The sequence below is a fragment of the Hypomesus nipponensis genome, chromosome 22 (genome assembly GCF_054491055.1).
Source record: "Hypomesus nipponensis isolate SF chromosome 22, ASM5449105v1, whole genome shotgun sequence".
In the NCBI taxonomy this organism is placed as follows: Eukaryota; Metazoa; Chordata; class Actinopteri; order Osmeriformes; family Osmeridae; genus Hypomesus; species Hypomesus nipponensis.
Window position 1 is genome coordinate 11,825,030 of NC_140382.1, and position 144,179 is coordinate 11,969,208.

The 144,179-nt window shown below is 44.1% G+C and overlaps 6 protein-coding genes across 12 annotated transcripts in view; 3 read left to right on the top strand and 3 right to left on the bottom strand.

The window, feature by feature from the left end:
* The first annotated feature begins 581 nt into the window (after positions 1-581).
* Positions 582-41,446, top strand: slc44a1a (solute carrier family 44 member 1a). 7 transcript variants are annotated; one of them, XR_014740917.1, is made up of 18 exons: positions 584-822; positions 926-984; positions 30,384-30,470; positions 30,747-30,889; positions 33,536-33,672; positions 33,854-33,947; positions 34,197-34,366; positions 34,975-35,064; positions 35,655-35,797; positions 36,336-36,522; positions 37,442-37,610; positions 37,786-37,942; positions 38,096-38,179; positions 38,317-38,454; positions 38,842-39,078; positions 39,338-39,409; positions 40,398-40,587; positions 40,712-41,446. XR_014740917.1 is itself a non-coding variant. In XM_084686772.1 (17 exons), the coding sequence occupies exons 1-17, from the start codon at positions 720-722 to the stop codon at positions 40,733-40,735; spliced, it is 2,094 nt and encodes a 697-aa protein (XP_084542898.1). In that variant the 5' UTR covers positions 585-719; the 3' UTR covers positions 40,736-41,445. The 7 variants fall into 7 exon arrangements, 3 of the variants coding, with proteins under 3 accessions (XP_084542900.1, XP_084542898.1, XP_084542899.1); XR_014740919.1 differs by having other exon boundaries at positions 679-822; positions 922-984; positions 40,712-41,445; XM_084686772.1 differs by lacking the exon at positions 40,398-40,587 and having other exon boundaries at positions 585-822; positions 40,712-41,445.
* On the bottom strand, positions 2,880-6,445 carry LOC146236504 (uncharacterized; the record flags this gene model as incomplete). The annotated part of the gene is made up of 1 exon (XM_084686945.1): positions 2,880-6,445. A coding segment is annotated over one exon (3,177 nt), but the record flags the coding sequence as incomplete, so codon positions are not given.
* On the bottom strand, positions 22,968-25,668 carry LOC146236505 (uncharacterized). The gene is made up of 3 exons (XM_084687966.1): positions 25,201-25,668; positions 24,752-24,813; positions 22,968-24,645 (listed from the first exon to the last, which is right to left on the bottom strand). Exons 2-3 carry the CDS (start codon positions 24,789-24,791, stop codon positions 23,393-23,395), a joined length of 1,293 nt encoding a protein of 430 aa, XP_084544092.1. The 5' UTR covers positions 24,792-24,813; positions 25,201-25,668; the 3' UTR covers positions 22,968-23,392.
* Positions 41,447-43,700: 2,254 nt separating the features above from the next.
* spock3 (SPARC (osteonectin), cwcv and kazal like domains proteoglycan 3) lies at positions 43,701-56,049 on the bottom strand. Its single transcript, XM_084686775.1, has 11 exons — positions 55,936-56,049; positions 55,690-55,812; positions 49,730-49,769; positions 48,269-48,377; positions 47,646-47,754; positions 47,418-47,526; positions 47,140-47,253; positions 46,629-46,844; positions 46,423-46,485; positions 45,888-46,025; positions 43,701-45,790 (listed from the first exon to the last, which is right to left on the bottom strand). Exons 2-11 carry the CDS (start codon positions 55,810-55,812, stop codon positions 45,624-45,626), a joined length of 1,188 nt encoding a protein of 395 aa, XP_084542901.1. The 5' UTR covers positions 55,936-56,049; the 3' UTR covers positions 43,701-45,623.
* A 6,042-nt stretch (positions 56,050-62,091) lies between these two features.
* On the top strand, positions 62,092-79,093 carry ugt8 (UDP glycosyltransferase 8). Its single transcript, XM_084687590.1, has 6 exons — positions 62,092-62,323; positions 65,767-66,613; positions 70,074-70,216; positions 72,224-72,300; positions 74,140-74,359; positions 74,664-79,093. The coding sequence occupies exons 2-6, from the start codon at positions 65,771-65,773 to the stop codon at positions 75,058-75,060; spliced, it is 1,680 nt and encodes a 559-aa protein (XP_084543716.1). The 5' UTR covers positions 62,092-62,323; positions 65,767-65,770; the 3' UTR covers positions 75,061-79,093.
* A 45,515-nt stretch (positions 79,094-124,608) lies between these two features.
* ndst3 (N-deacetylase/N-sulfotransferase (heparan glucosaminyl) 3) overlaps positions 124,609-144,179 on the top strand; it is a 25,150-nt gene continuing 5,579 nt past the window's right edge. The window contains exons 1-6 of the mRNA XM_084687140.1: positions 124,609-125,610; positions 132,666-132,753; positions 133,415-133,569; positions 134,753-134,938; positions 137,665-137,793; positions 144,050-144,179. The exon at positions 144,050-144,179 is cut by the window's right edge and continues 53 nt beyond it. Coding sequence (XP_084543266.1) covers positions 124,609-125,610; positions 132,666-132,753; positions 133,415-133,569; positions 134,753-134,938; positions 137,665-137,793; positions 144,050-144,179 — 1,690 coding nt within the window. The remainder of the gene's footprint in view (positions 125,611-132,665; positions 132,754-133,414; positions 133,570-134,752; positions 134,939-137,664; positions 137,794-144,049) is intronic.

Sequence of the window (144,179 nt, forward strand, 5' to 3'; positions counted from 1 at the left end):
TCTTCAGAGCGTATTAGGATTTTGGTGGCACGGTTCGACACGTGATCGTTCTATACCAATTACCAATAAGGTAGCTGATTTGTGTCAACCGAGTGGCACGATGGATGGTTAGATGGATAGTTCAGCATTAAACAATCGACTGGAATTTCAGCTACAAACTTTTTTTTGGTAGGTTAGCACGACACGTTCTTTTTTATGAGCTAAAAGATTGTGTAGATGCCAGACTGTGGAGCGGGATTCATTTTCTAAAATACTTTTCGTGGTTCACCTTGCGGCCTAAGTTAGCCTACACTGTGCACTATTGGCACATGGCGCGCACAAGAGATCAAGTCATATACGAACACAAAACATTATAATTCAAGTTATCCAAAGTTGTGACATGCTTCTGATTGGAACACCCCCCCCCAAAAACAAACAAACAAACAAACAAAAAAAAACAATCGTTACACGTAGGGTGAAATCGGTATGGGACATTTTTTGCATGCATTTTCTCATCGGAGCTTTATTGACTATAGTGCCACACTAGAGCTGACTTCCTGTGACACCACACCAATCACGTTTTCTGACTTCAGCCACATAACATCCATGCCAAACCTAAGGTAAAAGTTCTGTGTACCAAACATTGTCATAGCAGGGAAGAAAACGCTCTGGAGTTTAGGTGTCGCACATTAGGCTACCCAATGTCCCAGATTACCTGAATTCACCCTGTACCAAAACAAATGGTAATTGTCATTGAAACCAACCAGCTAAATCAGAAGTTTATGCACTTATTCAAGCATCAGTTCTACCACAAGAACCATTCCATTCTGCCACATCTGCAAGGTAACGGGTGTGACTACTAAGTTTGTTAGTAGCCATTGTTTTGTTGAAAGAGTGTGAGGTGGTATCCAACGTATATTCTTCGTCATGCCTTCATGCTAGCCAGAGTTTGCGTGTCCTCTGCAATTTGGATCGTTGAGTCATCATCCAGAAGGTGGAGAGCAGGTTAGTAATTAGCCATTAGTTAGCTTCTCAAGGACTGCTTTGTATCTTTTCTCTGGTTGTGAGGAACAGCATATCAACAGGATTAGGCTATATTGCAATAAAGCATTTGCAATATATTATGCCACATCATACAGATTATTTTTGTTTTGAGTAATATGAGATGTAATTTATATAACGCTAGGCCTAGTGTTTACTCCAACCTGCCAAATGGGTTAGGATTTAATCAGCATAAGTAACTTCCATTAACATTAACAACAGCTACTTTTAACAATGTCGTAAGGCCCTCTGTTCATTCCCCCTGCAGACATCAGTTGAGTAGCGGTGACATTATCACCATGGAGATTATAAGTAGGCCTGACTAAATCATAAAAGTAGCCTACACAGCACTTATAAAACACACAAAATAGAGTTATTTAAAAAAAGTTGGGCTTATATACAACTTATATATTAAGGTGTGTTGTATTACTCATGTCTATGCTTTGTGCTAAGGGACATTGATGCAGCAAACTGCAATTACCCAAACTTGTTTAACAAGTTGAATGTGAATATTGGGAGTGGTCCTGTTATTGACTGCCATTGGTATTTTTTGTGACCCACTTTTAGTTAGTCATGCTTTACAGCTTGTCAATATTTCTGCATACTACTTGAGAAGTTTGTAATTGTCATGGGAAAAAAGCTTTACCCAAGCACTGAATGGTTATAGTTTTGTTTCTTAACTGGTTCTACAACAGCCCTGTCTTAGATTTGGTTAGTACTGGGTATAAAGAATCCAAAGTCTGGTTCTGAGCAAGGAAAATGTCTCTACACAACGTAGTCGTCTAATTTTGGGCTGTAACTATTTGATAACTGATAAGTATTTGTAGAGTGAAAATATAAATAACTTATGCTAGGGCGCCAAGGGATGGCAGGGCATCCACCAATCTTTAGGGGAAAAGTCACAAAGGTTTATTGAATTTAGAACAATAAATAAGGGTTGCCTCATGATAGTGCTTGATTGAGTTTGGTGAGCCACAAAATACACATTTTGAAGTCAAAAAAACTTTTAATTATAATTAATTAATATCATTTGAACATTATAATAGATAAATATAAGCATATTGCTACCCGGAGACAGTGTTTTTACTGGTTTAGAAATGTTCTTTGTTGTAACTTCTAAACACTTTGGTCCTTGCTCAAGGTTTTACCAAATTGTTTAAACATACAGATGTGACTAGATTTGAATGAACTATAACAATACATTTATTCTAATTAAGTACTTAACTAGGATTAAAGCTACATAGGATTTGTAGGATTAAAGCTACACAGATTGTTTAAAAGACTGAAGTAGTTTATCCCTGATGAGGCAGCAACTCTGGTTGTCTTGACACCAGCAGTTGTTTTTGTGGAACCAGCAGTAGCTGTTTTTGTGGAACCAGCAGTAGCTGTGTGTGTGGTACCAGCAGTTGTTGTTGACGTTTGAATAGACGTGCTTGCTGAAATACCAGTAGCTCTGGTTTTTGTGATTGCATTTGTGATTGCTGCGGCACCCACGGCTGTGTTCCTTGTGTGACTGGTTGTAGAACCTGCTGCTACTGGTGCTGTTGCTGTGCTGTCACCAACAGCCGTTGCTGTGGCTTCTCTGACTGTTCTGGCAGCTGTAAAAAATGGATTTGCTGGCGCGGGTTGGCTGTATGCATACCTGAGGAATTGAGTTTAACCAATCTACATCGGCTACACTTTCCACTCCCCAGATCCCATCTACCTGCATACCTACCCTGCCTGTCATCTTGACATGACATCCTAACACCCTTACTTCTTCATTGAATCTGTATGATTCTGGAGTCTGTGTCTTGTGCTTGGGTTTACTAGCTCTGACCATAGCACAGAAAGTGAAAGAAAAAGGGAGGACCAATAAATGAAAATTCACAATAATATTTTATTAAATGAATAGTAAAATAACATGATAGGAATAAAGCACCAAATAATACAAAACCCTCATTCTAATTGAGAAGGAAGTCACAATGAAATAAAACAAGATGCCAAGGGCACAGGAGTTTGTATAGTCAAGAAGACTTAAAAATGTTTTTGGAAAACACATTAATCAAGTTATGAAGTGCATTAGTGCACTTTGTGGTTTTTGACAGATTTATAATTGATAAATACATTTAATAAATACAATAAATAATATATTACAACATTTATACCGCATTAAACACATGCTATTTTAGGAGACAGTTTTCCATTGGCCTTGTAACTTCTTAATCCAAAGTGACTTTACATTCTAAACTATAACTAGACGCTCATTCTAGAAAAGTATTTGAATGATTAAAGCTACACAGATTGTCAGAAAACTAAACTTGTAGCTGATGCCAGTTGAGGCAGCAGCTGTGGTTGTCTTGACAACAGCAGTAGTTTTTTTTGTAGTACCAGCAGTAGTTGTGGTTTTAATAGATGTATTTACTGGCAAACTACTGGCTGCTGTCTTTGTCACAGCTGTTGTTTTTGTGACAGTGTTTGTGATTGTTGTTCCACCTGTGGCCTTTGTTGTTGTGATACCGGCTGTTGTTGTTGTGGTACCACCGGCTGTTGTTTTTGTGGCACTGGTTGTTGTTTTTGAGACACCTTTTGTTGTGGGAACCACTGTGGTTGATGAAGAAGCACCTGTGGTTATTGTAGGGTGAGATGTACTTGTCGTAGGAAGAGCTGTAGTTGTAGTAGTACCAGTGGTTGATGTTTTGGCGTCTGTGGTTTTGGAAATAACAGTGGTAGAAGGAGAATGTGTGGTTGTTGTGGCACCTGTGGCACTTGTTGTGGCATCTGTTACTGCTGTTGTTCTGGATCCTGTGGATGTTGTTGTTGTCATAGGTGATGTTGATGTTTTAGATGCAGTTGTGGTTGTTGTAGGGACAGCTGTGGTGGTTGTAGGAGTAACGGTGGTTGTAGTGGCACCATCTGTCGTTCTTGTAGTAGGAGTAGCTGTGGTTGTTGTAAGAACAGCAGTGATTGTTGTGGGAATAGCTGTAGTTGTTGTCGGAGCAGCTGTGGTTGTTGTAGGAGCATGTGTTGATGTTAGTGCTGTTGTGGTTGTTGCTGGGACATTTGTGATTGTTGGAGGAGCTGCTGTGGTTGTTGTAGAAGCAGCTGTGGTTGTAGGAGCAGATGTTGTTGTTGCAGCAGCTGTGGTTGTAGGAGCAGCTGTGGTTGTTGTAGAAGCACCTGTGGTTGTTGAAGGAGCAGCTGTGGTTGTTATAGGAGCAGCTGACATTGTAGTAGGTACAGCTGTGGTTGTTGTTGCAGCAGCTAAGGTTGTTGTAGAAGCAGCTGTGGTTGGTATGACAGCAGCTAAGGTTGTTGTAGGAGCAGCAGTGGTTGTTGTAGCAACAAGTGTGGTTGTTGGAGAAGTAGCTGAGGTTGTTGTTACAGCAGCTGTGGTTGTTGTAGGAGTAGCTGATGATTTAGGAGCAGCTGTGGTTGTTTTAGAAGCACCTGTGGTTGTTGTAGGAGCCATTGTGGTTGTTGGAGCAGCTGTCGTTGTAGTATGTACAGCTGTGGTAGTTGTTGCAGCAGCTGTGGTTGTTGTAGGAACAACTGTGGTTGTTGTAGAAACAGCTGTGTTTGTTGAAAGAGCAGCTGTGGTTGTTGCAGCACTTGCTGTTGTTGTTATAGGAGCCACTGTGGTTGTTGTAGGAGCATCTGTTGATGTTGAAGCTGCTGTGGTTGTTTCTGGTGCCGCTGTAGTTGTTGTAGAAGCAGTCGTGGTTGTTTCTGGTGCAGCTGTTGCTGTAGAAGCAGTTGTGGTTGTAGCGGCACTTGCTGTTGTTGTTGAAGGAGCAGCAGTGGTTGTTGTAAGAACAGCTGTGGTTGTTGCTGGAGCAGCTGTGGTTGTTGCTGGAGCAGCTGTGGTTGTTGTAGAAGCAGCTGTGGTTGATGTAGGACCAGCTGTTGTTGTTTCTGGGACGGCTGTGGTTGTTGCGGCACTAGCAGTGGTTGTTGTAGGAGCAGCTGTGGTTGTTGTAGATATAGCTTTGGTTGTAGGAGCTGTGGTTGTTGTTGGAGCAGCTGTGGTTGTTGTAGGAACAGCTGTGGTTGTTGTAGAGGCAGCTGTGGTTGTTGAAAGAGCAGCTGTGGTTGTTGTAGAGGCAGCTGTGGTTGTTGAAAGAGCAGCTGTGGTCGTTTCAGCACTTGCTGTTGTTGTTGTAGGAGCCATTGTGGTTGTTGTAGGAGCATCTGTTGATGCTGGAGCTGCTGTGGTTGTTTGTGGTGCCACTGTGGTTGTTTCTGGTGCAGCTGTTGCTGTAGAAGCAGTTGTGGTTGTAGCGGCACTTGCTGTTGTTGTTGAAGGAGCAGCAGTGGTTGTTGTAAGAACAGCTGTGGTTGTTGCTGGAGCAGCTGTGGTTGTTGCTGGAGCAGCTGTGGTTGTTGTAGAAGCAGCTGTGGTTGATGTAGGACCAGCTGTTGTTGTTTCTGGGACGGCTGTGGTTGTTGCGGCACCCGCTGTGGTTGTTGTAGGAGCATCTGTTGATGCTGGAGCTGCTGTGGTTGTTTGTGGAGCCACTGTGGTTGTTGTAGAAACAGTCGTTGTTGTTTCTGGTGCAGCTGTTGCTGTAGAAGTAGTTGTGGTTGTAGCGGCACTTGCTGTTGTTGTTGAAGGAGCAGCAGTGGTTGTTGTAAGAACAGCTGTGGTTGTTGCTGGAGCAGGTGTGGTTGTTGTAGAAGCAGCTGTGGTTGATGTAGGACCAGCTGTTGTTGTTTCTGGGACGGCTGTGGTTGTTGCGGCACTAGCAGTGGTTGTTGTAGGAGCAGCTGTGGTTGTTGTAGGAGCAGCTGTGGTTGATGTAGTAGCATCTGTTGATGTTAGTGCTGTTTTGGTTGTTGCTGGGACATTTGTGGTTGTTGTTGGAGCTGCTGTGGTTGTTGAAGAACCAGCTTTGGTTGTTGCCGGGACAGCTGTGGTTGTTGCTGGAGCAGCTGTGGTTGTTGTAGAAGCAGCTGTGGTTGTTGTTGCAGCAGCTGTGGTTGTTGCAGGGGTGTCTGTTGATGCTGGAGCTGCTGTGGTTGTTTCTGGTGCCGCTGTGGTTTTTGTAGGAGCATCTGTTGATGCTGGAGCTGCTGTGGTTGTTTCTGGTGCTGCTGTAGTTGTTGTAGAAGCAGTCGTGGTTGTTTCTGGTGCAGTGGTTGTTGTAAAAGCAGCTGTGGTCGTACCGGCACTTGCTGTGGTTGTTGAAGGAGCAGCAGAGGTTGTTGTAGATATAGCTTTGGTTGTAGGAGCTGTGGTTGTTGTTGGAGCAGCTGTGGTTGTTGTAGGAAACACTGTGGTTGTTGTAGAAGCAGCTGTGGTTGTTGAAAGAGCAGCTGTGGTTGTTGCAGCACTTGCTGTTGTTGTTGTAGGAGCCACTGTGGTTGTTGTAGGAGCATCTGTTGATGCTGGAGCTGCTGTGGTTGTTTCTGGTGCCGCTGTGGTTGTTATAGGAGCATCTGTTGATGCTGGAGCTGCTGTTGTTGTTTGTGGTGCCACTGTGGTTGTTGTAGAAGCAGTCGTCCTTGTTTCTGGTGCAGCTGTTGCTGTAGAAGCAGTTGTGGTTGTAGTGGCACTTGCTGTTGTTGTTGAAGGAGCAGCAGTGGTTGTTGTTAGAACAGCTGTGGTTGTTGCTGGAGCAGCTGTGGTTGTTGCTGGAGCAGCTGTGGTTGTTGCTGGAGCAGCTGTGGTTGTTGTAGAAGCAGCTGTGGTTGATGTAGGACCAGCTGTGGTTGTTTCTGGCACGGCTGTGGTTGTTGCGGCACTAGCAGTGGTTGTTGTAGGAGCAGCTGTGGTTGTTGTAGGAGCAGCTGTGGTTGATGTAGTAGCATCTGTTGATGTTAGTGCTGTTTTGGTTGTTGCTGGGACATTTGTGGTTGTTGTAGGAGCTGCTGTGGTTGTTGTAGAACCAGCTGTGGTTGTTTCTGGTGCAGCTGTTGCTGTAGAAGCAGTTGTGGTTGTAGCGGCACTTGCTGTTGTTGTTGAAGGAGCAGCAGTGGTTGTTGCTGGAGCAGATGTTGTTGTAGAAGCAGGTGTGGTCGATGTAGGAGCATCTGTTGTTGTTTCTGGGACAGCTGTGGTTGTTGCGGCACTAGCAGTGGTTGTTCTAGGAGCAGCTGTGGTTGTTGTAGGAGCAGCTGTGGTTGTTGTAGGAGCATCTGTTGATGCTGGAGCTGCTGTGGTTGTTTCTGGTGCCGCTGTGGTTGTTGTAGGAGCATCTGTTGATGCTGGAGCTGCTGTGGTTGTTTCTGGTGCCGCTGTGGTTGTTCTAGAAGCAGTCGTGGTTGTTTCTGGTGCAGCTGTTGCTGTAAAAGCAGCTGTGGCTGTAGCAGCACTTGCTGTAGTTGTTGAAGGAGCAGCAGTGGTTGTTGTAAGAACAGCTGTGGTTGTTGCTGGAGAAGCTGTGGTTGTTGCTGGAGCAGCTGTGGTTGTTGTAGAAGCAGCTGTGGTCGATGTTGGAGCTGCTGTTGTTGTTTCTGGGACGGCTGTGGTTGTTGAGGCACTAGCAGTGGTTGTTGTAGGAGCAGCTGTGGTTGTTGTAGGAGCAGTCGGGGTTGTTGTAGTAGCATCTGTTGATGTTAGTGCTGTTGTGGTTGCTGCTTGGACATTTGTGGTTGTTGTAGGAGCTGCTGTGGTTGTTGTAGAAGCAGCTGTGGTTGTTGCTGGGACAGCTGTGGTTGTTGCTGGAGCAGCTGTGGTTGTTGTTGCAGCAGCTGTGGTTGTTGTAGGAGCATCTGTTGATGCTGGAGCTGCTGTGGTTGTTTCTGGTGCCGCTGTGGTTGTTATAGGAGCATCTGTTGATGCTGGAGCTGCTGTGGTTGTTTCTGGTGCCGCTGTGGTTGTTGTAGAAGCAGTCGTGGTTGTTTCTGGTGTAGCTGTTGCTGTAGAAGCAGCTGTGGTTGTCGCGGCACTTGCTGTTGTTGTTGAAGGAGCAGCAGTGGTTGTTGTAAGAACAGCTGTGGTTGTTGCTGGAGCAGATGTGGTTGTTACTGGAGCAGCTATGGTTGTTGTAGATGCAGCTGTGGTTGTTGTTGCAGCAGCTGTGGTTGTTGTAGGCGCAGCTGTGATTATTGTAGGATCAGCAGCAGTAGTTGTTGTAAGAGCAGCTCTGGTTGTTCCTGGGACAGCTAGAGTTGTGAAAGTTGAGCAATGCTGATTATTTTCAAACGTTTGAAATTGAAAATGTAAATGATTTACCTCAGTTCAATGCTAGAAGAATTAATTTAAAAATCACTTACTAATAATCAGAAGTAGCAGAAGCATTTTCTGTCCAATCATTTTTCAAAATTTTCCTTCGATTCTGAAAATAAATAAATATATGAATGATGTTTACTCAACTTCATTGAATTAAAGAGACATTAGACAGTTATGTATTTGATAGTCAGTCACATAAATCTAGTGTTTCTTTGTATTTTCAGAATAATAATATGAAACATTATCAACATTTTACAAGCATCATGCATTCCTGTAACAACATTGAAATTGCTGTCATTCAGATGTCAGTTTAAGATAGCATGGAATGGTGATTATTCATTCAACCTTTACCTCAATATTAATTTGTATTCATTACGTTTAAATACACTTATCATATGTTATTAATACAGATGTTTTTAACATTAATACATTTCTTTATGACCAGAATTAAAAAAACATTCTGATAACTATTCAGTTTAAAATATTTGAATGCTTACCAATATTAACAGGAGTTTAAATATTCAGTCAACAAATTCAGAGATCCTCTCTCGTCAACTTCTTCTCTCCCGCTGTGTTCTTCAAGTCTGTCTTGGTCTCTTCAGCATGAGCTTTTATTGAGCAGGTATCCACCTGTATGACATCAGAAGAGAGTTTCGTATGTAAGGGAAAAATAGGGTGGAATTGGGCAGAGACATACCATGCCTTTCTCTTTTCAGTGTTGTGACATCACATTATCATCATCAGTCCATCTTGACACACCAAGAAAATTGTTGGCCAAGTGGTCCTTTACCAAAGTCATTGTTAAAAGCTATATATGTTAGATAAAATGGTTATGTTTCCAAGTTGTACCAACTTGTTATTGAACAACTACTGTTAATCCTCCTGAATAATGTATTCTTCAAAAAATTCTAACTTTGAAATGAATGTTTGAAGTATGCAGTTCATAATATTTTTTAATATTCACTTTACAGAAATATGCTTTGAGACAATAAGCAAGAAACATCATGTTCAAATATTCATTTGGTAACACCCTTGTTTGTTTATCACACACCCATTTCTGATACAATACAGTGCTTGTTACCTGTGTCATATCTTGTCACTGTTCCTACGTATGTAACATCTATTAATATCAGACAAATTCTAAACCTTATAATGATCACTAATCATTTCCCTGAACCAAAGTCGAATCATTTCAATTCACATTAGAAGAAGCAAGTTCAGCAACAGAATGTTCAAAAATGTTCAGTGGTTAAAAAATGTTCAGTGGTTAGCTCAAATAAACATTATTTTATCTTTTTGCCAAGGGCCATGAGGTTCTTTAATATTTATCCACATATACACCTATGGGCTCGTTATTGTATATTTGGATTGGTTCTGTTTCTATTGGAATGCTCTTCACTTGTTTACAACAAAATCATTTCACATAACTTAATTATTTTTGTATCATGACATCATTTCAATCTCTGGATGTTCTATAACAATAGGAATATTTTTATAAATACCTCTATCATATATATATCGGACACAGAAGTGCCTAATGTCAGCTTTTGGCATAGTACTAGACAGATGTCAATTACATTAATTTCAAAGAAACAATGCCTGTTTTCATTTACTGTTTAATTCCTGCTATCTTATTGTCTTTGTGTGGTAATCATGTATAAAATCTTTCTTTAAGGGAGTTAACTGTTAGGATCAGAAAAAGTTAAAAGAAAAAAGTAAGGTCCTTTTACCGTTTAAATGTTATTTAGTGCAGACTTACAAGCTATTTAAAAGTTTTGTATGTGTTGTTTGCATACATTTTGTTATTTGCCTCATAAATGAAAACTGTACTTCCCCTTGATGCTTTTCTTTACACCTTAAAGTTGCAAAACCAGACTGTAAATCAAATCTTAGGTAAATTGTAAAGCCACCTGCAAAGGTACTGTAAAGATGGGGACTTCCTGGTGTGTTAGCCCCTGACACTAAATGTTTTAATTTGATGGCAAGGAATAAACCTGTTGATAATAATTAACTTCAACTTTGAATGTGTCTCAGAGGCCTCACAAAAGCTGATGTTAATGTAAAATGAATAGCCATTGAGATAACCACAGAACGTTTTGGTCAGAGCCATACACAACGGTAGGGAGAAGTCAGACAACAAAGGCAATCTTTACCCTTTTAGAAGCATCTTTATTAGTTAATAATGTTTCTTTAATAATGTTTTTAGCAAATGTAGGAAAGAAAACAGCAGCAAAAACATTTTAGAATATCATCCGGGTGGACTTCACTGGACCACAGGGCTAAGACTGTGACACAGAGTAAACGCTGGTTTGCGTAACAGTTTGTCACTGCTGGAGTCCGGCTCTCAACCTTACGCTCTCTGCTCCACGTCAAACTCCCTTCTGTGATATCTCCTGAGCTTTGAACTCATCCTCTCTCGATTAGCTGATGAGTGGCAGCGACGGCTCTACACAACTGACTCGAAGGTGGGAAGGAGAAGAATCACCCATCAATGAGAAGTCCCTTTTCCTGCTGGTGCCGCTGTCCGCAGTGCTGATGGTCCTCACGATGCTCCTAGGTTGTAGCACTAAATATATCTGATTATCTCCACCTCGTCGGTTGCCCGGCTCTCTCTCCCCTGTCTGTCTCTGTCTGAGTGTTTACGTGTGTGGGTGGGACTTCAGGCTCCATTGCCATCTATATAACAACATCCACTCCACCTGCTCTGTGTACACACCTGTCAATCATCCTCCCATGCATTAGTTCTACCTCGGCTTCATTCCCAGATTGTTGTTTAGTACTTCAACGTCACTTTTTCTCTCGGCCGCTTTGATTTGATTCTGATATCTCTCTCATGTTGTTTAGTTACCACTCCCCGTTTTCCATTTGCCTGCCTGCCTGCCCTGCCTCTTACCCTGTCCTGCCATCCTGAACCCTTACTCCTTAATTGAATCTCTATGAGTCTGGAGTCTGTGTCTTGTACTTGGGTTTACTAGCTCTGACCATAGCACAGAGAGTGAAAGAAAGATGGAGGACCAATACATCTAATTGCAAAGTAACATTTTATTAAGTGAACTTTATTATAAATTAACAGACATTCAATAAGAATAAAGGACACATGAATACAAAATACTCTTAGTTAAGAAGACAATCGCAGTAAAAAAAAAAAACTAGATGGCAATAGCACACATTCATTTGGTTAAGAAGACGCACAACTTTCTTTGGAAAGCACACTAATGACTTTAGTTGTAAAGTGCATTAAGGTACAGCACAGGGACTAGAAAAACCTGAAATAAGTGAAACATCAACAGTAAAGGCAGTCTAAATGCGCTGAGCAAGGTTTATGCTATATCCTAAATGTAACATTCTGCTTTTTGAAAACATTGTAATATATAAATACATTAAATAATTACTCAAAATAAATAATATAAATTACTATACAAGTACTATAAAATACATGCCACTATCGGAGAAACTCATTCTAGAAAAGTGTTTGGATGATTAAAGCCACACAGATTGTGAGAATACTAAACTGGTAGTAGCTGATGCCAGTTGAGGCTAAAACTGTGGTTGTCCTGACAACAGCAGTAGTTGTTTTTGTGGTACCAGTAGTAGTTGGTTTTGTGGCACTGGTTGTTGTTTTTGAGGCACCTGTTGTTTTGGAAACTACTGTGGACGATGAAGAAGCAGCTGTTGCTGTAATAGGGTGAGATGTACTTGTCGTTGGAAGACCTTTAGTTGTAGTAGCAACTGGGGTTGATGTTGCAGCATCTGTGGCTTTGGAAGTTACAGTGGCAGTAGAAGAAGTTGCGGTTATTGTGCCACCAGCTGTGGTTGAAGGAGAAGTTGTTGTTGTGGCACCTGCAGCAGTTGTTGTGGCACCGGCTGTTGTTGTGGAACCTCCGCCGCTTGCTGTTGTGGAACCTCCAGCTGTTTCTGCTGTGGTAGATGCGGTTGATGTTACAGATGCAACTGTGGCTGTTGTAGGGACAGCTGTTGTTGTGATAAGAGCAGCTGTGGTTGTTGTAGCAGCAGCTGTAGTTGTTGTAGAAGCAGGTGTGGTTGTTGTAGGAACAGCTGTGGTTGTTGCAGCACTTGCTGTCGTTGTTGTAGGAGCCACTGTGGTTGTTGTTGGAGCATCTGTTGTTGTTGGAGCGGCTGTGGTTGTTTCTGGTACCGCTGTGGTTGTTGTAGGAGCAGCTGTTGTAGAAGCACCTGTGGTTGTACCGGCACTTGCTGTGGCTGTTGAAGGAGCAGCAGTGGTTGTTGTTATAGGAGCATCTATTGATATTGGAGCTGCTGTGGTTGTCGTATAAACAGCTGTGGTTGTTGTAGGAGCAGCTGTTGATGTTTCTGGGACAGCTGTGGTTGTTGCAGCACTCGCTGTGGTTGTTGTAGAAGCAGCTGTGGTTGTTGTAGGAGCAGCTTTGGTTGTTGTCGGAGCCGCTGTGGTTGTTGTAGGAATATCTGTTGATGTTGGCGCTATTGTGGTTATTGATGGGACAGCTGTGGTTGTCTCGGCACTAGCTATGGTTGTTGTAGGATCAGCATTGGTTGTTGTAGGAGCATATGTTGATGTTGGCACTGTTGTGGTTGTTGCGGGAACAGCTGTGGCTGTTGTAGGAGCTGCACGGGTTGCTGTCGGAGCAGCCGTGGTTGTTGTGGGAGTTGTTGTTTGACAGCTCCCCAAACCTATTTAAATTTGATCAATGCTGATTATTGTCAAATCTTTGAAATTGAAAATATAAATGATTTACCTCAGTTCAATGCCATTATAATACATATAAAAATCACTTACTAATAATCAGAAGTAGCAGAAGCATTTTATTTCCAATCATTTTTCAATTGTTTCCTTTGATTCTGAAAATAAATAAATAAAATCATAAATGTTTTGTACTTAACTTCATTGAATTAATGATACATTTTGCAGTTATGTATTTGTCAGTCACTTAAGTCTAGTGCTTCTTTGTATTTTCAGTATAATAATATTAAACATTATCAACATTTTACAAGTATCATGTATTCCAGTCACAACATTGAAATTGCTGTAATTCAGAAGTCAGTTTAAGATGGCATGAAATGGTGATCATTCATTCAACCTTTACCTCAATATTAATTTGTATTCATTACGTTTAAATACACTTATCATATGTTATTAATACAGATGTTTTTAACATTAATACATTTCTTTATGACCAGAATTATAAAAACATTCTGATAACTATTCAGTTTAAAAGATTTGAATACTTACCAATATTAACAGGAGTTTAAATATTCAGTCAACAAATTCAGAGATCCTCTCTCGTCAACTTCTCTCCCGCTGTGTTCTTCAAGTCTGTCTTGGTCTCTTCAGCATGAGCTTTTATTGAGCAGGTATACACCTGTATGACATCAGAAGAGAGTTTTGTATGTAAGGGAAAATCAGGGGGGAATTGGGCAGACATACCATGCCTTTCTCCTTACAGTGTTGTGACATCACATTATTATCATCAGTCCATCTTGACACACCAAGAACATTCTTGGGCAAGTTGTCATTTAACAAAGTAATTGTTAAAAGTGTAAGAGGACATAGGTCTACTACGCCCTCTACGGGGGAGTAAGGCAAAGTAAAGGCAGAGTGACCAGCTGTGAAGGATTTCACAACAAATTGTCATGTTTCCATGTTGCACCAACAAGCTTTTGAACAACTACAAAAATTGCAACTTTGAAATAAATGTAAGTATGCAGTTCATGACATTTCTTAGTATTCACATGACAGAAATACGCTTTGAGGCAATAAGCAAGAAACGTCACGTTAAAGTATTCAATTGGACACACCCTTGTTTGTTGATCACACACCCATTTCTGACACTTTACAGTGCTTATTACCTGCACCTGTGTCATATCTTGTCACTCTCCCTACGTATGTAAAATCTATTAATATCAGACAATTATTATATACCTTATAATGATGACTAATCACTTCCCCAAACCAAAAACACAAAGTGGAATCATTTCAAGATTTGTCAACCCAAATAATAACTTGCATCATTTTTTACTTGCAGCTCTTCACATTAGGAGAAGCAAGTTCAGCAACAGACTGTTCAAACATTTTCAGTGGTTAGCTCAAATAAACATTATTATTATTTTTTGCCAAGGGCCATAAGGTTCTTTAATACTTCTCCACATATACACCTATAGGCTCGTTATTGTACATTTGGATTGGTTCTGTTTCTCTATGTTCTGTTTCTAATGCTCTTCACTGGTTTACAACAAAATAATTTCACTTAACTTAATTGTCTTTGTATCCTGACAGAATTTCAATCTTTGGATGTTCGATAACAATAGACATATTTTATAAGTACCTCTATCATATATATATATATATATATATATATATATATATATATATATATATATATATATACTTCCCTTAATGTTTTTCTTCACACATTAAAGTTGCAAAACCAGACTCTTAATCAAACCTTGAGTAAATTGTAAATCCATCTGCAAAGGTACTTTAAAGAGGGGGACTTCTTGGTGTGTTAGTCCCTGGCACTAATTGTTTTAACTTAATGGCAAGGAATAAACCTTTTGATAATAATTCACTTCAACTTTGAATATGCATCCATCATTACTTTTATACTCAAGAGCTAAACAAACAATGATATCCTTTACTAGTCACTAAGTCCTTGATTAAGCCATCTTCCTTTATTCAGCTGTTGAACCGCTACTAAGACTTACAGGACTGAGACTTTGATCGCAACAAAACTGCCCAACTGTGAATCTAGTGACTTTTTTGACTTAGGCTTCTAACAGATGATGGATACCCTTACTTAAATATTAACTTGGAGGCCTCACAAAAGCTGATATTAATGTGAAATCAATAACCATTGTGATAACCACTGAACGTTTTGGTCAGAGCAGTAGGGAGAAGTCACACACCAAAGGCCAGCATTACCCTTTTAGAAGCATCTTTAGTAGTCAAATACTATTTTCAGCGTTGAAAAGAAAACAGAACCAAAAACATTTGAGGGTATCATCCGGTAGGACTTCACTGGACTGTCCACCATGCTAAGACTGTAACACAGACTGTGAATTACTCATTCCCAGATTGTTGTTTTTTTCCTTCAACGTCACTTTTTCTCTTGGCCACTTTGATTTGATCTCTCTCCTGTTGTTTTGTTACCACTCCCTGTTTTCCTTCTGCCTGCCTGCCTACCCTGCCTCTTACCCTGCCCTGCCATCCTAAACGCTTACTCCTTAATTGAATCTGTATGAGTCTGGAGTCTGTGTCTTGTGCTTGGGTTTACTAGCTCTGACCATAGCACAGAGAGTGAAAGAAAGATGGAGGACCAATATATCTAATTGCAAAGTAACATTTTATTAAGTGAACTTTATTGTAAATTAAGATTCATTCAATAAATAAATAACAAATGAATAGAAAACACTCCTCGTTAAGAAGACAGTCGCAGTTAAAATAAAACTAGATGGCAAGAGCACACATTCATTTGGTTAAGAAGACATGCAACTTTCTTTGGAAATAATCGTTTTAGTTGTGAAGTGCATTAGTGTACAGCACAGGGACTAGAAAAACCTGAAACATGTGAAACATCAACAGTAAAGGCAGTCTTAAATGCACTGAGCAAGGTTTATGCCTTATCATAAATGTAACATTGTGCTTTTTGAAAGCATTATTATTGATACATACATTAAATAATTACTCAAAATAAATATTATAAATTACTATACAAGTACTAACACATGCCACTCTTGGAAAAACTCATTCTAGAAAAGTGTTTGGATTATTAAAGCTACACAGATTGTAAGAATACTAAACTGGTAGCTGATGCCAGTTGAGGCTGCAACTGTGGTTGTCTTGACAACAGCAGTAGTTGTTTTTGTGTTACCAGTAGTAGTTGTTTTTGTGGCACTGGTTGTTGTTTTTGAGGCACCTGTTGTTTTGGAAACTACTGTGGACGATGAAGAAGCAGCTGTTGCTGTAATAGGGTGAGATGTACTTGTCGTAGGATGACCTTTAGTTGTAGTAGCAACTGGGGTTGATGTTGCAGCATCCGTGGTTTTGGAAGTAACAGTGGCAGTAGAAGAAGTTGCGGTTATTGTGACACCAGCTGTGGTTGAAGGAAAGGTTTTTGATGTGGCACCTGCAGCATTTGTTGTGGCACCGGCTGTTGTTGTATGAGCTGTGGAGGTTGCAGTAGAAATGGTATTGCTCGTTGTTGCACTAGCTGTGGTTGTTGTATGAGCAGCAGAGGTTGTTGTAGAAGCAGCTATGGTTGTTGTAGGAGCAGCTGTGGTTGTCGCAGGAGCAGCTGTGGTGGTTGTTGGAGCATCTGTTGATGTTGAAGCTCCTGTGGTTGTTGTAGAAGCAGCTGTGGTTGTGGAAGGCGCAGCAGTGGTGTTTGTAGGAGTAGCAGTGGAAGTTGTAGGTGCATCTGTTGATGTTAGAGCTAATGTGGTTGTTGCTGGGACAGCTGTGGTTGTTGCTGGAGCAGCTATGGTTGTTGTAGAAGCAGCTGTGGTTGTTGTTGCAGCAGCTGCGGTTGTTGTAGGCGCAGCTGTGATTATTGTAGAAGCAGCTGTGGTTGTTGTTGCAGCAGCTGTGGTTGTTGTAGGAGCAGCTGTGGTTGTTGTAGGAGCAGTCAGGGTTGTTGTAGAAGCAGCTGTGGTTGTTGCTGGGACAGCTGTGGTTGTTGCTGGAGCAGCTGTGGTTGTTGTAGGAGCAGCTGTGGTTGTTGTTGCAACAGCTGTGGTTGTTGTAGGAGCATCTGTTGATGCTGGAGCTGCTGTGGTTGTTTCTGGTGCTGCTGTGGTTGTTGTAGGAGCATCTGTTGATGCTGGAGCTGCTGTGGTTGTTTCTGGTGCCACTGTAGTTGTTGTAGAAGCAGTCGTGGTTATTTCTGGTGCAGCTGTTGTTGTAAAAGCAGCTGTGGTTGTACCGACACTTGCTGTGGTTGTTGAAGGAGCAGCAACGGTTGTTGTAGAAATAGCTGTGGTTGTAGGAGCTGCGGTTGTTGTTGGAACAGCTGTGGTTGTTGTAGGAACAGCAATGGTTGTTGTAGAAGCAGCTGTGGTTGTTGAAAGAGCAGGTGTGGTTGTTGCAGCACTTGCTGTTGTCGTTGTAGGAGCCACTGTGGTTGTTGTAGGAGCATCTGTTGATGCTGGAGCTGCTGTGGTTGTTTCTGTTGCCGCTGTGGTTGTTGTAGAAGCAGTCGTGGTTGTTTCTGGTGCAGCTGTTGCTGTAGAAGCAGCTGTGGTTGTCGTGGCACTTGCTGTTGTTGAAGGAGCAGCTGTAGTTGTTGTAGGAACAGCTGTGGTTGTTGTAGAAGCAGCTGTGGTTGTTGAAAGAGCAGGTGTGGTTGTTGCAGCACTTGCTGTTGTCGTTGTAGGAGTCACTATGGTTGTTTTAGGAGCATCTGTTGATGCTGGAGCTGCTGTGGTTGTTTCTGGTGCCGCTGTGGTTGTTATAGAAGCAGTTGTGGTTGTTTCTGGTGCAGCTGTTGCTGTAGAAGCAGCTGTGGTTGTCGCGGCACTTGCTGTTGTTGTTGAAGGAGCATCTGTAGTTGTTGTAAGAACAGCTGTGGTTGTTGTAGGAGCATCTGTTGATTCTGGAGCTGCTGTGGTTGTTTCTGGTGCTGCTGTGGTTGTTGTAGGAGCATATGTTGATGCTGGAGCTGCTGTGGTTGTTTCTGGTACCGCTGTAGTTGTTTTAGAAGCAGTCGTGGTTGTTTCTGGTGCAGCTGTTGTTGTAAAAGCAGCTGTGGTTGTACCGACACTTGCTGTGGTTGTTGAAGGAGCAGCAGCGGTTGTTTTAGAAATAGCTGTGGTTGTAGGAGCTGCGGTTGTTGTTGGAGCAGCTGTGGTTGTTGTAGGAGCAGCTGTGGTTGTTGAAAGAGCAGGTGTGGTTGTTGTAGCACTTGCTGTTGTCGTTGTAAGAGCCACTGTGGTTGTTGTATGAGCATCTGTTGATAGTGGAGCTGCTGTGGTTGTTTCTGGTGCCGCTGTGGTTGTTGTAGAAGCAGTCGTGGTTGTTTCTGGTGCAGCTGTTGCTGTAGAAGCAGCTGTGGTTGTCGCGGCACTTGCTGTTGTTGTTGAAGGAGCAGCTGTAGTTGTTGTAAGAACAGCTGTGGTTGTTGCTGGAGCAGCTGTGGATGTTGTAGAAGCAGCTGTGGTTGTTGTTGCAGCAGCTGTGGTTGTTGTAGGAGCATCTGTTGATGCTGGAGCTGCTGTGGTTGTTTCTGGTGCCGCTGTGGTTGTTATAGAAGCAGTTGTGGTTGTTTCTGGTGCAGCTGTTGCTGTAGAAGCAGCTGTGGTTGTCGCGGCACTTGCTGTTGTTGTTGAAGGAGCATCTGTAGTTGTTGTAAGAACAGCTGTGGTTGTTGTATGAGCATCTGTTGATAGTGGAGCTGCTGTGGTTGTTTCTGGTGCCGCTGTGGTTGTTGTAGAAGCAGTCGTGGTTGTTTCTGGTGCAGCTGTTGCTGTAGAAGCAGCTGTGGTTGTCGCGGCACTTGCTGTTGTTGTTGAAGGAGCAGCTGTAGTTGTTGTAAGAACAGCTGTGGTTGTTGCTGGAGCAGCTGTGGATGTTGTAGAAGCAGCTGTGGTTGTTGTTGCAGCAGCTGTGGTTGTTGTAGGAGCATCTGTTGATGCTGGAGCTGCTGTGGTTGTTTCTGGTGCCGCTGTGGTTGTTATAGAAGCAGTTGTGGTTGTTTCTGGTGCAGCTGTTGCTGTAGAAGCAGCTGTGGTTGTCGCGGCACTTGCTGTTGTTGTTGAAGGAGCATCTGTAGTTGTTGTAAGAACAGCTGTGGTTGTTGTAGGAGCATCTGTTGATGCTGGAGCTGCTGTGGTTGTTTCTGGTGCTGCTGTGGTTGTTGTAGGAGCATATGTTGATGCTGGAGCTGCTGTGGTTGTTTCTGGTACCGCTGTAGTTGTTTTAGAAGCAGTCGTGGTTGTTTCTGGTGCAGCTGTTGTTGTAAAAGCAGCTGTGGTTGTACCGACACTTGCTGTGGTTGTTGAAGGAGCAGCAGCGGTTGTTTTAGAAATAGCTGTGGTTGTAGGAGCTGCGGTTGTTGTTGGAGCAGCTGTGGTTGTTGTAGGAGCAGCTGTGGTTGTTGAAAGAGCAGGTGTGGTTGTTGTAGCACTTGCTGTTGTCGTTGTAAGAGCCACTGTGGTTGTTGTATGAGCATCTGTTGATAGTGGAGCTGCTGTGGTTGTTTCTGGTGCCGCTGTGGTTGTTGTAGAAGCAGTCGTGGTTGTTTCTGGTGCAGCTGTTGCTGTAGAAGCAGCTGTGGTTGTCGCGGCACTTGCTGTTGTTGTTGAAGGAGCAGCTGTAGTTGTTGTAAGAACAGCTGTGGTTGTTGCTGGAGCAGCTGTGGATGTTGTAGAAGCAGTTGTGGTTGTTGTTGCAGCAGCTGTGGTTGTTGTAGGAGCATCTGTTGATGCTGGAGCTGCTGTGGTTGTTTCTGGTGCTGCTGTGGTTGTTGTAGGAGCATTTGTTGATGCTGGAGCTGCTGTGGTTGTTTCTGGTGCCGCTGTAGTTGTTGTAGAAGCAGTCGTGGTTGTTTCTGGTGCAGCTGTTGTTGTAAAAGCAGCTGTGGTTGTACCGACACTTGCTGTGGTTGTTGAAGGAGCAGCAGCGGTTGTTGTAGAAATATCTGTGGTTGTAGGAGCTGCGGTTGTTGTTGGAGCAGCTGTGGTTGTTGTAGGAACAGCTGGGGTTGTTGTAAAAGCAGCTGTGGTTGTTGAAAGAGCAGGTGTGGTTGTTGCAGCAGTTGCTGTTGTCGTTGTAGGAGCCACTGTTGTTGTTGTAGGAACATCTGTTGATGCTGGAGCTGCTGTGGTTGTTTCTGGTGCCGCTGTGTTTGTTGTAGAAGCAGTCGTGGTTGTTTCTGGTGCAGCTGTTGCTGTAGAAGCAGCTGTGGTTGTCGCGGCACTTGCTGTTGTTGTTGAAGGAGCAGCTGTAGTTGTTGTAAGAACAGCTGTGGTTGTTGCTGGAGCAGCTGTGGTTGTTGTAGGCGCAGCTGTGATTATTGTAGGATCAGCAATAGTTGTCGTAGGAGCAGCTGTGGTTGATGTAGGAACCTCGGTTGATGTTGGTGCTGCTCTGGTTGTTCCTGGGACAGCTAGAGTTGTGAAAGTTGAGCAATGCTGATTATTTTCAAACGTTTGAAATTGAAAATATAAAGGATTTACCTCAGTTCAATGCTAGAAGAATTAATTTAAAAATGACTTACTAATAATCAGAAGTAGCAGAAGCATTTTCTGTCCAATCATTTTTCAAAATTTTCCTTCGTTCTGAAAATAAATAAATATATGAATGATGTTTACTCAACTTCATTGAATTAAAGAGACATTAGACAGTTATGTATTTGATAGTCAGTCACATAAGTCTAGTGTTTCTTTGTATTTTCATAATAATAATATGAAACATTATCAACATTTTACAAGCATCATGCATTCCTGTAACAACATTGAAATTGCAGTCATTCAGATGTCAGTTTAAGATAGCATGGAATGGTGATTATTCATTCAACCTTTACTTCAATATTAATTTGTATTCATTACGTTTAAATACACTTATCATATGTTATTAATACAGATGTTTTTAACATTAATACATTTCTTTATGACCAGAATTATAAAAACATTCTGATAACTATTCAGTTTAAAAGATTTGAATACTTACCAATATTAACAGGAGTTTAAATATTCAGTCAACAAATTCAGAGATCCTCTCTCGTCAACTTCTTCTCTCCCGCTGTGTTCTTCAAGTCTGTCTTGGTCTCTTCAGCATGAGCTTTTATTGATCAGGTATACACCTGTATGACATCAGAAGAGAGTTTTGTATGTAAGGGAAAATCAGGGTGGAATTGGGCAGACATACCATGCCTTTCTCCTTTCAGTGTTGTGACATCACATTATTATCATCAGTCCATCTTGACACACCAAGAACATTCTTGGGCAAGTTGTCATTTAACAAAGTAATTGTTAAAAGTGTAAGAGGACATAGGCCTACTACGCCCTCTACGGGGGAGTAAGGCAAAGTAAAGGCAGAGTGACCAGCTGTGAAGGATTTCACAACAAATTGTCATGTTTCCATGTTGCACCAACAAGCTTTTGAACAACTACAAAAATTGCAACTTTGAAATAAATGTTGTAAGTATGCAGTTCATGACATTTCTTAGTATTCACATGACAGAAATACGCTTTGAGGCAATAAGCAAGAAACGTCACGTTAAAGTATTCAATTGGACACACCCTTGTTTCTTGATCACACACCCATTTCTGACACTTTACAGTGCTTATTACCTGCACCTGTGTCATATCTTGTCACTCTCCCTACGTATGTAAAATCTATTAATATCAGACAATTATTATATACCTTATAATGATGACTAATCACTTCCCCAAACCAAAAACACAAAGTGGAATCATTTCAAGATTTGTCAACCCAAATAATAACTTGCATCATTTTTTACTTGCAGCTCTTCACATTAGGAGAAGCAAGTTCAGCAACAGACTGTTCAAACATTTTCAGTGGTTAGCTCAAATAAACATTATTATTATTTTTTGCCAAGGGCCATAAGGTGCTTTAATACTTCTCCACATATACACCTATAGGCTCGTTATTGTACATTTGGATTGGTTCTGTTTCTCTATGTTCTGTTTCTAATGCTCTTCACTGGTTTACAACAAAATAATTTCACTTAACTTAATTGTCTTTGTATCCTGACAGAATTTCAATCTTTGGATGTTCGATAACAATAGACATATTTTATAAGTACCTCTATCATATATATATATATATATATATATATATATATATATATATATATATATATATATATATATATATATATATATATATATATATATATATACTTCCCTTAATGTTTTTCTTCACACATTAAAGTTGCAAAACCAGACTCTTAATCAAACCTTGAGTAAATTGTAAATCCATCTGCAAAGGTACTTTAAAGAGGGGGACTTCTTGGTGTGTTAGTCCCTGGCACTAATTGTTTTAACTTAATGGCAAGGAATAAACCTTTTGATAATAATTCACTTCAACTTTGAATATGCATCCATCATTACTTTTATACTCAAGAGCTAAACAAACAATGATATCCTTTACTAGTCACTAAGTCCTTGATTAAGCCATCTTCCTTTATTCAGCTGTTGAACCGCTACTAAGACTTACAGGACTGAGACTTTGATCGCAACAAAACTGCCCAACTGTGAATCTAGTGACTTTTTTGACTTAGGCTTCTAACAGATGATGGATACCCTTACTTAAATATTAACTTGGAGGCCTCACAAAAGCTGATATTAATGTGAAATCAATAACCATTGTGATAACCACTGAACGTTTTGGTCAGAGCAGTAGGGAGAAGTCACACACCAAAGGCCAGCATTACCCTTTTAGAAGCATCTTTAGTAGTCAAATACTATTTTCAGCGTTGAAAAGAAAACAGAAGCAAAAACATTTGAGGGTATCATCCGGTAGGACTTCACTGGACTGTCCACCATGCTAAGACTGTAACACAGACTGTGAATTACTCATTCCCAGATTGTTGTTTTTTTCCTTCAACGTCACTTTTTCTCTTGGCCACTTTGATTTGATTCTGATATCTCTCTCCTGTTGTTTTGTTACCACTCCCTGTTTTCCTTCTGCCTGCCTGCCTACCCTGCCTCTTACCCTGCCCTGCCATCCTAAACGCTTACCTCCTTAATTGAATCTGTATGAGTCTGTGTCTTGTGCTTGGGTTTACTAGCTCTGACCATAGCACAGAGAGTGAAAGAAAGATGGAGGACCAATATATCTAATTGCAAAGTAACATTTTATTAAGTGAACTTTATTGTTAATTAAGATTAATTCAATAAATAAAGAACAAATGAATAGAAAACACTCCTCGTTAAGAAGACAGTCGCAGTTAAAATAAAACTAGATGGCAAGAGCACACATTCATTTGGTTAAGAAGACATGCAACTTTCTTTGGAAATAATCGTTTTAGTTGTGAAGTGCATTAGTGTACAGCACAGGGACTAGAAAAACCTGAAACATGTGAAACATCAACAGTAAAGGCAGTCTTAAATGCACTGAGCAAGGTTTATGCCTTATCATAAATGTAACATTGTGCTTTTTGAAAGCATTATTATTGATACATACATTAAATAATTACTCAAAATAAATATTATAAATTACTATACAAGTACTAACACATGCCACTCTTGGAAAAACTCGTTCTAGAAAAGTGTTTGGATTATTAAAGCTACACAGATTGTAAGAATACTAAACTGGTAGCTGATGCCAGTTGAGGCTGCAACTGTGGTTGTCTTGACAACAGCAGTAGTTGTTTTTGTGTTACCCGTAGTAGTTGTTTTTGTGTTACCCGTAGTAGTTGTTTTTGTGGCACTGGTTGTTGTTTTTGAGGGACCTGTTGTTTTGGAAACTACTGTGGACGATGAAGAAGCAGTTGTTGTTGTAATAGGGTGAGATGTACTTGTCGTAGGAAGACCTTTAGTTGTAGTAGCAACTGGGGTTGATGTTGCAGCATCTGTGGCTTTGGAAGTAACAGTGGCAGTAGAAGAAGTTGCGGTTATTGTGACACCAGCTGTGGTTGAAGGAGAAGTTTTTGTTGTGGCACCTGCAGCAGTTGTTGTGGCACCGGCTGTTGTTGTGGAACTTCCGCCGCTTGCTGTTGTGGAACCTCCAACTGTTTCTGCTGTGGTAGATGCGGTTGATGTTACAGATGCAACTGTGGCTGTTGTAGGGACAGCTGTTGTTGTGATAAGAGTAGCTGTGGTTGTTGTAGCAGCAGCTGTAGTTGTTGTAGGAGCAGGTGCGGTTGTTGTAGGAACAGCTGTGGTTGTTGCAGCACTTGCTGTGGTTGTTGTAGGAGCCACTGTGGTTGTTGTTGGAGCATCTGTTGATGTTGGAGCGGCTGTGGTTGTTTCTGGTACCGCTGTGGTTGTTGTAGGAGCAGTTGTTTTAGAAGCACCTGTGGTTGTGCCGGCACTTGCTGTGGTTGTTGAAGGAGCAGCAGTGGTTGTTGTTATAGGAGCATCTGTTGATATTGGAGCAGCTGTGGTTGTCGTATAAACAGCTGTGGTTGTTGTAGGAGCAGCTGTTGATGTTTCTGGGACAGCTGTGGTTGTTGCAGCATTCGCTGTGATTGTTGTAGAAGCAGCTGTGGTTGTTATAGGAGCAGCTGTTGTTGTTGTCGGAGCCGCTGTGGTTGTTGTCGGAACCGCTGTGGTTGTTGTAGGAACATCTGTTGATGTTGCCGCTATTGTGGTTATTGATGGGACAGCTGTGGTTGTCTCGGCACTAGCTATGGTTGTTGTAGGATCAGCACTGGCTGTTGTAGGAACATATGTTGATGTTGGCACTGTTGTGGTTGTTGCTGGAACAGCTGTGGTTGTTGTAGGAGCTGCAGGGGTTGCTGTCGGAGCAGCTGTGGTTGTTGTAGGAGTTATTGTTTGACAGCTCCCCAAACCTATTTAAATTTGATCAATTCTGATTATTGTCAAATGTTTGAAATTGAAAATATAAATGATTTACCTCAGTTCAATGCCATTAGAATACATTTAAAAATCACTTACTAATAATCAGAAGTAGCGGAAGCATTACATTTCCAATCATTTTTCAAATGTTTCCTTCGATTCTGAAAATAAATAAATAAAATCATAAATGTTTTGTACTTACATTGAATTAAAGATACATTTTGCAGTTATGTATTTGTCAGTCACATAAGTGTAGTGCTTCTTTGTATTTTCAGTATAATAATATTAAACATTATCAACATTTTACAAGTATCATGTATTCCAGTCACAACATTGTAATTGCTGTAATTCAGAAGTCAGTTTAAGATGGCATGAAATGGTGATAATTCATTCAACCTTTACCTCAATATTAATTTGTATTCATTACGTTTAAATACACTTATCATATGTTATTATTACAGATGTTTTTAACATTAATACATTTCTTTATTATCAGAATTATAAAAACATTCTGATAACTATTCAGTTTAAAATATTTGAATGCTTACCAATATTAACAGGAGTTTAAATATTCAGTCAACAAATTCAGAGATCCTCTCTCGTCAACTTCTTCTCTCCCGCTGTGTTCTTCAAGTCTGTCTTGGTCTCTTCAGCATGAGCTTTTATTGAGCAGGTATCCACCTGTATGACATCAGAAGAGAGTTTTGTATGTAAGGGAAAATCAGGGTGGAATTGGGCAGACATACCATGCCTTTCTCTTTTCAGTGTTGTGACATTACATTATTATCATCAGTCCCTCTTGACACACCAAGAACATTCTTGGGCAAGTTGTCATTTAACAAAGTCATTGTTAAATGCTATATCTGTAAGATTAAATGGTCATGTTTTCAAGTTGTACCAATAGATTTTTGAACAACTACTGTTAATCCTCCAGAATAATGTATTCTTTGAAACATGTTCACTTCGAAATGAATATGTGAAGTACTCAGTTCATGACATTTCTTAATATTCACATGACAGAAATACGCTTTGAGGTCAATTAGCAAGACACATCATGTTCAAGTATTCAATTGGACACACCCTTGTTTGTTCATCACACACCCATGTGTGGCACAGTACAGTGCTGAGTACCTGCACCTATGTCATATATTGTCACTCTTCCTATGTAACATCTATAAATGTCAGACTAATTAACAAATGTTCAGAAGATAGCTCAAATAATAATAAAAAAATAATTAGTCCCAAGTGCCAGGAGGTCCTTTAATGATTTTCCTCATATACACCTATTGTCTTGTTACTGTACTGCTCTGTTTTCTATTGGAAGTGCTAATTCTAGCTGGACTGTGTAGATTTGAATAGTCGAAGATGGCAGTTTCAATACAATTTAGTTAGACTATACAATTACATATTATTAAGTAAAGCTTTGCTGATCAGTCATCAATGAAGGAGGTGCCATCCACACAGATCGTTCGTAAGAGTTAACTATCCCACATGCACTGCCTTATATAAACTTTAGATCAAATGGCATTCTATAAGGTCAATCAATCAATGTAGCAAACTCAACTTAGTGACAGTTTGAAACAATACATCTCCATACCAAGTGTCCCAAAGTTCTTTGATGTCACAGTCTATCCAGAGCAGTATATAATAAAGCCACAGGGGTTGACCAGTCAATTGGTCAACTGTCCTTTGTGTGACCATCTTCAAACAATACTTTTAATTAACACAAACAATGAAACAGGACACAGTCCTTCGAGCCAAAGTTCAGAGCATCCGTTTCATTGACCCCTTACACTGACCAGAGGACAGAAGGCCATATAAGATGCTTCACCCATCCCCCAGGGCAAGCTGCCCACAGAGCCATCAGCATCTCACATTCCTTTGAACTCAACTTAATCATCTTCCTTTCCTGTCTCTTACCAATGAACATAGAAGCTTATAGATTTCATACACATACATCTATGCATATGACCAACATTTCTACCACAATACATATATATATATATATATATATATATATATATATTATTTTGATGGCAAGGAATAATCATTTTGCTAATTCACTCCAATTTGAAATGTTCATCCATCATATCCTGAAGAGCTAAATAGTCAATTATATGTGCGTTATTCCTTAAGTGCCATCGTTCTGTATTCAGCTGTTGAACCAGTACCAAGAGTTTGGACTGAGAGTTTAACCACTTCAACAAAACTGCCTAACTGAGGCTTGATGGAAATGTATGAGTCAGACTTCCAATTTAACAGATGATGCATGTTGGTGGCACTACTGAAATAATGACACAGTGGCGTGACATTTTTCTATTTAACAAAAGCTGGTTTTATTGTTCCGTCAATAGCCACATAAATAATATTATCGCAACTCATTTTTACATCCATGTCCACTTAGCCCAGTGTTTCTTAAACTGTTTCAGACCAAGGACCACTTAGCCAATAAATAAAAACTTGCGGACCATCTAACTAAATAATATGTTCACGGAACAACAGGCCTCCTACCCAGACCTGGCACCATACAATTGTTATCAGCGCATGATTTTGTAAGGGATATTGTACTTTGCTAATTATGGTTTCCGCTAAGAAAAAAATACAAGTTTCGTGACTGCTTAATGATCCGAGTGTTAATCAGGCACGGAGCCAGACGTTGTAAACATTAGAGTCCAAACCTAGGACGTATGGGTTCGATGTGATGCAAGATAGGGATTTTGACACTTAATTCAAACTTGTTTGGCCATTATTTGAACGCAGAATAGTTTTATGAGCTTTATGTAAAATAAACATAGCCGTTTTTCAATTGGTAAAACCTTGTCTAGTGTTGCCATCACTCCGGCCCTTCTCCCATCCATCCTCCCTGACCCGTATCGTTACGGTTGTGCTACCCGGCTCAGCAATCAGTAGCCTATCTGAGAAAAGGTTTTGGAAAAGACAGGTTATGGACCCAACCTACTCTATTGACCTTACATTTACATTTAGTCATTTAGCAGATGCCCTTATCCAGAGCGACTTACAGTAAGTACAGGGACATTCCCCTGAGCAAGTAGGGTGAAGTGCCTTGCCCAAGGACACAATGTCATTTGGCACGGCAGGGAATCAAACTGGCAATCTTCAGATTACCAGCCCGATTCCCTTACCGCTCAGCCATCTGACTCCCAGCCATCTGACTCCCAGCCATCTCTCCTAGTTCATTCAATCCACCTGCTCTGTCAAACCACCTTCAGATCATCTTCCAATCACCATACAATATTTCTACCTTAGCTTCCAACATGCTCATCACCAGATTTTTTGTATTTCCTTGTCAGTTTCGCTCTTGGCTGCCTTCTTTTGTCAACTTAAAAAAAATATCAAGCTTGAGAGTGTAGTCTAGTAACCACTCCCTGGTTCCAGTTGGGCCTGCTTAACTGCCTGCCAATATGCCTGCCTGCCCTTACCTGCCTTGCCTGTCATCTTTTCCTGCCACCCTTACTCCTTCATTAAATCCTTGTGTCTGGTGTCTTTGTCCACATTTGGGTTATTTAGCTCTGACAGTAACACCGATTGTGAAAGATAACCAGTACATATACGTCCAAAATAGTATTTTTATTACTTGAAAAGTAAAATAATCCACATATAATAAGAACACAAATTAATAAAAAACACACCTTCTGATTATGAAGGCAGTTGTACTTCAATAAAACTAGATGCAGAGAGCACTGGAGTTCATATAGTTGAGTACTTGTGACTTTCTTTGGAAAACACATCCTTTTAGTTGTGAAGTGCAGTACAGCACATGATTTTCTTCAACAATCTCCATCATTGTAAGAAAAAATGGTTTTACTAGAAAGTGCTATTGAAGTTCACATGCAATCTAAGGCTTGCCTTTATAAAAGCCAGAACATTTGGTGAAGCATCAAGTGAAAGCAATTTTAGATGTGCTTAGGGTTTGGTGTGATATATGTAACATTGTGATTGTTAAAGCATTACCATTGATACTCAATACTAAAATAAGGTCAATAGGTGTCTTCGACTTCATGCAGCCGACAGCCGGGCCGGCTGACTTGAAGCAGCCAATGGCAATCACTGTTTCAAGTCAGCCAATTGCAGCCGACTGTTGGCGCTGCATGAAGTCGAACACACCTTGTCACAAATAGCCAATATCACAAGTGCCATCTTTGGGAGCGTGGCCATTTTTGTCACACAAGCACAAATGTTGTGGTTGTTCGGCTAGCTAGCAGCCAACTGCAGCCGACTGTTGGCGCTGCATGAAGTCGAACACACCTTGTCACAAATAGCCAATTTAACAAGTGCCATTTTTGGAGGCGTGGCCATTTTTGTCACACAGGCACAACTGTTGCGGTTGTTAGGCTAGCTAGTATAAGGTGCGTTCGACATCTGCTGCGGCTGCATGAAATGCCCGAAGCAGGGGCGGATATAGAGATTTTCATTCGGGGTGGCAATAGGGTGGCAGAAAGTTGTTGGGTGGCATCCTGGAGGCGAATCAAACCCAAAGTAGGGGGATACAGTACTGCCTATGGTAAATGATTAGGCAAGAACATTGTAGTTTAAATTAAACAGTAACTTTAATATTAGGCCTATGTATTGAAATGTTCTGTAATGTACAAATAATATTTATATTTAAGATTGAGGTTCATGTTGTTTAATTGTTGTTTAATTGTAACTTGTTTCACTACATGCTCTTATGGTTCTTCCCTTTGGGACAGTTTTTTCACAACGTATGCTTCATGTTTTGGCTACCCGCAATGTTTGGGGCTATCTCGTTGCTATGATCAGAAACCTATGCACACTATAACACTGAATTCAGGCAGTGTGAAGTTCATGATTGTAAAATGTATTTTATTTGTATTCACATAGAAACATGGTATGAAACATGAGAAACCTGATAGTAATTCGATGAACTGGATAAGCCCTTGTTTCTGTGTATTCCACACACCCATTTCTGACACTCGACAGTGATGGATAGCTGCACGTAGGATATTTAATCACTTGTCTTTGTACGTCATGAAAATCATTGACAACTCGCAGCCCTTTACAAAAGGCTAGTTGCGCATGCAACATTAGTCTTTACATTAGTAAAGTTTGGGGACCCCTGATATAGACTGTCTATGGTGCCGACTAAAATAGTCTTTAAAAAAAACCCTGTTGGTCATAGTTTTTAAACTAGTAAATTTGTATTCGTAGTGAACGACCTTGAACCACCAGATGGCGCCAAACATTTCAATGACGTCTCGAGAACTGAGAACTACCACGCTAGCTTTGTTGACATGTCTATCCAAAAGTCTTCCGCATTACCTGAAGACTTCTGCCCTGCTCCAAACAACCGCGTTGAACAAACCTTTATACAGCTGTAAAAAGTAGGAATAAGCAGTGTTTTACAATTTGGTAGACTGGTTGTTGCGTTTGAGATATCTTATCTTAATACATGGAAGGTAAATAATCACGTTGCAAGCAAACTTTTCCCGAAAATATTTGGGGTCACGATAACGATTCAATATGGGATGCTGTGGTAGTTCAGAGGTAAGACACGCAATGTCTATTTATTAGCCATGTTTTGTTTAAAATAATTAGAATTATAATTGATCACTTAATTACTTTGATCGAAAGGCAAGGGTGCTCTAAAAAGTGTCCCTGCTGTGTATTTCAAGCTACGGTACGTGGGCTATTTGTATATCTGATTCGTTTAGTTAACTGGGGACATGATGGGAACTTAATGTTACTCTTGCAGGGAAAACGTGACTGGAAACCATTAGAAGAAAGAAGTTGCACAGATATCCCATGGCTTGTTATATTCACGGTGTTTTGCATCGGAATGGTGAGTTTTATATGAGCGTGGGACATACTAACTTACGTGGCAGCCATGTTGGGCTCACCTGTGTCAATGCCTAGTGAGTCTATCTGATTGGATTTATAGCCTGAAGCGCTTGCTAGAAATATAACTGGTCTAGAGACGATTGAGCAAAGTGTAGTAATTTGAAATAGGCTACAAACACCAGGGAAGTGTATTTACTCAACTAGCCTAATTGCACACTGTCAAAAGCACAATCAACTCTCGTAATGCTCATATTTAACAAGAAGTTGTAACCCACAGGGCTGCATCTGTGGCTTCTCTATAGCTACAGGAGCGGCTTCCAGACTGGTCTCTGGGTATGACAGCTATGGCAACACCTGTGGCCAGAAGAACACTCAGATCGATGGTATTGAGCTCAGCGGTCGGGACCAAACTGACAAAAAGTATGTTTGCCTGAAGCATATTGTTGTCACTATCAGTTACATAAGTATAGGTATTATTACCACCATTTTAACTTCACAAATGTCTCCAATAGTTTTCTAGAAAATAAGTTGTACCTTGTCTATCAGTGGGAAAACACAGTGACAAATTGAATTAGCACTATTGGTCAGGGAAATGCAATAAGTCATGCAACATTAGCATTAGGATTATCTACAGTGCCACAAATTCCCTTGTTACCAAGGTAGTTACATTTTAGGCGTTGGTGTCTGACTGATCTTAGTTGATGCAACGCAACTGTAAACAATAACGGCCTGATGCAAGTCTTGTGAAAGCTTACATTTCAACTTGTTTAGACATGTTAGTGACTTTACGGCATAGACTCTACAAGACCCCTGAAGCTGTTTTTTGGTATCCGGCACCAAAACATTAGCAGGATATCCTTCAGCAGGGGTACTTGTAACATTTCATAATTTTCTTCAGACACTCCTAACTAAATGTGAACCAGGTGTGCAGTGTTGAAGGGTGCATTAACTTGCTGAAAAAGGCCTCTGCCGCCAGGGAACAACATTTTCCATGAAGGGGTGTACCTGGTCTGCAATGATGGTTAGGTCGGTAGCATGTGTCAAATAGACATCCACATGAATGGCCAGACCCAGGGTTAAGTCACCAGAACATTGCCCAGAGCATCACACTCCCTCCACCGGCTTGTCGTCTTCCCACAGTGCATCTCGTCCTTCACATCCCCAGGGGAACAATGTACACGGCCATCCATGTGAAGGAAATGGGACATACCGGGCGACCTTCTTACACTGCTCCAAGGTCATGTGCCCTTTATAAGCGCTTTCGACGGTGGACGAGGGTCATCATGGTAACTCTGGCGTGTGGCCGTGGAGCCCCACGTGCACCAGACTGTGATGCACTGTGATTTGTGATACATTCCTCCCTTCACAATAACATTTTGTGAGACTTGTGTCACAGTGGACCTTCGGTCAGTTCAGACTAGATGGGAGTCTTCATCGCCCTAACCCCTCAATGAGCCTTGGGGCGCTCAACACTCTGTCGCCTGTTTGTGGTTTGTCCCAGACCCTGTAGCTCCTCACCACTGGAGACTGAGAGTACCCCTACACACACTGCAGACTGAGAGACCCCACACACACTGCAGACTGAGAGCACCCCACACACACTGCAGACTGAGAGCACCCCACACACACTGCAGACTGAGAGCACCCCACACACTGCAGACTGAGAGCACCCCACACACTGCAGACTGAGAGCACCCCACACACTGCAGACTGAGAGCACTCCACACACTGCAGACTGAGAGCACCCCACACACTGCAGACTGAGAGCACCCCACACACTGCAGACTGAGAGCACCCCACACACACTGCAGACTGAGAGCACCCCACACACACTGCAGACTGAGAGCACCCCACACACTGCAGACTGAGAGCACCCCACACACACTGCAGACTGAGAGCACCCCACACACTGCAGACTGAGAGCACCCCACACACTGCAGACTGAGAGCACCCCCCACACACTGCAGACTGAGAGCACCCCACACACTGCAGACTGAGAGCACCCCACACACTGCAGACTGAGAGCACCCCACACACACTGCAGACTGAGAGCACCCCACACACACTGCAGACTGAGAGCACCCCACACACACTGCAGACTGAGAGCACCCCACACACTGCAGACTGAGAGTACCCCCACACACACTGCAGACTGAGAGCACCCCACACACTGCAGACTGAGAGCACCCCACACACTGCAGACTGAGAGCACCCCACACACTGCAGACTGAGAGCACCCCACACACACTGCAGACTGAGAGCACAATTTGGTCCCATCAAAGTAGCTACAGTCTTTACTCCTGCCCATTTCTCCTGCATCCAGGAACAGATTGTATGTCCACAGTCTAATCTCCCCATCATGACGTGCCCTTTTTTGGTGTTTGGAGGTGATCAACGTTACTCTCTCCACCTTTGTGTGGACAAAACATGTTGGCTGATCACATGTTTGTGATAAGTATCTGTATCCAGACTCATGCTCATCCATGGATTTAAAAAAATATATTAAAAAATATATATATATTTGCACGCAACTGAATAGAGAAATAAAAGATCAGTTTCAAAATCAGACAAATGTCTGACTTGTTTTACAGTGACATTCCATAGCTCTGACAGCCTCTTGACTGGTTCACCGAAAACAATGGGTCATGCAGCTGAAGATGGGCTGACTGCCCATAGAGACTTCCAGAGGCCAATGCGTTTCGACGACAGAGAGAGAGCTGTTTGGCAGTTTTGTTGTTTAAAATGTTACTCCGTCTGTTTCATCCCAGAATTGTTGTCTTGACAAATAATAAACAGCACATGGTTATGCTTAGTTTCACAAAATATATGATTTTGTGAAACTAAACATAACCATATGCTGTTTATTATTTGTCAAGACCACAATTCTGACAAATACACATATGTGTACATATATACACATACACTATATTGTCAAAAGTATTTGCACCTCTGCCTTAATCTTATAGTTATTTATTTAAAACTTTTTTTTTACCAGGTAATCAGTTGGAGATGCCTTTTTGAAGTCCCTATTTCAACAAAGCCCTTCTGTGTTTGCTGTCTTTCCAGATTTGTCTTCTTCCTTGACCCCTGCAACATTGATCTCATCCACCGGAGGATCCAGTCCATTGCACTGTGTGTGTCCAGGTGTCCGGACACAGAGCTACAGACATACACAGATGTTAAAAAGTTTTCCCTGGCCAACGGTGAGCTTTTCCGCATGAAAGTTAATTAAGTGGCTCGTATCTGGATTGTACATGGCAGCTAAATATATACATATAATTAAATATATATATATATATTTATATTTATAAGATGTCTTGAAATCCTGATGTATTGCTTGACAAACGAGGCAGGAGTGATTCATACAGAACTGCTTCTGTGTAGGTTCGGAGCTTTGCTCCTATGATATTTCTCCCACCAGGTATCCCAGCCACCCAGACAGATTCACTAAATGCCCCAAGCTTCCCGTTCCACCAAGGTAGATACTGCACATCTCAAACAGCTAACAGCGCTATCAAACGCCAACAACATTTTTCTGCCCAAGAACCCACCCCCCGTCCCCCAAAATGTATTTTTTATAAAATAAAATAAAAATGTAAAAGTAAAACATGTAAAAGTATAATTTTGGGGGGCACAATTTGGATTTCATCTGTGTAATTAGCACCATGGTTCAATTGTACAAGGATGACCCGGCCTATACCCTCTCATCTCTCTCTTCTTCCCGTAGTAAATCCCTTCCTGTCTTCCACCGTTGCTTCCCTGTGGATGTGGCTTGCTACGCTGAGTTTGCTAAGGCCTTCATCACCTTTGTCAGCGACAACAGTGTCCTGTACAGGGTCGTAGCCGGAGTGATGGCCAGTAAGGAGATCATCATGGGTCTCTGCCTACTGGCACTAGGTAGGCCGGCACTTCCTGCCTGAACGTGGGCGCTAGTTATTCCTTCTGGGATGTGTGATAAAGTTTGTCATCACAGTGGTGTAGCTTCATATTAATTAGCTGTAATCCGATTGTCAGATATAAAATCTCATCAGTTCTGTTCACCCTTCAGGCGTTATTCTAGCTGTGCTCCAGAATAGCATCCAGGATGTTATTTCAGTCAGGATTGGGGTCAGGAAGTGACAGGAAATTCCTGTATAATCATAGCCATCGTCACCATGGCATCCGGTGCAGCGTGGCTCATAAACACAGATTCAGGAGCAGCTAATTTGACCCTTAGACTCACTCAGGGCTTTACAAGGTTGGAGCTCAACACTGACTTCAAAGCAGTGTTGAGAGACGAAGCTCCTGTGAGACATTCTAAGCAGTGTATAGTCATCCCCTGGGACTTGGTGGACTCATCAACCCTACATTCTCTTCAATCTTCTCAGCCACTGACGTTTACAAGCTATACTATGAATTAATTTTGATAATTGTTCAAATATTTAGGGAAATGGTTTGCCGATAGTAATGCAGGGACAGGGTCCATCTTCCCCGGAGATATCAGTGACTCTCCTCTTCCTCTGCAGTTCTCTCCATGATCCTGATGGTGGTCATCAGGTACATCTCCATGGTGCTGGTGTGGATCCTCACTGTCCTTGTGGTCCTGGGCTCTGTAGGTGAGTAAGGCTTCACTCTGGACTATAGAATAGAATAACTTTATTGTCCAAATGGGACAGGGTTGCGGGGACATAATTGGCTGGAAAGTAGCAGGCTGCTCCAAAATTGGAAATCTACTTTCCACTGGCACTTCTATTATTTTTTTTTGTTACTTTTAATTCATAAATATTTGTCTTAATTGTTTTAATTGTATTTTTTTGTGTGTTGGAGGGCTTTGTTTCTTTGCTCCTTTGTTCCCATCCAGTACCAGTGTTGAGTGGTCTGCATGTTGATGTTCCTCCAGTAGCAGTGTTGAGTGGTCTGCATGTTGATGTTCCTCCAGTAGCAGTGTTGAGTGGTCTGCATGTTGATGTTCCTCCAGTACCAGTGTTGAGTGGTCTGCATGTTGATGTTCCTCCAGTACCAGTGTTGAGTGGTCTGCATGTTGATGTTCCTCCAGTACCAGTGTTGAGTGGTCTGCATGTTGATGTTCCTCCAGTACCAGTGTTGAGTGGTCTGCATGTTGATGTTCCTCCAGTACCAGTGTTGAGTGGTCTGCATGTTGATGTTCCTCCAGTAGCTGGTCATTGAGTGTGCATGTTTGTTGCAGGGGGGACAGGGGTGCTCTGGTGGCTGTATGTAGACCACAGGAAGGCCCTGCAGGACCAGACGCTTTCTGCCCTGGGAAAGGAGGTGGCTTCAGACAATGTCCAGGCCCTGATGGTGTATGCCATTGGGGCCACTATTTTCACGGTATATATATATGTGTGTTTGTGTGGGTATGTGTGTGTGGGTAGGGGAGTTAGAGCAGCCTGACCTGCACTAAGACACAGCAGCACTATCAAATGCTGAATGAAAGAACATGCCTGATGGAGGCATGTCCGTTGTGTTGTCACTCACACCCACCCACCCACTAGTTATCTATTCATGTGGTGTGGCAGGACATGGTGTCCTCCAGTTTCATCCTGTGCCAAAGCTGAAGTAATTGGATGTAACAGTGACACAGTCATCCCACACCAGCGAGAAAATCAATTTGTTGTGTGTGGTGTGTTTTTGTGTGTTAAGTTTATAGTTGTTTACATGCGTATGTGTGTGTGTGTGAGCGAGCGAGCGACGTAAGCAAGGACGCCTGTGTGTGTTGACACGTGAAGCGTCGAGACTTTAGATCAGCGGCTGGGATTTTGTATTGAGATAAAAATTTCAAAATAAACCTGACTCCTGAGCAGGAAGTATTTCAATGTAGTTAACAGACAAAATGCATGACAACACCGTTTGTGACCTCATCGTCCAGGTGATCCTGCTGCTGCTGATGTTCTTCATGAGGAAGCGCGTGGCTCTTACCCTCGCCCTGTTCCATGTGGCGGGCAAGGTGTTCACCCACCTCCCCCTGCTGGCCCTGCAGCCCTTCTGGACCTTCCTCACCCTCATGCTCTTCTGGGTCTACTGGCTCGGCGTGCTCCTCTTCCTCGGCACCGCAGGTCTGGTCCGGGGGCCCCGCCGACTACAGTCCAACGTTTTATACTGCGTCCAAAATAATGTTTGCTCTATTGCGTGATATTAATGTAGGGCTTTTGATTATGCTTAAGAAGTGTTAACGCCGAGTCATTTGGGAAAGGGTCGAGTGTATTATGACAGGATAGATGATTTATAACAGCTGCATTTTCCTCAGAAGCGACTACAGTGGACAGGCCAGGTTGTTTACTACACAATGTTTTCTCCTCTTCCTGTCACATTTTTGTTGGGGGGCGTGAGAGCACATGGCTTGAGTGGCGCCACTCTGCTCTGTTTCAGACAGCCGAGCCAGTCTGCTGCTTGTGGGCGCTGACAGATCCAAATCAAAGGACACGTTCTCTGTGAACTCGCCCACTCTTCTTCTGAAGGGGTTTGAGCTTCACTCCAAAATCAGAATGACCATGAATGACATCAGCAACAGATAGAGCTCAGATACAACAAGTTCAATTTGTGTAGCATTTTGTCAGTGCACTATTTTGGTGTGGATGTGCACCACTTTTAAATAGTTAAAGATAATTGGACCATTCATATGTCATCTCTTACCTTGTAAATTGGTGCTTTGTTTTTGTTGCTGTCTTTTACCACTTACTCCACCTAGTGGCCATGCCAAATCTTATTTACCCTAAATACTTGTCTAAACATTTGACAAACCATTCTCCACCATCAGCCTCTCTACTCAACCATCTTCGTGGTCAATCAAGACTTTCTCTCACCATAGAAATTTTTTATTGAACTTGTTACATTTATTCATACATTTTTGTATTTCTTATCCAAAGCGACATACAATTAGTGCAAGAAGTAAGTACAGCAGATAATCAAGGTCTAGAAGTGCACCACAGTGACTCGTTGATGAGAAGTGAAATGGTTGTAATCCCCCTCCCCCAGGGAGCCCAGTGAAGAATGAGCAGACTGGTCTGGTGGAGTACCGCATGTCCGGCCCGCTCCAGTACATGGTGTGGTACCATGTCGTAGGCCTCATCTGGATCAGTGAGTTCATCCTGGCCTGCCAACAGATGACCATTGCTGGAGCAGTGGTCACCTACTACTTTACAAGGTTAGGCGGAGCACAAAATGGAGAAATAAACAAGCCAAACATTTAATAAATAAAAAATATCAGCAGTTATATTAGCAGTTCATGGTTGTATTGAGACCTGAGTTGTATCCCTCCTTGCTTTGTGTACTGTTTCCTAAACCCCCTCCCTGGATCTCGCCCACGCGCCGATGCTCAGGGACAAATCCCAGCTGTCGTTGACCCCCATCCTGACCTCCGTGCTCCGTCTCATCCGCTATCACCTGGGCACGGTGGCCAAGGGCGCCTTCATCATCACCCTGGTGGAGATCCCCCGCCTCTTTCTCACCTACATCCACAGCCAGCTGAAAGGAAAGGTTGGTCAAGGTCGTTGGCAGTGAGCTAACACGGTCCATTGTAGTCTCAGTAGGAACCAGGATGTCAAAATAAGCCCTGGCTTGTGTCCGTGTCATATTGAGGAACTGGAAAATCTCAAAATGCACTATAATATTTAAATTCCCTGTCTATAGGAGAATGCCTGTGCTCGCTGCATGCTGAAAGCCTGCATCTGCTGCCTGTGGTGTCTGGAGAAGTGTCTAGCGTTCCTGAACCAAGTAAGGACCACACCAGGAACATAGCTAGACAGTGGTCCATTATTTCCAATTGAAAAAAAAATCTATTTTTCATATGACCATCTCGAAAGGACCTCCTATCCTAACAATGTCCTCCTGGTCTGTCCTTGTCACGTAAGAATGCGTATGCCGCCACCGCCATCAACAGCACCAGCTTCTGTACATCGGCCCGGGATGCGTTTGTCATCCTGGTCGAGAACGCGCTCAGAGTGGCGGCAATCAATACTGTGGGAGACTTTGTTCTCTTCCTGGGAAAGGTACCGCCACCTCGCACCACTCTAAGAACCTGCAGTGCTGTATTATGAAGAGAACTTCTTGTCCTTGTCTCCCCTGCCTCCTTTGTTTCAAGTCTGCCAATCGTTCTTTTTCTAACAGAATAGTTCAGTGAGGTGACAATGTCAGTTTGGTCTGCTGCAGTCCTGGGCTGAGAACAGGACACAGGGAAATAATAGGTCCTAAATTGTGTGAACAGTTCATAACAAGTCATACAATACCTAAATACTGTAAAGTATAAGTCTTTGATACTTGGATTTATTTTTCCTCATAAGTACATTAAAACTAATCTGAAGCCACAATAGTCGGTAACGGTCTAATCTGAAACCAGCTGCTTTGACACACCGGCCCGCCAACCACCTCCTCCGTAGGTGCTGATTGTGTCGTGCACGGCATTCGCCGGCGTGCTGGCACTCAACTACCAGCGTGACTACACTGTGTGGGTCCTCCCCCTCCTCATCGTGTGCCTCTTCGCCTTCCTGGTGGCCCACTGCTTCCTGTCCGTGTTCGAGATGGTGGTGGACGTGCTGTTCCTCTGCTTTGCCGTGGACACGAAGTACAATGACGGCAGCCCAGGCAGGGAGTTCTACATGGACAAGGCTCTCATGGTGAGCTGGCAGGGGCAGAGTTGAGCCAGTCAGATAGGAACAGATGGAGGGAGAGATGAAGAGGTGGATGGATGTGTCAGGCTTCACGGGTCACATATAAACAAGAATGATGAATGGATGGGGAGGTAGGTAGGGGGTGGGTGTTGAAGCGCTGGAGGGACATCGTTTTAATAATAGAGTAGGACATTTAAGTTCTAAGTACCTACTTTGTGTCGACACTCAATTTATATGTTAAAGTGTTCAACCCATCTTTTTCCAGGAGTTTGTTGAGAACAGTAAGAAGATGGCCGGGCGGCCTCAGGAAGGACCTGCCAGAGAGATGAAACCCATGGTACGTTACATTATTACATCACAGTCCCAGATGAAACCCATGGTACGTTACATTATTACATCACAGTCCCAGATAAAACCCATGGTACGTTACATTATTACATCACAGTCCCAGATGAAACCCATGGTACGTTACATTATTACATCACAGTCCCAGATGAAACCCATGGTACGTTACATTATTACATCACAGTCCCAGATGAAACCCATGGTACGTTACATTATTACATCACAGTCCCAGATGAAACCCATGGTACGTTACATTATTACATCACAGTCCCAGATGAAACCCATGGTACGTTACATTATTACATCACAGTCCCAGATAAAAACCCATGGTACGTTACATTATTACATCACAGTCCCAGATGAAACCCATGGTACGTTACATTATTACATCACAGTCCCAGATAAAAACCCATGGTACGTTACATTATTACATCACAGTCCCAGATGAAACCCATGGTACGTTACATTATTACATCACAGTCCCAGATGAAACCCATGGTACGTTACATTATTACATCACAGTCCCAGATGAAACCCATGGTACGTTACATTATTACATCACAGTCCCAGATGAAACCCATGGTATTTACTACTTACTAACCGAGAGTGAGGTCATGCCGGGAAATATCAAACTGAGGCTGGAACGTATCGACCGAGCGATAGCGAGGTTGATACGGCAAAGCCGAGGTTTGCCGGCAAAGCCGGCATGACCGAACGGTCGAGGTTAGTAAGTAGTTTATTATATGGCATTTTTAGCTTCTTTTCATTTTGTAAACGAAAATAAATGGTACCTCTAGGCTAATTGTAGCTAGCTCTCAAATCTTCTCACGCTGTGTTTCATGTGTTGCCTAGCAACTCATTACTTTTGATAGAAAGCGGACAACATGGTTCTGCTAAAATGACTTTAATTTCAACACAAAATAACGACACAAGTGATTAAAAGAGTCTTCATCCTCACTTTCGATGACAAATCTTTTCAGCATCATCTGGATAGTAAAACTCAGCAGCTGACTCGTCGCTCATTTTGAAGATGACGTCAGAGGGCAATATGGAGCTGCATTGACCGCTGAGGAGGGCAATACGCGTCTGGCATGACTACTTAGCCAATCAGAAAGCTCGGACCGTTGTTGCCATATAATAAGTTACATTATTACATCCTTGATACCCATAGTACGTCATAGCATCATGCCATAGTCACCAAGAAAAAGTCAGTCAAAGCCCAACTAGCCAATCAAAGCAATACATGTACAATGCAGTTTAATGTTCAAGTTTTATTTGTATTTCTTTTTTGCAGACCAGTGGAGGGACATTAGCTTGACCAAAGCTCAGAATGGATGCCAAATGGACTCCAGGTTTCAATGCTTCAATCAGTTAGTAATATGTTTGCTATGAACATAATGTTTGTTTGTTTGTTTCTAAATATATGAGAAAATATTGACATTCTTGTATTTTGCATACTGTATTGTTTAACCAATTGTATAACTATTATTATATTTTCTTTTTTTTTACCTTTGGTGTGCTTAGTTTGGTACTATTTGGCTCTAGACTTTTAAAATGTGTTCTGAGTAAAAAGGTCAAGTTGTGAAAACTGTATGCCAGTAACTGTATGCATGAAGCATTGAATAAGGAAGTTTGTGAACAATTAACCATTTCATTAGTTTAGTCTTGAAGTGATCGGCATGCTCGTTTAACAGAAAGTTACATTTTAAACAAATTGTTTTTTACTCTGAGGTCGTCTCCCAGCTAGATGCCATCATGTTTGGTGCACATGTGTTGGTGTAAAGACAGTGATACAGTGGTGATTTGCTACTGTTTTTTTAATCACTGCTACTAGAACATTTCATTTTTTATAACTGTATAGTAATATTTTTTTATTGTCTGTGTGCTTGTTTTGCAACATAACTGAATCTAAAGTCACCTGAGACACATTATTGATTTGATAATAATAATTGATTGTCTTATGAGCTAAACCAAGTAATCAACAAATAAACAAAAAACGTGCTTGGATAACATCACATTTTCAATAGCAATTCCACTTCAAGACGCACAGTGAGGTTGTTGTTCCTCTGTATTTCCTCCTTCGTCCAGTAGAGGGCAGTGCACCCCCTCAGCTGTTTTCTTTTTCCAGTCTTAAGGATGGGAGATGAGGAGCACTTTCCTGGTGTCTTTGGGGATCATGTTTCTGGTTGAGATGTCATGGGAAAGTCTCGCCAATTTAATGTGTCTGCCATCAAAACCTTTCCAACCAATTAGCAATCCATCTTCATACCCATCTAGAACATGTGGTCAAGGATGTGTTATGGGATTACTGTTCCTGGTCTTGGAGGTTCCTTCTAGACCTCTGCCCAGCACCTTGTGCCCAGAGGGAAGCCAAACACTGTGAAGTTAGTGATTATTGATGGGGGGGGGGGAGCACTTTCTCTCAAAGCGTCGTCCTTTCCCATTGAACACTGTAATAAGGAGAAAACGGCTCGATGGTTCGCCATGACTCACACTTAAGTGATTTCAGCCTGCAGTAGGTCTTTATTCCAGGAAGCCGATAAAAGCATCGTTATTAGACAGAGACAGGAAAACACCAGAGGACGCCTGAACGGAGCCTGCAGGTGAGCCTCTAGATATTGACAAGCTGTCAAGCATACTAATAGTACTCACACTTATTAGTTTTAGCTTTGACTGATATTATTTCCAAGAATAAAACCTTGAATGTATCCTCTATTTGACAATTACATTTTGTCACCCAATCCAAAAGAGCATTATATTTCACTGAAATATACTGTCATTATTATTACATTTAAACAGTACATTTTATTGCTGAATGCTTTTAGTAAGTCAGTGGTGCTCAAGTTGAAGGATCCTGACTGTGCGTTTATCTGGTTGTATTTTACTGTCATTAACTGCTGTCTTCCGTCTCTGGAGCTGTGCTGGGTTGTTTGCGCTGATGCAGACAGAAGAGCCTGTGAGGGTTAGTGTGTGTGGCTGGGCTGTATTGACCAACAGTGACTTTCACATTAAACATAGGCATACTGCATTCTCAGCACAAGTGCCTCTGTCTATATCTCTATGGACAGTAGGATGTACAGCTGAACACAACATGCCTGAACAAGGGATGCAGTGAAATAGTACGGAAGAAGGGTGGGGAGATAAGGGTCAAGAGATGGTGTGTTGAGGATCTGTATCTCTCATTTCAGATGTCTGTGAAAGTACATAAACACAGCTAAACTTCAGCTAGTGAGTTCCAAAGAACACTTCACCTCATACAGACATCTACACACACACACACACACACACATACAGGATGGTTAGAGGGTGTGTAGAAGAGGGAAAAGTGATTTGAGACAACATCAAAACATCCCAATTTCCTGTTTTGATTGAACAAAGCTTACAGTAATGTGACCAATTTTGCATTAGCGTTCAGAAGGATACTGTCCCGGACTGTAAACCCATGCTGTCTAATCACTTTCCTAAAGGCTTTGTTGGGCTGCAGCCAACAGCTCCATGTAGATGTTATCTGGGCTCATTTCAATGAACAGCACTTTTCTGCCGGAAGACGAGGAAGGCAGAGTGAAATGTACTTTTGAAGTTTACATAGCAACTTCACTTGTTGGTGATTGCTGACAGGCCTGGTAGCTCGTATTGACATTTACATACATTTACACGTACACACATGCATTTGCTTGCGCCCCCCCCTGACCCCACCACCACACAAACACACGCAAGCACAAACATTCTGACACGTACACAATTGTACACTGACACACACACAGTGCCCTCAGGCTTCAACTGTGACTGGCCTGTGAAAAGGCGGCCGTACTCACAGGAAATGGTGCTCTCCTTTTTCCAGGTCAGTGGATTTGCCTTTTCTTTCACTAATTTGTTTTTATTTATGTGTGTGTTGTCATCTGTGTGTATGAGTAGTGTGTACTCAAGGGTGTGTGGGAAAACGGCGACATAAAATATTCACCTGCTGTCCTTCTGCATTATGCAATAATGTTCCTGTAGCAAGAGTTCACAGCGGCAGGAGGCTCCATCAGGAAGTTCAGGAGAAGACCTCCAGGGCCGACCGAAGATCAGGGCCCCCACCTGGACTGACTGGTGGACCAAGAGTAGTCTAGGCAATTGACAAGGTAAGGTAAATGTTGAAAGAATGACAAAACCACCAGTTTCCCCCCCAAGGACGTGAAATAAAGAATAGAAACATGAAACTGAAGGTGTCCATTTTATTTCAGTTTGTTTTTTTTTCTGTTGTGTACTGACATACAAGAACAGTAGAGACACTGGTTGACTTTAGTCAATATTGTTTTTATTTCATCAAATCATACATACACTGTAAAAAATGCATGTGTGTCATATCTCTAGAACAATACTTCAATATCAGATTAATCATGAGCGGAACTTTAGTCTCCTTGGTGAGCGGATGCTAAAATGTTACTATGGAGGTCTACCATTTTGAGGATTTTCAGTCAAGTCCCCAAAGTACATTTAAATATGCATTTTATCAAGTGGACAAATCTTTTCCATTCTTACAGTGGGATTCCAGTTGCCCAATGGTCCACATGCAAGGCCATCAATTTGTCATGGTCAGGTCTGTATGTATATTCAAATGGTGTGTAACCCAAAGGTACACTAGACTAACAATATCTGACTGCCTCATTGTCAAGCTTACTAATTCATCATAACAGATAACATTGAAATACTCTTTCGATGCTGTCTAATCAACGTTCATAGACACTGTACTAATATATAAAAACACTGTGGATTCCAGCAGAATGTATGTGTGTTTGAACTTCTTAGCTTAGCTGTGTGCTTCTCTACATTCTAATCTACATAACAACTCATGAGAAGAAAACCAGACCCAGTCGTATGAAACACTTGAATAAGAGTTAAGATCATGTCTGAAGGTGTCTAATGAGCTGTCCAACGTGCTTTGTAGGCTTGCGACACCCTTATGGAGCGCAATGAAGGCTGTATGTCGAGTGTGCTCGTTAAGCTCTAACCCGTAACCCATCGACGCTACCATCACTGTGTGTCTGCCTAGGGAAAGGCACACCTTTACACAGTCCTAGCCAGAGCACACGTTCACCACCTCATGGTATGTGTGTGTGTGTGTGTGTAATAAAGAATGCTGAGTTACATTGTATACTTAAAAGTCATGTTATAATTTTTAAACATTTAAATACTGTATTTGCTCTACTCAAACCCAAACATTAACATACATTAAAATCTGTTGCACTGTTCTGTTGCACTGTGCAATGTCAACAATATTTCTGACTCCACACCCAAAGACAATAAAAATGGGATAAGTGGAAAGGCCAGTTACACTTTTACTGGGGATTGTGGGTAACATAGTTTATGCTGTCAGTGTAGTTTTTCTTTTTTTTCTGTTCATGCTGAGTGAAGTCATCACAGAGAGCTGCCACTCCCTTGCTATGCTAGTCTGTAAATTAACACTGTGCTGAACTCAGTGAAAGGCATGCTTGACCAAATCCGTTCAACATCCTGCATTACAGAAACAATGCAATAGAAAAATAGAATCACCTATTCTTTTCTTCAGTTCTGACTACGTGGGGGGGTTTGGAGAAATGTCATTTGGAAGCTACTGCCATAATAAGCCTTTTCCTACATTGTCGCAGGAACAGTTCTGATTATCCTTCTGTGCACTAGCTTTTATATTTTCATTTTCTCATATTCAGCATATCTAACCACAGCTTATCCACAACATTTTAGTTGGCAAATCAGAATGAAAATAATCCAAACAAGTATAATATTGTCTTATCTCTTACAGGGGAATAAGGAATAAGAGGAAAAGAAGGGAGGAATCTCTTGAACAACACGATCAGAGTGCTCAATAGTAGGACAGGGCTCACTATAGGACGTTGTCCGTCCAATGAGGCGAGGAGTTGTCTCACATATGACCTTGTCCACAGCACAGTGTTGGCTGAGAGAGAGGATGAGCCCTAGGCTACGTTAGTCCTGAAAATATTTTCTGATTGAATGCCACCACGGCAGCAACCGCCAATCATACGTTAGGTGAGACAGAAAGAGAAATCATAAGCGTTAACCAGGAACATCGGTAGTAAATTATTAACAGACGACACAGTTGTAGTCCATAGGCTGTTAGTACGATGAGTATCTGTCTGGGGGTTCACCTAAAACGTGCAGTTTGACCAAGCAGTTAGGAATTTTCTTTTCTATACATATGTAAATGATTAAGACAGATATTCATCATCCTCGTCATCATCCTCGTCTTCGTCGTCCCCGTCGTCCATTCTGGCCTCGTCATTCAGGACGAAGGAATCTTCATCATCATCGTCATCATTGTCAGAGAAGAGCGAGTCTCCACTGCCAAGGTCTCCAGAAGACTCTAAGACCACACCTACCAGGCCAAAATAAAATAGGTTTCTCATACCCCCGGATCTGAGATGGCCCCCAGGAAGCAAATCATCTGAGAATGCACTGCAATGTGTTCTCACCACAGTCTGCAGGCCCGTGGGTCCTTGAGCCAGCTACTTCGTTGCCGTAGCGATCCACACACCAGCACTGGCCACTGCTGCTGTGGCACTGGTGTGACCTGTAGTACCCCTCCTCATCACATGTCGGCAGGTACTGACCTACACACACAAGCACAGGCTCTGAGTGTGTGTGTGTGTGTTTGTGTGGGGGGGGGGGTGTAGCTTCATACGAGGGCAGAGTTGGTGGGTCAGAGCGTGTGTGTTTTGTGACTTCATAGAAGGGCAGGGTTGGTGTGTCAGAGTGTGTGTGTATTTTGTAGCTATATACGAGGGCAGGTTGGTTAAAGTGAGATGTGTTCAGTTGCAACACCACCTGCTGAAGCTCCTTCCACTGAGATGTGGAAGAAGGAAGTAAGGAGCGGCCATGTGCTCTTTCAGGTTGAATTCAGATTTATCTGGCAGTGTGAGTGACAAAAATACTCTGCCCGCTTCCCCTCAGCCGGGATTGCACCGCAGCACGCAAGGTGACGACCCCTGGAGTGAGTAACATACTCACCGAGCAGCTTCTTTCCCGCCTGCTTCTTGTTGATGTTGGACAGCTCTGACTTACAGGGTGAATCTGGGAAGGGACATAAGAAGCAGCAATGTTGATTGGGAGCCAGAGGGGTCAACCATGAGAGTGTGTGTGTGCGTGTGTATGTGTCGAGCTGCACCAGTGGGTCTGCGGAGCCGTGTGTGTGTGTGTGTGTGCAGTCCCCTCACCTGTATGCCTTTGGAAGCAGGTGCACCACTCAGTGCTGCTGAGCACTTTGTCTGCGTGTGTGTCACAGGAGTGGAAGAACGCCTCGGAGCAAGGTTCATTCCGGTCCAGGCTGCTGAGCTCTGATTGGTCCAGCTGGAGGTCGAAGTTGGTATCTAGACGGGAGAACATCCATCCCAGAGGGTCCTTGCAAATAGGCAAAGCCCCTGGTTCAAACTCTGGGGGTCAAAAAGTTAGAGGTCAATGAGGAACGATGTTCCCTAAGAGAAGGATGTCAGGAATATTCTATTTCTATGGTGTAGGGAAATTCAGTCTATTGATAGACTGAGTGAAAGTGTTTCATTGAAACCAAGATAAGTTCACAGTATTTATGAATTGATATCCAAAACGTTCAACACCTACAACCAAAGATTGTGGTGGAAGAGCATAAAAACTGATGATGAGTGCTTAGAGAAAGGAAAGAATTAGAACAAATGAGCAGAAAATGAATTAGGAGAAGGAAGAGGGTCTTACTGTTCTTCTCTGCTTTCTGGATTTTGACTCTCTTGTGATTCCCGTTCTCATGGAGCACCCTGAACCAATCCCTGAGACGACCCACTGCCTCCTTCAGGTCTGACTCACTGCACACTAGACACACACACACACACACACACACTAATATCAGACGCAACAATATTCTGGATTTGATTCATGTAACCACCCCCCACCTACACACACACATACAGGACGAACACTATCAGCCAAACACCACAACAGAGCTTCATGTCACTGTCCTGTGTGTGTTTGTGTACCTCTCTTCTCTGTGCTGCTCTGGTCAGGCTGGGTGGGACAGGGACACAGGCCAGGACACTTCAACTCAATCTTCTTCCCTGTGATACACGCCTGGTACTCCAACTTACACTGACACAGGAGAGTGGAATCGAGACAAAGAGAGAAGGGGGTTGAGGTTAACACGAGTTAGAATTGAAGTGAATTGTAGGTCCTCACTAGTATAGTAAAAACAAATGTCTGTGTGTTACCTTGGTGGAGTAGCTGTGTCCGTCGGTGCCACAGACGGGGGAGGGGTGAACGACAGGGCACTGTTTGCACTTTGACCCCGGACTCTGGAGGAGACCTGCATCCTTAAAGCTGGAGAGCGAGGAAGAAGAGGAGGAGATGATGAGGAAGACCGGAAGAAAGACAGGAGGAGGAGGACAAAAGTAGACAGTATATGACTAGGATCGGTAGAAAGAATATATGGAATCGATGGAGGCCACTTCTCTTTTTCTTTGTGGTCAGTGTCGAAACCAAGCTTTGGTAGTGATAATATGAGCAAGCTAACAGAAATTCTAGGTGGTGAGGCGTGTGAGATTATGTGGGGGTGGTCAGAGCAGTCTGACTTGCACTAAGACACTTCAAAAGAAAGGCACAGAGTCATTATCAAATGCTTCTCTCTCTAACACACACACACACACTCACTTACACACACTCACTTGCACACACTCACAGACACTAGTTATCTATTCATGTGGTGTGGCAGGGCATGGTGTCCTCCAGTCTCAACCAGTGCCAAAGCTGAAGTAATTGGACAAAACAGCGATGTAGCAGTAACACAGTCTTCCCAGACCAGTGGTGTGTAGTTGTGTGTGTGTCCGTGGCCTACCTGACTCTCCTCTGGCTGACACAGGTGGCGGTCTGGTAGTCCTCGGCCACGCACACCTTGTGGCGGCCACACTTGATCTTCAGACAGGGGTCTTTGGCAGGGTCAAGGGCTGTAGATTACAATAAATAACAGACAATATTAAAACAATTATTTGTGCGTGTGTGTGACAGAAATAAAGCTTCTACAGAGCCTACAGAGAAAGCCCTGTTGCTAAGGTCAGTCAGGACATCTCCAATAAAGAAACAACAAATGATGGGCTGAATGCTCCGGTGAGTGTACTGGGTGTGTCAGTGCGTCTCTAAGAAGGCATGTTTGTGTGTGATGTCTGTGTTTTCCCTGGAAAAGGGTTTGTGACCCATCATCCTCAACCCCGTCTCTGTCTCTCTCTCCTGTACTCCCTGCAACTGTCTCCCTCTCCTTCTTTCTCTCTCCACCCACATAGGTAATACCATTAGGTGTCATTACGACTAAAAGCAGATGGGACTACTTATCCAAGCAAAAGCAACTGATTCTAGACCAGCCTTTATCTGCTCACAGCTGCACACACCCCAGCGTCCACCTCAACAACTTACCCCAGATCGTATCAACCACCACAACTCTCCTCCCATTCTCTCCAGTACAAAACTGACCCTATATCTGTCACTAGTACCGTAAGCATGTTGACTGCCATAAAGCGGATGGTTGAATCTGGTCTCTGGTCAGTGCTTTGTGCAGTGTGGCATGTCTGAACGCCCAGGCTTAGGCTGGCCCCAGATCCGTCTGAGAGTTGACCTTTGCTCTTAAGAGCCTTACTGTAATCCCCAAACAGATTTAGTAGATTATCCTTTCCTCTATCCTCCAACGCCACTCTCTAATGCTATTGTTCCTCTGTGTGTGTGTGTGTGTGTTTGTTGATTTGCATGCATAGTAGAAATGTGTGACTTGGAGTGTGCGTGTATGTGTGTGCAAACGCAATCCCACACCACTGCAAGCTTACATGTAATGAGAAAAACACGACAGGAGGAACTGTCCTACTTTAAATCAACAGATCTGAAATAAAGGGACAGTATGTCTCACACACACGCACACACACACACAAAGATTGTCGCAAGCCACTGGAGGAGAAAACTGATTTAAGAGAAGTCCACACTACTTTCCTTAACGTCATGAGATTTCATAAATCTATGTGTGTGCGCGTTTGTCTATCTATGTCTATTTTCAGTTCCTCTTACGCGGAATTCAAGTCTCATGCCTTCCAGCACAAAAGCAAACATCACATCTAGTTCCCAGGGTGAGTTTCTTATGGTGCAGGACAGCTGCACCAAGACATTCCTAACGTCTCAACCCTGCCTGGGGACAGGCCTTTAGGTGTTCCACCCAACATTAGTTCAGTTAGACAGCTCCATCCCTTAAGAGCATATTTGTTTGTATGATGACTAAGGGTGCAGTCATTTGTCTTAGTGTACAGACAAGTTCACCTACCTTGATCGAAAGGTTTTCCTGGTGTCCATGTTCCTGGCTCCTGTACACACAATCATATGTCAAGAGGGTGGATGTTAGAGAGAAAGCCAACAAGTTTTAGATGAATGGGGGAGAGATGAAGTCAGTGAAAAAGACTATAAGAAGAAACGACAAACCTCCACCTCCTAAAGTGCATTTGAGCGCATTAAAGGAAATCAGAAGAGAGGATATTAGATGCGCACACACACACAAAAAACACATGAAAACAAACTCTCACAAATGCACATACAGTAAGAGAGTTTATTTCTTCCAGCAGAGATAATAGCTGTTGTTTGTAACTTAAACAAGTCTGTGTAGTCAGAGATGCTAATTTGTTTCACTGCCGTCATGATTCTTATGCCTAGTGACAGGAAACATACTCAGTCTTGTGACAGTCGTGATGGGTGTGTGTGTGTGTGTCATCATCCTATTCATGCTGATGACTGTCACTTTCTCATGTCACCATATGCCGTTGCCTGACAATTTGCCAGTGTAAAACACAATTTAACACTTCTTCACCCCTCTTTTTGTCTCTCGTTTTCCATCTCTCTCTCTCTAGCCCTCTCTCTTCCCCTCATGCCCCCCCTATCTCTCTCTTTCTCTTGTCCTGGGGACATACAGGAGACACACTAACTGTGGAGAATGAGTTAGTTTATGAAATCTTAGATCTCTGTTGTTCAAAGCCAGACATGAAAGTTAAGTTATTTTAGAAGAGAAATAACATGCCTGGAGGAGGCATGTGTGTTGTGTGCTCTCTCTCTCTCTCTCTCTGTCTCTCTCTCTCTCTCTCTCTCTCTCTCTCTCTCTCTCTCTCTCTCTCTCTCTCGCACACACACATTCTGTCTTGTTTTCTAGGGGGAAAATCTCCACAAGCTAAAAAGCTGTGAAAAATCAACACTTTCTCTTTCTGTAGCTCTCTTTTTCTCTATTTCTTTCCATCTCTCTGTATACATCTTCCACTAGGTCCACCTTCTCAGAACACATTAGCATGCTAACCCTGAGGTATTAGCTACCATTAGCTAGTTGTGGGTTTGGCTTATCAGTCTGGCTAGTTGTCCAGTTGGCCTGTTCAGGGGCAGATTAGCTCTGTCTCCAGGCTGGATAGCTAAATTAGGACATTAAACCACTCCAATCCACTCACTTTACCACTGAGGACAACAGGAGCATGCTTTTGTGTGTGTGTGTATGTTTGTGTATGTATGTTGCTATGAAGGGTGGGGGACAATGAGTTGGTTTCAGTGGCTTGTTATTCTCAGCAGAATGGCTTTAGTAGATTAAAACGTCAATGATGATCTCGACTGTCTCTCTCTCTCTCTCTCTCTCTCTCTCTCTCTCTCTCTCTCTCTCTCTCTCTCTCTCTCTCTCTCTCTCTCTCTCTCTCTCTCTCTTTCTCTCTCCTTCTCTCTCTCTCTCTCACTCAGTCTCTCTCTCTCTCTCTCTCACACTCTCTCTCTCTCTCTCTCTCTCTTTCTCGCTTATGTCGTCCTCATTTAGTCTTCCTTCCCCTCTTTCCTTCTTTCCCTCTGCGCTCTCTCTCTTTCTCTGGAGGGTTAGTGAGGGCAGCGTTTTGCCTCCCTGATTTAGTTTCTAATCCTGTCCTCTATTGTCAGCGCTCTGACCCTCTTCTTTCTATGTGCCTCCTTCCCGTCATCCTCCTTCACTTACGCATCGCTCTGTTTCTTTGACAGTTCCACGAATGGACCGTGCAGGTTTAATTAAACGGGCAAATTGGCTGTTAGATGAATATCATAAAAAGGTGGCCTTTTTGCTGTAGGAAAGTCTCAACCCTTGAAATAAAAACCCAATAAGTTTGCTTGTTAGCTCGTTTTTTTACTCCTACTTTAGGTCAATCACCTTCAAGCGTTGTGGATCTAAAATATATTCTGATATAAATGCATAATAGGAGCCAAGCACTCTTCATGGTCGTGACCAGGGTAACGCCTGCAGACGGATTCCTTAACGGACATCACACACTCACGCACATGCATTTGGCGCAACACATTTCCACACACTTATCACCCATGTCCTCTCTCTTTCCCCAAAATATCACAGTGGTGTCAGAGACTATCAGAACAAAAACACATCAAATAAGCAAAGGAACACACTGCTTCACTGATATAATACACAGAAATACACACACATCAAACACACACACTAACCCAAGCCTCTCCAATATGGCTAATGGTTTACTGATTGCAGCCTAAATATTTCAACAGTTCTGCCCCCCCCCCCCCTCTCTCTCTCTCTCTCTCTCTCTCTCTCTCTCTCTCTCTCTCTCTCTCTCTCTCTCTCTCTCTCTCTCTCTCTCTCACACACACACACAAACACATACAATGGATTAAAAGCTGCTTCTTAGAAATGGATATAGGTGGGTGTTTGTATGTGATTGGTGACATGTCGTACAACTTCCTTACATTTGGCCCTTTACTGGTCAATAGATATGAGGTCTCATAACATCATCCTTTCCTTCTCTCGCCTCCTCACCCCTCCTCACCCCTCCTCATTCCCTTTCACCTGTTAAATTCATACACACATACAGGCCTACTGTACAAAGACACAACTGCATACACTGACCACTGAAAATATGACCATACACACAGTCGCAGACACAAAAGGCCTGGTATCCACACACACATACATACACACACACTTGAACACACACACAAACACAGACATGGGTCCTCTGTAGCAGACAGGGCCTGAAGCTTTGTACCTTCTTCACATCATTCATCCTTCGTAACACAAAAGTGGTGTATGTGTGTGTGGGGGGGGGGGGGGGTAGAGCAAGAAAGAAAAGAGCGGAAAAATGAAAAATGGAAGTGGAGTGGAGAGAAGAAACAAAGAAATGGAGCACCAGTGATGCTTGTCCTACTATTATCTCCCTATCTATCTCTCTCTCTCTCTCTCTCTCTCTCTCTGTCTCTCTCTTTCTCTCTGTCTCTCTCTTTCTCTCTGTCTCTCTCTCTCTCTTTCTCTCTCTCTCTCCCTATCTGTTTCTCCTTCCCTCTCTCTGTCTCTCTCTCCCTCCTCTCATGTTTCGTTCTCTTTCTGTCCCTCAAATGCACACTGTGCTGTGGGCTAGCCGTGGTCCAGTGAGGGATCTGTAAAGCTGCTGCTCTAAAGTAGCAGGCAGGAAGGACAGGGACAGTTGAGTAGGCCCTCGGGATTGTGTCAGGTCTTATTTCTTGTTCACCCCATAGGGCTCTGGTCCCCATAGGTCTCACAATAAGGTAGTTGTTTTTAGAGACCATGGTGACAAGCAGATAAAAAAGGTTTTTTCTGTGTCAAGCTGTTGAAAAAAACAAAAACAAACAGATAGCTTAGGAAATGATCTGAACTTGTACTTGTGTGTATGTGTTGCAGTACAGACTCAGAGCAGGGTTGATACCAGGCTGCACCCTCCCCCAAACCCCCCCTTCCCTTCACTGGTGCTCTGACAATCCCCTTGGCCGCCACATTTGATTGGAGTGCTGACATGAAAGGAACAGGAAGTGGATGAGGGGTGGGAATGAAGGAAGAAGGAGAGAGAGACACAGAGACAGAGAGAGAGAGAGAGAGAGAGAGAGAGAGAGAGAGAGAGAGAGAGAGAGAGAGAGAGAGAGAGAGAGAGAGAGAGAGAGAGAGAGAGAGAGAGAGAGAGAGAGAGAGAGAGAGAGAGAGAGAGAGAGAGAGAGAGAGAGAGAGAGAGAGAGAGAGAGAGAGAGAGAGAGAGAGAGAGAGAGAGAGAGAGAGAGAGAGAGAGAGAGAGAGAGAGAGAGAGAGAGAGAAAAATGTATCTGTCAAAGCTTTGATGACATTCATCCACTAATGGAGCACAGTCACATACCATTCTTATGTGTATGTGTGGAGACACAATGATACACGGACCAAATCCACATGTTGACCCATGTGGGCATAAATGTTCTGTAGGCACATCAATACACAGACAGAATGACACAGGACTATAGATTAAAAGTAACAGTTAATACATATTAGTTTACACAAACACAAAGACTTACACACATAGACACAATCACACAGCTCTGTCAGACTGAAGCTAATGCTGCTGCACTAGCCCAAGGTTAAAATACAAAGACATGAAAACACACACACAAACACACACACGCACATATGCACAGAATCTTCAGCTCAAAGGCAATCATTCTCTCATCCATGGCACAGAGTCCACACACAATCAAAACAAAAACAGAAAATCCAGACACTCCGTCAGCACATACAGATAAAACACACAGCCACCATCCTGATTACCATTCCTTCCCTATCCATCTCTCTCTCTCTCTCTCTCTCTCTCTCTCTCTCTCTCTCTCTCTCTCCTTCTCTCTCTCTCTCTCTCTCTTTTTTTCTCCAGTGGGTCAGTGAGAAAGTTAAGCAGCCAGATCTAGCTTTGACACACTTCTCCACACACAGACACACACTTTTCCACACGCACACACACACACCAGTACACACTTCTCCACTCACACTACTTCAACAGAAGTACAGTCTACTTCAACACGCATAGTTTACAACGACACACAAAGACACACAGACAACTTGTAGTTAATCAGAACAACATGTGGCCAATCACATCTTATCCCTCGTGTTCAACTCCACTTTGCATAAACCAAATCCTGTTCTCTGATTGGCCCTGATGTACATGGACCCCACTGGGTTGGTATATTTAGGTGTTGAAGGAAAGACAGAAAGAGGTGAAAGGGGGATGGGATTGGAAAAAGAGAGAAATTAGTTTTCTGGAAGGGTCAAAGGTTGCCAACAACCAGCCATCTTGTGAACATGACATAGCCAATCCCCAAAGACGCACACAAGCACCGGCGTGTTGCTGTCATTACTCTGTGCTCCAAACGCAGAATAATGGTTCTGGAGCAGCAAGGTGATGATGGATTATTTTGACTTGGCCTGGCGGTGACATGAGGGAGAGGTGGTGAGAGGCAGGATATCCTGTTGTCGTTGTTTCAGACACATGCACACACTCGTGCACTCAGAAACGGATACACCATGATAGCAACTGCACATTATGTTGTGTTCTATTTTATTTCATTTCTTTCATTTTTGATTCTTTATTCCTGATACAAGAACAGTGTTTTGTTCTTATTTTATTGTTAACAAAACAGGCTTCTGTTATACTGTAAATAACTGTATTGCAGTACAGTTGCACCCACTATAACCAAAGTATGGTTTTAGGCATGTTAGTTGTGGGATAGAAATTTTGTTTTTATCTAATGTGTGCGTTAAGTTTATTTCTGTGATGTCTTTGCCTCGTCTCGTTTAAATGCTAAGTAGCCTTACGTAAACAAGTCACAGTAATTGTGGATGACAGCACCTTGTTGTATGGAACACACGGGCACACATCCACACAGAGTGTACTATTAATAAAAACTAACGTAGGCATACAATAATATGATAAAGGCAGGCATACACACAAACACGCACACACAATATGCAACAACTGGGACACTTCTGTGCCTATTAGAAATCAAAGTACGCTTTGCTGTGTGCCTTCAATCCACATTAGATCTGGGCCTACTCCTCTCACTCTCTTTCTCGCTTTCTGTCTCTCTGTCTTGAACACGGCCATGCCGAACACCTAGCGGTGTGACACCTGATAATTAGGCCCGACTCTAGTATACCTTCCTCTTGTTGATGCAGTCTGCGTAATGTAGCCTTCTAAAACGCGATTTTTGTTATGATATTACAGATTTTGGTTGTGATAGTAATGCTATCACATACTAACAACAATATAGTCTATACCAATCCGTTGTAGTGATTTACAGAGAAAACCGAATGAGTAACATGCGACAAGGGGCGACGGTCTATCCATGAGACCCGTGATGCGCACGAACATAATGACAAAACAAGAAGCGCGTGATCCAGCCGTTGCACGCGAAGGGAGTTAGGGAAGGAGGGAGAGTGGCTGAGGCAGAATAAACATATAGTCCACTTACATCCCGAAATTTGTCCCATCTCCCAGTCAACCACTTATCATCTAGAAAATTCCCGTTGTCTGAGCGAGCGCAGACCTGTCCAAAGGCGACGACACACACACAGAGTGTGGCAACGCTCAGCATCTGCGGACGAACAACACATACACACATAACAGTGAGGACAGCACCAAGTCAGCTATTTACACAGTGGGACAGAATTGGTAAATTATAACAGCAAATAAGACAATACCAAATACCACATGTTACCTTGTCAGTATTCTATTGCTGTCGCATATACCTTCCCGTTATATGTTCTTGGTACTGTCGTATGCCACGAGATCCTCGCTTCTTCTCTATCCCCCCCTCTCTCTATTGCGCTCTCTCTCTCCGCACTGAGCGCGGGCGCGCGCGTCACGCACGCCCCCGGCGCTCTCCCTCTCTACAGTGCAGATAAAACGCGCTTTGACTGCTGTGCGCGCTATCGCGCCCATTCAAACTGCTTCCTAATGATAACAAAGCTTTTTTTGTTGTTGTTAGGAATAAGTGATGTCAATTTTTTTCTCACACTTGCCTGTGTGCGTGTTTGTGTATTTCTATCGATGTCTGAGAGTGTGTGTCAGAGAAAGCTCGTGCAGAGGTGTGTGTGTGCAGTAAAGGGCATGAACTGCCTCTCTGCCTTTTTCTGTTTGTCTCCCGTTCCTAATCTGATTGCAATTATATACGAAAACAATCACCTGGCGATTGCACAATCACGTTTGTTTGTTTGCTTGTTCACTTCCATTTTAGGCACTGTGTGTTTAGTTCTGACAAGCTGAGATTGGTCTGGGTCCTGGGAATAACAACATTGCTGTGTGTGTGTGCTTGTGTGTGTGTGTGTGTGTTTAAACATGAAAGGAAGCACAACAGGACATTGATTTCTGGAAGTGGTCTGCTACCAAATGAACTCATAAGTCTTTGGTTAGACGGAGAGAACCAGAGACAGAGGAAGTGTTCAGGACAGAGCTCAACACAGGTGCAGGTGACTGGTCTGAGTGAGCCAGGGAACAGACCGCGTGTGTGTGAGCGTGTGATGCCTTTGTTCCAGGCTAGAACGAAACCACACTGGGTCACATGAATATTCTATTTGTTACATTCTCATACCACACACACACACACACACACACACACACACACACACACACACACACACACACACACACACACATACACACAGCCTCTCTCTCTGGTTCTCTCTCTCGCTCTATTCCCCTGCCTTGCTTTGCAGGCAGAAGCAGGGAGAGACCCCGTGTCCAGGTAAGGTGAGGAGGACATCAGATTGCTGAGTTGTCGTATAGAAAGTGACCTTGGGGCCTAAACCGGGGGGTGTCTGCTTGGACGGTTGCTGTGTGATCCTCGTACAGCTTGATGAATGTTGATAGAACACAGACACTCACAAATACACACAACTTGCTCTGTATGGAATCTCTTCCAGACAGAAAAATTGGATGAAAAGAGACATTTTAAATCGACTTTTATCTTGGATCTGTGTACCATACATGTGTGTGTGTCGTATCAATTGTTAGATAAGTGAAGGAGGTGTGTTCTTTGTTAGGAAGTGTATTCTGTTTGTTTAGGGCAAACCTGGGGGGAAAAGAGAAGTGGACATGGGTGTGTGTGTGTGTGTCTCTGCCCAGCCTTGGGGGTTCATACATTATTCATGCTGAGACATTAAAGATGTAGATGGGGGGTCAGAAACACACACACACACACACACACAAAACATCCCCATTTCATAAAGGGAGCCATTGCCCACTTGGCCATTGTAATAGTTGGTGGAATCTCTTTAACCAAGTCCTCCCAGTCCTTTGCTACATACAGTCCTCAACCCTTCCTTTTGTGCACACTTACACACACACCTGAGTCTCACACTATCCAGTGTGTGTGTGTTCTGGAGGGATAGTGGGGAAGGCAAAGATAGGTAGGACACTTTTTTTTGTATGTGTGTGATCCTGTGTGTGTGTGTGTGTGTGTGTGTGTGTGTGAGAGAGAGAGAGAGAGAGAGAGAGAGAGAGAGAGAGAGAGAGAGAGAGAGAGAAAGAGAGAAAGAAAGGAGAAGGTAGAGGCATGTATCGTGTCTCAAGGAGCCAAGATTTTACGGCTCAGTGAGTCTGTCACTGTGCACCTGCTCACTGAGAGCCAGAGGGAGGGAGGGAGAGAGAGGGAGGGAGAGATAGAGGAAAAGAAGGGGAGAGATGGGGGATGGAGAGGTAAAGGAAGAAGAAATGAATGAAGAGAGAAAGAGGGATAAAGAGAGAGGGAGGGAAGGAGGGATGGAGGGAGAGAAAGATAGGGAGATAAAGAGAGGGCAGAAAGAAAGAGAGACTATTAGACAAAACGTTTGGTGAGAAAGTGTTAGAAGATGGTTGGGGGAGTTGCATATGTTTTCTACTGCATTAGGAGAAGAGTGGAGTTAACAGAGAGAGAGACATAGAGAATTGTACTGGAAGAAAGGATAAAGGGAGCCCCATAGGAAGAAGAAGTACGGAGACTCAGGTGGCTGATGCAATTTTTAATTTGATTTCTGTTCATCTGAAATCCCAGCTGAAATGAGACACTTGCTCTCGGTTGGTTTACCAACAAGTCGTCCAAGGGCGGGATTAGATTGGTATGTGTATGTGTGTACAGAGAAAATTATTACCTTTTTGGTCAGCCTGGTGATATTAGAGTTAAACACAGGATGAAAATTGTGTGTGTATGTGCGTGTTATCCTGTGGGCTGCTGCAGTTGGAGAGGCAGGGTCAGTGAGAGCCCAGTGAAACAGCCCCAGGACACATGGCTAATAGCAGTGTAATGACAGAGAGGCAAACTGCAGACAGGAGATAAGGCAGACAGACACAAAATGGCCGTCACAGAGGAGAACACTGATTAAAGGGGGTGGGGAAGGAGATTGTCTTGAAAATGAAGGAGAGAAGAGAGTCTTCTTGCTTATGATTATTCTCTTCTCCTTTCTACATCTCTCTCTCTCTCTCTTTTCTGAAAGGAAGGATCAGAGAAAGTCACTCCTGTGTATGTATGTGTGTGCACACGTGTGGGAGAGAGAGAGAGAGAGAGAGAGAGAGAGAGAGAGAGAGAGAGAGAGAGAGAGAGAGAGAGAGAGAGAGAGAGAGAGAGAGAGAGAGAGAGAGAGAGAGAGAGAGAGAGAGAGAGAGAGAGAGAGAGAGAGAGAGAGAGAGAGAGAGAGAGAGAGAGAGAGAGAGAGAGAGAGAGAGAGAGAGAGAGATGCTTTTTGCACTGCTTTCCCTCTTGTCTCTCTGTCAGGGGTGTGTAAACAAGAGTTTTATAAAGTTTGTCTGACAGTTTGTCTAATAACGTTGTTCACGGTCTCATTAGCACATCTTCCTAGCAGAATACCACTTGGGGAGGTGCCAGGGAATTACTCTCAATGGATCCGGCTGGTAAAGGACACCGGGCAGAATCATGATGTGTTGGCGCCCTCGTGCGGACAATAGCGGTTTTCACTTGAACAAAACAATTACATTGAAATCCTCAGGAGAGACCTTGCAAAACATGTAATTCAGAGAAGATATAAAATCATTGCCCCCATATATTTGTCAGTATCACATTCCATAATAAAGCGTACAAATTCATTGTTCAGACATGCAAACCAACGGTTTGTGAATTTTCGATTGATTAGTACTTGGGTTACTGATGTCAATTTGTAGGGAGACACATTTCAGCTGACAGGCCATCCAGGGCATAGCCAGGAACAATACATATCTGCAAGTTCGCAGTTTATATGCTCCGGCAGATGGGTCTGGCCACCCTTCAATTGGAAAAGATTTCCCTCTGGCATGGAATGTGCCAGACCCATCACAATACAATAACTGTAGAGAGGAGTGTGAATGAGGCCTTTTTTCTAAAACACTTAAGATTACGTTTTGTTGCTCTAATTGGTTGTATCCATCCAAAGGATCCAGAGGCTTTCTGGTCTGTGCCCATTGGTAAAGCCCCTTGGATTTTGAAAATGAACTGAGAGGTTGCAGACACATTTGAGAATTGGTCTAGCAATGCCAGGCTATCCAGGGCCTATTGAACACTGTTCAAATGAAATGTCAACAGCAATAGGTCTCATCGAGAAGGTTATTTTCTGCACATTTTACCAAGTTTCCACTATGTGGCGCCAGACTGCAACTATAACAATTCAAATACATCACATGTGGTTCACTCCTATTGCACAATGAAAGTGTGTTGTGTGGTAGTGGAATTGTTAAAATATCAAAATAGCTACTTAACAGAACTGATTTATTCCTTTCCAAAACTGTAAATGGCTTTATTTAATTGGTTGCAGACATTTCTGTTTTAGTGTCCAGTCGAATAACCTCATCCCTCAAACCTTTTCATGTGACTGGATCCTCATCATGACTCATGGGTATTTGTTATTGAAACAAAGGGCATACGTGTGTGAGTGTGTTTGTGTGTGAGACAGAGAGAGAAAGGTCAGAACAGAAGGAGAAGGGACTGTAAGACAGAATGTGTGTGTGTGTGAGTGGGAGTGTGTGAGAGTGATGACCTCATCAGTTTCCACCTGAGATAAGACACCCAGACCGACTAATACTGAAAGCAGCAGGTATGTCCATTCAGTTTTTAACTAATGATTGGAGTCAATCCAAAATTCAATAATTTCCGATGAGCTACAAAAATCATTTGTGTTTCAAGTTTCAGTGTAATGTGCCCTAATTAAGAGACTGAGCAAAGGAGGTTCCTACACTGGAAGTGTTACCATGACAACATCAGCTCACTATGGGGGCTGATAGAACAGAAAACAACTGGATTGTTTGGCAATTTGCTTTCTTTCTTTTCCCCCACACTTTTCATCTGTCTGTCAATCCATCTATACTTCTGTCCTTCTACACTTTGCCATGCTCACCACCCTCTCCCTCTTTTCGTATTCTTAGCCTAACCTCTTTTCCACCTTTCCCTCTTCCCTCTCCCCCCTCCATCCCTCTCTTTCCCCTATCTTCTCCCCTCCTCCTCCCTTTCCCTTTGGCTCCACTCAGAACGGACCATTCCTTCCTCTCCTCCTCCTCCTCCCCCTTTCGTTTCCACCAGGGACTTTAGTCTCTCTCTCTCTCTAGATTGGGTGTCCCAGGGTGATAAAGTATTGATACTGGGCTCCGATAACACACCTGATACCTGCACAAGGAGAACCAAAGAGAGACAAAGAGAAAGAGATGGAGAAAGGGGCTAGATACGAGAGGGGCAAAAAGAGAGAGTGAAACACAGTGAAATAACTGTCAGGAGGGAGAAAGAGACAGGGAGAACATTGGAACTTGCTTTGTATACGACTGGCACACACGCACACACACATCCAGCTACCCCCACACTGTTACAAGAGGTGCTGGGATTTGTGGCTGCTGAGCATGCCCAACACCAGTAACCAATAGCAGTAAAGCACTTTCTGATGACTCAGGGCATAGTTTTGTAGCTTGAGGGAGAGAGGGATAAACAAATGAGTTTGTGTTGAAGAAGAAATGTAAATTTGTGGGAAACCATGCATGTGAAAGGCCCTATACCCTCTTCTATCCCCCTATATTGTTCTGTTTGTGTTTCAGTGTGATGTGGTGTGTATATAAACTGTGTAATTGATGCATCTTTACGTTGATAGTTATGTTCTTACTTCATTGATGGTGATTGAGATGAACAGCAGTAAATGTATGTGTGAGTTGATATAGGGTCAGAAGCGACAGTTTTGTGTGTAATACTGCACATGTGTGTTTACACTGTTAACAGTTCTAAGTTCAGTCAAGTTGTCAGTGCCTGCACTTTAACAGTAAAGTGCCCCCACCACAATCTCACCTTTTGGACAATTCAGCCTTCAAAGAGTTGGTTCACTGAATTAAATTCAGACCTTCATTCAATTCAGGCTGATTCAGGCTCTGTAAATCATTTATTACATTAATCCAAACACTCACCTGTTGTGATGTATGTTGTTGTTTTTTTTTCTTGCCACAGAGAGCTGGAATACGATTTAGTCCAAACACCGTGTAGGGTCTAGATTAGAAATAAGATCCGGCTGCCCGTCCTCATAAATGCTATAAATGATTCAAGTACGCACACTCACACACAAATCCTCACATCCCCATTTTTTATGGTATCACGGGGCAGACCAACACCTTTTAGCCTATACATTTATTTCCCAACGTTCTAACTTTATCTGTAAGAATTGTTTGCACGTTTCAAGTATTTTTGCTTGGGTTTTTTATATTTAAAGAGTGACTAATTTGTATTTACATCTGACTTGGCCCATAAACCATTAAAAATACGTCATTAATTTCACTTTGTCAATTACAGTGTTAACACCTGTAACCACAGACAGGCCGAGAGCTCCACTATTATGTCATTTCACAACCTTTCAATTCCACTTAGGCTACTGCCACTCCCTTACTTACAAGTTTCTGCTGCGTAGACCCGCCCCCGTGAAAGAAACTCCGAGTTCTATCCCGTCGCTCGTCTTCGACCAACGGGTACCTCGCTTGCAATTAAGCCCAAACAAGGATTTTTCCGTAGTACATTTAACTGCAGTATTAAGGATTTATTTAAACTTTTCTACCTGTACTTTGAGGCGAGGCCGAGTAGAAGAGCTCACCCGTTTCCCGTTCCAGGTCAAACTAACAAGGTAGGCTCCCTTTAGCAGGTATTTTGTGTCACCATTGTAACAGGTGCATCGGCGTACGGCACCGGAGGCTAAGTATTAAAACGGCGCTGTGTTTTAAGCTACCATTTAATGTGGTTGTCCATTTATTACTATTAGACACAGGACACTCGCAGTCTGAACCTGTGACTACTACTGTGATAACTAAGCACATCAGAGGTCTCAGGCAGCAGGTGCTTAGACGAGAGCCAACCATACCTGTACAGGTGCGAATTAGGCTGGCAAGAGGACTCTTTTGGCAGTGCGTTTTTCATTAAAGTGCTTCTCATGCCACCATGCTATTATGCACGACGCAGATCACCTATGCCTATGAGGAAAATACCTGTTGTCAACCAACTATGATAAAATAAGTAGGCTAGCGCAAACTGACAACCTCCTCAATTCCTGTTTATTATAAGTACCTATGGACAGGTGGTTGTCTAAGACACATCTGGACTCCCAACTTGAGGAATAACGAATTAAACTTATATATGACCAAGAATATCCATAATTGACGGAAAACAGACCACAATTAGAAACACTTGGTGTCATGCCCCCTGGCGATTAATATCAAAGTGTGCACGGTTCATTCGGTTGACGTTAGACTGCGCAAGCCAAAGTTGGCAACGACCCACCCAGCCTGTAAGACTAGTTTTAGTACCTCAGAAAGATGGGCTTGTAAGAAAGACAAACATTGATCTACATTATTGAAAAGATAGGCTTGAGGATATGAGTTTAGTAGGTGAAATGGACAAACCAAAGTTGTTTGCCTATGGAAGTGTGATTTGAGGTAGAGCATAGCCTACTGTTGATCAATCGAAATCGTTTTGCTAATCTAAATCGAATCTAAAATCCAGCAAACATGAAATAAAATTATGATTACTAAAGAGAGCAGTTTCAGTGATAGTAATGTTCTTGTATTTAACATAGATCAGTAACTCCAGAAATGCACACTGTGACCGTCTTTTATGAAACAAAGAAGTTCAAATTTGAATGCTAAGAAGTGATACAGGGAAGTGAATATCCTGTCACATAACACTCCAGCCATTTTGCCAGTGACATAAGGTTTCTCTCAGTCTGGCCTGTTGTTAAGCAGTCCTGCTTTTCTGTGTGTCTTGTCAAAGTGCAGATTAAGAGATAGGAGATATGGGATGGTGAGGAGAGAGATGTGTATGTTGCCATAATAAACAGTGTCTTGTGTGATTTCATGTTGTGTTTTTCCACTGTCTTCCATAGATATTTTTGTGAGTCTGTTTTTGTAGTCTTTAGATGGGTCAATACCCTGGATCCAAATATGGAATCCCCCCAAAATATCTATTTGTAGTTTAGCAAACAGTGCTTGGATCTGAGGACAGTGTGCCATCACAAAACACCAACTAAAACCACCCCTGAGGACAGTGCAGGGCTGACCTCAGATCAGATTCTGTAAGCAGCTTGTTCCTACTCAGCAGGGGATAGAGCTAATGACCTCCCACCAAGGTAAACCAAGATGGCCGTCATCTCCCGCAGAGAATCACAGAGGATATCTGCTATCTAATCTGTCTATTATGCCCATTACCTGAGTGCTGAAAACAGAATCTTTGTACCATGGTTATAATTGAAGATTGGTGAAACTGCTGGTGTGCTTGGAGTCAATTTGGGCTTTGGTTGTAATGGGTGACTATGCTAGTGTAGCCATGCTAGTATGCATAGATATAAAATTAGACAGACAGAGAGAGAGAGTGTGAGAGAGAGAGAAAATTGTAATCTGTATTCATCTGTGATCTGTGATAAACTGGGACATCGGTTGGGCCTTTCCCTTTGTTAAAATATGAGATTGATGTCACACATTCATTGGGAAGTCGAGAAGAATGCTTCAACATTTGAGGAATGTTACATTTTGTCTTTGCCCTCATGTTTCTGTGCAGCAATCAGTTGAAGAGGATAAAGGGCTAACTGAATTGTTCTCAAACACTGACCCAGTCTGGCTAAAGGTTACCTCTGTAACTGATAAGTGTGAGAAAGCCTTTGGGCCTTTGTGTCATCCTTGACTTTTTCAGTGAACCCAACTCGAAGCCCATAGTCTCAGAACAAACCTATAAACCAGACTTGTTGCATGTAATCTTCCAGACGATCACTCCATCCTTCTCTTCATCTTAATCCCCACCACCCCCGGATTGTTTCCGTGTCCCATCCTGGCGTGCGGGGTAACCAGACTCCGGCGTTAGTAACCCAAGGCCTGACACAGCTCCACCTGGCGCTAGACGACGGAGCGGGCGTTGCCATGGCTGCAGTCAACAGTCTGGACAGAGAAGTTGCTGTAACGGTATCCTCGGGAACAATGGCGACAAAATGGCCGCCTCGGCGATGGTCTTCTGTCTCTCCAGGGTACAGCTGTCCAGAGAGCTGCTCTGCAGATGGCAGACAAAGTGTAGCTTCTGAGTTCAGATAACAATCAAGATGTAGGAGTCTAGCAGGTGACAGATATTAGATACAGATACATCGGTGTATCTGCACCCCACTCAAACAGCTTATGGGTAGCATTGACAGGGACAGTATAGAAGAGAATGGGTGTGGGCACCAGGACAAGCAAAGAACCCTTTGTTAGGCATGTGTGAGGAGAAAGCGTGCGGAGGTTCTGAATGACGTTGGCTCCACCCACGCAGGTTATCGTTGACGGCTGTGGAAGGGTGAAAGGGGGGGGGCCTGTGTGGGGACAAAGGTGAAGTGGAACTGGGAGGGGGGGGGGTTGGGCAGGGCAAACAGCCACTTTGTAAGCTGTGCCTTCTGTCAACAGACTTGTGACACGTACTTGGAGAGAGTTGTTTGCTGTGGTTCATATAGGTTTCACCCATTACATTACACTAGTAACATCTGGCTGTTTAAGATCCATATCTATGTGCATATCTTGACATTTGTGTGGTCTTTTACAAAAGTTTTTTTGGGGGTTTGGAAAGGGATAGAAAGCCCTGTGCTGCAGAGCACTAAAACCTTTTGCAATTTTTATGATTTGTGAACAGTCATTTCTCACGAAAATGGAGGAATAAAGATCCCAACCAAGATAATTGGTGTGACTAAAATGATACATAAAACAAAAAGATAAAGAAAGATTTCCAGGCTAAGACTGAAAGGAGAAGCTTATCTAACCCCACAGTAGTTACAAAGATGTATTGGCTCGTCCATGTTGTACTAGCTCCAGTTTTGTGTTGAAGACTATATGTATCTCAAAGGTGAATAGATAGTAACACACACAAACGCACCTTGGAAACTAATCGCACCTTCCCTGCCCTTTCTGCTGAAAATTTGGTTGATAGGTTACCTTGTGAGTCACCATACATATACACACGTATAATCTAATGTGTTTTTTGTGTGGAGAGCTTAGCTAACTTTTAGACTTTGACTGTTGAGTGTTATTGACTTTCTGTTCTCTGTTCCTCACTCGACCCCAGAGCCATGCACTTGCCTCCCTCGCTCCCCAGCCTCCTCCTCCTCCTCTTCCCCCTCCTCTCCTGGGGTCCCAGGTGGTCGCAGGCCGCCAAGATTATCGTGGTGCCACCCATCATGTTCGAGTCGCACCTGTACATCTTCAAGACACTGGCCACTGCGTTACACAGCGAGGGCCATGAGACCCACTTCTTGGTGTCGGAGGGGCGCGAGGTGCCCCCCTCGCCCCACTATCACTTCCAGCGCTACGCGGGCATCTTCAACAGCACCACGGCCGACAATTTCCTCCAGTCCAAAGTCAGCAACATCTTCTCGGGCCGCCTGACGGCGTTGGAGCTCTTCGACATCCTCGACCATTACTCGCAGAACTGCGATGCTGTGGTGGGGAACGCCGAGGTCATGACCCGCCTCAAGGAGGCCCAGTTCGACCTCCTGCTGGTGGACCCCAACGAGATGTGCGGCTTCGTCATCGCCCACATCCTGGGTGTCCAGTACGCCGTGTTCAGCACGGGGTTGTGGTACCCGGCGGAGGTGGGAGCGCCGGCACCGCTGTCCTACGTCCCCGAGTTCAACTCCCTCCTGACGGACCGCATGTCGCTGGTCCAGAGGATTACCAACACAGCCGTCTACCTCGTGTCCCGCTTCGGGGTCCAGTACCTGGTGCTGCCCAAGTACGACCGCATCATGCGGAAGCATGGCGTGCTGCCTCAGGCCTCCATGCACGACCTGGTCCAGGGGAGTCGACTGTGGATGCTCTGCACCGACATGGCGCTGGAGTTCCCCCGGCCTACCCTGCCTCACGTGGTCTACGTAGGAGGCATCCTCACCAAGCCACCCAACCCTCTGCCGCAGGTCAGTCACCACAGAGAGGGTGTGTGTTTAGGTATCATTGTGGGTACACTTTGAGTGTGTGTCCTTAGTAGAGAAATTGAGTTGGATACATGAACCACACTGTTTCAACAACAAGCAAAGCCTTTCCCCGTAAGAAGCCAAAGGTCAGGGGTTAAACAGAGACATGCAGCCATAGCCAAAACATACCTACACAACAACACCCTATGGCAAAAACCTTACCCAGTATCACCAGAGGGCTTGTTTTGGAAGAGAACTTCAACGGTAGATCCAGGACTGACACTTGATGTACCCCTCAAATGAGCTACTAGTAGGAGCAGACTTTCACTATTGCGAAGCAGAATATGACTGCTCCTTTCCCTCCCCTTATTCTAAGCTTGTCTAAATGTACTGAAGTTTTACAGCTGTTTACCTCACCCTCCTCATTGGATTGCAAAACAGAAAAACAATCAATAGAGCTTCAGTCGATTGGTATAGCATAAGATGTTCTTATGCACACACTGAGAAAGGAGTGGAGCAGAGTCGGGCCAGAACCAAATGACTGAAAACGGCCAATTGTTGAAATATAGTTTGAATACAGCAAGGGGATCTTTCTAACTTTAACCTTAAACGCATTTAAGGTGTTTATTTATTTTATTGCTGGGATTATTCAGTTACTCGACGTTACTCGTTCAGATACCTTAGTCATCATTTGTTTCCAGGGTGTGGTCTCAGTATCACATGACAAGCCTGCATCACCTGTGACAAAAGTAAGCCCTAGTCTAAATATCGAATGGCCTGAAGCATGATGTCACTTGAGAATGCAAGCTGACATTGTTCTTGAGAAGCCTCACACTTCCTATTAGAGAAATTGAATGGGCTGTTTGTCCATTTCAATGGCATCTTATGACTGGGAGATGCCTTGAAAATATCCTAAATTAAGCGTTATCTGCCGGTGTTTCTGAGTGTCTTGAGTTGTTGTAGTGTCATTCCTCCAGTGGGATATCCAAGATGGAGGATAGCCTGGCACTTGTGAACACCAATATTGTGTTTCCTTTCTCACAGTTATATAGGAGTCTGTGAGATGCAGATGAAATGCAGCAGTATAGAGGGTAGAGTTTTATTTAGTTTTATTACATCATCCTTCCCCCCTTTCTTACCAGACCCATTCTTACTAAAGGCTTGTTTCTACTGATCACATCATGCTGACGGTACTACCTTCTGTAGATGTAGCAATACTTTCTCTGTGTTTGAACTGGGACCTAGTTTCTTTGCAAATAAGCTCACCTACTCTGTGACTGTAAAACATGCCTGATCTGACATCACATGCAAACGTGTGGTGCCAAGCAAGCCTGTTGAATGAAGGATCTCCGTTGCAACCAGCTACTTCAGCCAGAGCTCATAATTTTGTGTAGCCTAGCCCCTTACTATCAATTATACCCATTAACAAATGGCCATTAATTATTTACAATATGGCCTGAATGAATTCATTTTAGGAAGTACTGGAGATTTCAGTCCTGGTGACTTGCTGGCCTTTTCAGTGAAGGATTCCAGCCATGGCCTGGTTAGTCCCAGGACTTGCATGTGAAAGACATTCTATGTCTGTTGGGAGTTCATTGTCAGTTCATACATACATGAAGAAACATTCAGTTCACTGTCCTTCTACCCAGTAATTCTCTCTCTCCTGCTCTCCCTCTCTGTCTCGCTCGCTCTCTCATCCCCGTCTCTCTTTCTCTTCCATTTTGTCCTTTTCCTCTTTCTGTACTGACGCCTTACTATCTCTCCTCCCAGTGCTACTACAAAGGTCCTCTTTATCGATTAGACTGAAGCTACCCCATACGTTGTTTGGGTGGTGGTGGTGGTGGGGTTCGGACAGAGAAGAGGGTAACACGGATGGATGGTGTCCACTTTGGGGGGGCGAGTTTAGGAATGCAGAACGGTCCAATGGAACACATTGTCCATTCTAAGGGTGGGGTGTAGGGTGACGGCGGGAGGGGCGAGGGGGGGTGGTTGGATATGATGGAAGCGGGGGGGGGGGAGAGAGAGGGCATTGTGGAGCCGCAATGGGAGGGACACTGAGCATCCATTATGGGGACACTGAGGAGCCATTGACAGGGACACTGAGGCTGTGTTACAGGGACAGAGAAGGCGGTGTTGGCCCCGGAGGCTCGTCCGTGCCAGGCCGACGTCGACCGCTACAGCTGGACTGCCCCCCCCCCCACACACACACACATAATCACCCCCTCCCCTCTGTCACTGCTGTGTCCTAGTCTGATAGCCCTCGCCCTCCCTGGACTTCCAAAATGAGGCATTTTTCACTTGTTTAACCTCCCCCCTCTTCCTCTCCCCACTCTGCTGTGCCTCTCTCCTCACACACTGAAACGTTACAGTCTCCCACCCCCCCACCATAGGCTGCTCCAACTCTGCAGACAGTTTGTTCTTCACTGGGACTTCACAAAGTTCCCGAGTGCCAGTATCAATTAGTTCGCTTGGGGCCGCAGTTCACATGGGGCTAAAGGACACATGGTCTTTAGGCTACCTCATTCGCAGCTCCCATGCTACCATGCCAACGTGACACTGTTACCATTCTAGCATGCTTCCATGCTAAAGGCACCCACTAAGTATACTGTATTCTTGCACAGCTTTGTGCCTGACATGACATTTAATGGTATACACAGACAGTGAAACATGTAAACCTGATAAAGACTACTGTGGCCAACTTATGGCAGATTATAATGTCTAATTTGTAATTAACCATCACTTTAGGACCTTTACTAAATCTATCAGAGAGACAGGTACACTGGGGGACACTAAAAGTCCGTTTACTGAGGTGGTGTTTAATAGTGGGTGTGTGAGCACCAGCTTTGATGTTGGACTAGGGGGGGGAGGCGGGGGCCTAGAGCCTTACCCTGGAGTCACATGGGGTCATGGGAATCACAACAAGAAGAACTGTTGAAGGCCAACCAAGCCAGCCTAGTTAAACTCTTTCCTAACTTACCACATTTGTTTTTATGTGTGAAATACCATAGTATTAACAAAATATCTCAACAAAACGTCTACTTGACCCCTAAATGTTTATTTCAGCTAAATGTTTTCTCAAAGTAATTCATGGTTAAGACTGTAGGGTTTAACATTATTATTACCATTATTACTTTTCATGTCAGCAATTGATTAACTTTTGTAATGATTCTAGCTTGTAAAATGGATGCCACAGACTGTTTGCCTTTGTGTAGAGTTACAGCATGTGTATAGTCACACAAACCTCACACTTTATTGACTTTGAACAGCCAATCATAAAGAGACTGAGCTCAACACAAGCTCATCTTTCTTTGCATTAGTGAGTTATTATGTGTCCTAGTTAAGCATCACTGGGGAACTTACCCATATCAAACATCTCATGTTGACCTCACATCAATATCTGTCTTGAATAACTCAGACTATGTTCAGCTGTTTAACTGTGTATGTGCGTGTGTGCGGACCACAGGAGTTCGAAGCGTGGGTCAGCGACACGGCGGAGCATGGCTTTGTCGTGGTGTCGTTCGGTGCCGGGGTCAAGTACCTCTCCAATGACATCGCTCACAAGCTGGCTGGTGCCCTAGCCAGACTGCCCCAGCGTGTGGTCTGGAGGTAAGAGATCTTCTTCACTCTTCCTCAATCATCCCCACTGTTAATTAGGGGAGGCTCGACAAAACAAAAAGGCTGCCATTGTGGTATCATCAGCTGTCTGTTGGAACCATAGAGTTAATAGGTGCGTTCGACTTCATGCAGCGCCGGCGTCGCCTGCAGCCGCCTGTAGCCCGGCTGACTTGAAGCAGCCAATGACGTTCTCAGATTCAAGGCAGCCGACTGCAGCCGACTGTCGGCGCCGCCGGCGCTGCATGAAGTCGAACGCGCCTACTACTGGGTTGCCATCTGTAACCTACTCCAATCTAACTGCTCATGCCTAAGCTTCTATTTACATATCTTTTTCTGTGAACCTGAAGTGTCCTTTCCAAAATATCAAAACCATTCCATGTGGGTGAACTATCCCACATCTAAAAATGTGTATTAACATGTGTATTTACTAAAGTGTGAATTCACTTTCAGGTTGACCAGGTATCATTAAAGTATGTCTCACTGGTTGTGACTGGGCTAATCCCCTAGCCGTTGGTCCTCCAAGGTCTATACAGCCACACCCTTCCCTGACACCCAGGACCCCAGCATCCATCCCAACTTAATCTCTCCCACTGTTATCCCTTTGCACACTTGACTGATAAGCAAAATCTTTTAAGTCGATCTTATCTAGGTTATGTCTACAGATACTGCTATACAAATGGTGTGTAGACAAACCGGCACCTATTTGAGTACAAGTACCAGGTTCTTTCTGATGTATTTTTGACCGCTCTCTTCTCGTTTTTTACGAAAAAGTGAAGTAGGGCCTACTCTTGAACTTAGAATGACACCCATGAGTTATGAAGTGTAGACCCAAACTACTCTACTGTAGGTGTTGATGAAGATAATGACCTGCTGGGCAACTTTCTGTCAGTCTTATTTAACTTTCGGAAAATTCTTTGTGCTTGACAGTTCAATGAATTTTGACAAACACACACGCGCACACTCACACGCACAAACGTTTCAGTGTCCTGGGTTTAGCTAGGTGTTTCTGTGAGCTTGAATGACTGTGGATGGTTGCGGGTCATTACTTTGGTCATGAGACATATATAATGTGTCTGGGATAGGGTGTGTGTGTGTGTGTGTGGACCATTTGTGAGTATAATATGTCCCTTATGTGTGTGTACTGATTGTGTGTGTGACACACAACACTGGTCAATTGCATGTTCAAATAGGTTAGAATTTAATTATTATAGGTTTAGATTATTTATGAGAGGTTTAGGTAGGACACTGGAAAACTGTTAAAAGGAAAAGGACCAAAGAATTACAATGTACCTGTACTTATTACATTTGAAACTATCTTGGCTCTGCCTGTGCAAATAAGTCTTTTGACTGAATGCATCTTGACAACAAGATGATTCAACACTGGTGGTGTGTGTTTGGGGGGTGGAAGTGGAAAATTAGTGTTGGTTTTACAGGTCATTACAGTGGTGTATTCAAGCTAATCTGATCTAATCATTTACCTGGCGTTTCAGAGGGATGATCTATTCACCAAGGCTAGAGCTGGAAGACACACCTCGAAGCAGGGAGGGATGTGAGGGGACAGAAAGGGTGGGAAGGATATAGAGTGAGGGAAAGAGAAAGAGAGACACAGGTTTGTCTTTGTTATTTGGTCCTGTTTTACCTGGAAACTAAATGAAAGGAAAGGGTTGAAAAGGTGGAACATGAATTGAAGCTTTCAGAAAGTTCTGGAAAACTGCCCAGTTTATATTGTATTAGCAGAAAATATGATACTTTTTATTGATGTTGTCATACCTTTTGCTGTTTAAAGACTTAAGGGTAAACTGGCCATTGTGTTTAATGGTGTGTGTGTGTGTGGTGGGGGTGAAGGTAAAGGTTTGTGGTGCAGGTAACACATTCGCACCCGTAAGCCAAAGTGAGATACATGTAACATGGCAACAAAGAGTGTGTGTCAATACTCTTTCAATTCTCTCTCTCTCTCTCTCTCTCTCTCTCTCTCTCTCTCTCTCTCTCTCTCTGCAGGTTTTCTGGAATCCCCCCCACTAACCTCGGCAACAACACCAAACTTGTTGATTGGATGCCACAAAATGACCTATTGGGTGAGTCTGGACCTCAATATTGATTGGGCGGTCAGACACAGCAGGAAAATTGCTCATTTAAAAACCTAGTTGCATTTTGGTGGTTTAAAACATGATGCCACAACAATCTACCTCAGCCCATCAGCCTGGGCACCTTTCATCTGTCAGTAGCCTGTGGAGTAGCTAGTGGAGTGAGTGACCCAGAATGGTAATAACTTACCTATTCTATCATTAGCAGTCAGTCAATCATTCACAGGCACACAAACCTACACACCCTAGGGCCTAGCTAAAAAGGTTTCTCAAGTATTTAAGCTGAGTTTATGTGATTTGTTTGTTAGTCCGCGCTCTGAGCACCTTATCAATGGTCATACTGCTAGTGACAGGTACTAGAAAGGGGAGGGGGGGGTTCTGATGTAGAGGTGAACGTGCTTATGCTTAGATTGATGGAGGTGTCTGTGTGCGCAGATGAAGGATGGTTTATGTGTCACACACACATGCATTTATTTCACATACACAAACTAAAAAGACGAAAGATATGCTCTTACCACATCCATGGCTAAACATCATGCTTTTACCACACACAAAGTTATTGCAAACACACATTCACACTTAACACACAAACAGACATGTTGGTTGAATAGCAGGCACACTAACATGCGCACGCACTGGCTGAATAGCTTGCGCAGGCACACACACAAACAAACACACACACACACAGACTAAAGCAGGGGTGTCAAACATGCGTCCTGCCAGGGCGTCCAGCCAGGCCCGTGGGATGTCTTGAACATTACATTTACATTTATTCCTTTAGCAGACGCTTTTATCCAAAGCGACTTCCAAGAGAGAGCTTTACAAAGTGCATAGGTCACTGATAATAACAACAAGATAGCCCCATAGCATTGCGTGTAGCCAAAACAAGAAGTACCTATCGTGAACAACCAAAAAATAAGTGCTAAAGGGAAGAAACCATAAGAGCATGTAGTTAAGCAAGTTACAATTAAATAACATTAATCTCTAAGTGCAAGTATACCTAGGAAAGCAATAACAAATAGGATTAACTAAAATAGAATAGAATACAACAGTTTAAATCAGCTACCACTAACCAACAAGAGCAACAGTCTAAGCAAGTCATTCAGATCCTTGAGGAAACTAGCATTGGGTTGAGCAAACCATTCCTAAGTACCGTTGTACTCCCGAAACAAGTGCGTCTTGAGCCTTCTCTTGAAGGTGGAGAGACAGTCTGTGTCTCTGATGGAGGTGGGGAGTTGATTCCACCACTGGGGGGCCAGGCAGGAGAAGAGCTTGTGTTGGGACCGGGCGGTCTTGAGCGGTGGGTCTTTTACAGAAAGACATAAATCGCATTTCTATGAAAGTAACTGCTATTCCGAATCCAAATGTCTATTAAGAATATGCAGGTTTATGAGTAGAAAAGTTCAGTAATTTTTTTAATCGATCCAATAATTTCTTCAAAAACTGGGTAAATGCAATGTCTGCTCCGGAGTCCGAAGTGCTCATTGCCACAGGCAGCAGCGCTCGCTGCTCGCTTTGTGGCGCGTTTGACGTCAAACGCGCCACCAAGCAGGAATCCGCAGAGGAGATTCCAGGCAGATAACCAGTGGGCTGATGTCTGTGTTTTTGGTCTTTATGTTTCAAGTTTATTGTAGAAATACCTTAAAATAGGGTTTATCATCAAAAACCTTCACCAATGATTTAAAGATCAAGAAATATCGTTATTATGCTATGATTTTACTGGTCTGGCCAACTTGAGACCAAAGTGGGCCGTATGTGGCCCTTTACCTAAAATGAGTTTGACACCCCTGCACTAAAGTCTCCACCCCACACCCCCGCTCTCGCCCCTAGGTCACCCCAACACTCAGGCCTTCCTCAGCCACGGCGGGCTGAACAGCATCTATGAGGCCATGTACCATGGAGTGCCCGTGGTGGGGGTGCCCCTGTTCGGTGACCACTATGACACCATGACACGCGTGTCGGCCAAGGGCATGGGGGTCATGCTGCACTGGAAGAGCATGACGGAGGAGGATCTCCACGCTGCACTCCTCAGTGTCATCAACGACAGCAGGTGGGACACGCACACAGGATTACTCACAGAAAGATGTTTGTGTACATCATCAACACTCTATTAGCCACAAACACACACTACTCCGTAGATCTCTTTACTGCAGTTTGAGGCAATATATTCATTGTGTGACACCTAGTGGCCAAGGGTGGTCAAGCGTTGCTGTGGAATCTGCTGACGATGTGTGGTCATACACACACACACACACTGCACTTATCTTTTTATCTGTCTCTTTTTGTCTCTCGGTCTGTCGCGCTATTCCTCATACATATGCTCACTTCTTTTTTGTGTTTGTTTGTGTGTGTAGGTACCGCCAGCGAGCCCAGGTCCTCTCCACCATCCACAAAGACCAGCCAGGCCACCCAGTAACCAGGGCCGTCTATTGGATTAGCTACCTCCTCCGTCACAATGGCGCCAGCCACTTACGCTCCTCTGTCTACTCTGTCCCCACCTACCAGTACTTCCTATTGGATGTGGTCCTTGCCATGGGTTTGGGCTTTGCTCTGATTGGCTACGTCCTCATGCGGATAGGGAGGCTCTTGAGGTCAAAGTTTGGGGGTCAGGGGAGTGGAGACGCAACGGTCGCCGGGGACAGTGACGACACCGACAGCAACTTGGCGAATGGACATTGCCACAGCAACGGTGTGGCGAACGGGAAACACAAACGCAACGGTGCACTGCGGAACGAGAAGAAGACAAAGTAGGGAACCTATTGGCAGAGAGAGGGAGTAGGAGGGGTTTGGGCTTTAGGAACTGATCCAGAGTCAGCTTGTGGACTTTCCTCCCTGGTTTTACGACATAGGGAGAAGGGATCAAAAACTGATTCTAGTTCAGTGTTTGAAGTCGTCTTCTACCCCAAACATTCACAAGAACAGGGGCAATGAGACGCAATGCATCATGGGGGACAGTGGAAGGGATGGGGCAAGCTAGTTTGTGTGCTCGTGTGCGTTTGTGCGTGAGTGTGTGTTGAGGAGAGCCGATTAACAGTACACAACAGACACTAACCACAACCCCAACAACAACACCAACAAGAACTACAGCAAAAGAGTCGGAAAGCCAAAGTCCAAGAGGAAAGATTAGAGTGAAAGAAAAGTCATTGTGAGAGGACATTTAGTTCCTCCCTGCTCTGTTTAACTCCTCCCCTCACACCATTCTTCTTTCCTCTCCTCTCTTCTCTGGAGCGAGATAGACACATAGAGGGATGACTTAAACACCAAACCCTTCATTCCTGAACAACAACAAAAACAACTACAAAAAGACGGTTTAATTGGGGAAATGAATTTTTTTTGGTGACACACTATGATACTGCACAGCACATGTCAGACATCAGACTGTACATAGAATACATCTATTTATTACTGTAAAAATTCATTTAAAAAGATGGTTAGGTACCTTCTTGTCTAATTTACTTGTATCCTGTGTGTTGCAGGCACTACAGTAGGACACCCACTCCTGTTAGTTATATCAAACTCCTATCACAATAACTGACTCTTCAGTTGTGGCTGTACCAACTAGCCATATTTCAAGATTTGCAGTTTGACCTGTTTGTTTTGTACTTCCTTGTAGCTAATAGGCAAAAGACTGAGTTTCCCCACCCCATGGTTATACCTTATTGTAATAAAAGTGAAGGAATGTACTGTACTGTAGCCTACTATATGTCCCAACCAAGATGACACTGGCCCAAGTCCTGATTTGCCCTTTCAGACAGAGCCTCAAGTAAGTTGATCTTTTAGTATTGATTAATTAATGAACTAATTGCCACATTTCGGGTGCAGAAATTGACCGTGCACCCTTTTCAGTATGATTGGTTACTGAATTAAGATGCTTTTTGTAATTAATTGATATTTTTTGTAATGAAGCACCATCAATTGTAATTTGGTAGTGATATTGGTCCCTGTAGGTATAAATGCTTCTATGTTTGTAAACGTGTCACTCTGTAGGGGAGTGCAATTGCACCTCGAACTTCTAGAGATTGGGTGGAGGTACAGGTTGCTGCCATACTGGAGTGCAGTACTGGTGGCTGGTGATGAATTCAAATATGTTTGGCAGTGGGATCTTAAGGTGTGTGCAATAAAACGTCACATACAATGCCCCCCCCCCCCCATTCATTCAATATCCTTTTTTTGCTATGTTGTGTTTTCCAAGCATGTGTCTGTGTTGGCTGTTAGTAAAGAGAGATTCAGTAATGCCAAGCTGAACCAGACAGTTCCACCCTGGTCCTAATCATATATTTCCTAGGACTAGGGAGACTAGGGTTAACATTGATCAACACTACTGTGTATCCTGACCATGCCCGGCTTGGCTCAGTTTGGCTCGTAGTGTGACGCGGGTCAAATTAGAATGGTGCGACATTTGTCTATGAGTATCTCAGCAGTCTTTTCTTGTGGTTGCCTTCACTTTTTCCCCTCTCTCTATTTCCTCTCCCATCATGTCACCTTCCTCTCATCTGGCCTTCCTGTTCCCTCATGTCTCCAGCCTTTCTCTTCTCCCTTTCTCACACCTTTCTCTCCCTCTAAACAAACAAATGTGACATTGTGAACATAGCAGCTGCTAGGGGTGGGACAACATATCGATATGGGAATATATCACTTCTTTCTTTTGTAATAAATGATCGATACACTCGCACCAAATTTCAATATTTTTATGAACTAATGTTGCGTTCCCACTGAAATTAATCAAAATTACAATTAGTCCAAGGAACCTTTGGAGGAACCGTGAAGATTAAGCAAATAGTCTGGTGACGTATGATGGTGCGCAATTGCTCCTTCCAGTTCAGGATACAACATATTTGTGCGACACTGCAATAATAACAAAGCATAGAGGAGATTCAAGCTGTGCCGCTGATTGTGATGCATTTCTTTGCTAAATACGTCATTGAGAAGACATTGGAAAAGAGATGAGCAGTGGTAGTAAAGCAAATTCAGAATACTCAACAGACTTGTAAAAAACGGTGATTGAATTAAAACGTTGCGTGCACTCAACCAATCAAAATGCTGTGTGCACTCAGCCAATTAGCATGTTCAGTGCCCAAGTACCACTTCCCAAATAGAGACTTTGCAAGGCCAAACGTTTTAGACCTTGCCCCGTGCGCACAGAGTACACACAGAGTACCTCCAGAAGTCCCTAGTTCCTGGAGAAAGTTCTTGCGGTGAAAACGTGGCTTTACAGGCAATCTAAACAGACTCACCCATCAATTGGACTTACCAGACCCTAACCCTCAAATAAATGAGGGTAAACTTGCGGTGAAGAAGGAAAACAGATGTACAGCAGGGTCACAAATCACAACCTCTTGCAATCTGGAAAATGCGCAATAAACCATGTTTAATTTGATACTTTCAATCTTATTATTGTGAAGTGTAAACAAGCAGTAATGTACGTTGTATGCTTTTTAATCTATGCTATTATCATAAATAATGATTATGCATACTATAAAATATACACAAATATCAGTTGTAAAATGTAAGTACACCCATGAAAACTTGTCTTTATATATATTTGGACGTTCGATATTTGTTTAAACAATAGGTTTGGAGGTGATATAGTTAAACAAACTACCTCATCTGCCCACCCCATACAAGCACACCTCACAGTTTCACCCTAAATCATACCCTTTCTTTATCGCGATCTATTGTTATGATTGTCCTGCAATATCTTGTATATCGCAGAGTCGCTGTATTGTGATACCATCGTTATCGTGGGCAACATTGTGATTGCATCACATGTTACTCAGTGATTCCCACCCCTGGTAGCTGCTACCTACTTTTATGGAGGGAAAGAGACAGAAGCTGGGAATATTGTCTCATTTTGTTATGAATGTTCAAAGTGGTTTTAAAATCTGTTCACCAAGTTACGTCACTTAAATTGCTCTATACATGACCTCAGAACCGCCCATATGACTGACCATCTTCCTGTTTCCTAACCAATGGGAAGAAAGAAAAAGAGGTCTTGCAACAAACCAACCAACCACTGCGGTTTCTAACCCCTAAACTAGGAAGGGGAGGTTTCTGATGGTCTTCAGATTGTTCTTTCCTGTTCTCTATGAGCTAGGTGTGTGTGCCCTTGTGTGTGTCTGTGTATGTGTGTATGTCTGTTCAGCCCAGGCCTGCTATGCACTGAGTCTATACTTGAATCTTCATGGTGGTTGTCATTATTATCATCATTGTCAGCTCTGTGTGGCTGTGACTGGGCCGAGTCAGGCTGCATCGTGGCTATGACTGGAGAACACAGGGAAGGAAAGAACACTCAAATACAACTGTTGTGAATACGTCTAATGTCTTGCTTTTTTTATGATTTCAGTATTAATAATAATATGGGCTGTCCTGAGTTCCCCGTCCAGGTATCTCTGCTTCTGTCGTTTCTTTCTCTCTTCTTTCCCTCTCTCTTCTGACAGTATTTTCTCTGTCACGTTGTTCTTCTGTCTCACAGCAGGGCTGCACTCCTCTGTTTTCTATCAAAGTGAATGTGTGCATTTTTGCGTCTTGTGTAAACGTTTAGTTGAATCCTCCACCCACCCACCTCTTTGTCTCTTTTTCACTTTTCCAAGCAATGGTCCACTTCTCCCCCTTCTGTGGGCCCCACAGAAAAATACCTTCAATTATTTTTATTTTTTTCACGTTGATTTAAAAAAAGAACTGTGGTCTCAAATACTCTGTCAAGTGTGTCCATGTTGTAAATATAATATGTGAACAAACAAAAAGTACTAATGCTAAATAAACATTACATATTTTGTTTGCAGAATTTTGTTGGACATGTTTTTTTCAGATATGCTGACGTGTAGGCCAATGTTCATAGATGGAGAGTGTGCCTAACTTTGACTTAAGATTTCCTTCACAGTGGAGGATGTAGATAGTGCTGTTTCTCATGGACCTATTCCTTTGAGGTAAGAATTGGTTGTTGTGAAAGAGACAGCAACATATGGAGGAAACAAATGAACATTACTTCATTTTGAAATTGGATTTCTAATCTAGTCTTAATTATTGTCTTTTAGACTGCTAATAAAAGGAGGAACTGTAAAAAGAGTAATTATAGCTGCCCATTTACAGGAAGAGAGAAAGAAAGACAAAGAGAAAGGCACCTGTCCAGATCAGTTTTAACAAACACGTCAACATGGGGGTCTTTGATCTGAGATAATCACAGACCTGTCTAGCTTTCTATTCTCTTGCATGCTCTGTTAAAAACTTTCAATAGACCCAGAGTCAATAGACCCACAGTAAAACTCTTAGTGACTGACGCAAGCACCAGGTCGAAGCAGCATCTCCCCTTTCATGTCATGCAAACACACGTCACTCTTTTGTGAACATTGTTCATGGTCCTGTGGTACATGAAGGAGACGATAGTACCCCGGGCCGGTGAGCAGGGTCATGCCTGGGAGGAGGGGGGGGGGGGGGGGTACACCACTACACTGAAATCCACACACACAAAGGCACACGCATCGACATACCGACACTTAACCGAACACTTGCCTACCCTCACACACACACACACACACACACACAAAGTATTTCAGACAGACAGTGTTCTCTTCCATAGTGCTGTCAGCCACCCGTGCTGAGTGAGACTCCCGTAACTGGACACTCTACCGGTCCCCCGCCTAGCCTACCGGCCTCATTAATGATTCACACTGCTCACACCCAGACCAGCCTGCCGGACACACACACATACTGCCATGTTTCATTTATATTCTCAGCTGAAGGCTTTTGTCATTGGTAGCCGAAGCATTTTGTTGTCAATTCAGAAAGGGATGGAGGGATGAGAGGGATAAGACAGACATGGGATGGACAGAGCATGGGGTGAAGTGTGTGTGTGGGGGGGGGTTAGGGTGGGTGGGTGGGTGTCATATTACAAGCGTGGAAGAGGACGTGTTTTTGTCCATTCCTTTGTCCAGTCTTCCTGTCTTTCTTGTTTTCTCTTTTCCTCCTCCTCTCTCCTCCCTCTTTTCTCCCTTTTATATTCACCTTGGGGTGATATATTCATGTTGAGGTCTCATGCTGTGTCATGGCAAGGTTCACATGGGAAGTGCATTGTTGATACTGTACAGTGTGTTTGATTGCGTCAACTTGACATCATTAGGGTGCTGCCTTTCCCTCGCTGCTGAGTCAGGCCTATCCTCAGTTTCCCCAAAGACAGGCTGCGTTGTGGGTACACATACACACACACACACACACACACACACACACAGACTGTTCTCCTGACTAAGATGTCTCTCACACTCTATTGGACCCAAAGGATGTTGTCCCATAGATACAGCAGGATATGTTGACTTGGTTAAGTGTCACTGAATGTGTGTGTGTGCGTTTGTGTGTATGCACCGTGGGAGTATTAGATGGCCTGTATAGTGTGTATTTTGCTGAGCTGCTATGTGGGGAAGGTAAATGTGTTTACGTGGCTTGCTTGTCTAACTTAAGTGATGAATGCTGCTTCCTGTCCTGATATATTCATCTATGCTAAGCGGACACTGAGAGACAGGAGGCTATGTATCTCCCTTGGTGGATATTGAGCTCTTCATGCAGCCAGCTGTTGTTCGATGTGTGTCGTGGGTAAGTGTGTGTGCTTTCTGAGTCCAACAGAGGGCAGTGTAGCCCTTTAGTTCTCCCATTCTTTCTCTGTCTCTCTCTCTCTCTCTCTCTCTCTCTCTCTCTCTCTCTCTCTCTCTCTCTCTCTCTCTCTCTCTCTGTCTCTGTCTCTCTCTCTCTCTCTAGCTCTCTCTTTCTCTGGTCTGGGAGTTCAGGCAACACAAAGACAATGACATCTAAATGTAATTTTTTATGAGATAAGCCTTTATCTGATCAACCTTGCCAATGGTCTCCATGGTAACCTGTCTGCTTCCCCCATAGCGTTGGATGACCTATTGCAGCTCGTGTCAGTGTTGAGGAGAAGGGCTTTCTGACGTAAAGGTCCTGCAATAGTTCTCTTTTTGTCTGTGGGGTGTGTGCTCCCGTTCTCTCTGAGTGACAGAGAGCGTGTGTGCTCTGAAATGGTTTGGGATGGATAGAACCCTGTCTGCACATCACCATGGAGATAAGAGAGACCTGACAGCAAGGGAGCGGAGAACGACAGCTTTCATATCAATCATCCTGACTTTTGTGTGTGTGTGTGTTTGTTATTAAGTTGGAATAAAAAATTAATCAACAGCATGTGGCCTGTGTGTCAACAGCTGTTGTCACTTTTCCTCTTACCTCGCCGTCTCTGAGCAGTGATCTGTCGTGACCACACACACACACTCACTAAGATGCTACACTGTGTTACCAGCTCGGATTCTCTGGATGGGGCCCAGAAGAAGGAGCCAGGCAGGCCTGGCAAGAACAAGGATAAGACTGCAATCTGTATCTCCCTCTATCTCTCTCTTCCTATCTATCTATCTATCTATCTAGTTATTTCTCTCTCTCTCTCCATATGTGTCTCCTGTCTATTTCCCTCTCTCTGTCTGTCTCCTTACCCCTTTTCCCCTTTCCTCTGTCCCTCCTTGCCTCTCACTCTCCATTGATCCTCCACTCTCCTGTCTGGGTTCAGATGAAGCATGTCTGTGTGGAATTGGGAGTTCATTTGTTGAAAAGAACACAGTTTAGTTTGCAGCCAGTTATGTAATTATTGCAGTGAGTTTTCACAGTTTCGTGGCCATTGGGACAGAGAGCAGCTTTCTATTAACATAAACACTAAATCAACCTTACAAAAACTTGCAATGTCTGATTGTAATCTGATTAGCTGCTGTCATCCCCAGATTTCTATGTGGTTACCAGATGAGAACTGCATGTGGTATGTGTCTTTTTGAGAGAGATTTGTGTGTGTGTGAGTATGTGTGTGTGTGTCTGTGAGAGTGTGTGCTGTGTGTGTTTTTGGCATGCCTTATCAGTTGAAACTGTGGGCCTGTGGGGTTTGTACCCAATCACAGTGGAGGTTAGATAACTATCTCTCCCCGTCTCTATCTCTTCACCCCTCCCTCACTTTCTCCATCTCACCAAATGCACCTCCCCCCTCACCACCACCCCTCCATCTCAGATACAGTTAGCGGTCCAGTCTTGGGGCCAAAGTTTCTGATAATATCACAGAAAAGTTAGTTCGAAATTACCATCCATGCACACACCCACCCACCCAAACGTGCTCAAATACACACACACACACACAGACCATTTTCCTCTGTTCAATCCCATATTTGATCATTATCAAGTCTCTCAACACTGATACTTTCTCTCTCTTCTTTCATTTTCTCCTCTACTCCTTTGTTATTTCCCTCTTTCTCTCTCACTGCCTCCTATATTCCCTAATCTTCTCTTCAATCCCACCCCCCCCACACCCCCCCCCCCCCACACACACACACACACGGCCCAGTCTTGTGGAGATCACTCTGTGGGAGTGGTAAACTGTATCTATTTCAGGTTACTTTACCCTCACCTGGTGAGGTATGGGAATCAGCCTTTGACTGTATGTTCTGTGGTTCTCTTTATGTTTTTTTTATGCTATTGAATTTCTTTACTCTTCACAAAACAATAATAACATGACATATGAAACAGTATTTTGACTGGAAATCTGGCTGATCGTTTTTCTTTTTTTAAATGTATTTATTGTTTCTGTGTGCGTGGTTGTGTGTGTGTGTGTGTGTGTGTGTGTGTGTGGGGGGGGGGGGGTAGAGCTGTTTTGGAGAGGGGAGTTATTCTAATTCTGTGGAGGCTGGATTTGAAACTTCATGTCATTGGTGCTCTGAATCAATTAGTGTTCAATTTATTCAAATTGCATTCTCTCATTATAGAATTGTTTGAGGATTAAATCTGAGAAATTATATTATTTTTTTTCTGCTGTCTACCCATCACACTCTCTTCTGCCCTGTGATTCTCCCTCTCTCTCTCTCCCCTCTCTCTCTCTCTCTCTCTCTCTCTCTCTCTCTCTCTCTCTCTCTCTCTCTCTCTCTCTCTCTCTCTCTCTCTCTCTCTCTCTCACTCTCTCTGTTTCTATTTACATGTCAATGACTTTCAAATTCAAGCTCAGCCCATTTTCTGACTCCATCTCCTATTTACATGTCAATTACTTTTCTACTTTATGCTTTCGCTGGTAAAAATGAAGGTAATTTGCCTGCGACACTCAGACCGTTCTTTCAGCTATTACTTCCTTATCTGTTCTGGTCACTGACTTCTGATGACTATTGAACTACGGAACTGTGAAGACATTTCTCTCGTCAGCGTATTAGTGACGGTTGTTTTGCTTTGATAGCCCACGTCAGCTGACGCCCAAGGGTTTTATCTCAGCGGGCTGTACCACGCTTTGTTGTCTTTAAAGTAGCTTGAACATACTAGTTCTGTGTCATGTGGATAAACAACAAAGACATACAGTATCTTAAATGGTTGTGAATGAGTGTCTTAAGTATTTGCTCAATAAACGTGCTTGCATTGCTTAGCAATAAACTCAGACCAGTATAATGTTTTGATTACAGAGCGAGCTTTAAAGAAATGAAAGCGACATTCAGTGATGTATTGTATTCATAAAAAGGTCTCATAAAAACATGCAAAGAAGCAGTTCAGTCGGTTCATAATCAAATCCGTACATCGTGAAATTGATATTTACTGGTCTCCAATCTCTCTGTGGATGGCATGATGAACACTCTTCCATCTAATAGCAAAAAACAACTTTACGTTTGAAGACATTTCCTTGGGGCTAACAGTTCATTAAGGACACATGCACGCACGCACACACACACGCGCACACACACACACGCACACGCACACACAGCCATGGTTAAATCTGATGAGTTCAAACTGACATGCTGCTCCATGTACTAGGTCGTGTCACTCTGCCCTGTAAAGTACACACACCCCGTCTGGCTCCCCCTGCTGCTGAGGCGTGTTCAAGCGTCCCAGGGCTCATGAATGATTTACTGTTACAGGCAGGACAGAAATATGACTGCGTACCACTGGAATATTGATGTCAGACCATCAATTATTAAGACACTGATTTTTGGAGTTAACATGCAGTTGACCTAGTGAGGGTTGGTCTGTCTGTTTGCATCTGGACAGGTGTGTGTGTGTGTGTGTGTGTGTATGATGAGAGCGACAGTGGTGTGAGAAAGAGAGATAAAGAAAGAGAAAGAGGGATGTTAGGATGACTGCACAGCATTGAAGTGTTTATTATTTGAACAGCCTAGACTTGACCTCAGACAAACAGCCTGAAGACAGAGCTATGTTGGCCTATTTGCTGTGGGAAGCGTCCTTATTTTGTTGAACAAGGGAACTGATTCCCCAGCATGCATTGCCTGGTGCAAAATAGATAGATGTGTGCCAAAACAATACTCAAGTACTCTCTGTTTGGCTTGTCAAGGGAAGGATAGTTTGAGGAGTTGGCTGAGAGACGCATAGACTTGAATATCCTCTACACACTTGGACAGGGATATTGGAGAGAAGAGGAGAGAATGATAAGGCGAAGAGAGGGAAGGAGATGTCCTTCAGGGAAAACGAAGAGAGTTGGTCTGGCGTAGAGGGTACGGAGAGATCGTATCTCTCTGTCGCCCCGTTGGGGATGGAGAGATGTTAGAGAGCAGGAGATGACCCACAGGGGCTGGAGAGATGGAGGGGTGGAGATACGGAGCAGGAATAGACGGAGGCTTGAAGAGATTGATGGGAGATCGAGGCAGAGGCCATCAAGGCCAGGGACAGGAACAGAGTTTTCCCTCCGATAAGATAAAATACCATGACAACACAGAGGTCGGAGAGGTGAACAAGGTTCATCAAACTCTTCTTTGTAACATAGTCAACACTACACACAGCTACAGTAGCTGATAGTCTCTAACGATTTATAGACTGACTGTTGCATTGTTTTAACATTACGTGGCAAGTTGTAATCCCTGCTGTTTAACCATCCTGCAGATAGACAAACACAACTCTCCATCAATCTAATCGCATTAGTATGTATGCATGTGTGTTTATGGCAGCATTCCCATGGTTCCCTTGCAAATGAATTTCAGACTTAAATTAACTCCTCTATCACAGCAGATATCTGGGGAACAGCTGAAAATGGTGACATCTGGTTGCTAGGTTGGAACGCTGCACCCTTTTTAAGCACACCTGCAACCCATTTTCTGATTAATCACACAGGTCCTGAATAACAACTGTTTATGTGGGTGACAGGAATAAACTAAGAGCAAAAATAAATCAATACAATTTTAGACTTTGTGCTGCTTTATGTGGACATTTTGGTAGAGGTCAGCCATAACAAGGTTTTACTTGGTAAGTGACTATTTATGTTGAACACCTTGCAGGCCTTTATTTCGAAACACAGACCAACATTGAATATCCATTTGCACAAGGTTAGTCATGAAGCTCATCAAGGAAAACAAGTCTGCAAGAACTTTCTCTCAATCTGTTCTTAGGACAGGGCATCATGATCGTCATTTTGAATTCACACAAAGTGTTTGTTTGTGTTTGCCTTGTCATCCTGGGTTTGCTGTCCATGGCTGTGTGCCCATTCTTACCTCATCAGGGATGGGGGAGCCAGGATGATAGAGACTGGAGGGGGGAGACAAGAAAAGGGAGACAGGCAGCGGGAGACAGGCCAGCTAATCGATAAGTGAGGGCAGGATGGTGTCAAACGGCAAATAAACAAACCAGCCTATCTACTCTATCTCTTTCTCTCTCCCTCTCTCGCGTATACACATACACACACACACACTTGGCTAACATGAGGTAACACAGACTGCTAATGTGGGAGAGTTTATGCAGCCAGCGGAGCAAAAACCAATTCATTCCTATTCATGTTGGGTTGCCGCATAGACGTGTGTGTGTGTGTTTGTGATATAGATGTTGACGGAGTTTAGGGGAAATGGGAGAGAAGAGAAGGGGGAGATGAGACAAGGGGAGAGAGCAGAGAGGAGAAGGAGAACGAGAAGGAGATAGGGACGAGTGTGGATAAGGAGAGAGAGAGATGGCAGACAGAGGCGGGGGTGGAAAGATGGAGAGAGATGGAAAAGATGGAGGTGAGGTCTGTCTGGTATAAACAGTGATATTACAGTATTGATCAAGCCTTCATATCTGGTGGCAGATAAATGGCCCTTAGCGTGTGCGTCCATGTATGCGCGCGCGTGTGTGTGTGTGTGTGTGTGTGTGTTGGGAGCAATGGCTGAGAGGAAAAGAAGACGAGAGGACGAGTTGTATTGATTTTTATAGATGGCTAGAGAGAGAGGGGTTGACTTTATCTATCCATCCATCCATCTATCTATCTATCTATCTATCCATCAATCTGTCTGTGTCTGTGTCTGTCTGTCTGTCTGTCTGTCTGTCTGTCTGTCTGTCTGTGTCTGTCTGTGTCTGTCTGTGTCTGTTTGTATATAAGGCTACTATTCTATAAACGCGTTGCACTGTGCCTACACTTTCAAACTGAGTGTGTGTTTATTTTTAACCTATAACTTTACAGCCACCATCAAAAGACAATGACTAAAAGATTGAAAAGTCAACCAGTTGCCTGGTTCAGAATCCTGTACTTGTATTGGAAAAATGCACATACATGAGATCAAACATACTGTATGACACAGATGTGATGGTAAGCCACTCACATGCACAACGTGTGTTTGTTCAGGGGATATTTTAGGTATGTAAAACACGCCGCAGTAGGTTACTGGCTCAGAGAACGTAATCCTGTGTAATCTGACTCCGGAAGACACACGTCAGTCTGTATGTCTGTCTGTCTGTCTGTCTGTCAATCTCTGTTTTTAAGTAATGATATGACTGCAAAAAATAAATATGTGATGATAAGATGTGTGTGACAGAGAGGGAGAGAGAGTACGAGACAGTGAGCGAGATTCAGGAGTGAGATTGGGATTAAGACTAGTATTGTGTCTAAGAGATTACGGTGTGTGTTTGTGTGTATGTGTGTGTGTGGCAGGTTTTCTCATTACAGGATAGCAGAGCATCTGTTCAAATGTTCCCACTCAACCCTGCCATTCTGTTGCTCTGGGGAAATAACACATACTGCTGTGTGTGTATGTACTTGTTTGTGTGTGTGCTTGTGTGTGTGTTTGGGTTCGTGTTTTTTACACACTTTTAATACCGTCGAAGTGTGTGTGCGTGTGTGTACCCCTCTCTCAAGGGAAAGCCAATATGGATTTGACTGAAATTGGACACATGCTGAAATGAAACAGTGGAGTGGGTCAGGAGAAGAACTCCACTTCCTCCTAAAACACTCTCCAATGAAACCCTCAGCTCCTGAATGACTGCTCATTAGCTCCTCCCACTGATCTGCACACATCACAGATGTGCTCTCTTTGTACATAATCCATTTAATATTTTAGACAAGTGCCACCAGAAACTTTACATGGCACCAGTGATGGTTATATAGCGTGTTCCTTAATGGTGAAAATGTAGGCTTCTTAAGATGTCACAATATCCAGATGGAGCCAACTTCCCGTCCTCATGCTCGTCTGTGGAAACCCCCATTTATGTTGGCATTGTAACTGTTGGAGAAAGTGAATCTGAACTTTCTGAAAATATTTAGCTTTAATCAACGAGTCAAAGAGGAAATTATAACATATTTAGTTTTCATGACTGAAAGCCCGCTCCGGTTGTTAGTTACTAAATTGGAGCCATAGGTGACTAAACAAAAACAACATAACTGTTGGTGACATTGTATTCAAATGGCAACCTAACACTAATATACCATTGTGATGTTGTCATTAAGTGAATGGTAGGACTGTTAGGTGTGTGTGCGTGTGTATATGTTTATTGTTAGTAGCCCTATTAATCAAGGCCTATCACTCTGCCCTAATGGAGATAGATTATAAAGCTGAGTCGTGTCCGTCCCTGGAGAATGCCTGCTTAGTGTGTGTGTACTTGTGTGTGTGTGCATGTTATTTTGTCAGCGTGTTTTCGTGTGTTTTTGTGTTTGTGTCTCAGTTGATATAAATTCCTCCAGTAACCATGTGATTTTCTGCTTGACTACTTGAGCCAGTGTCACCAGCTCTCTGTGAGGACATTGGGCTCGCAGGTTAAATACATTCATTTATTACAGCCTCTGTGTGTGTGTATTCCAACTGTCGGGTGCAATGCACCAGGATAATTAGCCCAAGCGATGCTTGCTCGTGCTCCACATTAATGTTTCCAAACAAATACCGGGATTTCTACCAGCACCGGTATCCGGTCACGTCAGTCCCAGAGAGATGCTCCTCCACTGCCTTATGCAGAGCAGCCCGGAACATCCAGCACACACAGGGAGGGGAATTCTGACTGTTACATCAAGTTCTTAGGGTTTGTCTCCATGCATACATGTGGGTGTGGGTGTATATGTGTGTTTGGGTGTGTATGTGTGTGTATATGTCGATGTGTGTTTGTGTGTGTGTGTGTGGAGTGGGTTTTGTCTGCTTTTTCTCCCGTCTCTTTGTCATCTGTTAATTAGACAGTGAAACCATGCAATGGTTGCAGATTTGGGACTCTGGCTGTCTGATGCTGTGAAAGACTACCGGTAATCTTTTAGAGTAATCCCTCCCTCTCCTCTAAGGTAAATAACCTGGGGTATGTCCCAATACCCATACTACCATACTACACAGTATCCCTGAATATAATATATAATATTTAACATGACCCAATACCTAGTATGTCAACTGCAATGTGCCAAACATACCAGGATGTCCTACTGCATCTAATCGTATTTTGCATTATGTAACTATGACGGATGTATGAGCAAGAGGGTCCAAGTTCCAGCCGCAATGTTATTTCAAGGTAGTATGTCCCAATTGTATGCACACTGCATGCAACAGTACATACTTTGCAAGAGCAACTGCAGTGCGTACTAAAAGAAAAAGTATCCGATTTGAGATGCAGCTTCTTGATATCAGAATACAAGATGGCTGCTCACAGCTTTGCTGTCATCTGAACTGTTATACACATAAACATATGTGCACACACACACATTCAGAAATCCACTTTACTTTCATGAAGTATCTCTTTGGATAAGAGCTCTGGTTCCACACAGCCCCAGCACCACTGCTATAGGATGCAGCACACACTCCATGTGTGGAAGGAGACAATGTTAAGGCTGGGACGTGTTCAAAGATTAAACCATTTCTACAAAAACGTTCCTCAGAAATCCCAGCAGTGGAGCTGACAAAAGCCGAGGAGGGGAGAGGGAGGAAGTCAAGAAGACGATTATGTGGAAAGCAAAACAGCTGAAAAGATAGTGAGAACTCCAGCTACATTTAGATTCGAGAAACCATGCTGCCAGGAAAGTTTATGTCAATCGGTCAAACTTCTGTCAAATTTTAAAAAGCTATGCATATAAAATATGTATGGCCCTTTTTACACTCACATGTCATAAAGGGTTTTAAAAATGCCCATAGATTGCTTCGATAGCCAACATTAAGTGGCAGCCAACAGAAGTGGACCCGTGTTCTACTCAGTTACCAGATCATGTTCTTGCTCTCTCTCCCTCTCCGGCCCCCTCTCTCTCTCTTCGGCCCTCATGACCTTGTTCAACAACTTCTGGTGCATTTCTCTCTGATACAAAATAAATACTTCATAAGTTAGAGTATGACTTTGAAGAACAAGAACTTAGTTAGGGCTACTTGTTCAGGAGTCAATTTTGAGTCATTTTACAGTTTACAAGGAGTGAGGGAATGGGTAGGAGGAGGGTATGGGGAAAGGTACTAAATGCTATTTGCCGTGTTTTGGTGGGTTCAAAGAAGCTCCACCATATTCAAGAACTCGGCATCAAAGAAAATCTGTCATGTTGCCTCAGTCATGCTTGGCTTGGCTTGCGTGTGTCTCTGTGTGTGTGTGTGTGTGTGTGAATGTCAGTGAATGTCTTGTAAAGTTTTGTCTGAACAGTCTTCTTTATGTGGTGTGTGTATGTGTGAGTGTGTATGTCCTGGATTGAGTGTGTTTAGGTGTGTGTATTGGTCATGCGTGGTTGCTTCCGGACTCATTTCCCTCGCTGCAATGCTGTTGTCTCCAAACTGCAGAAGAAGAAGAAGGTTAAACAGGAAGGTCAGGGCAGTGAGGAGGGGCATCATCCATCACTGTTGTAAAACTACAAAACCCATATATTCTGCAGACATTCTATCTGTATTAATTTATCTGGGAAAGACACTTTTGTAGTTCTTCTGGCAACTTGCCTGGGCTCAACTTAATGTTGGCGTTGCCAACATGCTGTAAAATGCTGTTTTAAAATAAACTTCTACAGAGGTCAAGTTACTCTGAAAGTATCTTTGTAATACTAATATCTCAATTAGACCCACACCCCAAATCGTTTTAAGCACCCAAATTAAAATGCTAGCACAACCAAAACAAAGTCAGTTTAAATGTTGAAGTTGCTAGGAAACCCATGTAGTCTTAAGCTTTTGTTTTGTTTTGATATACCAGACAAAATAAAGATGTGAACATTTGTATTACTTTCAAAATTCAAAACAGCTAGGCTTCGCTTGTTTGATTTCAATTCAACAGTTATTTTAACAAGTTAGGTCTAGATTGAAGAATAATCAGCCCAGCTAGCTAAGTCAGAACGAAGACCCAGTTATCTTCCACTAGCAAGGTAAGAAACAGCTTGAGGGACAGTGCAACAGTTCTTGGAATATCAAAATCACCAGCTGCATCTCATTCTCTCACTCTCTTTCTCTACCACACTTTCTTTATCTCTCTCTCCCTCCCTCGCCCACCCTGTCTTTCCCCATTTTTGTATCCCACCCTCCCTCCTTCTCCTTCTTTCTTTCTCCCTCTCACTCCCACACCTCCCTCTCTCCCCCTTTCTGTCTCAACACCTCGTGTCATCAACACTCTGGTCTCCTGCTGTGTCACATCTTCATAGGATCTATTCCTGGGCTGACGAGTGTCTGTCTGTTCTATATCTGATCTACCTCTGAGCAGCTGTGTGTGTGTGTGTGTGTGTGTGTGTTTGTGCGTGTCTGCTTGTGTGTGTTCACACGGGCAGCTGTCTCAAACCAGAATCTAGTCCTCAAGCCATCAGCCAGTGATAGCTTCTGTGTGTACTTCTGCCGCATGCCAAATCATATAGAGCTTCCTCTCCTTGTCTCCTCTTCTCCTTTCCTATGTTAAACCACTGAGAAAAAAAACGAAAACATTGACAACATGACGAAAATGTTAAACCTTATTTACTGTGCTGAGGAGGGAGAGGGAGTTGGGGAGGGAGGAAGATAAGGAGAGATGGACGGAGGAGGCAGGGTCCTGGATGGAAAAAGACAGGGCCCAGCTCAAGTCTTGGAACATTGCCCATGTCCTGCTCTGCCCCCTCTGAATGGTATTGCAGGACAAACAAAGACTATTCCTCTAGAAGCCTCAGCATATCGTCTCATGGCCCCTTGTAGGATCAACGCAGTATGTGTGTGTGTTTGAGTGTTTGACCTTTTCTCAGTCAGCAGCTTGATAGTTCAGCAGATCATAGTTTTCCAACTGACCTCTGTTGTATCTTACCCCGGGGCTGTGTATTGCTCCAATCAGAATCTAATCCTATCTAGAAACCCTCCCCAAAGGGGTTACAGATCCAATCACTTTCAAGTTCATCCTCGATCAGAGCAAGGCAGGAAATGAACACATCCACGTCCACATAGACACAACACTCACACGAAGCAGATGTTACTTTTCATGTAATAAGAATATAATCCTCACGGCAAACTCAACATGAGGGGGAAATGATGGTGTGTGTGCTGTGTTATCAGAGAGGATTAAAAAGTTCATTCCTAGTTTGTTGGCCACTAAGTTTTAGTTCAACACTACTTACCCTAACCGAAGCTTCTATTGGAATTGTCTTCAATGGCAGTCTGTCGTTTATACTGCACCTGTGAGGTACTGAAGGAGCTTGGCCACATTATTTATTTTAATCTTCAATAGACACACACATACTAACACACACATTGAGAGATTCATGTCTGCTTCTTTCCATTTTACATAATATTTGCTTCTTTCCTTATAAACATGAATTATCTGTAGTGCTTGCATGCAGCTGTGTGTGTGTATGTGTGTGCGTGTATTAGTGCGTGTGTGTGTGTGCTATGGTCTCCTGCAGTGTTGCTGTTAGGATGCCGTTGCTTTTGGGGAGAGCTGTTTCTTTCCACCCTTTGATAATATGGAGGGCTTGTAATGCCAACATCCCTTCCCTCTGCCACCCCAAAGTCTTTGTTGAAAGTCACACACACAACCACCCACCCACACACAAACACACACACACACACACACAGAAAGGTGCCTGTAAATCTAATTATCATTCCTCCCTCAATCTCAGAGGAACCAAGCTGTGTGTGTGTGCTCTCCTCCCTCCCTCCACATCTCCTCCACACCTACACAGTGTGAGCTAAGAGGTTAGTCTAATTGTTTTAGTGCCCTCAGGTTGTACTGACTCTGCATGCTTCGATCTCCGTGTGTGTGATATCTCATTGATTTCTTCTTGAACATTTATGGGACCAATTGGTTTTTGTTTCGCAAATCTCCGTTCTATCATCAGATCCAAACTCTTGTTCAGGCGAGACTGGTCTACACTTGCGATCTTCAAAACCAACTCCTGATATTTGATTTAAGCAAACACTGAGTAAATTATTTTCTAAATGTCCTCGATAAACTTGAGAAGTATTTGCTATGTTGTGAGATGATATAAGATTGAAAGGTGTGTGTGTTTGAGAGAGAGAGCGAGAGAGAGAGAGTGAACACGTGTTGATGAATGTTGACTTTCACACCTGGTGTGTGTGTGTGGCTATGCACGCCCAAGTGTCGCTAGGGGCAACACTTGTCCTTTTTTGCCTGTCAAATGTCAGCCAATCCATCAACACTCCTCTGCCCACCACTGTGACACACGGGAGGACTGACTGGGTCGACACCAACGGGTCTTTGCAGAGCATACATGCACATAAACACGCTCTCTTCTTCTCATTCTCTCTCTCTCTCTCTCTCTCTCTCTCTCTCTCTCTCTCTCTCTCTCTCTCTCTCTCTCTCTCTCACACGCTCAGACACACCTCTGTCAGCGCAGTGACATCCCTGTCTGCAGAACATGTGCGCACACGTACGCATGCACAAACACCCATGCATACACACATTGTGAGTGGTGGCGAGAACATTTTAATGAGAGCTAAAAGTGAATAGACGGAACGAACATCATGCCTACTGGCATTTATCTGTGTGTGTGTGTGTGTGTGTGTGTGTGCGTGTATGTGTGTGTGTGTGTGTGTCTGCATGTCTGTGTGCGTGTGCCTGTTGGCATTTCTCTGATGTCAGTTGAACACTAGGCTCTGGTCCTAAGTCTGAATGTAGATTTTGACCTGCTCGACACAAAGACTCACACAAACACACACGCACACAACAGAGAAAGAGAATGCCTTTTGCTTTGTTGAGAAGCCCAGGCTGGAGGCTGGTGTGTGGGGAGAGAGAACAACACACGTGAGAGACAAAGTGAGAGAGAAAGCCTTCCATGTTCATCAGTATGGATAGTCATAGCAGAGCACTATGGCTACTGTGGTCTCACGGTCTGTCTCCCTGTTTGTCTCTCTCTCTTTGTGTCTGTGTCTGTCTCTCTCTCCCTTATGTCGCTGATTTTCTGTCAGTCTCTATCTGTCACCCTTTTCCCTCTTCTCTGCTTGTCTCTGTTCTGCTCCATGACCAGGAGCCATACAGCATTCCTGTCTGTCTGCAGGTGTTTGAGTGTGTGGAGGAAAGGTAGAGAGGGGGAGAGGGGGTGACAGCAGGTCATCTTGAGTATTGACTTGTACATCAATAATGCTGATCCTCTTCTAATGATCTTCCAGCACTTTCATAACACATGTCCGCACACACACAGTACCTATACATGGCTGCAGTTGTCATCTTAGGCTACAGGGGGCAGTGTGTCTCCTTGAACAGCGAGGAAAGGAAGAGAAGAAGGCAAAATTATGAGGCAGATATTTAGAAATAAGCATAATGATTTCACAGCATGCTTGTTTAGTTGTGTGTATGTGCATGTTTGTGCGTGTCCATGGTGTTATTCCACGAGTTACGCTTTGTAATGGGTTGAATGATTAAATCAATAAGTTCTTTTGATGACCAAGATTTGATATTGACTCCAATAGAGGAGGAGTGGTGGGAAGAAGAGAAGAGAGGGAAAAACAAGTCTGTTGTTATTTTCTGTTTTAGGTCCGTGTGTGTGAGTTTCGGAATCGTGCATGTCTTGGGTTGGAAGTCCAATATGATGCCTTCCATCCAAGGACTGTGGTCACTATATTGATCGATGACCCCCCCCTTCCACACACACACACACACACACATACACACACACACACATACACAGGACACAGGAGATCTGTGTTAGTTCCTTACATGTTTTTGTAATGGAGGGTCTTGACTGCAGGGGATTGTGGAAAGGAGGTGGTGTGGAGGTGGGGTAGGGGGTTGCGGGAGTGATGAAATATTTAACTCTTTACTTTCATGCCATCACTTGTCCTCTCTCTCTCTCTCTCATTCTCTCTCTCTCTCTCTCTCTCTATCACTTTCTCTATCACTCTCTCCTTCTCTCTTCTTTCTATGTTCTTTCTCTACTGGTCTCTCTAAGACTGTTCCCTGTGACCTCCTAAGGCAGCCATGCCAGTATACCTTTTCCTGTCCTAAAGTCTGATTCAAAAAGTTTAATATCTTATCATGTACAGTCCGCTAACTTCTGTCTGATCACTCTTGTTTTTGGTTCTAAATTGTCAAACTCAAATGTTGTATATTGCGGCAGATTTCCATGTAACGAATTCATATAGCGTGAACCGTCTTTCCTTGGGCTAGGAGAAACGATAGTGCTGAGACTGGAGCTAGGCATGTCAAGGATCTTAGCCAATAGGATGGGAGAATGAGGGCATTCTACATAATTAAAATAGGTTAATATTTAATTCTGATTGCAGGCGTGTGTGTGTGTGTGTGTGTGTGTGTGGTGTAGAGGTTTCACCTTGTGAATGTAAATGAGAGAACTGATGAGCATCTGTCTACAGTATGTAGGGAGAGTGTGTGTGTGTGTGTGTGTGTGTGTTTCAGTGGGCTAGCATGTGTAAGTGATCTCTCTCCAGCAGATGTCTGTTCCACTTCAGGTCTCTGTAAAGTACAGGGAAGCACCCAGAGCAGGCACTAGGCAGAGCAACGGCACTCTCTCTGCCTTGACAATTGTGTGCACGTTAATCTGGAGAAGCGACTAAAATGGCATGCATTGTGTTTCCCCAGTCCACAAGTCATGCTTTTCACATACACACACCACACACACACACACAGAGGCATGCTCACATACCATTGACCCCCAGGGTTAAAAGGCAGAGATTGATTACTTTGTGTCCTTTGGGCTCGTTTAGGATACGTGCTTATTGATCTCAGGTCAGACCAATTGATATGACCCCAACTTAACCTCTCTGACTTTCATCTTTTCCTCCCCTCTCCATCCCTCCTACACCTTCTTATTCATGAACTCCCTCCCCACCATCCCTTTTCAGCTTGCCAAAGCAGCCATTGAAGCTTATCTTTCTTCAACTTTGTTTCAGCGATGTGGGGTTTCTCTATCCACTCCTTATTTCACGACTCCTCCTGCACCGGACGTGTCGGGATGTGAGAAGAAGTCGTTAGAGTTTCTCAAGAAGTAAACGATGTGCTTAGAGTGTGTTGCGTAAGGTTGCGTAAGCTTCGCTAAGAGCTTCTGAGTGTTCTCCAACTGCGTGTGTCCATCTCTCCTCTCAACTTGAATGAGAATCATTTCCCTCTGTGAGGCTACGTAAGACCATGCACTGTGGAGCTTAATTTGATCTCTTTAACACACACACACACACACACCAGCAGTATCATTAGGATTCAAAGCATGTAGTTACTGTGTTGTTTACACATGATGTTTAGTGTAATGATTCTAAAGAGAATATCAACACACAGACTCACAGTCTGAACCATGTGTAATAGTATGTAATTAGTGTAAAACTGTCACCCTCTGAAGTTTTGCATTAATGTAATTAGCACACACACACAAACATGCACATCTGTCATGAGGCTTGCTCTGTGTTTCTGGGTGTAATCAGTAGACGTTTGGAGTGCTGGTGTTTCTGGTCAGTGTTGATTAATGTAACCCCCTCAGCAAGGAGCACTGTGTGTGTGTGTGTGTGTTTGTCCACTGGTTTAACGTGTATAACACAGTTCACATTGCAAAAGCCTAGCTGATAAAACCCTTTTTTAAACAATTTGTTAATGGCAGGGTCGTCTGTGGTCGTGTGCCGTTGCAGTTTGTTTTGGTTCGGGGGTAAAATATCTCATAGTTCCAAGCAAGGGGAGGGAGATCTGTCCACGCCTCAATAAGCCACAGATTTCTCTCTCATTCTCTATCTCTGTTTCTATTTTTCCACCAACAAATCTCTATATCTTGACTTGGCTTCCATTGTCTTACTGTCCCTCCCTTTGCTCTCTTTCTCTATCTCGATCTCTCAATCTCCTGTTCTCTCTCTTCTCTCTATCTCCTTGTCTTCTCTCTCTCTCTCTCCTTTCTCTCTCTCTCTCTCTCTGTCCCTCTCTCTGTCACTCTCTCTCTCCATTGACAGACAGAGCTCTCTCTGTCAGGTTTTGGTGGGCCAAGACAGGCTAGTCTGGGGGCTAATCCATCTTGCCTTGGGTACACACGCACACTACACACACACACACTCGCACACACACACATCACTCACAAACACATCCGCACAGAGTAGGATTTGGACATTCAGATGAGAAAATGGAAAGATTAAAATGTCAGGTTGTCCTGTTCAGAGTTGATCCTGTCTGGCAGCCAAAGAAGCAGACCTACCCATAACAGCTGGGACACACACCATGTTACACAGAGTCAAGGTGACTTGCACCTTCACACACACACACACACACACACACACCACACTGGCTCACTTGCTTGCACACACGCACACACGCAGACATACGCTGCTCAGGCTTACAGCACACTAACACGTGTGCTCACACTCACCCTAAATGTAACACAGATCTCACCACTTGATGGCAAAACATTGTTGTGATGCAGGTGCAGATGTGCCTTGCCTGTGAAATGTGACCAGGAGAGAAAAATGACCATGAGTCTCTCTCTCCTTCATTCTCTCTCTCTCTCTCTCTCTCTCTCTCTCTCTCTCTCTCTCTCTCTCTCTCTCTCTCTCTCTCTCTCTCTCTCTCTCTCTCTCTCTCTCTCTCTCTCTCTCTCTCTCTTTCCCCAGCTCTCCATCTCCTTTCTCTTTTTCTATTTCTCTGATTGACCCTCTGACAGTCCTGGGAAAGGTTTCTCTCCTCATTTTCTCTTTCCCTCCTTTTCTTCTCTCTCCTGTTCTTCTCTCTCTTGAATGTCCTCAGAGATCCATCTCTCTCCTCAGGTATTCCAGACCGTCCCACGTCCTTCCCCTGATTGTCTCCAGACCTCTGTTCACTTGTACTTGTATGCTCTCTTTCCCTCTTTTCCCTTGTGTTCACATGCATGTCAGCTGACTTGTGCACCCACCCAACCACCCACCCACACATCAACAAATCATGAAGAAAATGCTTATTTTGCATCTGTGTGTCAGTGTGTAGATGCACTTTTGTGTGCACGTGCGTGTATGTGTGTACGCGCCTGTGTTTGGGGGTAGTTGGAATGAGGACATATGGCTCTGTATTCCCAGAGATCCCTGCTAAAACACTGCAGTATTCTAGACATAAATCACCCAGATCACTGGAACACACCGGTGGTGTGTGTACGTTTATGTGTGTGTGCCTTTGCGTGCCAGTCTGTGCCATAATGAGGTCATCCCACCCCCTCTTTCTCTTTTTCTACCAATTTCTCCCCTTTTCCCCCCTTTTCCAATTTCCCTCACCATCTCCCTCTCTCCCTCCCTCTCTCCCCACCTCATTCCTCCCACCCTCCCTCTCTCCCCCCGTCGTCTCCCTCTCCCAGGTTGGGAGCAGGTTTCCCTAATTCCATCAGTCCCACCATATGGTGTGAGCATCAGTTAAATTGCTGCTGCTGTTTGAACGCTGCTTGGCTGACGTTCACATCTAAACCCAGCCCATATGGCCCTCCTCCTCTCTCTCTCTCTCTCTCTCTCTCTCTCTCTCTCTCTCTCTCTCTCTCTCTCTCTCTCTCTCTCTCTCTCTCTCTCTCTCTCTCTCTCTCTCTCTCTCTCTCTCTCTCTCTCTCTCTCTCTCTCTCTCTCTCTCTCTCTCTCTCTCTCTCCCTCTCTCTCTCTCTCTCTCTCTCTCCTCTCTCTCTCTCTCTTTCTTTCCCTGTATTTCTTTCCCTGTCTCTCAGTTCTCTCCCTGGATTTATCTCTCTGTTCCTCCCCCATCCCCCCCATTCTCTATCTCTACCATCTCCACCATGGTCAACAGCCAAAGGACAAGTGGAACCAATAAAACTTGCGTTTTAAGGTCATCTCGTTGGTGGGATGTTATTGAGCGTTGTGCACACGTGACAAGGGGAGGGGGCCCTTGTGCTGTGGTGTTTCTTCAATAATGGTCCTCTCTGACTATGAAGCTTTTACATCCCAGATTTCCGCAAGTCGGTCATGAGACCTAACTCCTGGTCCCTCGATTTCTAACTTCCAGCTCCTTATCCCCTAGCTCCCTAGCACCGAGCTCCCTAGCCTCTAAGTCCCTGACTCTTAGCCCTATCTTGCTACACACCTGTCAGTGTCTAAAATGAGTCTAATTGATCAGACTAGATCTTCTAATGTATTGTGGTAGTAGATGTGCTGGTTTTGCTGTTGCTTTGCGGTTTGTCAGACATTGCAGAAGTACCTGTGTGTTTTAACGTGCCCTAGTTTGGAAGACTCAGATGATGATGTTCTCATTTGATTTCTACTCTGTCTTCAATCTGTGAGTTTTGTGTGTGTGTGTGTATGTGTATGCATGTGTGTGTGTTGCAGAAACATGGTTGTGGACATCTCCTCTGCTCTCGGCCATTACCAGAGTCTCATATAACCAGGCCAAGGGCCTGAGAGCAACACACACTCTATAAATACACACCACTTAAGGGCCTGTGGGGGCCTACACACACAACCACACATGGCTTGCTAAAACACAAACACACACACACACAAAACAAGCTTAGGTCAGCATACACACTCACTCACAGACACACACGCACGCGCACTTGATCCCCCATGTGACCTCAAGTTCAACATATAAACGTAATTTGAGTTGGTGTTCATGCCTTCTTTCTGTATGAATAATACATTGATGTCAAAGGAAGCAGAAAAGTGTTTCCTTTAGAATGTCAGAGGTCCCTTTTGCAAGACTACATTTCCCAATGCTTCCAAGGTAGGAGTAGATTTGAATAATACACATCTGTCTGTACTTACTGTATTGGGATTTGTAGTCTTGTCCAAATGTATTTTTCTATAGTATACTTTCACATCCTTTTATAAATAAAGTCATTCAAGGACTTTAAATCCTATTGCTGCCATGATTCAGATCCCCAATATAACTTTCTGATTCGGATGTATCTTAGGATGGATACAACACACACTACAGATGCCACTGAAATGTGTGTTTTGTGTGTGTGTATGTCTAAATGCTCTTGTGATGGTCCAGTCTTTTAGCACTGTGTTTTAGCAACATGTTTGCAACTTTCATCTATCAGCTCTCTAATGGCCCTTCTGGGTCCCTTAACACACTCCCGCACACACACACTTCCGCACACACACAAACACACACACACAAGCAAACACAAGTAGACAGATACCCACACATGAGCAGATGCAAACAGACAAACACACCCACACACAGGCAGAAACACACAGACAGACAGACACACACAAATGCACACACACAGGAAAATTGAGTACTTTAAGTCAAGTCCATCTTGGTGTTCAGTGTCCTTTGGGGACGGCCCTGTCTCTTCACTATGACCCGACAGTTCACTTCACATATCCATCCTTATACCATCTGTTGATCTGTCTATCTGTCTGACTATCCGACTGCGTGCTTGCCTGTCTGACTGTTTGTCTGACAATCTGTCTCCGTGCCTGACTGCCTGACTATCTGTTTGTCTGTCTGACTGACTGTTCAGGCACCAGGCTGAAATGATTAACAGAAACATCAAAACATTGATTATATCTCAATAGGTTTAAAGAATAAATAAAAGTAAAAGTCTATGCCATTTATACAGCGTGTGTTTGTGTGTGTGTGTGTGGACATCCATTACCTTGTCATCTCTTTCCCATGATGCTTAGCTGAAACAAGAACAAGGTGTCAAGAGAAAATGACTTCATCTGCTAAAGACAAAGGCCATCTACCTTCCTATTCCTCCCTGCCATCTCTCTCTCTCTCTATCTCTCTCTCTCTCTCTCTCTCTCTCTCTCTCTCTCTCTCTCTCTCTTACGTTGGTTCATTCTTTCTCCCTATCTATCTCTTTCTCCCTCTTTATTTCTGTCAATTCAGTTAAAATAAGTTTACATTTCCTGTGCTTTATTGGCATGTTACAGTAGGAGGTACTGTATTTCAGATATTCTCAAAGCAAACATACTGAACAGTATATATGTATTCAAGCACATTCATAGTTATTACTCTCTCTCTTCCTTTTTTTCTAAATTTCTCGCGGTTTCACTTTCTTTTTCTGTCTTTCTCTTTCAATCACAACTCTCCTTCTGCCTGTCACCATCTCTATCTCTGTGATTCATTTAACAAATTACATCAAATCAGAGTGCTATATTGGCATGAATGTAAAAGTTGAATGATGTTGCCAAGCATGCTCACAGTAAAGTAATGAAATATTAAATTAGGAATGAAGACAAACGTAATTCAGGAGTGGTGTTATGAAGACACCAGAGTACAGAATGATCTCTCTCTCTCTCTTTCTCTTTCTCTCTCTTCTTATTTTTTACATCTGTTTCAATCCACACATCATTTCCTCTCACTCTCTTCCCCTCTCTCACTTTTACACGTTATCTCTCTGTCTTCTACTCTCTTTCTCTCATCCTCTCTTCCTCTCTATTTTTCTCTCTCACTCCCTTTCTCCCGTTCTCTCTCTCTTTGTCTCTCTCTCTCTCTCTCCCTCCAGTGAGTTCTCTGTCAATGACCCGATGGCTGCTTCAGTGTGATGTTGTTGTTGTTGTTTGTTGATAGAGAGCGGAGCAAGAGAGGCTCTCATGCATTTACATGAGTCTCTGTCTGAGACGCACACAGACACACACACACACACACGGACTGAGGCGTTTAGCCTGGGTTAGTATCTGCCCACTCACTGCTCTTGCCCTCAAGCTAACTGACCTTACAGACACACACACACACAGCACACACACCGCATATTGGTAATAGGATAAACGGTTTGTGAAGTCTCCCTATTCTCACAGTCTTAAACCCAAAAGCAATCATAACGCTCTTCATGAGTATATAAAAAAGTGATAATCAACCTATTGTTAGAAGAAGTCAAATTATTTTATCATTTTTGATTGAGATAGATAGTCTGGAGCTATGTTACCAAGTATATTTGTGCTGTGGTTTTTATACACATTCATCTCAAATATGAATGTTTCAGTTGTAAACAGGTGTTGGTTGTTGTGAAAGTAATTAGCATCACTAATGTAGTCTTGTCAGTTCAGGTCTCCAAAGTCCTTTGTGAAAGCTTTTGTTTCTGCCAAGGTTGTTTTATGAATGCTGGAAAAAAAGCAGTTGTCTGGGTATAGAGTGTGCGTGTTTCTCTGAGAGATTCTTTCTACAGTATTTCCATTGTAATGACACCCCATTCAAATCCAATTACTGCTACACAGACTCCCATTCATCTGTCATTCTCTCTCATCCGCCTTTCTCCTCTCTCTTTCTCTCTCCCCCTCCATTCCCCTTTCTCTTTCTCTTTCTCTTTCTCTCTCTCTCTCTCTCTCTCTCTCTCTCTCTCTCTCTCTCTCTCTCTCTCTCTCCCTCTCCTTCCCTCCCCATCTCTCTCTCTTCATCTGTCTATCTCTTAGCAACAATGACTATGTATGCTTGAATGTGTGTGTGTGCGTCATACTGCCGAATGTAAGACTTTCTCGTTAACATTTTCAAAGGACTCTTCTAATCACCAGCTCACATGAGTTCACTTCACCTACATTGTCCTCTCAGACTCTTGAGCCTTCTATGATTTAGAATTTTTTCCTTATAAAATAAAGATCTGTGCTAAGTGAGTCCCAATCTACTATATGTCAAGTGTGTTTTGAATCTTTGTCAGATATGACATATTGAGTTTATGGCTATAATTGCTCCGTAAGCACTTCTTTGAAAGTGAGTGTGTGAGTGTGTGCAAGGGTATGTTGACAGTCATTGGGTCGATTCCAAGCCTGCCTGTCCCTCTCTAATGATGGACTGTGTGTGGGTGGGTGTGCTTGTTTGGCTGGACTCAGCATAGTGCAAGTCAGCCGTCTGAGATATGCAGATCAAACACAGTAAATTCATGGCAGAATCAATGCCTTTCATTTTTATCAAATCACTCAGTGCTCCATCAATCTAATGGATGCACACACACTAATACAAACATAAACACACACACACACACACACGGGTCCCTTTATTAATCCAGGCATGACAAGCATTTGAATAATGAACGCCAGAACCAGTTTATATGCCATCATCATTTCCATTGCTTTTTAGGCGGCAGCTGATTCAAGGCTTATAAGAAGTGTGTGTTGCTTTGGAGTGCGTGTGTGTGCGTGTTAGAGAGAGAGAGAGAGAGAGAGAGAGAGAGAGAGAGAGAATGTGGTCAGATTTGAGTGAGTCGGCTATGCTGCCTAAAAACGTGTGTGTGTGTGTGTGTAAAAAAGAGGGCTGGAGTGAGATGTAGTGAGAGAGAAATTGACTAGGCCTCAAGCTTCCGGTAGAACTCTATGAATCTCAAAATACTTGACATTAGTCTGACAGAGAGAGAGAGAGAGAGAGAGAGAGAGAGAGAGAGAGTCCATGTCCTATGACACACAGACACATACACACACACACACACAAGTGATCCCACAAAAGGCCACGTCGGAGATGCTTTTAGTCATCACAGCGTTGATGTGTGAAAATGGTCATCATCTACCGATCAACACAATCATGTCCCAGAAGAGCTATTACCAAGACTTCAGCAGGATTTGTTTGCAGTCGAAAACCAGCGGAAATTGTCCTGAAGCACTTAAATACGAAACACTGGCTCAATATGAGAAAAACTGTTGTGCTTGAAGAGTATTTACAATTGAGTGTGTCAAAACAGGAGCTGTTCTATCTTTGATTTAGGATTTAGTTTAATAAACAATAGGAACCAAAGTTAGGGTGTAAGTTTGATTGAAAGTTAAGTTAAGTTGTGTGTGTGTGTGTTGAGGGGTTGTGCCTGTGTGTGTGTACAAAGATTACATCATTTCCTGTTTCTCTGAGACATGGGTAAAAAAAGGACAACAACACATGGAGAAAGAGAGAGAGGAAAGACAGAGGAGCAGAACAGGAGGATAGGAAGAGTGCTATCTTCTACTTCTAGAAAGATAACAGCACGTCTGACTCCTCTGTCTTTTCCCCACACGCATATACTCCCCCTCGCTGTCTCTCTCTCTCACTCTCTCTCTCTCTCTCTCTCTCTCTCTCTCTCTCTCTCTCTCTCTCTCTCTCCATCTCTCTTCCTCTCTTTCTCTCTCCCTCCTCCTCTTTCTATCTCCCTCCTCTGTCTCCACCCCTCTCTCTCTATTTCCTGTTTCTCTATGCTGGAGTGTCTTATCGCATGCAAGCACCGGCAACCACCACTCCACACTGCAGAGCCTGTGTGTATGTGTGTGTGTATGACTTTGAATGTGTGTAGAAAGCTAGATAGAAACTTTTTGCAACAACTATGAAAGACAGGACAAAGCCTTATCTACGGGTGTGCACTTGATACTCCATTAGAATGTGTGTGTGTGTGTACGTTTGTACGTGTGTATGTGTGTACGTGTGTATGTGTGCATGCAAAATCTTGCAAACATCAGTGCATACTTGTCTGATGATATTAGATCCATGTTGTGGATCTGTATCAATGACTGCCACATCAGTGCGCGCGCGTGTGTGTGTGTGTATGTGCACAGTGTTCTCGCTGTCTTGCTGTTTATGATAGCCAGCGTCTAGATCAGCAGCTATTATAACACATTAGAGTCATTCGATACAGCAGGCCAATCGAAGTCATCAATCTGTCACAGCCTCATATTTTATTAATGAGAGGCTAGCATCTTTCATACCCACAGAATACCCACAGATGTATACTCTGGTAGGATTGGGCCCCAGCTTTGGTACTCCGGTAGCTCTGCATGCATCCATGCCTTTCATCTGCTGCATTGTTTTAAGGCCTAGTTTACATTGGTAAGTAGGAGTTGCACTGCACAAGAATACACCCATCTCGGTTGGGGGGGGGGGGGGGGGGGGACAGTGAAACAGTGGGTTTTTCTTCATGTTGTCATACATGTGTGTGTGTGTTTCAGCGTGTGAAACTGTGTGTGTGTGTATCGTGCACTGTAGAATGTCAGTTCCATAGTTGAGAATGTGGTAACAGTAATGAAAGAGTAAAAAGAGAGAGGGAGGGAGGGGGAAAAGAGAGGGAGGGAGGGAGGGAGGGAGAAAGAGAAAAATGTAACAGGGGGGCAAAAAAAGGAAGTTTTCTGCTGAATTATTTATCAATGCAATTCAACTCCCTATGACAGGAATACCTCATCCCTGTTATCCACTGTGTCTGTCTCTTACCCCCCCCCCCCCCCCCACACACACACACACACGTTTCTCCTTCCTTAATCATTCCTATAAAGACAGGTATCTACTGAAATGGGCCAACCCTAAATATAGACACCCTTTCCATTGCAGAGTTAAAGGGAAGGAGAGAGAGGAGAGAGAGAAGGGGATATAGCGAGAGAGAAATCTGGAGGAAAGGAAAGAGTGAAAAGAGGGAAGGAGAGAGAGGGAAAGAGTGAAGGAGAGGGAGAGGCCTCATCCTCCAAAAAGTTTTAATGGTGAACTCAGGGTGGATCTCAAGAGGAAGCCTCCTCGCCATTGGAGCAGAAACATAAACCATCTCTTTTTCCTTCTACTTTTCTCCCTTTCTATATAGTTCTCTCTCTCTACATTTCTCCTGCTCTCTACCTTGATTCCCTGGATATAAGAACTGTGCGTGTTTGTGTGTTTGTAAAGTGTATGTTCTGTTGATCAGAGACAGGCAGGGCCGTTGTCATTCTCTCACTCTTAACCAGACTGCTGACCTCGGTTGAAAACAAGACAACATGACAACGATACTCGAAATTTCCCTGAAAGTTCTTATCTCTCTGTCTCCCTCCTCAGCTCCTGTTATCATTCAACAACAACACTTTAGCTATCCAAATAAATACAATGTATGCTTTTACACCAGAACAGACTCAAGAGAAACAGAGAGATGGTGATAGAAAGTGTGACAGAGAGAAAGGTGAGAGCAGGAAAAGTTGCTGTTGACAATGTGATCTACAGCACCAACAGCCATAGAGAAACTAGCTTTCCATTCTGCCTGTCCATTCGCATGTCTTTAGCCCATCAGAGAAACACGGATTAAAAGCTGTCTGAAAATGACAAGCTAATCACGTACCAGTGCATGGTGACACTTATAGACTGGCCTTTGATTTTGAACCCTATGATGGAGTGGTGTGTGTGTCTCTCAGCACATGTAAATACTCTATATAGACGTGTGCTCTCGGCTTCATATTAATTAGATTCTATTCTGGGCCATCTTAATGGGATTACATTTAAGAAGCAAAAAAGCACTGCATGCGTGTGTGTGATGGTGTGAGTAGGTGTGGGTAAGGGAAGGAAGTAGAGAATGTATTGTTTCATCACTTTCATAGACACACGCACTAACCACAGCTGTGTTCTATCCAAGCAGAGTGACACAACAGTCACCCATACCTGCCCCCCTCATTTCCTGTTGCTGCTAACGACTGCAGTGAGCATCAAGAAACCATCTGAGCCCCACGTTGTGTGATTGTGTTTCTCCTCATTCTTTTCATCCCAGCGACAACCCTGAAAGCTCGGCCAATCATTTTACCTTTCACTCTGGCTCTCCGTGATTGACTGTGTGTGTGTGCGCATCTGTGTGTATGTGTGTGCAGGTGACCCACCTTGGACCCCCTTTGACCCACATCACCCACTTTGTGCAATACAAAGAATGACAATGCCTAGATATGGCGCATGCAACATTGGCTCCTAGGTAACCCTGACACATCCTGGTGAATGTGTGCCGGCCTATGTGTGAGCACGTCTATGATTGTCACCACGTGAGCTGATGAACTTCACAGAGGTACAGACACACACACACACGGGCATGTTTGATTACAGGAGGCTGTCACCTTGAACTGTCGATTCCTTCATTTAAGGAGTGGCAGGGTACAAACTGTGTGTGATTGTGTGTGTGTGTATGTAATAGTGTGAGCGTGTGTGATTTTGTTTATGGTTAGTGTGCTCTTGTTGTGCCCCTGCACTTGTGTGTGTGTGTGTTCCGTAGTGGTTTCGTCCAAGTAGAGGGTGACAGGTGTCCCTTCTTCTTAGCTGGGCAATTTATCACCCTACTGGTGTTGGGGACCTTTGTCCAAACACACACACACACACTCGTTTCAACAAATTCCTCTACCTCCTGTAGATATAGACCATACGGAAGGGACCAGCACTGATAGTTTCTTAAATAATGACCTTTTTTCTTTTATCTATAAAGAAGCTGGTTCTTGGCTCTGTATAACCAAGATAGTGATTTAACACTGCATCTATCAATACAGCCATGCCCAAAGCAATATTTTCAGTGTGTTTCAATTAATTACAGATGCGTAGCCAAGAAATTCATCTCATTTCAGGCCCCTAAATTGGTTTGTGGGCATAAAAACTTTACTGCAAATAGACCTCGTAGAGGCCGACACACATACATGCACACGTACACACACACATCGTAATACTGTAGAGAGCTGTGTATAAATGGAAGTTAGATGAATAATTGTGTTGTGGGAGATCATAATGTTTTACTAGGTATTGACTAAATCATTAGAAGAGTTGCATGGGGTGGTTGCGACACATTCACATACACACACACACACATACACACACACACAGAGAGCAGAGTAATCACTCTGTTGTTGTAAAAGACAGGTGAGTTCCCTCCAGAGACACATTCCTTCACTATCTTGTTGGCGAGATAGCGTTAGCGTTCTCTATGGGTGTGACCGCCCCCCCCACCCACCCCCCCCAACATCCCTTATTTCTTTCACACTGTTCCCGGACTCCTAAGGTGGGCCATACCAAGTCAATTCAGAGGGGTGGAGGAGGAGATGACCGGATTCAATGAAGCAGAAAGAACTTCAAACTGAAGCCTTCTCTACAATATCTTGATTCACGTTTTCAATCTATATTACCGTCTTCTACCATCTCTCTCTCTCTCTCTCTCTCTCTCTCTCTCTTTCTCTCTCTCTCTGGATGGAGGATGAAGGCAGGATAGAGGGAGGCAGGATGGAGGGAGGCAGGGTGATGAATAGGTGGTGTCTGCTGTGGTTCTCCTCTCCTGTCGTTCTTTCTCTCCTCCCCCTTTCTCTCTCTCTCTCTCTCTCTCTCTCTCTCTCTCTCTTTCTCTCTCTGGTTTCAGCTCATTGCTCTCCCAACCCAGCGCTACATTCATTCCTGTCAGCAAAAGTGAATCCCAAGAACTACCGGCCACACACGCACACTATCGGTGATATGATTAAGCAAGAAGGAAGGCAACATGTGTCAGGGTAGGGTGCTGTTAACGTCAACCAAATACACACACACACACACACACATACATTGCTACCTAGTCAGTTTATTCCAAACCCTTACAGTATGGATGTATTAGTGCTAACAGTGTTTCTCCTAAACTGCTTTGTGTATGTGTGTGCATGTACTTGTATAAATTGTACAATGCTGAATGGTGTATATAAGCACTACTGTATGAGTTCAAATTATGCTGGATTTCATAGAGTTGATAAAAAAAGAAAAAAGAAAGAATGAAGGGAAGTGGGTATTGCCTGCAGTGTTCTGATGGGGAGTGCTCACTGACCACCACCCAGGTGACAAAGTGTAGGCCCTGAGCAGAAGCCACCACAGGTCTATTCCCGCTAGCCTCTGGAAGCAAAAATTACACATTTTACCTCATAGGACCAATTCTTATAGAATGAATGTTCAAAATAACACCTGCAACTCATCACATTTCCTTCACTACAGCTGACATTTTGTACCATCCCGACCCACGATGCCTTGCATTCCAAACAGAGGTAATACCATTTTTTTTTTATGCAGATTTTTAAAATATTTTCGGTGTATAGTTTTGGAAGTATTTGCAAATATAATTTGACCAACGGGCTTAATACAGAACCTATGAAAAATGCCAGTGAATGTTCTTGACTTTGCATTCAACCCCATTTGCTCTTATACGAAGCACTTTGTGTTACCATTAGTTTTTAGGTAAGTGAGTGTCTGATTAGTGTTTGGTGGTGGGATGGACATATTTCCTATAACCCTTCAAGCATCTTCCCATACATTACATACTGTATAATTCAAGAGACGTGAGTGCCTACTAATGATGCTTAACTTGACTGGAGGCTGTGGTTATTAACATTGTTTTTAGCTTAGTGTGCGGCTAATAGCGGGCCTCAAGGCTTACTGGGCTCAGCCAGGATCGAACAGCGATTTCCCAGAACACACCAAGGGCAAGCTATTTACTTCAAAGTTTAGGATGGCCAACACACAAACACTCACACACACCATACTCAACCACACCATACTCCACCACACTCAAGCACCTCATCTCTATCTATCTCTCTCTCTCACACACACACAAGCACACTCATCCTTCACTGCATTGTCTTGGTGGCCTGGGGCTTGGTTCAACACAGTGAAAGGTGCTATTTATTCAGCTGATGAGACTGGACCTGTTAGCCGAAAAACGAAAAGGAAAGTACCTCTCCATAGACCTTGCCCTGAAAACCCAACACTGGGCTTTCAAACAAGACAAAGTGTGTTGGGCCAGAGACAAATAGCTTCCAACGAAAGAGATTTCTAACAGATATGGAAAATGCTGCACTGCCCTTCCTCATTCTGTGTCCTAGGGAAGGTTTGTTTGGATTGCATTTCTTCTTATTCCTCTTCATCTTATTTGTATTTTTTCTTCTTTGTATCTCATACAAAAGTCAAATTCTGCAGTAAGGTGGGAGGGAGAGCTGAAGTGAAAACAAAACGAAATGTATTTGGTCTGAGGATGGAGAGATGCCATGAAGGAGAGGATGAAAACAAATACTGAGCTGACTCGACACATGGGTTTTTATTTGCATGGAGTGTGCGTTTGTGTCTGTGTTGTGAGTGTGTCCTGTTTGTCCCGCAGATTATACCTGCCATAACCAATAAACTGTATATATTGAACTATATAACAACACATAGATATGGCCTGTGTGCGTGTGTGTCTGTTCGATACCTTTATCTGTGTCTGCTTTATTAACTACAAGCGTTCTTCAATTCCGCTTCCATTTATAAACTCCTTATTACAGACATAAAGCATAACACGCAATGGCATTCCGTATAGATCCAAAAGGTCGTGTGGGTGCACATGGCGAGGGGAGGGCGGTGAAGACAGTGTGCGAGTTTGTTTGTGTTTTGTCATATTAATGTGTGTGTGTAAATAGAGAAGGAGTTGGCTACAATAAAACACTTTAATGGGCCATCCAGTAAAGGTTCAGTTACATGGAAAAGTCTGAATAAAGTTCAAGAACACAAACCAGCATGGATGTGTGCATGTATTCTTTTTTTCAACAGACACAATGGAGTGAGACTATAGACAGGTAGAAATTGAAAGAGGGAGAGCGTTTGAGAGAGAGGGAGAGAGAGGGACAGAAAAAAAGAAAGAAAAGCCATTACAAACAAGTGCATGATTTATGAAATCCGTCTGTCCGCGTTCGTCAGTGCGAGCTCATTACGTATGCGCAGCGAGCGTGAGCTCTGCAAGACTGATGAGCGGCGCCCATGGCGTTAGTGGGAGAAGAACGGCCGGGCTAAACTCCACGAGTAATCAACTTGCGAAATTAAACATCAAAAACGCAGGAATGATTGTGCGCGGCAAACCGATTTGTCTGCAATTAGCGACCGGTCGCATAACTCACGCAACACACACATACACACACTTGCTGGGGAAAGCAAGCAGGCTACTCCGCCAGTAGACTTATATCTGTGCGTGTTTGTGTGTAGGTGTGCCTGTGTATGTGTGCGTTTGTGTGTGTGTGTGTGTGTGTGTGTGTTTGTGTAGGTGTGTGAGTGTGTGTGTGTGTGTGTGTGTGTGTGGGGGGGGGGGGGGGTTGAAGAACAAGGTGTGTAATAAACATAAAAACGACAAGTTAATAAGCTAGAAGAGCCTACTTAATTTGTCGACAGCCCTATCGAACGTTCTTAAAAGGGGGCTGTTTGTATTTATAGCCGTGTCACTCGTTCATTTGCACTCCTTTAGTTAGAGGAGGGGGGAAAGAGTCGAGAAGAGAGGGGATAGAGGGAACGAGCAAACGGGGGAGGCAGAGAGGAGGAGAGAGAGGGCGATTTCATCCCAACTACAAATACAAAAAAATATGTTTTCCTTCTTTCACCTTCCTTCCTTCCTTCCTTCCTTCCTTCCTTCCTTCCTTCCTTCCTTCCTTCCTTCCTTCCTTCCTTCCTTCCTTCCTCGCTTCCCTCACCTAAGCTATCGGCAACGTGTCGTTATCCCGCTGAGCTGAAGCTTACAAACGGAACAGTTCTCCATTGTGACTCACCAAACCTACTCTGTCACAGACTCTGCACAGAACCTCCGATGCACCCGTGGTATCAACGTGTCCCGTTTGCATAAAACACAAGTTACAGCACATTTCAGCTCTGAGTTGTCTCTCTTCGACCTTGAGTGGAGCGTGGCATAGGTGTACCGGGGTTCTGGAGAGCATGTTGGATAGGATGGCAGTGGCGCGACAACGCTTTAATTTAAGGACACTCCGACCATATATCCAGCAGTTTGACTTTCTTAGGACTGATAAAGTGTGTGTGTGTTCATGCGTGTGTGTGTCACTGTTGATGAAGTGGTCTCTGATTGCATTTTGAAGCCGAGTAACATTTGCAGACACTGCGTAAAGCGAGTGTGGATAGGGGCTATGAATTTGCCATTGGTTGAGTGATTTGAGCAGTATTTCATATAGATGTGCTCATCTCTCTCTCTCTCGCTCTCTCTCTCTCTCTCTCTCTCTCTCTCTCTCTCTCTCTCTCTCTCTCTTTCTCTCTCTCTCTTTTCCTCATTCGTACTTCAGTCATCAGTCCAACACCCCCTGTTCATTTGAACTCAAAGTCAAAGCTGGACTTAAAACCGTTGTCTCTTTGTGATGACGAGACTGCATTAGCTTCTTGTGCTGAAGTAATGCTAGACACTTTTACATGATACCCATCTCTTCTTAAAATAGTCTACCAAAGACACTCCGAAGTGAAGTCTCGATTCAATATCCAATTCCACTCTATTCCGGATACACATCATTGAATAGAATGTGGAAAATTGGCATCTTTTTTTTTTACTGAATCTGACCTGTTCACTTTCTAGATGGAATGAGGTGAAATTGAACTGACCCCTAAAGCAGTGAAATATCTATTTTTGGCATGCTATAAGGAAATGGCTTAGAGTGACTTCCTGTCTGTCCTACCTACTTTCTTTCACCTCTCTGTCTAGCTGTCCTTCACCCCCCCTCACCCCTCCCCGCCCTCTGTCTCTCCATATTGTGACTCATACATATGGCCCTCTGACCTTTCTCTTCTTCCACCCTTCTCTCCTTCTCTACCTCTCTTCCTACATCCCTCCATCTCTCTGTCCAGGCACTTGTTCAGGTTGTTTCAGGGCCGGTTAGGCAGCCAGTGGAGTTAATCTGTCTGCTTGGGTAATAAATCACTGTTTGGCACATCTCTCCCCCTCTCTCTCTTACACCCCCCCCTCATTCTCTCTCTCTCTCTATCTCTCTCTCTCTCTCTCTCTCTCTCTCTCTCTCTCTCTCTCTCTTTCTCCCTCTCTCTTCCCCTGTTACTGTTTTTCCTTGCAGTCCTTCTACTCCTCCCATCCTTCCCTCTGCATATGCAAGTGAAGTGGTGGTGGAGCTGATTGTGGCTGACAGTCGATGCTGGTGTTCATGGTGTGTGTTAACAACCAGAGACATAGTGTGTGTGTGTGTGTTTTTAAACTCTTTATCTCCACTTTTAAGCCCTGAAGATAGTGAGAGAAGCAGTACACTCTGAAAGTGCCACAGCCAATCACGGAAGATTGTTTAAATGTCAGGACCAATCAGAAGCGATGCCCTTTCCTCAGTATAGCTGTTCGTTCTGTCTCGTCGATTGTTTTTCTCAGTCTCGCTCTCGCTCCCGCTCTCATTCTCTTGCTCTCTTTCTCTGTCTCACTCTGTCTCTCTCTCTCTAACACACACTCACAACAGACTAACAAACATTGGTAGAAATTCATTCAGACCAAAACAATTCAAGCTTGCGGTGAATCTTCTTTAAAATCAGCGTCTGCACTTGTTTACATGTGTATGCGTTGTGTGTGTGCATGGCTGTGTGTGTGTATACTGTATGTGTGTGTGTGTATACTGTATGTGTGTGTGTGTATACTGTATGTGTGTGTGTATACTCTGTATGTGTGTGTATACTCTATGTGTGTGTGTGCTGACATCCCCGTGTGAAGGCAGGTGCATGGGAAACTCTTGGCCCCTAAACCAGACAAAACCCCAGCAGGAGGTGGAGTCACAGGAGGGAGCAAAAGAGAGAGAGAGAGATAGAGGGAGAGAGGAAGAGAAAAACAGCTTAGCGTGGCAGGAGGGGAAGGAGAGAGAAAGAGCTTGAGGGAGAGAGGAGAACGGGGGTGAATTGCAGGAGGGCAGAAGAGAGAGAGAGTGAGTGAATGAGGGTGTTGTCAGTGTATTGTCCCATGGCGTTGAATGGAGGGCCAGTTATCTAAGTAGTCCCTCACGCCTCCAGCTCCCACACACAGCAATGTGGCTGGACGCTTAGAGTGAAGCCCGCTGCACCATGGTAGCGGTCCAGACAGTCAGTCAGCCAGCTAACCAGTCAGTATGTCAGTCAGTCAGTGAAAAACTGACAATTGAATGAGCAAGGTAGTCAATCAAGCAGTCTGTTAGTCAGTGCGGTAGTGAGTCAGACAATTAAGGGAAAGAAAGAAAGAAAGAATGAAAGAGAATAATGTAACAGCTGAAAATGCATTACCCTATGGTAATACTGTGTCACATGATCCAATGATATGATGAACTTTTGACCACCACTATACTGATGCCCAGGAATCGTGTGAGTTTATGTGTGTGTTTGACAATCCTCTGGCATTCTACGTAGTGGGTTTTTTGGGTCCCCCTTCCCTCCTATTCTTCAGAGTTGAGCTGCATTCCCAACAGTCCTACAGTTCTGGAATGTCCCAGTCCCAGTGAGGGAGAACTGAGCTGCATAGCAGGGTGTCACTTTCTGTCTCTCTCTCTCTCTCTCTCTCTCTCTCTCTCTCTCTCTCTCTCTCTCTCTCTCTCTCTCTGTCTCTCTCTGCTGTCTCTCTCTCTCTCTCTCTCTCTCTCTCTCTCTCTCTCTCTCTCTCTCTCTCTCTCTCTCTCCCCCTATCTCTCTCTCTCTCTCTCTATCTCCCTCTCTTGCTCTCTTTCCTTCTGCACTTTTTATCTGTTCATGTTCTGTCTGCGTCTCTGTGTGTCTCTAGCTCACGTTTTTGCAAATCCACCCACTATGAGCAGAACAGAACGTTGCACAGCACGGCAGCCTTGAACGCAAGCCAGGCGAAGGCATTAGGACAACAAGCCCTGTGACTAATGGGAGAAAATAGGGGAGCCTCTCCCTGTTTGTGTGTGTGTGTGTGAGAGTGTGTGTGTGTGTCTTCTTTCCTAGCTACCTTGGCCATTTTGATTTAGTGAGCAAATCCCACACACTGTGGAGAGGAGCATTCAGACACTTACCACTGTGGAATAGCAATGCGACCACACACACACACACACAAACACACACCATCGCATACCAATGCATGGGTAAAAACCAAACATGGCATTCTGAACACATACAACAAGGGGTCTCTCTTCTACCCTCTCTCTGTCTTTCTCTCTCTCCCCGCCCCCTTCTCTCTCTCTCTTTCTCCCTCCCTCTTTCTCTATCTTCCGTCAGTACTCAGCTGTAGCATGTTTTTAGGAGACCATCTTTAGAGATCTTCACTTCTCATCATCCCTCTATCGTGCCATCACCCCACCCTCTCTAGTCCTCTTGTCCTCATCCTATCGTTCCATCGTTCCCCTCTCTCTCGCAGTCCTCTTCTCCTCTTATCCCGCCATCACCCCCCTGTCCCAATCCCTCCTCTCTTCCATCTATACCTCCATCACCCCTGTGTCTCTGGTCCTCCTCTCACCCCATGTGTCTCTTTATCACCCTCCTCTCCCCATTCCTCCTCTCCCCCTTCTAGTTCTCCATCACATCCTATCCCTAATTTTGATTGATTCTATTGTTTTAGTGTCTCAACCCTTGTAGGTTTACAAGACACCAAAGATTTTCCATCGCAGTGTTTAAATGTAACAGAAACTTTTTCATAATTATCTAGTCAAAAACAATGAAAGCATTGAAAAGTATGCGTCTTGTGTTTCATAGACAGGACAGTTAAGCAGAACATTTACCTCATTCTCAATTTCATTTCAATTTCCCAAGTCCTTCTCTTCTCCCTCCATCCCTCTATCATCCACTCTCCCTAGTCATCTTCTCTTTTGTCCTCCTCATTCCCTCTCGTCCCCCAGAGGGCTCAGAGATTTTGACAGGCTAGTTTATCACAGCTACTCACATGTCTTGTGTGAGTGTGTACAAATTGTATGTGTGTGTTTATGACAAAGTATGTGGGTGAGTGTGTTCATGCACGTGCGTGTGTGTCTTTGTTTATGTCAAGTCTCGTGCACGTGTGTGTTCTGTCATGTCGCACAGTGCTATGTCAGCCCGCTCTCATGTCACAAACAACACCGGGTTGTTTGAGGTAAACAAGTCATTACTGCGACAGCATTGCCTTCCACTCACTCTCCATGAACCCTGTTAACACGTGCGCGCACACACACATCATTTCTGAGTTTCTGTGCATGTGTGTGTGACTGGTCATCTTGCTTGTGTTAATCATATGTTAGAAGGTGTCATCTCCAGAATGAGAATTGCAGTCATCATTCGATTAGTTAATTTGCTTTAATGCGCACCTTCACTCACACCTTATTTTCCCCCTAAAACACTTCAGTAGTCACATACTCAAGCAGTCACACACACTAAACACTATATGAACTTTGATCAGAGTCTTCATGCTTTTTCTTGTCTTGGCAAAAACATGGATGATCTGTTCTGGAACCCAACCACTGAAATCATCCTTCTGGCTCTTTACCCGGGAACAGAGTTGTATCCAATGGCAACGGAGGCCTTCACAGGTCTTACCCCCTGCTGCCTTTCTGAGCTCTTATACTTATTGCCGTTTCTGTGTCTGACTGTCAGTGAGTGTGTGTGTGTGTGTGTGTGTGTATTTAAGTGTCTACGAATGTGTGTGTTTGTGCACACGTGTGGGTGCGTGTTCGTTTTATGAATGCTTGTGTTTGTGTGTGTGTGTCTCCGCTGAAGCCGGCTGTGATCTATCCCACACAGATCTATAGCTCTGGCACAGAGCGAGGGATGAACACGTTAGTGTCAGGGGGGAGGAGAGGAGAGACAAAGTGAGGGAGAGCAGGAGGAGTGGAGGAGAGGAGTGATGTGACTGCTATTGATCCCGCCTGGTAATTACACTACGATTTATTACACGGAAGGGGAGGGGGAGGAAGCACGCGCGCGGGGGGGGGGGGGGGGGGTAAAGAGTGTGATGGAGTGATGGAGGGAGAGATGGAGGGATCGTGTTCAGTTTGAGGTTGTAACTCAGGTTTTTTGGTGCCGCTGAACAAGGTCAGAGAGACACAGTGGCTGATCAGTTTACCTTGTCTGTCTCTCTCTCTCTCTATATCACTCGGTCTCCCCCTCCTTCCTTTGCTGAAATCAGATCACTGACACGTGCTGATGTCCGTCTCTCTCCTCTGTCGACCGCGGTCATGGACATCACTTTCTCTCCCAGTTCTCATCTCGTATTTGTCTTCTTTTCTCTACAGTTTGTTCAAGACTTTAAAACAATGAAGACTTTGTTAAACAAATTGCTTTCATCCACCAACAACACTTCTGCTCACAATAATTTGACAGACCTTAGCTGTGTGCGAGCGTGTGTGTGTGTGTGTGTAAGCATGTTTGTGTTTGATGTGCGTGGGAGGATGTTTTTAGAAATGTATGCGTTTTGTTGCATTTACTTGTGTGTGTGTGTGTTTGTATGTATGTGTGTATGAGTGTGTGGTTAAAATGATGCTAGGCTTTGGGTGGGCATGTGTGAGTGTATCTGAGGTTAGCAAAGAGTAGTTCTTCGTGTGGTTAACCACTTCCTTTACTCTCTGTTGAACTGGAAGACACACATACACACTCAAAGTACACACGCACACACAAACTTACAAAAATACATTACACTGATTAAGTCTACACTCAATTTGTGGTCAAAATGGCATCATTTCATATTGCCCCTTGACCACTGAGTTTGACAACAAAGCCGTTAGGGATAGGCTGAGATTTCTCACCTAAATGAACACATAAACACTGTCCATTGACATACACACGCACACACACGCACATACACAGTGCATTAGCACTCCTGTTCCCATCCACTAACTGTCAGTCCCGTGAGATGTGTCCAGCCTAGCCTAGCATATTCTTGATAGCGGTTTTTTTTGCATTGTGAATAGGTAGTTGACGATGCTGTAGCCTTTGGAAATATTGATACAATACCAGGGTCTGCAACATATTTGCGGGATGCTAAGCTAGCTCCCACAAGCTAGCATGAATATGTGTTTTGGTAAAAACAAAAAATAAAAGAAGCTTGCTAGATGGCGCCTCATCCTGGGGTAAGTTTCAGTCAACCTTTCTTTTCATCTTGTGTAACTGTTACTGAGTCATAAAAACTGTTCAACACTATGCTGTTGAACACAGCCTACTACCAACACTTTGAAGCTTAGTCCTAATTCTCTCTTGGAGAAAAACATTTTACCCCTTCAGAATTCAACACATGAATAAATGTCATAGCAATGCTATTTTATGTTCAAGTTCAGGAGCAATTTTCACATTTTCAGAGGTCACCGTACCTACTGCAAAAGACTGTGTAGATCCCCAACGGAGCGCATGGGATATGACACATCATATCATGTGACAGGAGGCCAAATCCACTATCTGCTACGTACTGTTTGGTTGGCCCCTGGGGGTTGCTATGGTAATTTTACAACTGGCTAAGTTCCAGGAAGATGATTGATTCTGTTCAGGTTATTCTACACCCACAGAAAAGACAGTTTTGTGTGCGTGTACATGTGTGTGTGCATGTGTGTACTCTGGCTTAACATGGAAACATGTGTTATAGTAGCTGTGTGTGTGCTTGTGTTTGTGTGTTCATACAGTATCCCTCCCTTATTGATTTGGCGAGTGATATTTCCTTTAATGTGTCATGGGTAGAGAGAGCCTTCACTTAGCCTCTTGGCTGCCCAATTCGGAGAAGAGCATCTATCTCCATTTACAAGAAGGGGGTGTGCAATCTATTTAAGTGTATTGGGAAGACTGGGAGCACACACACACACTCACACACATATCTTCCCCCCGTTGGTATACATGCACAAACACACATATGTTGACTCTGAAGATATGCAAACACACACGTACTATCATACATCAACTTAGAGGGGAGACCATTAAAATACAAACTAGATTATCAAAACCCACTTGAGCTCTAGACTAACCCTCAACCATATACATATCTACCTCAGCCCCAAACTAACCCTCTACCATGTAGAGATCTACCTCAGCCCCAAACTAACCCTCTACCATGTAGAGATCTACCTCAGCCCCAAACTAACCCTCTACCATGTAGAGATCTACCTCAGCCCCAAACTAACCCTCTACCATGTAGAGATCTACCTCAGCCCCAAACTAACCCTCTACCATGTAGAGATCTACCTCAGCCCCAAACTAACCCTCTACCATGTAGAGATCTACCTCAGCCCCAAACTAACCCTCAACCATATACATATCTACCTCAGCCCCAAACTAACCCTCTACCATGTAGAGATCTACCTCAGCCCCAAACTAACCCTCTACCATGTAGAGATCTACCTCAGCCCCAAACTAACCCTCAACCATATACATATCTACCTCAGCCCCAAACTAACCCTCTACCATGTAGCCCCTTACAGTAAACCCTTGACTAACCCTACACTATGTAGAGCCTTAAAACCCAGGGGGCCAAGTTGTCTTCTCCCCCCATGAAGGCCAAGCCAGAACCCAAACTCCTAAAGTCTTGAGATGTCCAGCAGGGTTAGCGGTGGAGCTGACACCCTCCAACTCACTGAGGATGTGCTTCCCCCCTTAGTGAGAACAAAAAGATGTACATGTCACTCCTTTACTCTGATCTCGCTCCTCTCACAAAAGCCTCTGATGAAGACAACAAGCTCCCCTCTTTCTCTCTCTATATTTTGTGTCTCCTGCTTCTCTCTCTCTCTCTTTCTCTCTCTCTCTCTCTTTGTCTCTCTCTCTCTCTCTCTCTCTCACTCTGTCTTTTCCTCTACCTCTCTCTGTTTCTTGCCTGTTTGACAAGTCTGGTGTTAGTTGAGCAAGGCAGCTTTAGCACAGGCTGGTTCACATCTTTTTCTTTGTTGTGCTTGCCTGTGTGTGTCTATCTGTGTAACAGTTTGTTAGTGTGTGTGTGTGTGTGTGTGTGTGTGTGTGTGTGTGTGTGTGTGTGTGTGTGTGTGTGTGTGTGTGTGTGTGTGTGTGTGTGTGCGTGTGCATATCAACAGTCTAAATCTCCACTTGTTCAGTTCGCTCAAAACAATGTGCAATTCTCTTGGGGATGATATCCATTTCTTTAATTAGACAAGTTGTAAGCAATTAACATGCTCTACTGTAGCATTTGTTATTGTCAATGTGTATGGAACATCTCTCACACTTCTGGAACATCTTTTACACAAAGACACACACACACACCATTTAACAGCCTTGCTGCAGCTGTTAAGATCGTCCCTAGTTTTCTGTTCACTGGACTCTAACCACAGCAGGCTCCAATCTTCTTGTTAGATGACGGAACGGGATCCAAATACTCTGCCTAATTAACCCTATCACCCACTGGCACTCATTATCATAGACACACAATCAGCATCCAGTCAAAAACTATCATTATCTGTCTGGTCATTACGCCAGCTTTAGTTTGTTGCTGTTGTTAGAGTTGTTTCTGTAGTTGCTGTGGTACAACAGTGATTACACTGCACACACAGGCACGGAAGCCATGCTTGGTAGTGGCTCAGGTTTTGGTGGACCTTGTGTGTGTGTCTGTTCGTATGTGTGTGTATACACCCGAGAGCTGCCCTTTGTAATCTAGGTGAATCTATGTGATCTATATTCAGCTGCTGCATCATACCTTTGTGGGTTATTTTCAGCTTCTAACACAATGTGTGTGTCTGGTGAACTCAGTCTCTGTTTTCAGAAGAGTTATAGTCCTCTTCTGAAATCCAAATTGCTGACTTTTATTCTTACACACACACACACACACACACACACACACACACGCACACAATCCAACGCACTCCAAGTGTCTATTGTTACCTTATTACAATGTGAATGGGCACCCCAGCCCTATTGGGTTGAGAGTAAATGAACGAATTCCTCCTGTAAGTGTGTGTGCGTGTGTGTGTGTGTGTGTGTGTGTGTGAGAGAGAGAGAGAGAGAGAGAGAGAGAGAGAGAGAGAGAGAGAGAGAGAGAGAGAGAGAGAGAGAGAGAGAGAGAGAGAGAGAGAGAGAGACAGAGAGAGAGAGAGAGAGATGTGCCTGTGTGAAGCTGGGTATGCACATAAAGGTTCAAATAAAGAGAGGCTAATCAAATTAGAGTTAAATTATGACTGGCATGCCCATATGTGTTGGTGTGTTTTTTTGTGTGTGTGTATGTGCGTGTGTGAATGGTTGTGATGTCATTGGTCACAGATGGAAACTATGCAGAGTACCTGGAGAGTTACTCAGTCTTAGGGAGACAATGGGTAGTGACTTAACCAAGCTTTAGTCTGTCAGGAAGAGAGAGACAGGCAGAAGGGGGCCGGGGGTATGGAAGAACTATTAGTAAAACAGAAAGACAGAGAGGGTGAAAGACAGTGGGTGAAACAAAACATTTAATAAAAAGCCTGGAATTGGTTTACCAAGGCATTATTAGCCTTTGAGGTTTTGGCCAAAGCCATAAAAAAAACAACCCATGTATTAGACTACTGGAAGGACACTTTACATTATATCTTCGTGTAAATTCAACAACCTATGTCTGAGTTTTTGTGATAAGAAAGCTTTTTATGTCTGCGGCAGATAACGCAACGGGCCGGTCCTGACACGGGATGAGCCAGATCAGACGAGGCGCTCTAAATGAGCTTGCTCCCGTGTGTATCCGTGTGTGACATCCGCATCCGAAACACAAGCTAACGGCCCGAGCTTTTACCGGGTCGTGATCACTGAAGCCCGAGAAAAGGGCTGTTTGTGTCAATCATACCGTCTCTCTCTCTCTCTCTCTCTCTCTCTCTCTCTCTCTCTCTCTCTCTCTCTCTCTGGTTCCATCCTCCTCACCCTATCGCCACCCTCACTCTTTGTCGGTGTTTTTTAAGCAGAAGCAGTTGCGCGCGGCAGTCAGTCGTTACGGCGGCCGATATCTGTGTTGCTAGTGTCAGTCCTAATCCCCGTGGCGTGGAGATCGGAAAGAAAGGAGAGGATAGTGAGAAATAAAGAGAGAAGAAGAAGAGAAGAATGGAGAATGGGAGGAGGAGAGCGAATCATTCCGGCTGGCCGCCTCAGCTATAGTGTCGGCGGGTAGAGGGGAGGATGGCACTGCCTTTTGCATTTCTTCAAGCGCTGGAGTGGTGCGCCAAAGACCCGAGGACTTATCCCGCGACACTGACTCACACTAGCGGCTCTTCCTCGCTGCTTCTGCCCGCTCGGTAGAAGTCCACACCCCGGGTAAAGGTAAAAGATCAAGTCCTCCTTCCTTTAGAAAAAGCGCGCTGCGTATTTCGACTTTTATTTGGAGGGGGGGTGGGGTGTGTGTGTGTGTGTGGGAGGGGGGGGGGGTGGCTTTGTAGCAAATAGTGGGTATAGGCTAAGGGTAAAAATTATAACAATTGTATTTAGACTGGAGTTGGTAGTCTGATAATGAATGGGGTGTATGTATCGGAATGCTTATTTATTTTTGTTTCATACCGCAGCAATTGATGGTTTGACAGACACTCGAGATCTTATAGCCTACTTCATCTCGTCAAATTTATGAAGTGGTCAAGTAAACTAATTGTTTTCTTGAGCAAAAACAAAATATCAAATTTAATTTGGACCTAAGGCTATGATAAACCGTGATTTGTTATATCAACAAGGCGGCAAATGTGAGTTGGCTAAAATGTGCGTTAATGCCAGTTGCGCATCGATTTTTCAAACTTGTACCTATGGTTCTATGCTCTAGATATTGAATGGATAATATCGGTTTATTGACATTTAGCAACACTTACTCAACATGCTGAAAACATTTCAGCCTATTTCAAACGTTACATAATATAACTGCACAGAACGTAAAGCCTACCTTCTGTTTGAAAGTTGTCATTTGCAGTGTCAGGAATGTTGGACTAATCTGCAAAACAGAATCATCTTAAACTTGTTTAAGTAGCCAGCTGTATGCCACCAACCTGTAAGTGCAAAATAGGCGAATATCGGCGCCCTCTTGTGTTTGTAATGGCACACACACTCACACAGACACACAGACACAGACACACATACGCACGCACACACACGCAGACACACTCAGATACACACACAGGTCTCTGTTTTGGTCAACGGGAGCTATTTTCACCTGCCCTTATTGTGGTGCTTAAAAGCAGAGACTAATGCGACTGCAGGCAAGCAGCACAGGTGTAAACCACACGCACACAACAATGTGTTTTTTTACAGCAACATCTGATCAAAGCCATATCAAGGCAACATGAAGTCACCAGGCAGCCATCCTCTCTTTCTGTGTCATCTTGTTTAGTGCCACATCATTCTAGATAGAGCACACATTACCCATTGCTATAAAAGTAAGATGTTTTGTATTGCTATAAACAGTAATGTGTATAGTGGTGAGAAGGAGCAAAAGTGTGCGTGCTGATGTGGACTCTGAGGACAGAAAGATAGACTAGGAGAACAGACAGAGGGGGGGGGGGGTGCTGAAGAGGAGAGAAAGGGAGAGAGGGGGGGGCGATCCTCCCTCTCCTACATTAAGATGCTAATCCTAGCCCTTTTTTGTCTCGTTCTATAATTCATTTCACTTTGTTCATCTTGTTCTCTCTCTCTCCCTCCCTCTCTCTCCCTCTCTTTTCTCTCGCACTTTTTTTCTTGCCCTCTCTTTCTGTCCTTCTTTTGCTTTTTCATTCTCTCCCTCACCTTCCCTTTCCATCCTTCTCTCTCACTCTCTATCCCCCTCTATCTCTGTAAACATCTCTCCTCACTTATCTCTCTCCCTCTCCATCCATCCCTCGTTCCCTTTCCATCCTTCTCTCCCTCTCCATTCCTCTCTCCCTTTCTCCCCCACATCTGCCTCTCCCTTTCTGTCCTTCTATATTTCTCTCCCTCTCTTTCTGTTTCCGTCCTTCTCTATCTTTCCTTTCCTCCCTCTCCCTCTCTTGCTTTTTTTTTATCTTACTCTCTCTTTCTATGTTAGTCTAGTTTTTTTAGTTTTTGTTTGTATAACATGTCATGTTTCTTGATTAAGTAGTATTCATTCATGCTATGTGTGTGCTTTGCAATATGTTGGCACTTCACATTCTCCAGGAGAGTGCTCGATCTTCTAATTTCAGAGAGGTCCCTACACGAGCGTCAATGCCCGTAAGGGTTTTACTACAGAGCGGTTTAGTGGAGGTAGTCCTGCAGGTGTGTTTAGACAGCGGGGGTGAGGGTGTTATTGGCGGTTAGCAGAGTCCTCTGAGGGGTGACACAGAGTAAACTTCTCTACCATACGTCCTCAAACCCTTGGCCACTGTGCTTTACTTCATTCTGAAGTTGCATATACACACAATAATCACTCACACACATGTTAAACAAGCACACACTCACACACATGTTAAACACACTCACTTGCATACATTTGTTGAACACACTCAATAAAAGATATACTCATGACACAGATGTTCACAACAGAGAGACCAAGAGACATGTTTGGTTGTGACTCACAAAACCAGACTCAAACCGGAGAAGAATTTACTAAACTCTATACTGTGTACAATAGTATAATATACATGAAGCTCTTTCTTTCTCCAATATCTCTCATCCCACTCTCTCTCTCTCTCTCTCTCTCTCTCTCTCTCTCTCTCTCTCTCTCTCTCTCTCTCTCTCTCTCTCTCTCTCTCTCTCTCTCTCTCTCTCTCTCTCTCTCTCTCTCTCTCTCTCTCTTTCTCGTTCCTAATAAATAAGTAAATAAATAGGGCTCTGGAAAAATAAATGTATTCATATTTAACCAGACATTCCGACATGTAGTTCATGATTGCTTCTGTACAGAACTTGCAAATCTATATTTTCCTGGTGTATTTGGACATTAGTTTTTATTATTTGCGTGTGTGCGTGCGCACAGCAACTGCACTCCATGTGAGCTCTTGTAAACATGTCTCATTCATCTGCTTTCGATGTGGAAAGCTGAGGGCGACCCGGGGAAGAGTTAAAGATGATCAGACCGGTGGCTCAGTCTGCCACCTGTCCTCATGCTGTGTGTGTGTGTGTGTGTGTGTCCGTCAGAGAGGTTGGGTATGCCCTTAGGCTGTGGGCTTGCTTTCAATCAGGACTGCTTTTACCAGCTGTGCCCTCATGCTCCCAGGGGTACGAGGAACACACACACACACACAGACACACACATACACACTAAACCCTGTTGCTAACCTTACAGTTTGTCCCTTTTTCTATTGAACAGATACCCAGGATCACAGCCATCACCTGAACAGACGTCTCAGAGAGTGTAAAGATTTCATCGCAAGCATATACTGAGAGCGAGGAGTTAGTTTTTGAGCTAAAAGGCAAGCAACACAAGCAACACACACACACACACACACACACACTACACACACACACACCCTCATTTTGCTTCCTGCCATGGTGACATGAAAAACACCTTTCTTTGATCCTGTCTCTCATACGCTCCTCCACACACACTCATTAGCCCCGTCAGCTGCACACACACACACACCCACAGTGTTCGTGATGACGGCAGCTGTGCGTGTGCGCCGGCACTTGCGCAGGCTCCTCCTCCTCCTGGCCTCCTGCTGCCTCCTCTCCCTCCTGCTCTCCGCCTATTTCCTCTTCACCAACTCTGCCCCTTCCCTCCAGCTCGGACAGTCAGGGGAGCCCGCCTGCTCGCAGCCCCTCCCGCTGTCCCCTTACCGCCCGCCCCCCAACCCCCACCCTCCCAACCCCCCGCAAACGCACATGCACACAGACCCTGTGGCTCTGGTTCTGGTGGAGTCCCAGTACTCCCAGCTGGGCCAGGACATCGTGGCCATACTGGAGTCGGCCCGGTTCCAGTTCCGCACGGAGATCGCCCCCGGGAAGGGGGACCTGCCGCCGCTCACGGACAAGGGGCGAGGACGCTACTCGCTGGTCGTTTACGAGAACCTCCTGAAGTATACACACATGGACACGTGGAACCGCCAGCTGCTGCACCAGTACTGCACTGAGTACAGGGTGGGCATCATCGCTTTTTATCGCTCCAATGAGAACTCGCCGCCCCTGCTCAAACTCCGGGGTCTCCCGCTGGTGCTGCGGACCAATCAGGCACTGCGGGACTGCTACGTGGCGGCAAACTCACCGCTGCTGCACCTCACCAAAGCTGGCATTGACCGTGGTACGCTCCCTGGAGATGACTGGACTTCCTTCTCCACCAACCACTCCTCGTACCAGGCCGTCCTACAGGCCCGACCCAGGGAGGGAGCCCCCGGGGCGGGCAGTGGGGATAATCCAGCTCCAGGCTTCAGTCTGGGCCTGCAGGCCACAGTGGTACAGGACACGGGTGCGTACGATGGCGTGAGGAGGGTGATGTTCGGACATGGGCTGGGCTACTGGCTACACAGGCTGCTATTGGTGGACGCCATCTCATACCTCACAGACAGGAAGTTGTCACTTGGGCTGGATCGCCACATCCTGGTTGATATTGATGACATCTTCGTTGGGAAGGAGGGGACGAGGATGAATGCAAAGGATGTCAAGGTATGGCGTACAGTGTGTCTGTGTTTGATCATTACATAAGTTTGCGTCTAATTGAAATCATTTCTCACTGCTATAAAGTGTGATCTAGAGTTTTCTCACTGAACAAAACTGTGAGTCTCAAGTGCCAGAGCTTGTTAGGTCAAAAGACTTGCGGTTGAGTGAGCCACTTTTTACCCCAAAACACAAGTTTAAATGTGTAAAACACTCATTGAATATCTATTTTTACCACTTCTTTGAAATAGTATATTATTGTTTGACGCTGTCACGGAGGGAGGCTTTGTGGGGAGGGAATGTGTGTGTGTTGTTCCGATCGTGTGTGTTGTGCTATAGAGAGGAGAGTATTTAGCTCAAATGGTGCTTTAGGTTGAGCTAAAGGGTCTATTTAGAGGGACAATGAGAGAGAGTGAATGAGAGAGAGAGAAGGGGCCAGGGGAAAGAAAGAGAGGGCGTGCAGGAACGGGATGAATGGCACTTATTCCCTTATTCCCACGTTCCCTCACTCTCAGAGAGACCAGAGGGGAGTCAGCCATGCAGCCCGCCTCTCAAGACCACCATTGTCCCTCACCCACACACACACACACACACACACACATACACACACACACTGATACACACAAATGCATACATCAATACACTCAATCACACACACGGATACGCCAACACTCTCCATCACACGTATACACACACAAAGACACACACGAGCACAGACACAGATGACATCAACACTCTCAGTCACACACACAGAGACACAAAGTCAGACACACACACGCAGACTTCTGAATAGTCTAGATGGTAAATCTGAAATAGGAAAGTCTCTTAAAATGGTTTCACACCTCAAAACAAAACAGAAGAATGGAGTTGGCTGAACCCGTCATCTCTGTTTCTCCGCTTAGATTGCTCAGGGACAACCATCACTTAAGCTGTGAGTGTAACATAGTATTGTGTGTGTGTGTGTGAGAGAGAGACAGGTGAGAGTTATGTTGCTTTGCTGTGATGTGTATGAGATTAGACCGGGGGCATCTGCTTCCCTCACTGGAGCACACTGACAGGGACGCACAGGGTATGTGCGTGTGTGCGTGTGTGTGTGTGATTGAGAGTGTTAGTGTTTCCGTGTGTGTGTGTTTGCGTGTGTGTGTGTGTGTGTGTGTACATCAGCACTCTAGATTAGAATGTCACTTTCCGTCAATGTCTGACATCCTTCCCATCGTGCATCTGAAAAATGAGCCGACTCCCCGAGATAGAAAGAGGGGGATGGGGAGAGGAGAAGAGGAGGAGCGATGGATGAGTGGAGGTGGAATTTGGATGGGCAGCCTGAGAGGAGTGGAGGAGTCATGCCCCGAATGAATATAGAGAAAGAGAAATGTTTTTACATACTGTATGCACACACACATGCACACGCAGTATACACTTAGGAAATACACAAGCACACACAAAGACAATGTTGCACCTCCACACACACAGACACACACTCACAAATACTAATACACGCAATCTGGAGCAGGAGTTCTGAGTGTTAGGGCCTGTCCTCTGTTCTGCTTAGGCTGGAATGAGGCATAAATATACATGAGGATTACATCTGAAGCTGCCATAACTGACAGACCGAGAGAAAGAGAGAGAGACACAGAGAGAGAGAGAGAGAGAGAGAGAGAGAGAGAGAGAGAGAGAGAGAGAGAGAGAGAGAGAGAGAGAGAGAGAGAGAGAGAGAGAGAGAGAGAGAGAGAGAGAGAGAGAGAGAGAGAGAGAGAGAGAGAGAGAGAGAGTGAGAGAGAGAGAGAGAGAGACAGAGAGAAAGAGAGAGAGAGAGAGAGAGAGAGACAGAGACAGAGATTGAAGAAAATGGGTCTAGGGGTAGAGAGAGGAAGGAGAAGAGGGGGGTAGGAGACTGATAAAAGAGTTGAGGTGTGAGGAAAAAACATGTCCATTTATTAATTCATGTACACGTGTACTTATATACAGTATGTGTGCAGAGAGGGAGGACGAGTTTTTTAAAAGGAAGGGGAAAGGAAGTGAGAGAGGTAGAAAAATAGAAAGCACATTGAGACCCAGATATTCTATTTTCACCTTTCCTTTTTTCTCTGTATCTAGCATACCTTCAGGTTAGCTACCTATCAGATAAAGGACGGAGGGGAGGGGAGGGGAGGGGAGGGGAGGGGAGGGGAGGGGAGGGGAGGGGAGGGGAGGGGAGGGGAGGGGAGGGGAGGGGAGGGGAGGGGAGGGGGGGTGATGGTACCTGGGGGAGTGCTTTCAGCTACCGGAGTGCTAATGAAAAACAAAAAGCAGGGCGGAGGAGAGGGAGGAGAAGCAAGGTAGGCAAGGAAAGGAGAAGAAGACAGGGGGAGGAGCTACTGGGAAAGAAAATAGGAGACATGCGGGATCTTACATGTATGCCAGAATAAACCCTCCACACACACAAACACATACACACAGTTCATATGTGTCAGCAAGGTGCCTATGTAGGTGTCTGTGGTACTAAGTAACCTACTTGTTAAGTCAATTCAAGAGCACAGATATTATATATAAATGCAATAAAGCACAGTTGCAGGAAAGGTAGACTAAAAAGAGTGAGAGAGACAGAGAGAGGGAAGTGGTGAGAAAGGGAGAGAAAGATAGAAAGAGAGAAAGCCAATTAAAATGCCACCATCCCCTTCTATTCTTCATTAGATTCGCTCCATGAGTTCATCTGGTGACAAGCAATACCTTCTAATTTCCCTTTCTCTATCCGTCTATCGAAAAATCTCTCTCCCTCTTTCAATATATATCTCTTTCACCCTCTCCCTTTCTCCGTCTCCATCTTTCTCTCTCTCTCTCTGTATTATATGTATATCTTTATCTACACACACACACAGATACACATAAAGACACTCATACATACACACACACACACACACACACTCAGACACACACACACACACACACACACAGACACATACGCTCACAAGCCTGTCCCCATGCACACCACTGTATTTCCTCAATTATAATGATTAAGTGTGGAACACCCCATTGATGTAATCTCAGAGTGAATTATGCTACCTGCCTGTCTCAAGCCCTCATCGGAGATGGCTAGCCCATATGTGTGTGTGTGTGTGTGTGTGTGTGTGTGTGTGTGTGTGTGTGTGTGTGTGTGTGTACAGTGTGTGTGGGTGCATGCTGCATCTACCCATCCACCTCTCCTAATGTCTCTCTCTTTCTATCCCTCCCTTTCTTTCACTCGCTCCTTCTCAAAGATCAGGTGGTCCCTGGAGAGCTGTATGTCTCTTTTATCGTCTCAATCTTCACCTTTCTCTGCCCCTCCTACTTCTCCTTATCTTATTTTCTCTCTTCAGCCCCCCCTCCACTCACACAAATACACACAAACACACACGCACACACACACACCATCTGTGGCCCGGAGGGTCCTGATGATGTTAAGATGTGCTGAGTGGCTGGCTAAATTAGATATGCCCAGTCATCATTTTGTGAATAATTTGAGAGATCAGATTTGTTAAATAGTGATAGTGACATTCAATAGCTTTAAAGTTTAAGATGAGTGCAAACAAAATGGTGGTCAATTGGGTAACCATTTGTTTCTTATTGCTTAAAGCCATGCAACTTTTAAATATCCTTTTAGTTGATAGATGGGTTGGTGCACATACCAGTGAAGTTTGGGTGGGATGGGGGGGTTGAAAGGATAGAGAACATGGAGGTAGGGTAGGGATGGAGAAAAGAAGAGAGAGAAAGAGAGAACAAGAAAGAGGTTTCTTCAGCTCATCAAATAGATGACTGACCCAGTTTGCACACACACACACACTCATTCACAAGCTCAGTTTAATCATGTTGATGAATCAGGAGGACTGGTCTGCTTTGAAGAGAGGATGAAACACACTGAAATGCTTTCTCTTATACAAACAAAACAGACACACACACACCAACTGTACATACACACACACACACACACACATACTTAAAATGGGCTGTGGACTTCGAGTCCTAACATGTGGGGGGCTTAAAACGTTTGTTTGTTTCCGCTTGGCATGCGTGGTTGAGAGGCTTGGCAAACACACACACACACACACACATACACACACACACACAGTCCATCTGAGTGGGCAGCAAATCTATAGTTAGACTGTGGGGAGAGAACAGTAAGATTGACCAAAAAAATGAAGGGAGAGAAAATGGGAGGAAGGAGTGAAAGCTTGGCATGTATGAGGAGTGGCTGTCCAGATGCCCATCTTCCTCTGGTGTTTGATGCCCATCCTCCCTCTGGCACATCTTCAGTCGCTTAACCATGTTAGCCAGCTGTGGATAACTGTCCTAGCCTTGCATTCACACACACACACACACATGTGCCCACCCACCCACCCCCTGGCAGGTCTTCTGATACTAGCAACAATTTTAGCTGCTGAAAGACTGGGCATTGAAAGGAGTGCTATCGCTAACCACTAATCCCAGCGCATGTTTGCCTATGGTGTGCTACAGGGTAGCAGCTAGCTTTGATGTTACAGGCTAATCCAAAATCAAGCTTTTCTACTCTGTCTGTTTTCAATGTTTTGTTATGCTTGCTTTCAAACTAGCAAGTGAACAATTATTTTGGTGAAAGTTTTTAAAGGAAAACAGTGGCTTAAAAAATAAAACTCTAGCCTGTTATGCTAACCAACTTCTTAATTCCTTTCAAATATGGGCCCATTCGGGATTGCAAATCCTTCTGTGTCTTTACAGAACAGGGGCACCTCAAGAATATAATATTTCATTGAAGTATATGGTCCCCTATAAGCTACAACTGAGAATACAATTATAATACTTCCTGTATATAACTGCAGAGTAGGCTGTCCATGTTCATGCACCATATTCTTGTGACTTCAGATGCTCATGTTTCAAACTGTGTGGCACACACAGACCCATAAACACCCACGTGCACACGCACGTGCCCGTACACACACATCATGTTAATAATACATTAGGTCTGGGCATATCAGGAAGTGTGTATTGAGTTAGGATGCAAAGTGTGCTGACATAAACATAATTTACAATGTGTGTTTTTCGTGGTTTGGAATGTGTGTGTGTGTGTGTGCGTATTGAGTTAAGATGTAAAACATACTGTCTTGAGGGAGACAAGGGATCAGATTAGGGAGTGGGGTACATCTGTCAATATGGGACTGTCTTCAGCAATATTAGATTACACCAAATGAGCCACTGTGTGTGGGTGTGGGTGTGCGTGTGTGTGGGTGTGTGTGGGTGTGTGTGTGTGGCAACTATGAATACTTACTGTGCTGTGGCTGTTCAGGCTTATTAAATAGGGCTGTGTCTGCACTGTAGATCAACAACACTGGCCTTCCTGCAACTATTGTAGAGATACAGTGTATATGGCTAGATGGATGGATGGATATATAGAGAGGGAAAATAACAATAAATAGAAGCAGATAACAAAACATGTGTTGCTGGCATTTGAGAGCAAGTGGGGGAAACAAAGCAGTAAAGAGAAAACAAGGGAGAAAGAGAGAGAGAGAGAGAGAGAGAGAGAGAGACAGAGAGAGAGACAGAGAGAGACAGAGAGAGAGAGAGAGACAAGGAGAGAGAGAGACAGAGAGAGACAGAGAGAGACAGAGAGAGAGAGAGAGAGAGAGAGAGAGAGACAGAGAGAGACAGAGAGAGACAGAGAGAGACAGAGAGAGAGAGAGAGACAGAGAGAGACAGAGAGAGACAGAGAGAGAGAGAGAGAGAGAGAGAGAGAGAGAGACAGAGAGAGACAGAGAGAGACAGAGAGAGACAGAGAGAGACAGAGAGAGAGACAGAGAGAGAGAGAGACAAGGAGAGAGAGAGACACAGAGAGACAGAGAGAGACACAGAGAGAGAGAGAGTGATAGGGAGAGAGAGAGACAGAGAGAGAGAGAGACAGTGAGAGAGAGAGATTGAGCCAGAGAGAGAGAAAGAGGGCGACGCACTCCTCGTCCTGGCTGCTGTTTCAGCCTTCCTTTCAAATTAGAACACTCCTGTCTCCCGAGAATGTGACATTTTCACCAAGCGAGGGAGAGATGGAGGTATGGAGAAGAAAGGAGAGGGGGGTTGAAAGGGAGTGGTGGGGGAGGGCAGCGAGGAGGAAGAGTGCAAGAGAAAGAGGGAGAAGGAGACCAGATAAGAGTTTAAGCTGGAGCAAAAGAGAAGAGGGAAGGAGAAGTGCGAAGGATAAGAAAATGATGAGGGGGGGTGGTGGTGCTGAGGAGGTATGAGTGCTGGAGGGAGTGGGGGGGTGAGTGTTTGATGGAGAGAGGGATGAAGAGGGAGGAGTGTGTGGGTTTGCAGGGCATGCTATAAGCCCGCCCTCTAGAGGCTAGTAAAGCACTGACCTTCTTTAGCGTTCATTAGCTTGTGGTATGGTTGTGTGTATGTGTGTGTTTGTGTGTGTGTGTGAGAGCGTGCATGCGAACGAGCACACATCTTTATCTGTGTGCTGCCGGTTGCATGTGTGTGAATACATGTGTATGATTAAATGTCCAACTCCATGTGTGTGCGAGACTGAAGCTAATACCCATGACAGTGCTTTTGTATAAGAGTCAGGAGAGTAATGAAGTCATTAAAACAAGGGAGAAAGTCCTGATTAACTATTGGCAGAGAGTTGTTATACAAGACAAGTGAAACATGGAGAATATTACTCTTATAAATGAACACAAGACATTTAGTCTTTTTTTTTTAGCAGACGCTCTTATCCAGATCCACAAGACTCCAGCTACTGTATTCCGAGGACTGAAACACTAAAACCACAGAGCATTCAGGATATTCAAGGTTGATGTGCAGTACAAGGATTGATTATAACACTGGAGATGACTTCAAACTGTGTGTGGGTGTCTCCCTTTTTTGATCTCCCTCTTTCTCTCTCTCCCACTCTCTCTCTCTCTCTTTCCATCTTCCTCTCTCCATCTCTGTCTCCCTATCCACCTTTCACTCTCTCTATCTTCCTACATCTTCTACATCTTTCTATCCCTTTCTCTTCGTTCTCTATCTCTCTCTTCTTTCGCCATGGATGTCTCTCTCTCTCTCTCTCGCTCTCTCTCTCTCTCTCTCTCTCTCTCTCCATCCAGGCTCTCCTGGATACACAGAATCAGCTGCGGTCCCAGATCTCAAACTTTACCTTCAACCTGGGCTTCTCTGGGAAGTTCTACCACACAGGTGGGTCCTACTCTAGAACCACCCACTCACCCACTCACTCACTCATCCTCTTATTCACTTACCCTCAAACTCACCCACTTACAGTTCCAGGGCTTCACTGGTTGGCCAATTACTTTCAAATAGACAGTTGAGAATGTATTTGAGTGGGATCATTTGTAATTGTGTTATAAGGAGATTATTTGTACAGGACTGGAATGTATTTGCAACAATTAAAAATAGCACCAATCCTACTACAGTATAATGGTGAATGGTTACACAGCAACTTTTGCTCCATCCACTTTAATCCTGTATGCTGTGTTCAATCTTTGTGAAAGTAAAGTTCAGGATTTAGCATTTCTGTGTTAGGAAAGCTTATCACCATGGTATCAGTCACACAGCTGAAATTCAGCCCAAGCGCTATTGGCATGGCAACTCATCAGAAGGACTACCTTAGGGTATATATAGAAATTCATTCTATGAAGCTTCTGGTTCCATTACTGAGTCTAATGGTGTGTGTGTTTTTGTACATGTGTGTGTACATGTGTATAATCATCATCATGCATTAATGAGTGTGTGTACTAATGGTGTGTGGAATCTTGGTGTGTGTGTGTGCTTACATATGTTTGTGTTTGTGTGTGCTCATGGTGCGGGAATACGTGTGTGTGTGTGTGTGTGGGATTAGGTACCGAGGAGGAGGACGAGGGGGATGATGTCTTGCTGAGGAACGTGGATGAGTTCTGGTGGTTTCCTCACATGTGGAGTCACATGCAGCCTCACCTCTTCCATAACCAGTCCTCCTTACTGGAGCAGATGATCCTCAACAAGGAGTTTGCTCTGGTGAGACACACACACACTTGCAAGCGCTCACACATGAATGTGAATGTTCTCGCGAACAAGCGAACATATGTAATGTACATGCTGAGGCTCTCCACCCCTGTCCTTTTCTCTGGTTCTCTCCATCCTTCTGTCTCTGGTTCTCTCCATCCTTCTGTCTCTGGTTCTCTCCATCCTTCTGTCTCTGGTTCTCTCCATCCTTCTGTCTCTGGTTCTCTCCATCCTTCTGTCTCTGGTTCTCTCCATCCTTCTGTCTCTGGTTCTCTCCATCCTTCTGTCTCTGGTTCTCTCCATCCTTCTGTCTCTGGTTCTCTCCATCCTTCTGTCTCTGGTTCTCTCCATCCTTCTGTCTCTGGTTCTCTCCATCCTTCTGTCTCTGGTTCTCTCCATCCTTCTGTCTCTGGTTCTCTCCATCCTTCCCTCATTCTCTCTCCTCCGGTGTATCAGCTCTCTCCTGGGAGAGGCTTCTGCTGAGACTAATATTGCTGTTAGTAATTTCATCACTGCTTCGCTCCTAAGGCACATTACTGAATCTCTACTACCCCGTGGAGAATGATATTACTCTTATTACGGAGTCAAACTGCTTATTATTGTCATCTTCAAACGGACTCAAACACTCATCAAAACTCACTGGGATACGCTCTTGGACTTAGTTCCATCAGCTGTTGCATGTGTGGATGTGGAATGGTTTTCGTCTGTGTGGGTGTGTATGTTGGTTAGTGTGGGGTTTGGATGTGTGGTTTTGTGTGGGTGTGGGTGTGCATGTGGTTCTGTGTGTGTTTGTGTGTGTACGTGTCTGTGCGTGTCCGCATCACAATATTGGCATGTAAGACACGTTTCTGGTAGATTTCAGCTGCCGGTGCTGTATGAAGCCCTCGATGTGTGTGTGTGTGTATGTGTGTATGTGTGTATATGGTAGTTCCGAAGGACACCATCAGTCTGCTGGACGAAGGCTGGGGCTCTAGCATAAACACAACTCCCTCAGTGTTACAAGGTCAACTTGTATGTCGGTTTGTGTGCGTGTGCCCTTGTGTGTTTACATAAGGCCCCTTTGTGTACAGTTCGTTTGCATTTATCTCTGTCATGCTGTCTAATTCTCTCCACGTGTCTGTACAGGCTTGCTTACCTTTGTGCGTGCCTACGTGCATCTGCTCATGCTCGTGTATGTGTGTGTGCGTCCCTCCAGGACCACGGCATCCCCGTGGACATGGGCTACGCAGTAGCGCCCCACCACTCGGGGGTGTACCCGGTCCACCTGCAGCTGTACGAGGCCTGGAGACGAGCCTGGGGCATCAGGGTGACCAGCACAGAGGAGTACCCGCACCTCAAGCCTGCCCGCTACCGCCGTGGCTTCATCCACAGAGACATCATGGTGAGGAGATGTGGACACACACCTACGCACAGCTACACACAGCTACACACACCTACACACAGCTATACACACCTACACACAGCTACACACACCTACACACAGCTACACACAGCTACACACAGCTACACACAGCTATACAAGCGCACAAGGGCTTCATCCACAGAGACATCGTGGTGAGGACATGGACACACTGTGGAAACCGCTAAGAGATATCGGCGTGAGCCACGTATGGTTGAGGCAGATAACGTGATCATGCGGTAATTATACATAGATGTCCAGTGTCTTATTGACAAAAAGGTGTTTTTAAATAACTTTTTTGAGCCACAGTACTCGGGCAGTCACTCTTCACCTCAGTGGGCCATAAAACAGGGAACAAAGCAAAGTCATATCACACACATTGGCGGTGTCCGGCGCTCACCCTCCGTCCTGCTGCTTTCCTTTGTGTGAGTGAGCTGACCCCTTTTTAACGAGGCTGGTCAGCCAGCGAGTTAACTCAGGAGAGGAACACCCACGCCAACACTCACACACACCTACACAAACACACAACGGCTTCATTTACAACAGAACATGGTAAGGGCATGGAGATGCATGCAGACACACACACATGCACACACCCATGCATGCGGACACACACACTCCTACACATACACAAAACACCATCATGGAATGTCCGCAGAGATAGAATGCTTTTGCCGTTTTAAACAGCCAATCAATGCCCCTAGCCACAGTGTGTGGGTCGCACACACACTGTGACACACACACTGTGACACACACAACTGTGTGTTAGTGTCGGATGTGAATCTATAGACCTGAGCTCTGTACAGCCTCATCTCTCTATTGATCCCCACCCTAACTGTAGCGTTGGACTCACACATGTTTTTTACTTTACTGTGCATGTGTGTTTGTGTGTGAGTAGAAAAGGATGTTTTTGACTGCATATGTGTGTGTGTGTGTGTGTGTGTTTGTGTGAGTGGATATGGGCGTGTGTGTGTGTGAGTGTGTGTTTGTGTGAGTGGATATGGACGTGTGTGCGTGTGAGTGTGTGTTTGTGTGAGTGGATATGGGCGTGTGTGTGTGTGAGTGTGTGTTTGTGTGAGTGGATATGGGCGTGTGTGTGAGTGTGGGAGAGGATATGGGTGTGACTCCAGTCAGACACAATCATAGCTCAGACTTCTTTTTCGCCCCAAACTTTTGAGCAATAAAGGAGTTTGTCATGGAATGTCGACTTTTGTTGCTGGTAACATCAGCCTCCCTCTCTCCCCTGTCCATGACAGCACGACAACGCCCTCTTTTCAGCTGAGGTGTTTGACACACAGATTAGCAGTTAGCATTGTTTGTGCTGTCGGAGGCGCGCAGCGGAAACGCGTTCGTTAGACAGCCCATACAATGGACGCGTCAACTCTGCTCCCGGTCTCCAGACTAGCCTAAGAGAACCTGAGAAGATTTACAGTACACATCGACTTTTTGTTCTGTCCGCCTTTTTTTGCTAGCCGCTCTCTCTTTCGACAGCCTTCTGATGAGTAGATTTTCCCAAGAAGGCAATGGTGTGCCCTGGGAAATGGTGTTCAGTCTAAGTTTTTGATGGCTATAGGGAAATGTAGTTTTTTGTATTTACGTAGTCTGCAAGGCCCCTGGGGCCTCTGATGGATGGAGACTGTCCTGCGAGCTACAGACTCACCAAGCACAGTGCCAACTAAGGATAGACGACTGGCTATACTATACAATTTAAATATTTCTGTGTGTGTGTCTGTGTGTGCATGCGTGCATGCATACATGCGCGGTAGTGTGAGACAGAGCAAAAGGCGTGGACTTAGATTAAAATATTAAATCACAGTAGCATTAACTCTGGAGAGCGCATTTAGATTTGGTGCTTTTCATCAATCAGACAGTGGGTTAGCTTCCTTTAAAGTTAAGCCAGCATCTCCCTCTCTCTCTCTCTCTCTCTCTCTCTCTCTCTCTCTCTCTCTCTCTCTCTCTCTCTCTCTCTTTCTCTCTCTCTCTCTCTCTCTCTCTCTCTCTCTCTCTCTCTCTCTCTCTCTCTCTCCCTCTCCATCTCGCCTTTTTTGCCATTGTTACAGAAGCAGTCAGTAGAAGCTAGATTTGAGACTGCTCAGAACCATAAATTGTTGTGTGTTTGTCTCCTTTAGCAAATTGAGATCTGCTCTCTGAGATCAAAACCAAACAGAGGAACATGTAGAAAGTTTGTGTGTGTTTGTGTGTGTCAGCGTGTGTGTTTGTGTATGTGTGTGTGTGTCAGCATGTGTATGTCTGTGAGTGTCTGAGAAATATACTACTCCAGTTTGAGCTATAGCAGTGTGGATAATTGGTTTGGTGAAATAGTGCTGAATGTCCATGGTTCTGGTGGCCTTTACTGTGCGTGTGTGTGTCTGTGTGTGTGTGTTTGGAGGGGGGGGGGGGGGGGGCTATTGCTATGTTTTATAGCAAATCCAATATCTGTTTCTTGGCCCGGCTCTCTATTTCACACAAAAGACACTACCAAGTGAAAGGTTTACTACAAACCAATCTCTGCTCTGCTCTTCCCTTCTCTCTTTTCTATTTTCTAGTGAAAGTAAATGGAATCTTTGATGCTGTATCTCAAAAATGCTACCGTCCGTAAACAATAGCTGTAATCAATGGTTTGAATGGAATACATTTGCATATGTCCTAAACATACATGTATGTGTCCCTGTGTCCCTGTGTGTGTGTGTGTGGGTGTGTGTGTGCAGGTTCTTCCTCGTCAAACCTGCGGCCTGTTCACACACACAATCTACTATAAGGAGTACCCCGGAGGGCCGAAGGAGCTGGACAGAAGCATCAGAGGAGGAGAGCTGTTCATGACCGTGCTGCTCAACCCGGTGAGCTTCTCACACACACACACACACACACACACACATTGTCTGTCGATGCTCCGATAGTGTTTGAGAGTGTTTGTCTCATCTGAAAAGCTGACATGGACATGTGCTTGTTTCCTTGTTGCCTCACATATGCCTACAGGGATACACCTAAACCAATCTAAACCCTCAAAGTAGACACAAACTCACAGATAAATTAATTGAGGAATGGGAGTAACAATTCAGTGGGGGATTCCCTCCTCTAGAGATGGTCGGTGACAGAGAGGTGCAGGCCATAGGCTAAATGTGGTCATGCATCAAGGGTAATAATTACAATTTGTAAATGTAAGTTTAACACAGATATTTAGAGTTCCAAGTCAGTGATCCGAGTGGGAGCATGTCAGTTTAGTCAATGGTAGCCAGCAATCAGCACAGCATCACAGAACAGCTAGGCAGATGGACATCACTATCTCTACATCCCTCTCTATATCTCTCTCCATCCCTCTCTATCTCTCTCTCTCTACATCCCTCTCCATCCCTCTCTATCTCTCTCTCTCTACATCCCTCTCCATCCCTTTCTTTCTCTCGTTCTCTCCCTCCCTCCCTCTCGTTCTCTCTCTCCATCCCTCTCTATCTCTCTTTCTCTACATCCCTCTCCATCCCTCTCTATCTCTCCCTCTCTCTCTCTCTCCATCCGTCTCTATCTCTCTCTCCATCCCTCTCTATCTCTCTCTCTATAAGGGGTAGTATCTCCTGGTGAGTCTGTGTTCATTTCCCCACTCTAAATTAGGTCTCACTGCAGGGGGGCTGCTGTCAAACACACAGACACTCTCTCTCACACACAAATGCACTACACACACACACACACACACACACACACACACACACACACCCTTCCTCCCCCTCATTCCCCCACTGTGTGTGTCAGCTCAGCTCGAATCCGCCATGAAATTAAAAAACAGAATTGGGTTTCCCTCTAAGTATGCCCCCCCCACCACCACCCCCACACACACGCACACACACTCTGTTTCTGTCTCTCTCAGTGTGTAGATTCTACTGATGTGTCAGGTGTGTGCGAGCTTCCCCAGATGAAGCCTCTGAACATCCAGCACTTCACAGTCAAGTACTGGAGCTTCAACACACCCTGTGTCTTCCTCACACACACTCACACACTCTCACACACTCACTCTCACACACTGTCAGACACACACAGTCTCAGACCCACACACACTCGCACACTCTCAGACACACACACAGTCTTTCATCTAACTATCTCTTCACCTCCTTTTCTTTTTTTGGCGGTTGGTTCTTCAGTCTTTGCCCCCCCCCCTTCTCTTTCTCTCTCTCTCTCTCTCTCTCTCTCTCTCTCTCTCTCTCTCTCTCTCTCTCTCTCTCTCTCTCTTCGTTCCTCACTCTGTCCTTGCTCTTCCCTCTCCTGGTTTTCCTCTTGGTATCTTTCATTTGACGGGGGATATACAGCTCCTATAGAGCATTCGACATTCCAAACAGTGTGTGTGGCAGTGCATTAACACAGTGTTCTATGTTGCTGTCGTTCCCTTCCTGTTCCTAATGGGGCTTCACATTCAATTATTGCTCTCATAACCCACAGCGTTTGCACTACACACACACATGCCTGTGCACACAAAAACAGACACTAGCAATATTTGTCTGCAAGCACACACGTGCACGCACACCTACACACACACACACTCACACACACACACACACACACGCACCCACAGCACACCAGAACTATTGAGTGAGAAATGGAAACACTCTCTGAAACACAGAGGCTAATTGCTTTTTTTCCTCCCTCATCCTCCTTTCTTTCCTTCCTTTCTTTTGTCTCTCTCCCTGTTATTTCTTCTCTTTCTTAATCAGTGTAATATGAGAGTAGGCTATGGTCTTCTAACAACTCTTAATGAGAGAAGTTATCAAACAGAAATGCAATTTAAACATGATGGACTACTCACACACACAAGCTCTCTCTGTCTATCTCTCACTTTTGCTCACATACAAGCGCAAACACTCAACATGATAATAAACATTTACATTTCAGCTTTTGTGGCTAAGCCTAAGGTACACCATTTACGTTACAAACTTTATTTTCAAATGACTCCCTAAATATGACACATTACAGAAAAAAAAGAAAAAACAATGTTTTCAAACTGTTTTGCTAAATCTGTCCCCTCACGTCTGTGTGGGAGAAGTACGGTTGTGGTTTGTGCGGTTGGTCAGGGTGGTTGTTGTCTCTGTGTGTGCAGGGATGTTGTGGTCTGTGAGCGGGGGTGGGGGGAGGGGGCAGGGGGGAGGAGGGGGCAGGGGGGTTGTGGTCTGGGCTTGATGCCACCAGGGCATGTATTGGTAATAATGTCACTTCTGCTCAAATTACTTTTAATCACATTGTGCCCTTGGTGCTCACTTGAACAATAACTGTACACATATTGACATAGTCTGGTACTTCTATGTGTGTGTGTGTGTGTGTGTGTGTGTGTGTGTGTGTGTGTGTGTATGTGTGTGTGCCAGTGCATGAATGGCACACACACATATACATAGAAGGTTCAGAGAGCAATACCTGAATATGAAGAGCAATAATTGTGAACAATAATTTTGAGACTGTGAGTTATACAAAACAGCATATATTTATTTGAGATGTGGTTGTTGGTGTGTTTGTGCCTTTATGCTTTCGTGTACATGTTCTTTCCAGGCCCCTATCCTCTATCTTTCCATCCATTCCACCAAAGCTCAGTCCATCGATTAACTAACCCTGCCACAGCAAACACCCAATACAACACTAGCCGGACCTCACCACACAATCACAGCCTCACTGGAGCATGAGAGAGAGAAAGGGGGGATGGATGGAGATATAGATTGGGTTAGATAGAGGGGTGAGACAGATTTGCTGTTCAGGTCACGACACCTGGTGTCTCCTGGGAGATGCTCCAGTGGACAGGCTCACATCCCTGCGAGCAGGCATCATACATGTTCCTACACACACTCTTCTTCTACTCTTGTCTCTCTTACTGACACTGTGTGAGTGAGTGTGTGTGTATGTGTACGAGTGAGAGCACGTGTGTGAAAGTGTGTGTGTGAGTGTGTGAGTGGAGCTGACACAGGCATAGCTGCAGACATATATCAAGGCTGACATTTAGCGCTTAGCTCTGCCACCAAGCTTATTAGCAAAAGACCAAATATCAGCACAATCTCTCTCTGTCCCTCTCTGTCCCTCTCTGTCCCTCTCTCTCTCTCTCTCTCTCTCTTTCTGTTTGTCCCCCTTTCTCTCTCTCTGTCTGTCCCTCTCTCGTTTTCACTCAGTCCCTTTCCCTCTCTTTTTTGCTCTCTTAGTCCTTTTCCCTCTCTTTCCCTGCTAGCCAATAGGATAATAGTTAAACTTGTAGGCTATTTCATATACTCAAACAAAAGCACACACTGTAGGTATAGAGTGAGGATAAGATGTCTGTGTGCGTGTGTGTGTTTCTGAGGGCCTCCCTTGTTCCAGTCAGATGTGTCATGAAGGCTTTCACTGCTCATCAACACCGACAAACACACACATTCAGAGAGGAGGAGAAATGATAGAAGAGGGCGGAGCAGGGAGGGAGGGAGAAGGAGGGAGGGAAGGAGGGAGGGAGGGAGAAGGAGGGGAGGAAGGAGGGAGAGTGAGAGAGAGAGAGTGAGAGAGAGAGAGAAATAGAGAGAGGGAGAGGGAGAGCGAGAGCGAGAGGGAGAGGGGACAGTAGACGATGACAGGAGCAGGCTGAACAAATTGAACTGACATCATTTGCTGTATTGATGTTCAGCTTTCAATTACCCACAGGAGGGGGGCGGGGCGTGGAGGAGTGAGAGAGGGAGGACGAGGTGGAGGGACGGAGCTTATGTTTAGAAGCAATAAGAATTCAATCCGAGCGAAATATATGTGGAACTAAGTGGTCTGTAATGGGAAACTGACTGGTACTCTATCACTCCATATTCATACAGAGGTAGGGAAGGAAAGATAGAGAGAGAGACAATGATGGGAAGAGGGGGATGGATATAGAGTTTGCAAAACAGACAGACAGACAGACAGATGGGCAGACAGACAGATGGATGGATGAAGGTAGTTTAAATAACCAATCACTGCAGAGTTGTTAGCTCAGGATTTACAAACAGCAAACACAACATCAGAATTACCTTAATCCTACCTAACATAGTATTTTGTGTGTGTGTGTGTGTGTGTAAGGACATCACTTCATGTTCGAACTACATGCCTCATCAAGATATGTAGGTCAGAGAGAGATTGGAGACAAGGAGATGAACTAGCTGTTTGAATTCAGGAGAGAAAGAGAGAGGATGGAGGCAGCACAGAGATAAAAGAGTTACAGAAGAGAAGGTAGAGGAGAGAGAAAGATGGATGGGGGGGATGAGAGGAATGTAAGAAAAGTAGAAAAAAACAAGAAAGAGCAACAGAAAGAAAGACAGTAATCCTGTTTCAATTAAACAATTAGTCTACTGGAGTTCTTTGTGATCTATATTATTCATGTTTTTTACATATGTATATCATTGTTCAGTCTTGGGTTTTCCATCCCTTAAAAATGTGTGTCAACTAGTTCTCCTCTCCTCTGTCTGAACAGGGGAGACAAGAGCTCCTAATGAGTGTCTCAGCCTTCGACATCAGTCACACACACACACACACACACTCCTGCCTGTCGTCTGAGTCAGACTTCATATCGAGTGGTTGGAAGGGAACATAAATCACTTTTTGATCACCCTGCCTGTTTTCACCGTCTTTTGTGAGAGAGAAAGAGAGAAAGAGAGAGAGGTATAGTGTTTGCGTGGCCTGAAAGCTGTTATTAGCTAGATCATATTTTCTTGATTAGGTTTCCCTCCATCTTCGCTTCCTCCTCTCCCTCCATTTGTTAGACGGAGCACTGACCCTTGATCGATATCAAACGCACGGTCCAACTAGGTTGTAACTTCAGCATCCACATTTGACCTGATGAAATGTGACCGGCAGAAAAGACTTACTTCTCCAAATGCTTTGCACCCAATAATTATTATTATTTAAGAGCGGAGGAAAAGTGGAGAAGAAGTAGCCCAACAAAACAAACTTGGGACGTAGTGTGAATGTGTGTGTTTGTGTGTGAATGTGTGTGTGTGCAGGTGAGTGTGCTGTTAAGGCTGCCTGTTAAGACTGCCTTTCCGCGGGCAGTCGAGGAAAGTGTCGTTAGAGGGTTACTGCTTGATCCTTGAGCTGAACACAACATGCCATAGCTCCCGGGCATGTACACACACTCACGCACACACACTCAAACTTGTTACACACAGGCACACGCACACACGCACTCATACACATACAACATTTGATGTCACACACACACACATTACACACGCACACACGTTTCATACACACATTCAAACATTGCACACATACTCAAACACGGTCACACACATCCAACGTTTAGTCTGCCTCTTCTCCCACACATACACACGCACGCGTGTGCATATCCCCCATCAGTACGCACGCGTGTGCATATCCCCCATCAGTATTCCAGGCGTGCCGCTGGGTTGGCCGGACGCTGATCCATCAAACCCCGACACCGTGTCGCTTCGTATCTACGGCAACCTTCAGCGCTAAAGAGGACCGTCGACAGCGCTCTGTCACAAGGATACTGTGTGTGTCTGTGTGTGCCCGTGTGTTTCACTCGTTGTGAACAAATATCACTTGTGCTGCTCTTTCTCCCTCACTCTTACATAGACAAATCAACACACTCTCTCACAAACACATGAACACACAATCATGCACGTACACACACAAACACACATAACAATAATTCATATCTTAATGGTTGTGTTAACATTTCTTCACATCTCACCCAGAATTTTTAAGCTCCCCGACACTGCACAAGAAAGATTTATGTATGTATGTGTGTATGTGTGTGTGTGTGTGCATCTGAACTTTTAAGCATGCATTACAGGCACACTAGCACTATTTCTCAATATCTCTCTCTCTCTCTCAGACCTGTCTGTCTGTCTGTCTGTATCTGTGTCTGTCTGTCTGTCCTCCCACTGCGTGTGTCCTCCACACACTTACACAAACTGAGTCACCCTGAGTCTATGGTCAAGTCCCGTTTCCTGGTTTTGCTTGACCCATTACTGCCACCACGTGGTCTCATACGGTACTGAAATGTAGCAGGAGGAGAAGAGCTACTTGGCATTTTGGTTCTTGGCATGAATGTCACTCAATACTGATATTAGTACTGACACATTTTCTCTCGCCTCTCTCTCTCTGTGTGTGTATCCACAGGTTAGCATCTTCATGACCCACCTCTCCAACTATGGGAACGATCGTCTGGGCGTCTACACTTTTGTGCACCTGTCGTCCTTCCTCAGGACCTGGACCAACCTCAACCTCCACACCCTCCCACCTCTCCAGC

Excerpts from the sequence above, each read along its gene's own strand:
- LOC146236505 (XM_084687966.1), bottom strand. The coding sequence starts at position 24,791 with ATGATTGGAAATGTAATGCTTCCGCTACTTCTGATTATTA. Across the intron at positions 24,646-24,751 it reads TCCGCTACTTCTGATTATTA|GTTTGGGGAGCTGTCAAACA; the intron begins GTAAGTGATTTT and ends AAATTTAAATAG.
- spock3 (XM_084686775.1), bottom strand. The coding sequence starts at position 55,812 with ATGCTGAGCGTTGCCACACTCTGTGTGTGTGTCGTCGCCTTTGGACAG. Across the intron at positions 48,378-49,729 it reads AGGAAAACCTTTCGATCAAG|CCCTTGACCCTGCCAAAGAC; the intron begins GTAGGTGAACTT and ends TGTAATCTACAG. Across the intron at positions 46,026-46,422 it reads GGCGGGAAAGAAGCTGCTCG|GTCAGTACCTGCCGACATGT; the intron begins GTGAGTATGTTA and ends TTGTGTGTGTAG.
- slc44a1a (XM_084686772.1), top strand. The coding sequence starts at position 720 with ATGGTAATTGTCATTGAAACCAACCAGCTAAATCAGAAGTTTATGCAC. Across the intron at positions 34,367-34,974 it reads TCTCTGCCTACTGGCACTAG|TTCTCTCCATGATCCTGATG; the intron begins GTAGGCCGGCAC and ends CTTCCTCTGCAG. Across the intron at positions 39,079-39,337 it reads ACATGGACAAGGCTCTCATG|GAGTTTGTTGAGAACAGTAA; the intron begins GTGAGCTGGCAG and ends ATCTTTTTCCAG.
- ugt8 (XM_084687590.1), top strand. The coding sequence starts at position 65,771 with ATGCACTTGCCTCCCTCGCTCCCCAGCCTCCTCCTCCTCCTCTTCCCC. Across the intron at positions 66,614-70,073 it reads CACCCAACCCTCTGCCGCAG|GAGTTCGAAGCGTGGGTCAG; the intron begins GTCAGTCACCAC and ends TGCGGACCACAG. Across the intron at positions 74,360-74,663 it reads AGTGTCATCAACGACAGCAG|GTACCGCCAGCGAGCCCAGG; the intron begins GTGGGACACGCA and ends TTGTGTGTGTAG.